We start from the raw sequence: 144,179 nt of genomic DNA, 5'->3' as shown, positions 1-144,179 counted from the left end.
TTTTGGTCCATATGTAAGTAATGTTTGAAATAAATGTTTCAACAAAAGGGGGGATGAAGAGGGACAGTGTTTAGAGGGGTCCAGTGTACCTGTCCAGAGAACATGTAACACAAGGAATTGTACAAAGTTCCCCTGATAAAAAGTCTATAAAGGAGTCTCGCTCTCAGTGGAGGTAGTGGAGGAAAGGGAAGTATGGGACGCCACAGGGTCCCTTTTCGGAACTAAGAAACCTCATACAACTATAGGGCTGGATGACATGTCTCATTCAGCCCTTTGTGATGTTGTTTGCATCATCGGCTTCCTGCTCCTGCGTCAAGCCGGCGCTGCAATGCTTGACGGGTAACACCGTGTGTTACTCTCTGTCGGAGTTCTTTTGTTCCTTGCCGTAATATTCTGGTGTGTGAGGTACAAAAAACAGGTGAAGTAGTGAGCGGAATGTGAGTTAAAAAAAGTTGGGTAGTCCACTAAGAAAACTTTATTGGTGTGGCTAACCACTTTGTTAAAAAGTGAAAAGAGGGGTATAGAGGCCCAAGGTAACCATTAGTATGGCCTCATTTCAACCCTCCAACATGGTCAACATGTTTCATGCCCACAAGGGGCAATTCTTCAGGACCAAAACAGTGCTCATATCCTTAATAAGTGCTCTTGGGGGAACCTCAAGAGTGTGGTTTATACAACCTTGTTGGTCAATGCCCGGAGTTTAGCCAAAAAGTACTGTCACACCGTCAGACCTGGGGATACAAACAGGAAACATCAGTATCGTATGTCATTAGTTGCTCAGAAACTAAGCTTTTTAAGTATCCCAGAAATTCGTAAAAATGCAACACCCAAGCATCAGTGATTCACTCGGTCACGGTACCGTTGGGTATATGCAGGGCGTGTGAGAGAGAGCGAGAGAGAGAGACTCTTTATAACCAAGTGGTCCCAAGCAAAAGTTATTTGGGAACAAGAAGTCTTTGGGGTGTGTGAGCAAAGATAACCCGTTATGAAACTCAAAATATGTTGATATTTGTAAGGGGAACATTACATGATAGTAATTGCGCCTCGTGTATCAAACAAAAATAATAATAAATCGTTAACATTAAACATTGAAGGGCCACTGTCCGCCAGGGGGGGACCAAATATTATATAAATATAATAATAAATGTGTGCTTAACAGATGGTCTATCAGCACTGGTGCTCGGGGCTTACCAATGTCAAGGCTGTCTCGATCTGCGCGGCTGATTCGAGTGGGGCGTGCGCTAGAGGAATTGACCTGGGGAGACAATCAGCAAGGTAAAAGTGGGATCAACCCATATGACCCAACTCATAGAAGGGGAGATAATGGGGGCGACGGGGTCACCAGAGGATCGCTAGGGGCAACGTCCCGTCAGGCTGAGCCGATCGGTATGGCTGGGTCCCAGTCCCAGTCCGCGGCTCCGCTCGCCGGAGCCCGTCCGCGCCACCCAAGGGTGCCTCTTAGCGAGAGGGCGGCCGGCTGTCAGGCAGGGCTGTGTGTTTGACGGACAACAACCACCAGGTGGCGGGCCCGGTTCGCGGGACAAGCAGAGCCGCTGGGCCCGACGGGGGCAGTCACCATTGACCGCAGCCGGGCGGGGAAACCTGCCTCGAGCGGTCTCCTAGGGGGCCGTCAGCGGGGCACAGAGGTGAAACATGGGCGGAGGCCCTGCAAGCTTACCTTAGCCACGGCGGAATGGTGCCGTTAAGAACCTACCCCCACTCGCATCGGCGTGTGGTAGAACGCGAACCAGCCGGTAATGCGCTGGCATCCACACGCCGGTTAAATGTCCGGTTGCTAAGCGTAGAGGGGGCGGGCAGCGGGGTGTGTCCCATGACGCGTGAGCAAGGTAGCCAATCAGGGGCTTCTCAAGGAAGAGACAGAGGTTTGGCTAGATGTAAGGGATCGTGTGCGAAGAGGTACAGGGTATAAGGAAAGGCACACGTCTCGTCAATGGGAAGCCACAGTCACACGGCAGGACAGCCCGGTATTGGAGTTTGCAGGCGGCCCTGGGGGCACTCGGGGATAATGGGGGCGGCAATAGTGAGCAGTCCCTCGTTGAAGGAATCAACAATGACGCCGGGCGAGTGGTGCCCCGCGAGTAGCTTGGCCCCAGTGGAGGTGAAGGGGTGATGAGGGAGGGGAGGGGAGGAAAGAAGAGAGGAGTAATGGAACATAGGATGCCGGCAAATGGCCAGGCAAGTCAGTCCACGGAGCAGATGCCATGGTTGCCAGGCTAGGGGGACCCTGGTGTAATGGTTGTAGTTGGTTAGAAGAGTAGTGGTTGCCGGTGATACCATCGAGGGTTGAGTGGACAAAGAAAATCCAGTCCAATTGGGGCGCAGGGGTGCACCAGAAGTACTAGAATGGAATGGTACAATAAGTCTGCATTCGATGTCCGGCAGTGACATCAATCTTGATAGAGGCGATACAGGGCAGGCCAGAAGGTTAGTTGGCTAGTTGATTCCAAGGGACGGAGTCATTCAATCCGCATGTGTCTAATTGCAAACGGTGCACCCACCTCTGTTCCAGTCTATACAGTGATTGTTGACTGATGGATGGGTGGCATTCAAGGACCACCCATTGCATGTTGTCTGCTGAGTGTCCGGCTTCCTTACAGTGTTCATACAGCCTTGTGTGAGTCTTGGCACAATGAATGTTGCTGTTATGTTCAATTATCCGTGTTTTCACAGGGCGCATCGTCATGCCAATATATTGGAGGCCGCAGGGGCAAGAGAGCATGTATATACATCTGCTGCTGTTACAATTGGTATGTTTGGTCATATGCCACGTGAAGGATTGTGATAAAGTCAACTCTTTGCTCTGTACGGTCTGTGGGCAGACAATACAGTTACCACATCTAAAGTGGCCCACCACAGGTGGAAGGCCCCAGAGTGTGTTCAGGTGGTGGGTACTGGACTTCTTAGGTCGAGTATGGGTTAGAGTATCCTTAAGATTTGCAGTTCTTTTGAAACCAAAGCGTGGAAGTGGGATGTCCAAGCCAGCGGAATTCAGGGTGCCCCAATGGGAATTGATGGTCTTCTTGATGAAGCTGGAGTTCTTCGTGTAAGTGGTTACACATGTGATGGCATCATCTGCTGGCTTAGGATGTGTCTCCAACAGGGCTTCTCTGTTGTTATTAAGTGCTCGTTTGGCTGACTGTTTTAAAAGTCTGGTCGGATACCCCCTCTCTTGAAGTTTGTGCTGTAAGGTAGAGGCCTCGCGTATGTAATCTGTGACTGAAGTACAGTTTCTGCGGATCCGCAAGAATTGCCCAAAGGGCAGGTTATCCCTCAGAGCCCTGGTATGGTGACTCTGGTATGGAAGGAGACTGTTCCTGTCGGTCTCTTTCCTGTAGAGAGTGGTGGTGATCTCCGTTGGGTCTAGCCTGATGGTTAAGTCCAGGAAGGGTAGTGATACCTCAGAGATGGTTCCTGTGAATTTCAGGTATGGATTTTGGAGGTTAATCCATGTGCAGAAGGCCTCACAACTCATCCGGTCCCCTTTCCAAAGGATCAGGATGTCGTCGATGTAGCGACGCCAGAGGGACAAGTGTTCAAGGAACGGATTCGTGGTGGCTTGGTAGATGTGGTGCTCCTCGAAGGTCGCCATATAAATACAGGCTAGGCTCGGCGCGAAGGTCGAGCCCATGGAAGTACCACGGATCTGGTGGAACAGTTGCGACTCGTATCTGAAGAAGTTCTCAGTTAAGGCTATACTTGCCAAAGCCATGATAAAGGAAATTGGAGTGGGTGATGTCCATTCCTCCGCCCTCAGGGCCGATTCCACTGCCTCAAGAGTAGCTTGCTGAGGGATATTAGTGTAGAGGGCTTCTACATCCAATGTCATTATGAAATCGACATTTTCCCTCCCATCCATGTCATCAATGAGGCGTAGGACGTCTCTTGTATCCTGAAGAAAGGAAGGGATTTTCTTGACTATGGGTTGCAAAAAAGCATCACAGAATTGGGATAGGGGTTCCAGGAGGGACCCTATACCAGACACAATGGGCCTACCCGGTACCGGGGTGACCCCCTTGTGAATCTTTGGCAGAGTGTAGAAGTACGGTGTGACTGGATCATTGGTGATTAGGAATTCAGCCTCCTTTTTGGATAGCCACTCATTGGTTTCTCCCTCTAGAACAAGACTCATGATGGTAGTTGACAGGCGTTTAGTTGGGTCTTCGTTAAGAGGTCTGTAGTGGGTGCTGTTGGAAAGCTGTCTTCTGCATTCCAGATCATATTCCACATAGTCCTGGATGACTGTGGCGCCCCCTTTGTCTGCTTGTTTTATCACAATGGTGTTGTCATTTCCTAGGGCCTGTGAGGCCTGTCTTTCCGCCTTGGTTAGGTTGTTGAATTGATGACATTGTGGTTTGTTGCTAAGGCTGTTCAAGACCGCCCGCTCAAAAGTCAGAATCTCAGGGGGGACCATCCCATCGGTGGGTGTAAATGTAGAGGGTTTCCGTAGTCCTGTATCTGTAGTGTCTTGTGCTGGTTGACCATCAAAGAAGGCTCTCAGCCGTATCTTCCTGAAGAGTTGTTTGATTTCAATCATTTCTTGAAAGCTGTCCGGGGTTGGAGTAGGGACAAATCCAAGTCCTTTTTCTAGAACTTTATTTTCTACTGGAGTCAGTTCCCTGTTTGAGAGGTTTACTGTCAGACTCTTCTTCCCCTGGTCGTGCTCCTGGTTTCTACCGTCGTCTGTGGTGTTGGTTGATCCTGCCACTGGACTCCTTTCTGTCCGCCTCGCTTTCGCCCTCTTCCTCTGCCCCAACCTCTGCCTTGAAAAGGTGGCGGGTTTGAGGGGAAAAACTGAGGTGGACCCTGTTGGTATAAGGGGTATTGCCACGGGGGTGCCATATGTGGGGGTCCATGAAAAACTGGTCCTTGTTGGTATCCAGGTTGCCAATTGGGATTCTGTGGGGCCCTGTTGTTCCTAGGGTTATATCCTCCACTGGAATCACTGCTGGACGAGCCACGTCGGCTATTGTTGTCTGTATGCTCATCTGAGGAGTAGCTCGTCTTTTTATTCTTGAAGCCCTCCTTTAAGTAAGGATAGACTTTCTCTTTCTCAAATTTAGTAATATCTTTCTGCAGTTTCGCTGTCTTCTGCTTCAGGAGGTACTCATGGTGATCTGCCATTTCTTGGTTGATCTCAGCCAGTTTAGTGGTAAAGTTAGCCTTGGTATTTTTGTTAACTGTGCTCCTCATCGTAGCTTCTATAGCTGTGATTTTCTCTAATAGTGCCTCTGACAGCCGTTTGGATGTTTGTACGATAAGGAAGAGGAGATCTTTGGTGCATTTCCAGGATACCTGTACCCAGTCGACCTTAAACTGTTTGTCTTCCAAAAAGAGTCTAGGTATAATGTTAACAATGAGGCCCTGTGGGGCGATTTTACTCCTCAGGTATTCGGTCATCATTATGCCATGTATCGTGATCCTTATTAGTTCCTTCTTCATCTCTGTAAGTATGGCCCAGTCATCGTTAGTAGCGCCAGAGGCAGCAGCCGCCGAGAAGGTGAGGAGGGTGGGTGCTTCCCTGAGGGCCTCCTCGATGGCATCATCGTCAAAACTAAGACCAGGAACATCTTCCATTGTGGCCGGAGGGTGGCTTAGTTCAATGTTAACTTTAATTCAAACCGCAGTCTGTGGAGTTATCCATTCATGCTGTGCTCAAAAATGATAAATCATTATGTTATGACACTGCTTGGGAGGTTGGCCAAAGGTGAAATTAAACAATCATGTAAAAACACGAGACCAATCGGGTTGCCAGTTCTGTGGATATGCAAAATACTTGTACTGGGCTTTCCAATGCATATCCAGCATGGGTAGATTACTTGATTTTTACACTTTGTCAAACTTAGCAAATATTTGTATGGTGTCTATTAGTCTTCTCGACATTCCCCAGTTTTAGCAATAAGTTTGTATTAATGAACAACTGTTTACTAAACATTTTTATTTTATACATATTTTTAATATACAGAAGTCAAATAAAAATAGGTTGTCATCACACCTATAAGCATACTGGCCAAAACGGACTTTTTACTATATTTGATTATAGTTTTAATTAATATTTTTAATTCATAATATTTGTGTTTCGTATATCAGAGCTTCTCAAACTGTAAATCTGGACACATTGGAGGGTTGCAAGCGATTTTTGGTCCATATGTAAGTAATGTTTGAAATAAATGTACCACTGCAGTTTAGAAAAAACCTTTACATGTATCCAGTATATGTTGTTGCTAGTTTGTTAATTCACAAAGCCATTTCAAAAGAAAATGTGCTCTCTATATGCGATGTTACACAATCATACCATATGTGTGACTTGCACACATAAATCGAGAAATATTGATGTTTCCTAAGGGTCAGAGCTGCCAACTTTGGATCTGGGAAACAAGATTGGAGTCCTGGCATTGGCTCAACCTCCTTTGGTTCTGGGCACATTATTTAATCTCCTGTACTTATAATAAAAGTAATCTGACCTTCCAGTGCAAGCTATTAGGGGATGGGAGTGGTGGAGCAGGTGGGGATACGGGGGGCAGGGGTTGTTGAAAATATATTTTAAAAAACACACTTACCTTTTTACCTTTTTGCCAGCCACACCTCTCCTGGGCTTCTCTGCTCTTTCTGACTCCAGTCCGGTAGAAGCTGCAGGAAGCACCTGGGCACACAGGCTCCCCTGAGCCAATCCGCTGCAATGTAGCGTTGGGATGGGTCTGAGCACTGTGGATCGGGACAGGGGGCCTGTGCATTTCCCCTACCAGGCTGTCCATTACCGCCTGGTGGGGAATATGCAAAGTGTGCATGACTGCTTGGCCGGCCAAAACAGCTGGGTAAGTAGTCATGGACACTTAGGGGCCAATTACGATCTTGCTAGGAAAGCCCTCTGTACGACTCGGATCTGGAGGGCTTTCCTAGTGAATTGCGCTCAGCGAATCCAAGCAAGCCGATTCCGATACACCCGTATGGTGATGGACTCAGTTTGCTCGGACTCCCATTAAACTCCATGGGAGCCTGTATACCGCACGCGTACATAGGCTCCCATAGACAAAAGCGGTGGGTGTGGAAAAGCGTACACCCTGTGGCGGGATCCCCATGTTGTCCGCCACACTGTACATGCATGGAAAGGGGGCCCATGGGTATCCCCATGGGACTGATTCGGAGGGCCCCGGGTGAAGGGGGCCTGCTACACCCCTCTGAAGTCCAATTCCCACAGACGTTTCATCTCGCTGAGACCGAGTTGACAAGCTGTCTGAATTGTGCATCGTACTCGCTCGTTCGGAAGCCGGTTCCATTGCACAGCATGTTTTGACTGGGAACGAGTCGGACTGACAGGATCGGGTTCAGAAACGATTCAGTCGACGCTGACCAGATTTTCGCATGGTACTTGTTCATTCAGAACACGGGAAGAAACACCATGTCTGAATATTCTATACAATCTGTGCTCATCCTCTACCATTAATATTGTGCTCTCCCACAATGGTTGTACTGTGGACATTCTGGTGAATGTGCAGAGAAGCCTGGGCATGAATGGTCAACTTCACCAGGGAGCACCACTTTGGTCTAACACAGCCCTTAAGATAGACCATGACACTTTCTACTGGTCACAATGGGCTGAGAGAGTGATTTTAGGGATGGAAGATGTTTATGATACCACTACCAATCTGATGAAGACCTTTGAAGCCACTGTGGGGAACTTCCCTAAGGCCAGTACACCATTGGCATACTGCCATCTGTGCCATTGCTGATGCAGTGTGCTTGGTGCCGGTTAAGTGGCCCTCTCAGAGACAAATATTAGAAAGTACTTACTTCCATGGGGCAACTCCAGGGGCACCCTCACTAACTTATACCAGATTCTTTTTTACTCTGTATATTCTCGTAATATTCGCAGTGAGGCGAAGTGGTATTTGCAAGCCTGCTTAGGTGTTGAAAATAATGATGAAGACTGATTGGATTTGCTCGATAATCATGACAAAGGTTTAAGAGAGGCCGCGCCTGTATACCCTCATGTGTGATTAGCCTCGCACTGTAAATCCTGACCGATTGATTGATTGATTAAAGTTTTCTTATTTTACAATCTTAAATGACTGGTATTGTGGTATTGGGTTTCGTCAGGTCTACATACTCTGCAAAAAAACTCTCGAACACCATATAATAGAAGTTGGCACGGAAACTGGAAATGCAAAAGATACGTTTATTAGGACCCCATGGGGTGGTGGTACATTCCTACAGCCCCCTTCGGTAATGCAAGAAGTATCACACCGAACATCGGTGTGCGACCTCTTTTATACAAGTTTAACAGCAATAAAAAGGTAGGCGGTATACTTTTGCACAGTTTAGGTACATATAAGGGCATTTTTGGAACACAGCCAACATGTGGGAGGAGTTTAGTACCACTGGTCAGTTTTGGAGAACATTCCTAAGAGGTGACCGCTCATTAATCTAAATGTTCGAGTACGCATGCGTGAGCTTGACCAGTGCTAAAAATAGCCTGTTGCCGGGCAAGTTAAATGGACATTGGTACAGAGAAAGGACAAAAGGACATGCTGACCACGAGGCCGCATGTTCATAGGAAATGGAGTCCAGGAAATACAAAATGGCCCCCGCAAGTATGGTCAAGTTAAACACGAAAGTTCGTGTAGCTGAGCTAAATGCTAACCTAGTCACTGCCAAATTACGACAGACGGCCCTTTTAGCATTTAGCTGAAGCTACCTCATAACGGAAGTAATCAGGATATTTATCGTCAGTATTAATCATCATTATATTCATTATTTCTTTGCTAATCATTTGCTCATTTTTGGCAATAGCTCGTTTGGACGGAATGCAGGCTGTAATACATACAGAACATAAGGTAGGGCCACATTGAATACATAAACAAAGGAAGAAGAGTATTCCAATGATCATACACAGGATAGTCAATAATTTCCAACCCCAGGTACTAAGCAAAGTCCAGAACCAATTAGAGAATGTCCATGTACCGTTTTCAGGATGAATTTCAGCAGCAATTTTGTGCAATTTAGAAATGGCATCATACACAGAAGGCGAATTATCTGGGACGTACACACAACAACTACTACCGATAATGCGGCATGCACCCCCACGATCAGCTAATACTACGTCCAGAACCATTCGGTTCTGAAGCGTTACAATTCTGGTAATTTGGAGTTCCTCAGTCAAGTTCCCTAAGGGAGAGGCAGTTTCATTAGCAACAGCTTCCACAACACGTGTTAGCCATCTTATTTTCCTGCTATTTAAGGCAGCACCAACAAAGGAAAACAGGCCTAAATTAAAATCTACATATTGCTGTAAAGAGGTGTCAGTTTGATCAATATTCTCAATCTCTAATGTTGTCTTAACCCTATTTAATATAAAATCATGATATAATACAAAATCATTATGATACATGGACGGGGCAATAAATACAGGGGGCAGCACAAAAGATATATCACAAGTTCCTAACCACACAATAGGAAGACGGTGGTATCCTTTATTTCCACAAATAAAGTAAGTAAGTAAAGGCAATACCAGTTGGTGTGTCAAATGTTAGAGTAATAGTACATTCGCTCTTCCCTACCGGAATAGTACCTTTATTTCGTACACATAAATCAGCTTTGGTATCAATAACAGTAATCACATGTAAACTGGACATATTTGCAATTCTTTGATTAGTGAAAATACGCGGTGTAGATACATTGTCCGGTCGATATTCTTCCCATTCAAATTTAGTTCCTTCTGCCTGTGGGTAGCCATCTCTGTAATTATAACAAACTTTATTAAGACGAAAAAGTAGTCCCCCTTTTGTTGGCCATCTCAAGGTAAAAAGGAGAGTGTACCAGGCATTACAAGAACCATTATGAGAGAACGGAAGAGGAATAAGTGGAGTTCCTCCTTTCTTCTGATGTCCAGGCAACATTCCACATACCCAACAGTTCGAAGAGTTCGTCATATTATGGGTATGATGTAGAATTTGAATGAAGCTGTTATTTAAGTAAGTCTGTCTATGTCTCTCTTCATGATAAGGCAGAGGATAATGAAAATGTTCAGATGGGATTGGAGTGGTAGGCAGTAAATATTCTCTTGCCGGAACCAATCGTTCTACGATCCAGGCTATTACTGCTATTACCACTATAGTCGTAACAAAAAGCACTGCACCAAGAATTCTTCTGTTTCTCGTCGTAGTAGGTGCCATAGTTCAAAGAACAAAAGTTTCAAAACAAAGCTAAAAAATTAAAATGAGTGCTGAGCTCCGAGGTAGCCGCTGGTTTCTTCTCCGAGATTTAAGACGGGTGTCGCTACACTGGACAGAACTGATCCCCCCCCTTGATATTCTCGGCTTCCGTTTTCACAAACCTCAGAACGGTAACTCAACCAGTCTCACACAAAACAACTGCTTTTCTTGGCCGTAGATTATATTTCGCTCCACCAGAAACAGTGTGGTCCGGGAAGGCTCCCTCCGATTCGTGAGGCGTAGTAGCTGGGCTCTTCTCTGCATCCAAGATGTCTCGATAATCAGACAGCACCGCAGGATTCACCAGATCCGGAGAGACACGACGACAGTGAGTGGAATGTACCCACCGCTTCTTATTCGTGATTCGCAGAGCCGTCCGAGTTGCCAGCAATACTTGTTCAGGGCCACGCCACCTCGGCTCCAAACTGCTGGTTCTCTCGAACGATCGGACCATTACATGATCCCCAGGACAGAGATCGTGAGCCTCTCCAATGGAATTATCGGGGAGCGCTTCTCGAACCTGTTGATGAATAGAAAGTAAATAATTTGTTAATCGTGCCAAATAATCGTTCATCATTATACAAGGCACATCATGTACTAAGCGAGGCTTAGGGACTCCCCATATATTCATAGGCCTTCCAAACACCACTTCATAAGGTGTGAGGCCAGATCGGGAATGTGGCACTGATCTAATAGACAATAATGCCAAGGGCAAAGCGTCCGGCCATTTCAAAGACGTGGATGCCACGATCTTTGCTAGCTTCAGCTTCAGAGTTGCATTATACCTCTCTACCAAACCTGCTGACTGCGGGTGGAATACAGCGTGGAACTTCTGTTTAATTCCTAATCCTTTCAGGACATACTCCACTATTTTCCCAACAAAATGAGGACCATTGTCATTCCACAAAAACTTACAAACACCAAAGCGCGGGAAGAACTCTTTAAGTAACACCTTAGCTGTTGTCAATGCTGTATTATCCTTCGTGGGGTAGGCCTCGATCCATTTACTGAAGGCACACACCACCACTAAGACATACTTCAGATTATTACAACGCTCAAGCTGGATGTAATCCATTTGCAGTACTTCGAATGGTGCAGTAGGTGGAACGAACCCTCCTTTAGGAGTATAAATCCCTTTAGCAGGATTGTACTGTAAGCATATCAGACAGGTCTGCACTACTCTCTTAGCCATGCTGGCAATCTCAGGATGCTCCCAAACTCGTGTAAGCAATTTAGTAATTGCAAGAGCTCCAACATGTGCCAGCCCATGTGTCATTTGAACCATTGCTTGCAAATAAGCGGCAGGCAATTTCCATCTCTCCATATCTTTGCTACGCCAACAACCCTCATCATCCAACACTCCCTCTGTTGCCCAGGTTGCAAGTTCTGCTTCAGACGCAGATTTTTGTATGTCTAATATTTCCTCTCTGGCATCATGCCATCGCTCAGCCTGTGATTTCACCACATACGTAGGAGAGACATTTTGTAACATGGCAGTCTCTCTCGCTATGCGATCTGCAAAAGCGTTTCCTTGTCCAATTTTGTCTGTCACCTTCTTATGTGCACTACATTTGACTATCACCACTTTCTTTGGACATAATAGTGCATTCAGGAGAGCGCGTACCAATTCTCCATGCATGATGTGTACTCCATGCGAGGTCAGGAACCCTCGTTCCTTCCAGAGTAGGCCAAAATCGTGCACTACTCCAAAAGCGTAACAACTATCAGTGTAGATATTCACACATAATCCAGCACTTAACTCACATGCTTTCGTTAAGGCTATCAATTCAGCCGCTTGGGCCGATTTTTGCGGTATTTGTGCTGCTTCTACCACTGTCTTAAGTGTCGTGATAGCATAGGCTGCGGAAGTCGTACCATCTGGCAACTTTAAACACGATCCTTCAACCCACAGTTCCCCATCTACATCTGGAAGTGGCGTATCCTGTAAGTCGATACGACCCTTTGTTTGTTCTTCAGTCAGAAAAACACAATCATAATGTTCTTCCTTCTGGGTCTCAGCAACAGGATATGGCAGTAAAGTAGCAGGGTTCAAAGTGGCGCACCTCTTCAGTGTAATATGTGGCGCCAACAATGTTAGCTCGTATCCTGTTAAACGAGCACTAGTTAGATGCTGTGTTTTCGTTTGGTTCAATAAAGCATCTACCGCATGGGGAACTAACACCAACAATTTGTGTGACAAAACTATTCCCTCACTCTATCGTACGGCCACAGCTGTTGCTGCAACTGCTCGAAAACACCCAGGCAATCCTCGAGCCACAGGATCGAGTACTGCTGAGAAGTACGCACAAGGTCTCTGTTTATCTCCGTGTGTCTGCACTAAGACTGACAATGCGCACCCATCCTTCTCGTGTACATATAATGTAAAGATCTTTGTATAATCTGGCGTACCTAACACTGGTGCAGAACAAAGGGCTTGTCTCAATTGTTCAAAAGCATTCTGACATTCATCCGTCCATTCAAGGGGGATTGGTGTAGTTTTGGACAACAACGCTAACAAAGGTTTTATAATGTGCGAAAATCCTAGTATCCACTGTCTACAAAATGACGTCAAACCTATGAAAGCACGAACATCTTTCTGAGTGCAAGGGACTGGTGTATCTAATATTGCTTGAATTCGGTCTGATGTCAATGCACGTCCCTCCTTAGACAAAAGATGACCGAGGTAGGTCACCTTTGGTCTACAATATTGCAACTTCTTCCTCAAGACCTTGTGATTATTCTTGGCAAGAAAAGAAAGCAGGGAAAGAGTACTCTCCTCACAATGTTCCTGCGTGACTGCTGCAAGTAAAATGTCATCAACATATTGAATAAGAGCCACCCCAGACTGTAAGTCGAAAGAATCAAGCTGTCTTTTTAAAGCCTGGCTATAAATGCTAGGGCTTTCTGGGTAGCCTTGAGGAACTCGACAAAATCTACATGATTTGTTATTTAATGTGAAGCCGAACAAATATCGGCTATCGGGATGAATGGGAATCGAGAAGAAAGCATTCTTCAAATCGATAACAGTAAATGTAGTGGATGTAGGTGGAATCAAAGTAAGTAAGGTGGTAATGTCAGACACCACCGGATACTGGGGTACTACTATCTTATTAATTTCCCTCAAATCAATAATAAAACGATAGATCTTAGTGTCTGTGTCTTTCTTTAGGATCGGAAGAATTGGGCTGTTATAAACATTATAGGGGACTTCCTCCACCACCCCTGCCATAATCAAGTCATTTACGATATGCGTCAAGGCCACTTCACCTTTTCTGGAAATTTTGTACTGTGGTACGCGAGGCAAAGACACTCCCTCCTTTACAGTAATACGTACGGGAGGGATAATCATTTGTCCCACATCAGTATCAGAAGTAGCCCATAAAGTGCTTGGAAGAGAGGCTAACGCATCGGCCTCCTGCATGAGGCACGATCTCTCAACCTCTGGGTAGTTCTCATTCAAAATAACCCGTACCCCTTCAGGGGCACAGTGTATAGTTGCTCGAAAATGTTTAAGCATATCAAGTCCCACAATATTATCTGGCGTGTTTGGAGATAACAGAAACGGGCATGGGGTAGTAAATTTATCAATGTGAAATGTAAGGGGTTGAGACAATGGGCTAAGAGAAGGTGTTCCATCGAACCCTATTGATGTAATCGTTTCGCCAGACAGGGGAGCCCTTGGAACCAAGTGTTTGGACAGGTCGCTACGAGTAGCTCCCGTATCAACCAGAAACTGATCAGTAGAACCCAAAACATGTGCTGATATATATGGACCCCTTTGATCTACTGGTACTTCAACCGATTCCACACCCCATCCTACCCAATCCTATGCATATGTATTATCCTGAGACTCAATAGACTCTCCCTCAGCTATCTGATACTGATTCCGTCGATCAAAAGTATTATGATCAGTCTGACCACGACCCCTCGCTTCAAACCTACCACGATCATTCGCTCCACCCCTCGAACCTGAATAACTATTCCGCGACCTTCCACTTCCTCGACCACGCTGATTACGCTGTTCTCGAAGCACCGGACAATCCGAAGCCCAATGTCCAAACTGTTTACAGTATGCACACTGATCCTCGGAAATATCGGTACGAGCAGAAGACGTACCATACGATCCTCGTCTACCCCTGTCATTCCCTCTCGACTGCGTAGCGTAAACCTGAGCCAACATCACCTTCGTCTTTAAATCCTTCGCTTTCTTATCACTACTTTCTTTAGCCTCCAATTCCTGTCGTTCATAATACTGAGCCATAGTCAATAAAGAAGCAGGCGTTGCCGTGGTCCATGAACTTTCACTAGTTTGTAAACGTTTTGCAATCTCCGGCAGGAGATTAGCCACATACTTATCAACGAACAAATGCCTGCCCGTGTCCTCTGTTAATAATTGCCCACTGTAATCATGAAACGCTTCCTCGAAACGTGAAAAAAAGTCAGAGACCGATTCATCCGGCTTCTGTTTACAAGAAGCCAACATCGTCCAATCAATTTTCTTAGGGGGGACAAGCGTTTTTAATTTATTCAAAAATAGCCGCCGGGAGATCTAAAATCAATTGGCATGGCTTATATGCGGGTTCCCTATCCAAATCAGCTTGAGCTAAATCCTTCCAATCTGCACCTAAAATCGTTCGATCATCAAACTTACGAATCGCTCTCCACATATCAGGAGGCAATATTAACCCAAAGAAAAGATCAATATCGACTAATGTCATAACACACGAAGAAATAGCACCTTCCACTCCTTCATAGAAAGCTGCTGGATTTTTGCGAGGGTCAGGCAGAGCATTCTTAAGTGTCATAACATCTGTTCTATTCCAGGGCGTATAAACCCAATTATATATATAATAACCCTTTGCATTGACAGACGTCTTATCATCATCTGTGCCTTGCCCTTTAGGAGGGACATACAAAGGCGCAGCTTCTCGCATAGGCATAACATGAACTGTGGCGTTCTTATCTGTTCCAAAGATAGGGCACTCTTTGGATACTTCCGTCGATCCAGACGCAGGCGAACCCGATGCCTTTTTCACCTCCCGTAGTCGTAACGTCTCATCCCGTAGCTGAACCAAACGCTGGAAAAACCCATCCGCATCTGTAAGAACAAAAGTACTTTTACGTAAGTTATCACGACCAACTGATATATCCTTAGGTTCCAACTCAGATGAATAACGTCTAAACCGTTCGACAACTTCATCTCCTAAATGATCCAGAAAATACAATCGTTCTCTTTTGGACCACTTACACATAAGGCCATCAATCTCTGAAACAGTTATAGAATTAATATTAAGTTTACGAGCCAACCCGCGTAATTCCGCGGCTCGATCAACACTTAGCCTGGTGCGATTATCCCTCTGATCATCCTCGCCCGAGTCCTCATCCGGGGCCGTAGGCGGAACATACGGAGGCGGGCAACGATCTAGCAATGAAAAATCATCTGATTCATTAGTAAGGACAGGATAAAGAGGACGTCAAATAGGAAACTGACCATTAACTTGCAAATTACGTTCTCGAGTCTCCCTCTCTTTCTGTTCCTGCAATTCTTTTTCCTGCAACTGTAAAGCTTTGTCACAAGCAGCCTTTCGCTGCTCCTTGTCCGCCAAGGTTTGTTCATGCTTCATTCGTTCACGCACCGCTTTCGCCCACATACGCACACAATCAAACATATCCTGTCTAGACCTGCGCTGAAACAAACACTGCTCCACATATTGAACCTTTCGCAAATCAAACGACCCATGTAGTTGCCATTGCAATTCATGATCAGTTTTCGTGTATTTGTGCCACAATGTACTATACATAATGGGGGGAAGGCAACATTTTATGTACATTTCACGATTAGGTGTCCCCTCTGGGGGAGCCGGCTGAGATTCATTTAATCGATAACTGGTACCATTTCCAAGACAGCACATTCCTCGAAGTGTGCTTATAACAGGCATGTAAAAAATATCACAAAAACACGATATTACATAAAATGGCACTTAATATGTTTTACACACGGTGTGCCGTTCAAACAAATACAAAGTCAGAGAAATATCTCTACATACCTGTCTATGTGAGGTGCACTCCACATATAACTCAAATCATAGGTCCAAATGTTAGCTAACTCAAACAAATCCAAAAAGCCACAGTAACGGTCAGTAGACTACCTTACCAATCACAAGCTTACCAAATATTCTCAAACGTCCAGGTTCCAACTGCCAAGTTCCTTAATCGAATCAGCCGAACGGGCACTGCACGACAACCCAACCGATCAGGATCTCAGTCGAGGACCGGCGCCACCTGGAAGGTCAGGTCGGAAGGAAAGGAAGAAAACACCGTGGATGCCAAGACTCCGGTCACTCAGTGGCAGCGTACGCGTCCATGGCGAGTTTCCAATCCTTCGTCGCGACCACTCCTTCGGGCATCCGAGTTGCCGATGAGTCCCTTCGTGGTCGCCAATTTGTGGTATTGGGTTTCGTTAGGTCTACGTACTCTGCAAAAAACCTCTCGAACACCATAGAATAGAAGTTGGCACGGAAACTGGAAATGCAAAAGACAAGTTTATTAGGACCCCATGGGGTGGTGGTACATTCCTACAGCACCCTTCAGTAATGCAAGAAGTATCACACCGAACATGGGCGTGCGACCTCTTTTATACAAGTTTAATAGCAATAAAAAGGTAGGCGGTATACTTTTGCACAGTTTAGGTACATATAAGGGCATTTTTGGAACACAGCCAACATGTGGGAGGAGTTTAGTACCACTGGTCAGTTTTGGAGAACATTCCTAAGAGGTGACCGCTCATTAATCTAAATGTTCGAGTACGCATGCGTGAGCTTGACCAGTGCTAAAAATAGCCTGTTGCCGGGCAAGTTAAATGGTCATTGGTACAGAGAAAGGACAAAAAGGCATGCTGACCACGAGGCCGCATGTTCGTAGGAAATAGAAGCCAGGAAATACAAAATGGCCCCCGCAAGTATGGTCAAGTTAAACACGAAAGTTTGTGTAGCTGAGCTAAATGCTAACCTAGTCACTGCCAAATTACGACAGTATTGGTCCCTGCACAGGATGAAAAGGACTCGCCTAGAACCTCATGACAACTGCTGGAGGTGCTAGGAACCTAGCTGCAACCTTCTCCATATACTGTGGTCCTGTACTAAATTATCTCCCCACAGGACAGAGATATGGAACACATTGAAAAATGCTAGCTCCATTACCTTTACTGCATCAGCCAAAGTTGCCATCTTACATGATGCTCTAGAGGTGAATGACAGTACTATTCATTGAGAGAGATGGATATTGACGGCTTTAATAGTGTCAAAGGACTATGTCCTCAGGCACTGGCACCTGATGACACTTCCAACAAACCAAAAATGGACAACCAACATATTTTGTTTAGCCACTTAGGAGAGGTGCATACATAACATTCAGGACAAATTTACCCAGTTCAAAGATGTGTGGGGTTCTTTCAAAAGATTACATGAAGCCTAGCCCCTATCACTTGACAATAAAGGGCTTGTGTGTGCTTACTCAATATAGTTGTCATAATGTGCCTTCCTACGCCATCCGCATGACCGTGGGGCAACAGGAGGGAGAGATTTAAAAATGACAGACTGAGTCCGCTAAACATGGACTAGTGTACTGATGGGTTGACTATGGAGGAAGTGATTGACTGGTGAGAAAGGTTTGAGAGGAGAAATGCTCTTTGTTCATGATTTTCTGCTCTTTGCTATTTGCTTTTTACTTATTGCTCTATACTCTCTATTGATCACAGTATATTGCCTGTAGTAGTATTGGCTTATATTCAGCAAACTACCCTTCTTAATTTTTTGTGTTTTCACCCTCTTTTTGCTTTCATTTTTCTCTGAATATGAGGCACTTAAGTATCCAGTTGTTGTAAAACATTCTATGCTTCCGGCGTCTATTATAAAATTATATTTTTATAGCCTGGTTTATTGCTTTATACATTTGGCAGTACAAAATATTAAAGAAGGAATACAAAAAGATAAATAAATGAGGAGCTCCTGCTTCTCATTTATTATTCCACTCTTTGCATATATTTTAAGGGTATCCCAGTGCCCACCTGGGGGGTCCTTCAACATGCCAATTGTAGGGGGTTTTGGGGAGAGCTCCAAGGCCTTTGTGGCCCCTCCTGTCTCCACTGTTTCCACTTATACCTGATGCTGGCAGGTGCAGGCAATTTATTTTTACATGGAGTGTCCCTGTGCCCACCTGGAGAACCCCCATCTTCAAAATTGGTTAGGGGCTGTGTGGGGACGTCTCCTGTTACCTCCAGTAAGTCCCACACAGCAGTATTGCTAAGAGGTCTTCAGAGGCCGCGTCACCTTTCTCGACCACTCTGCAAACGCGTCTCCTGGCATATTACTGGTTGAGGAATGAAGTCCTCTTGGATGCCGAGGGACCTTGGTACTTTTTGTAAGTCCTACACAGCAGGATGCCTGAGAGATGGTCAGAGGCCTACCCCCTTTCCCCACCACACTACAAACATGACTACTAGTTAAAAAACATAGAAATGTACTGAAAAAACAAAGGTTAATGTGTTATAGTTAAGAAATGAAATAAAAAAACCTTAGAAATTCATTGAAAAAAACAAACGTTACAGGGACGCTATAGTTAGGCTCAGAATTGACTTGTACCAAACCAGTGAAATTCAGCAATTATAGTTAGCTGATCTAACAATGACTGACACCCCCCATAATGCACTGCTTATGACCTCACATATTTTATAACTCATCCTCTAAAATCATGTCTGAAATAACCCCTGCACACCCCCTTGGTAGCTTGGCACGAGAGGTCAGGCTTATTTCAGAGACAATATGTAAATCATTTACATATTACAGACAGTAATACAGTGATAACACTACAAACACCACAACAGTTTTAGAAAAATAGCCAATATGTATCTGTGTAAAACAAGGCAAGAAGATAACAATCAATACAGTAATCAAAATACGAATGTTGCAGGAATAGCCATAAAATACAGTTCCTCGAAAGCTCTATCCGGGGCTTACACATTGTCATGAACAAACAAATCCAACAGTTCAGGCTGACCGCGGCATCGCAGGCCAACTACTGTGTTGGGGAGACATGCAAACAATACCTTGTAAATGCAGGGCATCATGGATGTTGCAATACGTTCAGAAGAGGCAGCACCATCGACGTTGCTTCCAGAGTTGGTGCAGGAGTCGTAGGACCCTTGAAGTCACAGGCGTTGTAGGTCAAATTCTGTGAGGTTGAAGTCAAGAGTGCCGGCACCGACAGGTGCAAACTAGTGCAGTGTGGTGCTCTCAGGTCACAGTGCAGCCAGCGGCTCGGTGACAATGTCCAGCGGCGTTGGTGAGACCATGGCTGCAGTGCAAAGTCAGCCGGTGCTGCCAAGTCATGGTGCAAGCAGCAGGGTCATAGTTGCTCCAGCACTGTCATCGGTAGATGATCTGGAAGCGATGGCCCTGGCCTGGCGTCGGTAGGACAAGGCTGTGGTGTGGGATGGGTGGTGCATCAAGTAACTTATGAGTCATGCCTCCAGATCATGGTGCAGGCCACGGCATGGATGTTGGCGTGGAGTGTCATCGTTGGGTACACCAATACGTGATGTAAAGCGGGCGATGTGAACTGCAGTTCCCTCAGGTCAAGGTGCAAGCAGCAGCTCACAGGTCATGGAACCGGCAGTGGCGTCATTGATGGCATCAGGTTGCATTGTTTTCTGTTGCAGCACAAAACACATAGCTCCCAGAGCTGGTAGCGATGATCTTGAAGTCTTTGCTGTTACTGGCACTACTTGAACAAAGGGGCAAGCTCTACCTCAAGCCCTTTGAGAAACTCAGGAAAATAGTTGCAGAAAGTTCAGTCCAGTTGTTACACTAACCAAGATAAAAGCAGCAACTGCAGGCAAACCCAACAAAGCAACACACAGCAAAGGGGCAGTACTCCTCCTGGCAGCCCTTCTTTTTGGCAGGTCCTGAGTCCAAAAGAGTTCTAAAGTTCTGGGGTCAGGGGCCCAATATTTATGCTTCTTAACCGTTTGATGTTTTAGGCAGCAAGTCTCTCTTGCTCAGTAGAAACCAGTTATGTCCTCTCTAGTCCAGCTTCACGACAGGAGGTGAAGACAGCATTGTGCAAAGCAGACGCAGCCTATTCAGGTGCTGGTGAAAACTCCTCACACCACTCTAAATGTAGAAAGGTCTATTCAGACGGGTTATGAGTCACCCAGGCAAGGCAGGACACATCTTTATCCCCTTGTGACTGTCTAGAGTGAGTGCACATCCCTAGCTCCTTTCACTCAAAAACCAGACAGTGAATACACAAACAGGCAGAGGTACACAGCATGGTTGAACAAGAAGATTCCCCCTTTCTGAAGGTGGTATTTTCAGACCCATAATTTGAAACCACCTTTACTAAAAGATGCTGTATTACATTTTGGTCTTAGTGAAGAAAGAGGGGTCCCTTTAACCCAAAGGAATAGGGTACTGTACAGTGAAAAAAGATTAAATCCCTTTGGGTGGATTAATATAATCTGTCCGTCATACAATCAGCATACCACATATAAACCAGGTAGTACACTTATCCAACTCACTTATCCACCATACAGAAGATTGAACCATATGAAGCTAGGAATAACAATAAACACAAACATTTAAAAATTATACGTTCATTTATTGATCATAAGAAGTTTGTTTCAAAATTATTATACAACACACATTAAAAAGAGAGTGAAGATAACATAGACAAATACAAAGTGTCTTTGGAATTTACACATCCGTCATATAACGTTATATGAAGCATGGAGCTCAGTAGTTTGTGATTGGTACTCTTAAGCCATGCCTGTTTTGACGGATTGTGTACTAAATTTAGGCGTCGATGCATTTCGATGGGTGAATTTATATGTCCATCTTTTTCAAGACAAATGTATAGACTCTCTGCAATGTTTTTTTTTTTTTTTTAATCTTCATCTGCCCAACACTCGTTCCTTAGATGCAAAGAAAACATACCAGCCACCTCTCTGCCATCGGGAGCAGGGCCCTGATGATTGAGGCGCTTCGCAGACTGGACAGAACTTATTACGAATTGGCGGAAGATATGGTGCACCTTATTGATACTCCTCTAGGCAACTTAATGCCTGTCAGGCCAGTAAATGAATATCGGAATCGGGGCAAACCACTTACACTGAGCCATGGAGTAGATGGGCATAATCATCGGACCTTTGGGGAAAAAAAAAAAACCCCAACGAGCCGAAGAAAATGTTCACTTCCAATCTATCAAAAGTTTCCAAAATGTGAGACTTAGGGTACTACATGATCTAGTCAAATCTATCTTAGATATTTCATAGAGAGACGTTAGCCAGGCGGAGTGTGTGGGCGGGATGGTGTCCACCCAGTGTATACAAATCAGCCGTCTTGCCAGAAGGATGGCATAAAATAAGAAAGACCGCTGAACCCCGATGATGTTCTGATCAAAGCCAAAAATGACTAATGATAGCGTAAGTGAAATGTTGGTCTTGAGGATTGACTCCAGGGTTACTTTAACCTCTCTCTAAAAAGCCATTATGTGGGGGCACTCCCAGAACATGTGGGTATCTGGGGCTGCTAAAAGTTGACATTTGTTACAGCATTTCCCTTCCTGATATTTAGATAAGCGTAAGGGGGAGAGGTATGCCCGATGTAGAGTGAACAAGTGGTTTCGCCTCAGCCAGGCTGGTTTGACAAGTCTATACAAAAGAGAAAAAGATTTTATCCACAAGTCCTCGTCCAATAACTGGATTTCACTTCCCCATAGGTCCATTGGGAGGTTGAAGTCTCCATCTATCTCCTCCAGAATGGACCAATACCAAAAGGCCACTTCCTTACCTCCTGTCTGTTTTTCAACCAATTGCTGTTCAAGGGGGCTAGGTCTCCCGATATTAGGATTTTTCCTAGTTTGTTCTCTGGCCCAACTGCTGATTTGGATATACTTAAATCTTGACAAAGATGGCCCTACTTTCTCCTTAAGTTCCTCCCACTTAATCAGGACACCTCCAAATACCAGCTCACCCCATCTGTAGAACCCTGCCTCCATTAGGGGGGCTGCCAGGCGATCTTGTAAACACAGTGGGAGCCCAGGAGAGTCCCATATCTGAGCATAGTTAGAAAAATATCCCAGCCCCACTCTGAGTTTAATTTGCACCCAGGACTTCAATATTGTTAAAAGAGTCTTAAGCCTCACCTTTTTAAAAAACTTTCGGTCCCCGAACTTGAATAGAAACCCATCTAGCGGAAGGTTTGCCCCCGGACTCTCTGCAATTGTTAAACAAATTTGTAGGGTCACCTATTTATAGTAGGAGAATGACACCTTCCATACTCTAATCCGCCATTGACTCGGAATGTCGGGGTAAACCTCACACGATTGGTTTAAATGTCCCGCAATGAAACTTCGTACTATGCCTCAAATCTTTAGCGAGGGTCTTGGTTAAAATTATAACAAATCCAGAAAGCCAGGGTTTGTTTCATTATCTATGAGATATAATGTACATTGACTGTGTGGTCCTTTTTACTGATAGTATTACATTTTGACCTCAGGGAGCATGACCTCCATTTCTCTATCTTTTCTCAACTGAAAATTACACTTGTAAACTGTTGCAAGGCAGTTCCAATGATTACCTATGGGACAGTCAGCCTTTCAATAGTGAAAAACTAAATGTATAGTATTTCACTATCAGGACATATAAAACGCACCAGCACATGTCCTGCCTTACACATACACTGCACCCTTTCAATGGGGCTAGCTTGGAACTACATTAGTGGTGACTTACATGTAAGAAAAGGGAAGGTTAGGCCCTGGCAAGTGGATGCACTTTCCAGGTAGATGTGGCAGTAAATACTGCATGCAGACACTGCAGTGGTAAGTCTGAGACACCTTTGAAAGGCTACTTGTGTGGGTGGCACAACCAGTGCTGCAGGCCCACTAGTAGCATTTGATTTACAGGCCCTGGGCACACACAGTGCACTCTACTAGGCACTTACTAGTAAATCACGTATAGCAATCATGGAAAACTAACCATAAAACAATTTACAGTAAGACCACTTGCACTTTAGCATTGAATAGCAGTGAAAAAGTATGCAGAGACACTAAATTAGCAAAAACAAAGTCCAGCATACCATCAAAATAGAAGGTCAGAGGCAAAAAGAGGAAACACGCCAAAAGATGCCAGGTCTAACATGTCCCCTCCAGCTGAAAGTAGTGAGGACTACCCACCCACCTGGGAGTACTCTTCACTAAGGCGGAAGAACCTGGACAGACCATCAGCGTTGTCAGGTTCTGTGCCAGGGTGATGTTCCACCGTAAAGTCCATTCCCTGTAGGTAGATGGACTACCTCAACAGTTTTGGGTTTTCTCCCCTCATCTACATTAACCATCTGAGCGGCCTGTTGTCTGTCTGAACTCGGAAGGGAGTCCCAAACAAGCAGGGTCTTAGCTTCTTCAGCACTCAGACCCCAGCAACAGCTTCATGTTCAATTGCATTTCACCTTGAAAAATCTATAGTAACCGGTGAAACCTAAAAAGGCTCTCACCTCTCTCTGGGTCTTGGGGGAGCTACAAAGCCAGAATGGGGCCAATCTTAGGTTGTAGGTGCACCATTTGGCTGCTTCCTACCTGGTGCCCTAAGTTCACCACAGAGCCCTTTCCTATCTGGCACTTGCTGGCCTTGATAGTGAAGTCCAACTTCTGCAGAGCCTTCATCACTTCCCAGAGGTGGTGCTAGTGATCTTCTCAGCTGGAACTGAACACTGCTATGTCATCCAGATAGGTGGCACTGAAATCCTCCAGTCCAGCCAACACCTGGTTGACTAACCTCTGAAAGTTGGCAGGGGCATTCTTGAACACAAAGTGCATAAGCCGGAACTGGTAGAGCCCGTCTGTAGTTGAGAAGGCAGACCTTTCCTTGGCCCTAACGGCAAAGGCAATCTGCCAGTACTCAATTGTTGAATCGAATGTACTGAGTAACTTGGCAGCTCCCCGCTGATCTATGAACTCATCAGTTCTGGGGATGGGGTGTGCATCACTCCTGGTGATGGCTTTAAGCCCACATTAATCCCACCCAGAACCAAAATCCAAGTGTTGCACTGGATGCAGCAACTTTTGGAACCAAGAAACCAAGACCACTAGACTAGCCCAGGGGCTGGTGGAGAACTCTACCGCCCCTAATGCCAACATCTTAGAAACTTCTTCCTTGATGCTGGCCTTAACCGTCAACCTTTAAATCTTGTGTTTCACAGGTAAGCTGTCCCCAGTGATCTCGTCATGGACACACCAATCGGTGATGACTAGGGTCAGACAGAACAGGGAAGCGAACTGTCCCAGCACCTGGAGATAGTCCCTCTGCTGCTCCGGGGTCAGGGTGGGGAAAGGTTCACACCATCCACTGACCCATCTTGCTCCCACTTACGCCTCATGGGGTCTCCTAGACCTGTGTTCATGCCATTCAGGGTTTGGCTGCATCTCTCAACCAACTTGTTTCCTTGGTGATGGTAAGGAGTGGTGAACTTATAACTTACACCACACTCCTCCCATAAAGAAATCATATACTTAGATATTGAGTTGGTACCCTAGTCAGATACCACCTCTCAGGGGAAACCCATTCGGGAAAAGATTCCCATCAATGCACGGCTCACCACAGAGACCAAGATTGTCTTGAGAGGGATAGCCTTCGGGTACTGGATGGCATGGTCCATCAAGGCCAGGATGTACTGGTTACCTAAGGCCGTCTTGGGGTCCAGGGTCCCCGCAATGTCAATTCCCACTCACTCAAAAGGGGTGCTCACCACAGGAAAAGGCTGGAGAGGCGTTTTTATCTTCTTCTCACTTTTGCCACTTTCCTGGCAAGTCTGGCAAGACCTACAGTGTGCATCTGATTGCTTTTGTATGTGGGGCCAATAGAAGTTGGTGACATCCCTGGCAATGGCTTTGTCGCACCCCAAATGTCCTGCCAAAGGCACATCATGAGTAGGGGTGGGTGGCAAACTCCGCTCCACCGGCGGAGCTCACATAATTTTGCAAATCTGTGCTCCATTTGGAGAGGTGGGTTTAGCAAAAACTCCGCCTCCGCTGAGTAGCAGAGTTTTTTACTGGTGCACTGCCCACTCTTATTCTGTAGCAGCAGAGTTTCTGTACAAGCTGCAGGGTATTGTTAGACGTGCCATGTTACATGGTCCGGGTGTTCAAAGGCAGAGCTCTACATAAGCGGGCAGGGTATGCAGCTACTCTGTGTCTCTGGTTTCGCAGCCGACTTTTAAGTAGGAGTAAAAATGAATTGAGAAGGAGCACAAGGAACTTAATGAGTACACATGGAAGAATTGCGCTGGTACAGCTTGAGCGCCACAATATGCAGGCCAATTGCACAAAAAAGCTGATATGCCTTCTTTTCCCAGGCTTTTCAAAGTCACACATCATGTGGAACAGTGCATTTACTTTCAAAATGTAGATTACATTTTCATTTCAATTTAGGCGCCTCCCTCACCGCTACCACAACAACACCGAGCACCCCATCAATTCCTTCTTTAGCACTTCTAGGAATTATTTTGCATCCACTTGGCAATTATCTGGTTACAGATATGCTACAGCGCCAAGTGACAATGATGCAGAAGCTTCAGATACATCAAATGCCATGCCCTGCGCAGCTGGGAATGATTATCTTTATTTTTAATTGCGTCTAGTGTGCAGTGAAACACACAAGTGCCTCTAAATGCTGGAGTTTGAGTCATCTTGGCAGGGTGAATTTCCCATAATTTATCCCTCAGCTAGTTCATTTATTTGGTGAGATTGTCAGGCTGCAGAGGCCTGTTTCAAGCAGAAAAGGTCTCGTAGGAACTGTGTACAGTGGCCTTGAGACAGCTTTCTACTTGAGTCAGTTTGCTGTTGGTATCTCGAGCGATGTTTTTGACCCCTGTCCAGGGCAGCAGCAGCGCAGCCAGTGTCGTGTCGCCCTGCCTGACTGTCCAGCGAGACAGGTCAGGCAATAAGGAGGAGCAAGGAGGGACAGGAAAAGGAGGAGTTATTAGATTGTGGGCCAGTAACTTCCTGGCAGGGAATAAAGAAGGTTGCCCCTGTCAGAGCTCCGTGTCCTGTGGTTATTTGGGCGGGCTAAGGCGTGACAATGGCGACGAGGGTGGGATGAGCCAAGCCCCACACAACGTCGCGCAGCCCAGCCGAGTACCGGCCCCAACGACCAGCCAGCAGCGCCAGAAAAGAGCGTGCACCAGAACGACGCCTGCGGTGGATCCTGGCCCACGGACGAGTGGAGCTTGCGAGAGCACGCGAGGGTACACCTGCGTGCTAGTGCCCAACTGCGGAGAAGTGGAGAGCCTGCCAAGCGACGTGAGGCGCGCCAGTACCTGCCCCGTGACGACTGTGGTCCGCAAGACGTGGAGAGCCCAGCTGAGCAGCGCCGAGGTGAGCGCGATGTCCCTGCACCCCTGCGAGGCCTGAAGACAGCGAGGGTGAGTCCCCAGCACACGCGACCGCTAGACAAGCCAGAGCGGGTCTGCACGTGCGCTTGGAATTGCCGAGAGCCGGGGAACATGGCGGCCATGTTGGAGTCAGGCGCCAGCCCTCAATAGACCCACGCGTCTCCTACGGCGGCCATCTTAGAGTCAGGCAAACCCTCAACAGACTCCTGAGTCCCACACGGCGGCCATTTTAAAGTCAGGCAAGTGACTCAAACACACAAAAAGGCGGGAACACGGCCAATTACCTCACGCAGGAGCGGCAGAAGCCTATCATAAGCTGAAATACTCATTAATACCACTAAAGAATACAATAACAAGAGAATACTGGTGACAAGAAGCGCAAATACCTAATATACAGTGCCACCATGTCTGACACTGATGCTCAAAGTACGTCCTCGACCGGAGGTGCACCCACGCAACCCACCACGACGGCGATGCCTCAAATAGCGTCCATAGGAGCACCTTTCATGCGACAGCCACAGCCGCTAGTGCTGACGCCTGGCAACACCATGGGCCCTGCATGGAAAACCTGGAGCGAGGACTTTGAAGATTACATGGAAGGGTCTCTCGTACAAGACTCCAAACGCAAGCTGGTTGCGCTACGAAATCTTGCTGGCCAAGAAATAGCACAAATAATCAAAGAAATGCCCAACGTTGCCACAGCCACCTATGACGAAGTGAAAGCTGCCCTTGACCGGCGGTTCCTGCACAAGCGCAACGTCGATTACGAACGCTATGTATTCAACCTAGCGTCTCAAGAGAAAGGAGAGTGCATGGGTGATTTCATCACGCGCATCAAAAGGATGACGCGTCACTGTGATTTCGAAAACTTCAAGACGGAAGATGCATTACGGCTCCGAATCATTGACGGCTGTCGTTCGGAATCGCTACGAAGACGCCTCCTAAAGAAGTCCTATACACTGGAACAAATCGAAGAACTTACAAGGATTAACGACCAAGCAGAAGATCATGCCAAGAGGATGGAAACGCACAAGCCTGAACACAAAGACAAAGACCACAAAGAGCAGGCTTTCCGAATACAGTCGCGCACAAACATCCGCCCAGGGTCGAGTGCGCATAGGACAAGCAAGCATCACCTCAGCTCTCGGAAATCATCGCCTCGCCGAGACTCACGACATACCAAACACACCAAACCTGCACCCGCCTGCTACCGATGCGGTCAGGACTACCCCCACTCGGGGCAGTGTCCGGCCATCGGCCAACGATGTCACCGATGCGGAAAGGACAACCACTTTGAGATAGCCTGTCAGGCTAGACAATCTGCCCGAAGGTCACCCACTCCACGATCTGCCACCCGGCACCATGCCCGTGCTGTAACGAGAAGAGAGAGCCGCTCGTCAGACTCATCAAGCTCCAGCACCCGCTCGACATACTCTCACCAGCGCCACAGCCGATCCACAAGTACACCTCGTTCCCGTCATCACTCCACGAGGTCACGGGCTCATCGCTCTTCATCCAACAGCTCATCAGCACTCACCACAGTGTCACAAGACAGTGACGAATATGTCTGCAGAGTATTTGATTCGTCAACAACCATGCAGGACAGTGACGAATACATTTGCATGGTGGCTGACCCAGATCGACTCAAACGATACCCGAAACTGGACATCCTGATAGGAGACCATCCAGCGAAATTTGTCCTGGACTCAGGTGCCTCGTTGAATTACATATGTGCGCTAGAATACCAGAAGATGAAGAACCGACCCAAACTAGAGCCAGCGGCAGTCCGCATCTTCACATGGATGTGCCGGAAGCCTTTACCATGCCTTGGCCGGTTTCACACCACACTGACTTTCAAAAACAGAAAAATTCCTGCATATGTCCACGTTGTAGAAGGACCAGACTTCGCCGACTGCTTGCTCAGTTTGCCAACAGCGGAACGACTGAAGCTGGTGGAGCTGCTATACATGACAGAAGATGCCCCCGACATCGTGGCCAAATTTCCCAAACTTTTCAAAGGTCTAGGTAAACTAAACCATTTCAAAGTAAAACTCCACATCAATGAAAACATCACACCCGTTGCACAGCATCACAGGAAGGTACCCTTCCACCTGCAACAGGCCGTTGATGACGAGCTACAAGACCTTCTACAATCAGACATCATAGAACGCACTTCCGGACCCACTCCCTGGGTATCACCAGTCGTGGTGGTCCCGAAGAAAGGACAAGACAATAAAGTCCGGCTATGTGTGGACATGAGAGCGCCCAACACCGCCATCGAACGGGAGCGACACCCAGGGCCTCATATCAGTGATATGATCACAAAATTAAATGGTGCTACCATCTTCTCCAAACTTGACCTGAACAAAGGTTACCACCAGCTGGAGCTTCACGAACAATCGCGCTATATCACGACATTCACCACGCATCAAGGCCTATTTCGATACAAGCGCTTGAATTTCGGCATTTCATCAGCCGCCGAAATATTCCAGGAAACCATCCGGAAGGTCATACAAGGGATCCCGAACTCCTTCAACTACAGCGACGACCTGTTGGTGTTCGGTAAAGATCAAGTTGAACACGACACCGCGCTGGATAGAGTGTGCCACGCGCTACTGCAAGCAAACTTGACACTGAATGCCGAGAAGTGCGAGTTCCACAAAAGCACCCTCAAGTTCTATGGACATACCTTTTCAAGTGAAGGCATGACACCAGATCCCGACAAGGTAGCTGCACTTGCTGACACTCCGACACCCCGTGATGTAAGTGATCTCCGCTCCTTCCTAGGAATGGCGAGCTACTGCGCGCGATACATCCGCGACTACGCCACCATCAGCTACCCGCTCCGAGAACTGACACGTCAAGGACAACCCTTTGAGTGGTCACGAGCGTGTGCCCAAGCCTTCGAAGAAATAAAACAAGCGGTGGGGTCTGCCACTAACCTAGCATACTTTGACACGAATAAAAGGACAGAGATCACTGTTGACGCCAGTCCGGTGGGCCTGGGGGCCATTCTTGCCCAATACCGTGACCATTCTGATCAACGACACATCATTGCTTATGCAAGTCGCAGCCTCACGGACACGGAAAGAGCTTACTCCCAACCGGAGAAGGAAAGCTTGGCTGTGGTGTGGGCGTGCGAACATTTTCATCTGTTTGTATACGGAAAACATTTCACCATCATTACGGATCATCAAGCCCTCCTCACAATCTTTGGCAATCCCAACGCCAAGATGCCACCTCGCATCGAACGCTGGGGTTTGAGACTCCAAGACTATGTGTTTACAATTGTTCACAAACCAGGCAAAGCTGAAAACCCCGCGGACTATATGTCCCGCCACCCGTTGCCGAGTGCCACTAAACCTGCATCGCTGGCAGACGACTACATCCATTTCGTCATCGACGCAGCGTGTCCGCCAGCAGTTCCTCTGGAAACTATTCAAACTGCGTCTGCTTCTGATCCACTGATTCAAACGGTCATGACTCACGTGCGCAACAACTCCTGGCGCAACGCACTGAACACCGCGCCTGGATCAGATCCTCCGCTGCATGACCTCACAGCGTTTCACCGCGTTCGTGAGGACTTGTCCATCAGTGACAACGGTCTTCTTTTGCGAGGGGGAAGGATTGTGATTCCTCATAACCTGCGACAAGGCATCATTAATCTAGCCCACGAAGGACACAGAGGCCTGAATGCCACAAAGAAAACTTTGAGAGAACGGGTCTGGTTTCCCTCTCTCGACTCCATGGTAGAGACCACCTTAAAAGACTGTATGACGTGCCAACTAGTGAGTCGTGAGGAACCACCAGCACCTCTTCAAATGTCTGAACTGCCAGATGAAGTGTGGAAGCAGGTAGCGGTCGACTTCTTTGGACCGCTTCAGTCTGGACAGTACATCATGGTTGTCATGGATGAATATTCAAGGTTTCCCTTCGCACACATGATAGCATCCACCAGAGCAACTGCTGTCATTCCTGTACTGGACGACATCTTTGCAGCCTGGGGCGTCCCCACAAGAGTCAAGTCCGACAACGGGCCTCCGTTCAATGGCCATGAGTTCGCGGAATTCGCGAAACATCTCGACTTCAAACATCACAAAATAACCCCACTGTGGCCGCAAGCAAATGGCATGGTGGAGAGATTTATGGGTACTTTAAAGAAAGCCATCCAACAAGCAGAGATAACACGTCGAGATGTCCAACAAACTCTGAACGAAGTACTAAGGGCCTACCGGACCACCCCCCACAACACCACGAATCAATGTCCAGCCTCAATAATGCTGGGAAGAACACCGAGGACAAGAGTACCCATGGTAGACACCATGCCTCAACCAAGGACTGTCACTGTAGACCATGAAACACTAGTCGACATTGACAGAAAGAAGAAACAGAAGATGAAGACCTATGCAGACAGTCGCCGACACGCCAAAGAAGCTGATATCCGCGAAGGCGACTGGGTCATAGTGAGAGGAGACCGGCGAACGAAAGCAGACAGCCGATATCTGAACCTTCCCCTACAAGTTCACAAGAGGAAAGGGACCATGATCACAGCCAAAGCTGATCACAAGCAAATAACGAGAAACATATCTCACTTCAAAAGACACTATCCAGTGAACAGGCATGAATCATCGTCGGGTCACACGTCCAGTGACTCTACCAGTCAAAACGACAACACTGAGATCCACCATTATCAGCAGTCAAGATCGGCCAACAGTCCGGAGCGACGTCGACACACGCCAGAAAGAGAGACTCGCCCCAAACGCCTGGTGAGGAAACCACGGCGACTCGTCGAAGAAATGTAGCACCACTTCTTTGAACAAAAGGGGGAGATGTCGTGTCGCCCTGCCTGACTGTCCAGCGAGACAGGTCAGGCAATAAGGAGGAGCAAGGAGGGACAGGAAAAGGAGGAGTTATTAGATTGTGGGCCAGTAACTTCCTGGCAGGGAATAAAGAAGGTTGCCCCTGTCAGAGCTCCGTGTCCTGTGGTTATTTGGGCGGGCTAAGGCGTGACAGCCAGGGACAGGATGTCACCACTCGGTCAGTGACAAAATCACTCTAGATGAAGCTTAAAATCCCACCCATTCCAACTGCCGACTTTGAGAGGGCAGATCGGACGAAAGCACGTGGACTAATCAGCCCTTCCAACTTCTACATGGCGCACAAGGATTGGCTAGGGTGCCTCCAATGCTGAGATCATATGCCACACAGTATCGTCCACTCCCATATGACTCCCAGAATATGTACACCTGTGGTATTGGTTGTTGGTACTCTGCAACTGAAACTTCTAAAATTATTGGACAAATGGCATCAGTGAACAGATCGATAATGGACGATGAACATGAGCTTGAGTCTATGGACGGTCCTTGTAGCTGAGGTGAATGAGATGGGGAGTGCAGAGGTGGAAGAGAGAAGGTGAGGTTTGGTGGTAGAGAACAAGGGGCCAGAGTGGCCAGAGAATTAGGATGGAAGAGTGAATCGATGCATGAGCTGTTAGGTGCTAGGGCACTTTATTTTCAATAACTTTGTGAAGGATGCAGCAGAGCAGTGGCTCACGTGTGGGGGGTGCATTGTTGGCTGCCTGGTGAATGGTATCATGACTAGGAGTGCCTCTGTAATACATCTTGCTCTCCAAGAAGCTGTCAAATGATGCAGTATGTGGCTGCGGGCAGATATCCCGCTTGATCAGTGAAAATTTGCCATTGACACGTACGCGGACAACCGCCCCCATCCCAGTCAGAAACGGGTAGCTTCCAGCTGCCAACCCTGCCATCAATCATCGGAGAAATGTCATGATTTCAGCACAAATTAATATAGCCTTCAAGGGTGAGCATGAGCCTTAATCACTGCAGCCGAGCAGAGAGATACCCACACCTCCACATGTGTGCTGCAATCTGCTGTGCCTGTGGGGTACATCACAGGCTGCCTTGCCCTTCACCTGGGCAAGGCAGTGGCTCCTCCGCTTGATTATACACCTGTGGTATGAAAAACAATGGTCCTAGACCTTATTCTGTCGATGATATTAATCACAACCTACAATAAATACTTGGTAAATCTTTTCAGAGCTTCAACACTGTTGGCTCACAGTAATAATTACAATCAGTATACTAAAGTGCAACAACCAAGAGGTTTTTTCAGAAAACAAGGTTTTTTAATTCCATCATAATTAACGCATCAGTAAAAAAGACTGGACAATTAGGGTATAGGGGATAAGGTTGCTCCAAGGAACATGCAGGAAGAGAGAGTGCTACGTTGTTGAAAGGGTGAAGAGGAGTTTAAAAAATAGTGATAGAAGGATAAATGACAGTTATTCATTGGTTGGACTGATAATAAAATCTCAGTCTTTTTTCTACCTGGCCACGTTACTATCAATCCCAATCCAGTTACATTTGATTATTAAACATTACACAATTCAATCCTTGTGTGGCACGTTGCAAATGGGGACTGGAAAGATTTACCAAATAATTATTGTAGGTTGTGATTAATATCATCTACAGAATAAGTTCTAGGACCATTGTTTTTCGTACCACATTGAACCCAGGTCCAGGACCACTTTTGGGTTACCCCATTTTCATAATGATTGTACACCTGGCTAGGGGTGACCGAGCAATACTCCGTCAAACACGTAACTCCGCTGAATTTCACAGAGTTTGTCGGTAATGCCATAGAATTCCACAGAGTGAAACTTTGCGAGCTCAGTCCAGGACTGATCATGAGCAAGACCCAGTAGGAAGGTTTGAAGCACTGGGGTACCACCAGCACAGGGGCTGACCCAGTATCAGGAATCTTAGGCTCACTGTACGGGAGATCTTTCTCCCAGTAGATCCAATGTGATCCAGACTGATCACCAGCTGCCTGGTCTGCAGCCTGCTTGCATAAACCAAATTGAGTAGTGCATTCCATCTGTTCATGGCAGAACTCCTCCCTGATGGGACCCCCCTCCTGGTGCCAATGGGTGGGCTCTGGCAGGTCTCTCAGTTTGGCCACTTGCTCCCCTGTAGGCTCCAGGGCATAGCCCTCAGTGTCTGGCTGTTCCTGGACTGTGGGAACCTCTGGGGTGAGTTTCCAGCGACTCCTGCCCTTCTTCTTTCTGGCATTTACCCGGGCCACTCTTTCAGGCTCCAGGTCCTTCTGATCACCCCTACTGGTTGTCATTGACTGAGTGGTCACACATGCCCATCCAGGCAGACCCAACATCTCCAAATGGGCTCGGCGTTCCACCTTCTCCTAAGAGGAACTCTCCAGGTCATTGCCAAGCATACAATCAACAGGCATAGTAGGACTCATAACTACTCTCAACGTATCTGAGACCCCTCCACTCAAAGGGAACTGCACCACCATAGACAGGCACTCTGGGTTGTCTGGTGCAACTACTGGGTAAAGTAAATTCAGGACTATCTGCTCTTCAGATACCAACTGACAGATGTCACACTGGCTCCAGTGTCTCTCAGAGCCTCCACCCTCTGTCCATTGATGATCACCCACTGCCCATACTTCTTAGTGTTCTCTTTGCAGGAGGGTTCTCTGGACCATCCCACTGCCCCCTAGTAAGTCAAGGGTTAACTCAGCTGGCTCCCACCCTCCACTTGGAACCAACTCCTCCCCCAGCACTATACTAACCAACCTTGGTGACGGTGTATCAGTGGGTGCGGGTGTGGCCTTGGGGCACTTGGGCTCCTGTCTCATGTGACCCTCCTGATCTCATGCAAAGCACTTACAGGATCCCTTCTAAGGTCTTCAGGTCTCTCCACCTAGGGGGCCATGTTTCTTCATATTGGGGGGCTGGGAATTCTTATCCTGGGAACTAGTTTGGAGCCCTTTAGAGAACTCCTTCTGGTTACCCTTGTTCCCCCACTTTTCTGCTGGGGACCCTGCCTACCCATGGCTGGGTTTCCCACATACCCCTTGTGGACCCTGGACCTCGTCCAGAAGTCCACCTCCTGAGCAAGCTTCCTGGGGTCAGTCAGCTTACTATCCATCAAATGCTGGAGCAGCTCTAGAACACAAAGACGATACAACTGCTCCCATGCAATTAAACCATACATCCCCTGATAATCAGCTACCTTGCTGCCCTTTATCCAACAATCCAGTGCACTGCAAAAAGATTCACACATTTGGCCCAAGTGTTAGATTCCATTATTGTAAAAGATCTGAACTTTTCCCTATACTGCTTAGATGTGAGCCCATACCTGAGACATATAGCATCCTTCATGGGATAAGTAAGGATAACTGCCTCCTCCAGGGGTGTCAGGTTGTTCCTTCCATTGGCTTCAAAGTATCTCCACAATGCCGCTCCCAATGCTTCTCTGGGACCTCATTCATGGAAGTGCAGCCTCATAACTTGCAAACCAAGTACAGATGTCCTCCCCCTTCTGAAAATTCTGTACCAGATCCTTTGGAATGTGCACCTTCCGCACAGGCTGCACTGGCTGTAAGCTGCCACTGCCACCATTTACAATGGACTCTGCCTGCTTGGCCTTGATTTCCACTTCTCTCAAACTCAACTCATGTGACAAAAGCAATTTATTTTCTTCCACAGCATGGGTCTTCTCTTCAAAAGCAAGGGCCTTCTCCCTCTCTGTTTCTTTTTCATGGTTCATTTGTTCCATTTCCAACTTGTTAATTTCCATTTCATACTAGAGCTTCTCAAGCTCCCGCTAGTGCTCTCTCTCCTCTAGCCTGCCCTCCAGTTCCTCTGGGGACAGACCTCCAGAAGATACACTACTGTCAGGCATGAAAGGCCCTCCCTCCAATGGCGGATCTTGAGCTCTAAACTCCACTTGCTAGTTCTGTGCAACCAGGTCCATATTCCCATCATCACTCTCCCCAGTTTGCCTTGCCTCCCACCAAGCACTCAAGACCTTCTGCAGCTCCTCCTTCCTGTAGATCCTCCTTCCTAGTGGAGTTCCACATGGGACAAACAAAACTTTTTCTAAATTGCTTGAGCTGATCTACTTCGTATAACTATAACATTTCAATCTCAAACTCATATTCTGCAACCTCCTTTACTGGTTCACCGATAAGAGATATAGTACTTGGTTACTTCACAAATACACAAAAATAGGACCAAAAGTAAAAAAAATAAGTATGTGGTCACATAATGGTCTGCATTCAGCACAAGTGTACACTAATAACTGTATATGAAGTGCAAATACAAGTCTAAATCCTCACCTCTGACCACCAGTGTTAGAATTGTGGGTCTCAAGTTGGCAGAGGTAAAAGTAGATACCCTTGCTTCTAGTCACGATAAGGGAGTTATACACTTTAAATAACCCCTGCTCACCCCTTTGGTAGCTTGGCATGAGCAGACAGGCTTAGCCCGAAGGCAGAAATAGTCTGCACTCTCACTAGAGCAGCTAGATCAGAGTTACAAAGCTTCAGAAGACACACCATCACCCCTACTATACCCTTGACCTCCAAGCACACTATTGTGGATACTACTAGTATACCTATGACACTCCCCATAGCCAAATCGATATCACGTCCAAATCTGAACTCCCAACCCCGGCTAGCAACATGACCACTAAGAGTCCAGCAGACCCCTAGGACTCCAGTGCTTCCACTTAGCCAGCCGTTGAGCTTCCCCCCTCCTGACTTCCTCCATAACCCTACCTTGCTTCCGCTGGTTCTCCCAGGCCAGTATTTTTCTAACACATTATTCTCGAACACACACCCCCACCTAGGCCCCAGCCCTAAGTCTCAGGAACCCACTCCTAAGCCTCACTCGGATCCAGTTTTGACAAAATCACACTAGTCCTTCAACATCTCAAGGCAGATGTTCAAGGCCTATTGCACCTCACCTCAGAGTGGGCTGATAATTGCAGTTAAGAAAAATAGTCATAACCACACTGTTACACGGGGACCTGGAGGGTCAGCCGAGCACTAGGGGAGAGGCCTCCGGTGAGGGTCGTCCCCAGCGATCGTACAGACAAGTAACTTCCCCCCCACAGATGGACACCACACGAAGATCAGATTAACACCTTTTATAGGCAGTTCTTGAAGTAAGGTAGTACGATACAAGGTGATCAGGATACGATGATCCTCTCAATTCTAGTCTCTAGTAGGGAAAGGGGGTAGCGGGACAGTCTTGGTACCTACGGGTACTGAGGTGAAACGGCGGTAGCTCACAATCCTCGAGCTCGGCGGTCGGACGGGTCGGACCGCGGCAGCGCCAGCAGGTCCCGAAGAGATCGTAGGTGGCAACGGGCCGCGGCAGCGCCAGCAGGTCCCAACGAGGATGGATGTTACAACGGGCCGCGGCAGCGCCAGCAGGTCCCACGAGGATGAAGGTTGCAGAAGGCCGCGGCAGCGCCAGCAGGCAGGACGATGGTTCACAAGGCAGGGTTGCGGCAGCGCCAGCAGTCCGTCAAGGATGAGTTCTTCTCCGTGTCTCTCGACTCCAGGATACAACTGCCTTCCTGCTCTGGGGCTGCCTCGGTTATAGGTCTGGCGCCCTTTGATGTCCGGATCCTCGCACTGGGAGGTCGGGAGGTCCGGGATGAGGGAGTCCAGACACCCAGCAGGGGGGTGGAGCCAGCACCCGGGGAGGCTGGGGGCGATCGGCACCTGGCGGGGGAGAGCCATCGACACTTCTTTCTCCCATTAGCCTGCCAAGTGGTCCGTTCACCTCCTGGATGGATGGTGGTGCCGGGATGGCGGGGCCTGGCCGGGCCCAGGGTTGGGGTCGAGCTGAGGCCACGCGGCCACGTGGTGCAGTGCCCAAGATGGCGGCTGGGCCGGGCAATGGGGCTGACAGGGGCCCGGGCCCGTGACACAGAGATATCCGGGAGCAGGCGTCCCGGAGGGGACGGGTTGCGGGTTGCTTCTGCGGGTAGCCCCCGGAGAGCCGGTGTCTGGGCCCTGTCATGGGGGGAGGGAGCGAGCCCTTCGTGGGGCCTGTCCAACATGCGTCCCCCCCAGCTGAAGGCGGGGAGAGTCACCCATCCTCTTGGGGACTCTCCTCGTCGAGGCGGAAAAAGCGGGACAGGCCATCCGCGTTGGCGTGGTCTTGACCAGGGCGATGCTCCACAGTGAAGTCCATCCCCTGCAGGGAGATGGACCATCGCAATAGTTTGGGGTTCTCCCCCCGCATTTGCATTAGCCATTGCAGAGGCCGATGATCTGTTTGTACCCGGAAGTGGGTTCCGAAGAGGTAAGGCCGGAGCTTCTTGAGGGCCCATACTACTGCGAAGGCCTCTCGCTCAATGGTGCTCCAGCGCTGTTCTCGGGGCAGGAGGCGTCTGCTGATGAAGGCCACTGGTTGGTCGACTCCCTCGGGGTTCAGTTGGGAGAGGACGGCCCCGATGCCATGGTCTGAGGCATCAGTCTGGACGATGAACTCACGGCTGTAGTCGGGGGAATGGAGCACAGGAGCGGTGCACATGGCGGCCTTCAGCCTCTCGAAGGCTGCTTGACAGTCGGGAGTCCAGTTGACTGTTTTTGGGTTGGTCTTGGATGTGAGTTCCGTGAGGGGCCCCACAAGGCTGCCATAGTCCTTTACGAACCGCCGATAGTATCCGGTGAGCCCCAAGAATGCTCGGACCTCGGTTTGGGTTACGGGGGGGTGCCAGGACTGGATGGCAGCGATCTTGAGCTGGAGGGGGGCTACCAGACCGCTCCCCACTTGGTGTCCGAGGTAGGTCACGGACCCCTGGCCGATTTGGCACTTGCTGGCCTTGATTGTGAGGCCGGCCCGTTGGAGGGCCTGCAGGACCCCTCGGAGGTGGCGGAGGTGGTCTGACCAGTGGCGGCTATACACCGCGATGTCGTCCAGGTATGCGGCGCTGAACTCTTCGAGGCCCGCCAATACCTGGTTCACAAGTCGTTGAAACGTGGCTGGAGCGTTTTTCATGCCGAAGGGCATCACTCTGAAATGGTAGTGTCCATCCGGGGTGGAGAAAGCGGATCGTTCTTGTGCCCTGGGGGTGAAGCCGATCTGCCAGTAGCCCGCCGTCAGGTCGAAGATGCTTAGGTAGCGGGCCGCCCCCATGCGGTCAACTAGTTCGTCGGCTCGGGGGATGGGGTGAGCGTCGGTTCGGGTGACCGCGTTCAGACCCCGATAGTCGACGCAGAACCGGAGCTCGGGTGTGGTGCTCGGGGCCGCAGCTTTGGGGATCAGTACAACCGGGCTGGCCCAGGGGCTGTCCGAGGGTTCGATGACTCCAAGTGCGAGCATCTTGGAGACTTCTTCTTGGATGCAGGTGCGTACCCGATCTGGTACCCGGTACGGCCGGTGTCAGATAGGAGGACTGTCGCCAGTGTCCACGTCGTGCAGACACCAGGGGGAGACCCCGGGTGTGAGGGAGAATAGGTTTGCAAATTGCAGCAGGAGGGCCCGACAGTCGTGGCGCTGCTCCGGGGTCAGAGCCTCGGAGAGGTGGACCCCGTCCACCGAACCATCTTTTTCCCCGGTCCCCAGTAGGTCAGGGAGGGGCTCGGAGTCCTCTTCCGCCCCACTGTCTGTAGCCATCAGCAGGCTGAGCTCCGAGCGCACGAAGTGGGGTTTGAGTCTGTTGGCGTGGAGGACCCGGAGGGGGTTCCGGGGGGATTCCATGTCGATGAGGTAGGTGACGGGGCTCTTACGCTCGATCACCTTGAAGGGCCCCGTCCATTTGTCCTGTAAGGCACAAGGTTCGATGGGGGACATCACCCATACCTGCTGGCCAGGCTCGAATTCGATGGAGGAGGCATGTTGATCGTACCACTTCTTCATGTCCTCCTGACTGGCTTCAAGATTGGCTTTGGCGAGCTCTCTGAATCGCCGGGTCTGATTACGGAGGGTCAGGAGGTACTTGTAGACGTCTGGAGGGGTCTTCAGGGGGGCCATTTCCCACTCTTCTTTAACTAGGCTGAGAGGCCCGCGAACAGGGTGTCTGTACAGGAGTTCGAAAGGGCTGAAGCCGAGGGACTTCTGGGGGACTTCTCGGTAGGCGAAGAGGAGGCACGGTAGTAGCACGTCCCACTGGCGGCGTAGGGGTTCTTCCAGCCCCATGATCATCCCCTTGAGAGTGCGGTTGAATCGCTCAACCAGTCCGTTTCCTTGCGGGTGATAGGGGGTTGTGAATTGGTAGGTGACTCCGCACTGTTGCCATAGGGATTTCATATATTTTGAAATAAAGTTTGTGCCCCTGTCACTGACGACTTCCCTGGGGAAGCCCACTCGAGAGAAGATCCCCATTAAGGCTCGACCTACCACTGGTGCTGTTACAGTTCGAAGGGGAACCGCCTCAGGATAGCGGGTGGCGTGGTCCACCAGGACCAGGATGAATCGATGCCCTTGTGCTGTTCGGGGGTCCAGGGGCCCCACAATGTCTATTCCCACCCTTTCGAACGGGGTGGTCACAACGGGGAATGGTTGCAGAGGTGCCTTGAGTTTGCGGCCGCTCTTCCCGCTGGCCATTCGGGTTCTTCAGATCTAGGGATGGTGTTGGCGGCCATGGACCGGGTTGTTACGCACGCCCAGCCCGGGGGGCCTAACATCCCCAGGTGCTCTCTTCTTTCAACGGCTGCCCACGGGGAACTCTCGAGATCGTTCCCTAGGAGGCAGTCCATGGGGGCATCGTCGCGGACAGTCACTTTTAACATACCGGAGACTCCTCCCCATTCGAAGGGGATGCAGGCCATCCGACACAGGCTCTCCGAATTGTCGGCCGATCGGACGGGGCAAAGAACGTTTGGCAGAATTTGTTCTGGGGTCACCAGGTGACAGCGGACGGCCGTCACACTGGCCCCTGTGTCACGCAGGGCTTCGGCCTTACGCCCATTTATGTTCACCCACTGGCTGTATTTCCTGGTGTTGGCTGGTAGGGGAGCCCGCGGGATCAGGTCTCTTCCCCCTAGGCAGGCCAGGGTCATGGCGGCAGGTTCCCACTCGGGCTGCTCCTGCTCATACTCTTCAGGATCTTCGGAGACTTGCTCTTCTCCTAGGGCGGCGGCAGCCACCTGGCGGGGTCCGGGGGTCTGGTTCTTTGGGCAGGTCGGGTCACTGGCATAGTGACCGACTCGCTGGCATCAATGACACGTAACGTTGGCTCGGAACCCCGGGCGCATCGGGGGGTTGCCCCGGCCGGCCGGGGGCGGGGTGTTGTTGGCGGGAGCGGCCGGGACGGCGTCTCTGCCCCGGCCCTGTCCTCCTCCTCCTCCTCGGGGACGATGATGACCTTGGTTGGTTCTGTTCTGCTCGGTTGGCCCACTCCGGGTCACTCGGGTGCTCTCCCATCGGTCAGCCTCGGCGGCGAGCTGCCGTGGGTCAGTCAATTTACTGTCGAGGAGGTGCTGCCTGAGCTCGACGAAGCAGTTGTTGGAGAGGTGCTCCCACACAATGAGGTTGAAGAGCTGTTCGTAGGTTGTTACGTTGCTACCCTTGATCCATCCCTCGAAGGCTCGGCTGAAATAGTTCACATATTCTATCCAGGTTGTACCCGGGATCCGGGTGCCGTTGCGGAATCTCTGGCGGTACATCTCGGGCGTCAGCCCATATCGACTGAGGAGGGCGGCCTTCATGTGGTCATAGGACGTCATTTGATGGTCCGGAAGCTGCAGCAGGGCATCCCGGCCTTCATTGACGAATCTCCCCCATAGACCGGCTCCCCAGTCACTTCGAGCGATCCGGTGGGCAGTCATGGCGATCTCGTAGGCCTTGAACCACTGCTGTATGTCGTCGTTCCGATAGTATTCACGGACCACATCCTTGGGGATGTGGACCTTCTGTTCGATAGTACCTGGGGGGCGCGGTTGCTCGGGCACCCCTAGGTCATTGTTCTGTTTGCGCATTTCTATCTCCGCTAGCTTGCACTCGTGTTCGTATGCCAGTCTTTTTTCTTCGAGTTCTCTCTGTCTCTGCTTTTCCTCTCGCTCTTCTTGGAGCCGTAAGTGTTCTAAGTTCATCTTTTGTTCTGCCAGTTTCAATTCTCCGTCTAATTTGAGCCGTGCCAACTCTAACTCGTGTAGTCTATTTTTCTCTCGTTCTCGGATCTCTTCCCGGGAGAGATCCGTTCTCTTTTCTTCCGTCAGAGTGGTGTTTGTCTCCGGGGCTTCGGGGTCCCGGGGTCCGGCGATATTTGTCTCTGCCCAGGATTCTAGGGCGTGTTTGAAGTCCTCTTTCGTGCTCAGACCGGTGGTGGCAATGCCTAGTTCTATGCAAAATTGTTTTAGCTCTCGGTGGTTGTACTCTTCCAGTTTCTCCATCTGGAATTTCTCTGCAGATCCGCTCTCTCTGGTCGTCATTGTGGATTAGTCGTAGGGTGAGTTACTCTCTGTACGGTTACGCGTTGGTTCGGATCGCGCCGCTGGCCACCAATGTTAGACGGGGACCTGGAGGGTCGGCCGAGCACAAGGGGAGAGGCCTCCGGTGAGGGCCGTCCCCAGCGATCGTACAGACAAGTAACTTCCCCCCCACAGATGGACACCACACGAAGATCAGATTAACACCTTTTATAGGCAGTTCTTGAAGTAAGGTAGTACGATACAAGGTGATCAGGACACGATGATCCTCTCAATTCTAGTCTCTAGTAGGGAAAGGGGGTAGCGGGACAGTCTTGGTACCTACGGGTACTGAGGTGAAACGGCGGTAGCTCACAATCCTCGAGCTCGGCGGTCGGACGGGTCGGACCACGGCAGCGCCAGCAGGTCCCAACGAGGATGGATGTTACAACGGGCCGCGGCAGCGCCAGCAGGTCCCACGAGGATGAAGGTTGCAGAAGGCCGCGGCAGCGCCAGCAGGCAGGACGATGGTTCACAAGGCAGGGTTGCGGCAGCGCCAGCAGTCCGTCAAGGATGAGTTCTTCTCCGTGTCTCTCGACTCCAGGATACAACTGCCTTCCTGCTCTGGGGCTGCCTCGGTTATAGGTCTGGCGCCCTTTGATGTCCGGACCCTCGCACTGGGAGGTCGGGAGGTCCGGGATGAGGGAGTCCAGACACCCAGCAGGGGGGTGGAGCCAGCACCCGGGGAGGCTGGGGGCGATCGGCACCTGGCGGGGGAGAGCCATCGACACTTCTTTCTCCCATTAGCCTGCCAAGTGGTCCGTTCACCTCCTGGATGGATGGTGGTGCCGGGATGGCGGGGCCTGGCCGGGCCCAGGGTTGGGGTCGAGCTGAGGCCACGCGGCCGCGTGGTGCAGTGCCCAAGATGGCGGCTGGGCCGGGCATTGGGGCTGACAGGGGCCCGGGCCCGTGACACAGAGATATCCGGGAGCAGGCGTCCCGGAGGGGACGGGTTGCGGGTTGCTTCTGCGGGTAGCCCCCGGAGAGCCGGTGTCTGGGCCCTGCCATGCGGGGAGGGAGCGAGCCCTTCGTGGGGCCTGTCCAACATGCGTCCCCTCCAGCTGAAGGCGGGGAGAGTCACCCATCCTCTTGGGGACTCTCCTCGTCGAGGCGGAAAAAGCGGGACAGGCCATCCGCGTTGGCGTGGTCTTGGCCAGGGCGATGCTCCACAGTGAACTCCATCCCCTGCAGGGAGATGGACCATCGCAATAGTTTGGGGTACTCCCCCCGCATTTGCATTAGCCATTGCAGAGGCCGATGATCTGTTTGTAACCGGAAGTGGGTTCCGAAGAGGTAAGGCCGGAGCTTCTTGAGGGCCCATACTACTGCGAAGGCCTCTCGCTCAATGGTGCTCCAGCGCTGTTCTCGGGGCAGGAGGCGTCTGCTGATGAAGGCCACTGGTTGGTCGACTCCCTCGGGGTTCAGTTGGGAGAGGACTGCCCCGATGCCATGGTCTGAGGCATCAGTCTGGACGATGAACTCACGGCTGTAGTCGGGGGCCTGGAGCACAGGAGCGGTGCACATGGCGGCCTTCAGCCTCTCGAAGGCTGCTTGACAGTCGGGAGTCCAGTTGACTGTTTTTGGGTTGGTCTTGGATGTGAGTTCCGTGAGGGGCCCCACAAGGCTGCCATAGTCCTTTACGAACCGCCAATAGTATCCGGTGAGCCCCAAGAATGCTCGGACCTCGGTTTGGGTTACGGGGGGGCGCCAGGACTGGATGGCAGCGATCTTGAGCTGGAGGGGGGCTACCAGACCGCTCCCCACTTGGTGTCCGAGGTAGGTCACGGACCCCTGGCCGATTTGGCACTTGCTGGCCTTGATTGTGAGGCCGGCCCTTTGGAGGGCCTGCAGGACCCCTCGGAGGTGGCGGAGGTGGTCTGACCAGTGGCGGCTATACACCGCGATGTCGTCCAGGTATGCGGCGCTGAACTCTTCGAGGCCCGCCAATACCTGGTTCACAAGTCGTTGAAACGTGGCTGGAGCGTTTTTCATGCCGAAGGGCATCACTCTGAAATGGTAGTGTCCATCCGGGGTGGAGAAAGCGGATCGTTCTTGTGCCCTGGGGGTGAAGCCGATCTGCCAGTAGCCCGCCGTCAGGTCGAAGATGCTTAGGTAGCGGGCCGCCCCCATGCGGTCAACTAGTTCGTCGGCTCGGGGGATGGGGTGAGCGTCGGTTCGGGTGACCGCGTTCAGACCCCGATAGTCGACGCAGAACCGGAGCTCGGGTGTGGTGCCCGGGGCCGCAGCTTTGGGGATCAGTACAACCGGGCTGGCCCAGGGGCTGTCCGAGGGTTCGATGACTCCAAGTGCGAGCATCTTGGAGACTTCTTCTTGGATGCAGGTGCGTACCCGATCTGGTACCCGGTACGGCCGGTGTCGGATAGGAGGACTGTCGCCAGTGTCCACGTCGTGCAGACACCAGGGGGAGACCCCGGGTGTGAGGGAGAATAGGTTTGCAAATTGCAGCAGGAGTGCCCGACAGTCGTGGCGCTGCTCCGGGGTCAGAGCCTCGGAGAGGTGGACCCCGTCCACCGAACCATCTTTTTCCCCGGTCCCCAGTAGGTCAGGGAGGGGCTCGGAGTCCTCTTCCGCCCCACTGTCTGTAGCCATCAGCAGGCTGAGCTCCGAGCGCACGAAGTGGGGTTTGAGTCTGTTGGCGTGGAGGACCCGGAGGGGGTTCCGGGGGGATTCCATGTCGATGAGGTAGGTGACGGGGCTCTTACGCTCGATCACCTTGAAGGGCCCCGTCCATTTGTCCTGTAAGGCACAAGGTTCGATGGGGGACATCACCCATACCTGCTGGCCAGGCTCGAATTCGATGGAGGAGGCATGTTGATCGTACCACTTCTTCATGTCCTCCTGACTGGCTTCAAGATTGGCTTTGGCGAGCTCTCTGAATCGCCGGGTCTGATTACGGAGGGTCAGGAGGTACTTGTAGACGTCTGGAGGGGTCTTCAGGGGGGCCATTTCCCACTCTTCTTTAACTAGGCTGAGAGGCCCGCGAACAGGGTGTCTGTACAGGAGTTCGAAAGGGCTGAAGCCGAGGGACTTCTGGGGGACTTCTCGGTAGGCGAAGAGGAGGCACGGTAGTAGCACGTCCCACTGGCGGCGTAGGGGTTCTTCCAGCCCCATGATCATCCCCTTGAGAGTGCGGTTGAATCGCTCGACCAGTCCGTTTCCTTGCGGGTGATAGGGGGTTGTGAATTGGTAGGTGACTCCGCACTGTTGCCATAGGGATTTCATATATTTTGAAATAAAGTTTGTGCCCCTGTCGCTGATGACTTCCCTGGGGAAGCCCACTCGAGAGAAGATCCCCATTAAGGCTCGACCTACCACTGGTGCTGTTACAGTTCGAAGGGGAACCGCCTCAGGATAGCGGGTGGCGTGGTCCACCAGGACCAGGATGAATCGATGCCCTTGTGCTGTTCGGGGGTCCAGGGGCCCCACAATGTCTATTCCCACCCTTTCGAACGGGGTGGTCACAACGGGGAATGGTTGCAGAGGTGCCTTGAGTTTGCGGCCGCTCTTCCCGCTGGCCATTCGGGTTCTTCAGATCTAGGGATGGTGTCGGCGGCCATGGACCGGGTTGTTACGCACGCCCAGCCCGGGAGGCCTAACATCCCCAGGTGCTCTCTTCTTTCAACGGCTGCCCACGGGGAACTCTCGAGATCGTTCCCCAGGAGGCAGTCCATGGGGGCATCGTCGCGGACAGTCACTTTTAACATACCGGAGACTCCTCCCCATTCGAAGGGGATGCAGGCCATCCGACACAGGCTCTCCGAATTGTCGGCCGATCGGACGGGGCAAAGAACGTTTGGCAGAATTTGTTCTGGGGTCACCAGGTGACAGCGGACGGCCGTCACACTGGCCCCTGTGTCACGCAGGGCTTCGGCCTTACGCCCATTTATGTTCACCCACTGGCTGTATTTCCTGGTGTTGGCTGGTAGGGGAGCCCGCGGGATCAGGTCTCTTCCCCCTAGGCAGGCCTGGGTCATGGCGGCAGGTTCCCACTCGGGCTGCTCCTGCTCATACTCTTCAGGATCTTCGGAGACTTGCTCTTCTCCTAGGGCGGCGGCAGCCACCTGGCGGGGTCCGGGGGTCTGGTTCTTTGGGCAGGTCGGGTCACTGGCATAGTGACCGACTCGCTGGCATCGATGACACGTAACGTTGGCTCGGAACCCCGGGCGCATCGGGGGGTTGCCCCGGCCGGCCGGGGGCGGGGTGTTGTTGGCGGGAGCGGCCGGGACGGCGTCTCTGCCCCGGCCCTGTCCTCCTCCTCCTCCTCGGGGACGATGATGACCTTGGTTGGTTCTGTTCTGCTCGGTTGGCCCACTCCGGGTCACTCGGGTGCTCTCCCATCGGTCAGCCTCGGCGGCGAGCTGCCGTGGGTCAGTCAATTTACTGTCGAGGAGGTGCTGCCTGAGCTCGACGAAGCAGTTGTTGGAGAGGTGCTCCCACACAATGAGGTTGAAGAGCTGTTCGTAGGTTGTTACGTTGCTACCCTTGATCCATCCCTCGAAGGCTCGGCTGAAATAGTTCACATATTCTATCCAGGTTGTACCCGGGATCCGGGTGCCGTTGCGGAATCTCTGGCGGTACATCTCGGGCGTCAGCCCATATCGACTGAGGAGGGCGGCCTTCATGTGGTCATAGGACGTCATTTGATGGTCCGGAAGCTGCAGCAGGGCATCCCGGCCTTCATTGACGAATCTCCCCCATAGACCGGCTCCCCAGTCACTTCGAGCGATCCGGTGGGCAGTCATGGCGATCTCGTAGGCCTTGAACCACTGCTGTATGTCGTCGCTCCGATAGTATTCACGGACCACATCCTTGGGGATGTGGACCTTCTGTTCGATAGTACCTGGGGGGCGCGGTTGCTCGGGCACCCCTAGGTCATTGTTCTGTTTGCGCATTTCTATCTCCACTAGCTTGCACTCGTGTTCGTATGCCAGTCTTTTTTCTTCGAGTTCTCTCTGTCTCTGCTTTTCCTCTCGCTCTTCTTGGAGCCGTAAGTGTTCTAAGTTCATCTTTTGTTCTGCCAGTTTCAATTCTCCGTCTAATTTGAGCCGTGCCAACTCTAACTCGTGTAGTCTATTTTTCTCTCGTTCTCGGATCTCTTCCCGGGAGAGATCCGTTCTCTTTTCTTCCGTCAGAGTGGTGTTTGTCTCCGGGGCTTCGGGGTCCCGGGGTCCGGCGATATTTGTCTCTGCCCAGGATTCTAGGGCGTGTTTGAAGTCCTCTTTCGTGCTCAGACCGGTGGTGGCAATGCCTAGTTCTATGCAAAATTGTTTTAGCTCTCGGTGGTTGTACTCTTCCAGTTTCTCCATCTGGAATTTCTCTGCAGATCCGCTCTCTCTGGTCGTCATTGTGGATTAGTCGTAGGGTGAGTTACTCTCTGTACGGTTACGCGTTGGTTCGGATCGCGCCGCTGGCCACCAATGTTAGACGGGGACCTGGAGGGTTGGCCGAGCACAAGGGGAGAGGCCTCCGGTGAGGGCCGTCCCCAGCGATCGTAAAGACAAGTAACTTCCCCCCCCACAGATGGACACCACACGAAGATCAGATTAACACCTTTTATAGGCAGTTCTTGAAGTACGGTAGTACGATACAAGGTGATCAGGACACGATGATCCTCTCAATTCTAGTCTCTAGTAGGGAAAGGGGGTAGCGGGACAGTCTTGGTACCTACGGGTACTGAGGGGAAAGGCGGTAGCTCACAATCCTCGAGCTCGGCGGTCGGACGGGTCGGACCGCGGCAGCGCCAGCAGGTCCTGAAGAGATCGTAGGTGGCAACGGGCCGCGGCAGCGCCAGCAGGTCCCAACGAGGATGGATGTTACAACGGGCCGCGGCAGCGCCAGCAGGTCCCACGAGGATGAAAGTTGCAGAAGGCCGCGGCAGCGCCAGCAGGCAGGACGATGGTTCACAAGGCAGGGTTGCGGCAGCGCCAGCAGTCCGTCAAGGATCAGTTCTTCTCCGTGTCTCTCGACTCCAGGATACAACTGCCTTCCTGCTCTGGGGCTGCCTCGGTTATAGGTCTGGCGCCCTTTGATGTCCGGACCCTCGCACTGGGAGGTCGGGAGGTCCGGGATGAGGGAGTCCAGACACCCAGCAGGGGGGTGGAGCCAGCACCCGGGGAGGCTGGGGGCGATCGGCACCTGGCAGGGGAGAGCCATCGACACTTCTTTCTCCCATTAGCCTGCCAAGTGGTCCGTTCACCTCCTGGATGGATGGTGGTGCCGGGATGGCGGGGCCTGGCCGGGCCCAGGGTTGGGGTCGAGCTGAGGCCACGCGGCCGCGTGGTGCAGTGCCCAAGATGGCGGCTGGGCCGGGCAATGGGGCTGACAGGGGCCCGGGCCCGTGACACAGAGATATCCGGGAGCAGGCGTCCCGGAGGGGACGGGTTGCGGGTTGCTTCTGCGGGTAGCCCCCGGAGAGCCGGTGTCTGGGCCCTGTCATGCGGGGAGGGAGCGAGCCCTTCGTGGGGCCTGTCCAACACACACCCATCCCACTAACTACTGCACCAGGCTTCAAGAACACCCCCATCCACTGTGATCTCACTAATCTTGGTTCTCATCACCCCCGATGGAAAAGCTCACCCCACCCTAACGACCCATATTGGCCCAGTAGACTAAATGATCCACTGTATGACAAGGATATTCACTCCCTCCTACTCTCATATGATCCAACATACTCCACTAACACAGATAATATGTATCTAATCGAGGCAATCCATGCAGACCCACACAGAGAACCTAGGGTCAACTCCAGATCCTTGAACAAGAACAACCTCACAAGAGTCACCACCACACAATCTACCATAGCTGACACCAAGTCTAAGATTAAATTCATGCTTCTCAACTACAGATCTGCAGTAAGAAACACAGCAGACATTCCTGCCCTCATCCTCGCAGATGATCCTGACCTCTTAATGCTGACTGAAATCTGGATAAACAACTCATCTGCACCTACCCTTGACTTACTAATCCATCCTAGCTATGACATCATTAGATTAGACAGATCTAGTGGACAAGGTGGAGGTATCACCTATATACACCGTAACAATCTATTAGTCAAACAGTCACATTCCGCCGCTCTGTCAACATATGAATACCTATGCATTGAGGTTCCATGTAACAGCAGACAAGTATGCAAATTCCACACAAATCTATCAGTCAAACAGTCACATTCCGCCGCTCTGTCATCATACGAATACCTATGCATTGAGTTCCCATGTAACAGCAGACAAGTATGCAAATTCCACACGCTCTATCACCCTTTAGGAGACAACCTTTGCTTCACAAAACAAATCATGGAAATCATCTCAACTAGCGCAGATCTTCACGGCACCCAGATCTTCCTTGGAGATTTTAACCTCCTCTGGAATGACATGAATGGCCCTTCAGTCAATAACCCTAAAACCTTCCTAGTGGACCTCAACCTAATCAAAATATGAGAAAGACCTATTCACATCAAGGGAACAACCTTAGATCTAGTCATCGGTAAGATCAACTCCATTCAACTTGAATCTATTGTCCCTTGTGACTGGACAGACCACCACTGGATCACCTTCCTCATCACAGAATCCTTGAGAACTAACAAAGTTCAGCTAAAGAAACCCAGGCACTGGCAAAGAAGCCTGCAAAACATTAACTTGAATGATCTGACATCCCTCAGTATTAACATCTTGCCCTCTCCTCTGGACATGTCCGATGTCCATGACCTTACAGACAACTACAACCGCTCCATGCCGAACATTTTAGACTCGATTGTGCCTTTACAGCTAAAAAGAATGTCCTTCAAAGTCTCCAAACCTTGGTACACTGGTAGTTTAAATACAGAAAGACAAAATCTGAGACTAGTGGAATGATTGTGGAGATCCTCTCCATCCCTCAAACACCGCGAATATCTGAGATCATGGAGGAACATCTATAACAAACACATTAAAAGTTCTAAAGCTAATTACTTCGGAAACCAACTAGAGCAAGCTAAAAATTGACCAAAAAATAGTTTGAAATAATCATCTTTAATCAAATATTCAACCTATCCTTTCCCCAGTGGGATCCTGTCCATAGCTAAACAGTAAGGAATTTGCAGCCTTCTACCTTGAAAAGACAACCAAGATAGAATATGATTGTGGTCTGCATTGGAACAACTGCTGATCACACCACCTATCAGCCTCACCCTCTTGGTTTGTTGTGCCCCTGCTCGCTGCGGTTTTCACCCCCAAAAACAATGCTTCTTGGGGCTTATTTAAAACTTTGGATGAAAGTGCTATTCTGAAAACGGTTGCAGCACTGAGATCCTCAAACCACTTCAGTGACACTCTGCCTTCAAATTTCTTCAGTGAGATAAAATCATCCATACTCCTACTATGGACTAAAATAGTCAATGCCCCACTACTTCAAGGCTCTCTTCCAGACAGCCTAAAGACTTGGCAGGTTATCCCTGTTCTAAAAAGACCTACTGCAGGTCACACTGACCTACACTGTTTCGGTCCAATTTCCAACATTCCGACTGTGGTGAAGCTCTTGAGAAATGTGTCCAACTATGGTACCACATAGATCATTTCTGACTGTTAGAAAAATTCCAATCCACCTCCCATCAGGGTCACAACACAAATTCCGCTCTTACTCACATTGTGGACGATGCTTTCAGAATGCTGGATCAGAACAAATTTTGCCTTTTGACCTATTGTCACATTTTGATACGGTTAAACATGACAGCCTAATTGATCTATTTGAACATAGGATAGGGCTTTCGGGCCAGTCCTAAATTGGTTTGCCTCATTTCTCCACAATAGCATTCAAAGATTCAAGGTGAACCAGTCCCTGTCCAATCTCTCACTGGTCACTCTAGGGGTACCACAGGGGTAGACGCTCTCGCCCACTCTCTTCAACTTGTTCATGGAGCCTTTAACAGAAATTTGTGAACTCTCCAGCATTCATTATTATATGTATGCCGATGACACCCAACTGTCTCCTCCCCTGAGAACATCAGGTCCCTCAACACAACTCTACAGAAAACCCAAAATTGGCTGACCCCCAATCACCTTACATTAAATGCTCTTAACATGGAATTCCTGTTAATGGCTCCACCCAAAAAGTCACCAGCCATCGGAAAATTGATGAATCAACTAACTACTCTTGATTGCATAACATACATCTTTGACTCCGCGAGCTCATTTGGCATAATGCTAGATAAGAGTTTGAACATGCAGAAGCACATCAGTGCTCTCACCAAAGGAACAAACTTCTAAATGAGCATCTTAAGGAAAATCAAACCTTTCCCCCTCCCCAATGAGTTCACGTCTGTTGTGCAGGCCCTAGTGGTTTCCAAGTTGGATTATGGAAGAACAACCCTCTGCAGCCTTCCTAGATCTAAGAAGACTCAACTAAGAGCCTCTCTGAACTCTGCTGCAAGACTCATCACAAGTTCTAAAAGAAACAACTCTATCACGTTGAGCTGAAATCCCTAAACTTGCTCCCATAGGAAGCAAGGATACCAGTGCTTAATTTGTGCCGGTGCTTTCCGGTGCTTAGCACCTATTCATCAGGGCAGGGTCTACACTCTGCACATTACATATTGCGTAGAAATTGATACTTCAATTGACATATTACATTTTTTACCGCCTCACTGTAAGTAAACTTGGCGTCAGCGCTGCCACACTCCCTCAGACTAGTGTTGCCCAGTTCTCTTCTCTGGACGGTCACCGAATAAGTCCCGGTTAGTTGCGGGCCTTGCGGCAGCAGCTGAAACTCAGCCTGAGCCAAATCCAATAGGAGATTTAGATTCATAAAACGTTACTTGTTTGATGGCGGCCATAACTTCAGTTTGCCTGTGGGCGGGACACTGATTCATTCAAGCTTGATTTTCGTTCTGCGGGCGGGGCAGGGGATGTGCAGCAGGCGGCAGCGTGCGCAGATTTTTTACAGATTACCACGTCCCAGCATACACGCACATGCACCCCACTGTGAATTTCATCTGTTGAAAGGCAAGCAACATGCAGTTACTGTGCAATACCAGGGCCAGTCCCGCTTAATAGTTACGGAACCAGTCTGTCAGTAAAGAGAGGCTGTGAGTGCACTGTGTGCGTCCTGGCAGGCGCCTGGCCCACCACGAGTACTGTACAGCAGGAAATGTAAGTACTGTATAAGTTAAGTTATCAGACACCATGCCAAACCACCGCTGCTTTTTTATTGTAGCATGGTGGCGTGACGATCGTTAGGTCACCGTGGGGTGGTAGCTGAATCCGGCTACCATTATTCCCAAAATACATCCATAGAATGGACTGGTGGCCAGGTAACCTACACTCGGGCAGAGGGCACGTCTATAAAACCAGGCAGGGCACATACCTCTCCCAACAGCACTACCCTCCATCTACTTCACACTGAATACGGTGGCCCACCCTGTCTGTTCTCATCAAGGCCACTGGAATTATGTGATGATTCTGATGCCACAGTTTTTTTTGCATGATTTTATATTTGACACATAATTCACCACCTGCGGATCATTTGGAGATTTTAACAAAAAAAAAATTTTCACTGGCTCAAATGTTTCTGAAGTTACTAAAAGCACAGGGACACAAGTTACTGCGCAGTGGATTGCCCATTGCATAGCTTGACTGGTCACCTTTCTGTTACTCCTGCTATATTTGAGTATTGAACTGAAACCAGTAAGGTGCAACCCATGCCCAGACAGTGTTAAGAAGTGTAAAAATGACAAAATATGAGTTAATACAATAATGCTTTCATAAAATGTGTCGCATAATTTCCTCAACCCAGTCGCATGATTTGGCCTTCACTGCCGCATATTGCCAGTGGTCTTGGTTATTATAAGGTCTCTGCTTGTTGCTAACGCTTACACTACTGTTATAATATACTGAGCATGAGCTTCCCATTACCTACCCAAACCAGTATTGTAGCTCCTAAACCATTTCACCTTTGGACTTTTTCGTGCCACTACAAATCCACAAATATTAGTACTCTCACTAGTGAACAGTGCACTCCTCTCTGCAAGAGGAGCATTAACCCACTGAGCTGCGGTCTGTATTACCCTCCCTGTTATGTCCTGCCTCCCAGGGGGGTTTCGCTGTTGCAGACTTTAGTATAGTACTCCGAGAGGAGCTGGATCACTCCAGGCGCTGGGGCTTGCAAAGGGTGGCTAGGGCTATTGGGGGTGAGGAGGGGTAGGGTCTGGAGGAGGCTGCCGGGTCACGCGCTTCACCACTGCACTTCTTCGATTCCAAGAGCGTGAGTGGGTTGGGGGCTGGTAATCAGCGCTCTGTTGGTGAGGACCCAGAACTGTGCATTTATGCCCCACTTGCCTTTACCCCGAATTAGTAGCTAAGCTGAGCTCTTGTTTCAGGTCTGATTTCAGATATTATTCATGGCTGTGTGGCTTCTCTTTGCTGTCCTAGAAATCTGCTCTCCTGAACTGCTGATTCAGTGTATTTACTTGCCAATTGCGAAATCTTCTAATGATAAAATTCCACATTTTGTGTTATATGGCCGTGTAGGCACACGCAGATGCCATCCAAAAACCTGACATGCCTCATGCCTGTTTTAATCTGCCAAAATAAAGAATCATTATTTTATAGCCAAGACACGATTCCAACTTAAAAACATACAGCTAAAAGTCAGCATGTTTCTGGTAACAGTTTCTCCAAAAGCCCACCTTTCTCTTTGCATAGCTTATTTGGAGCTCTCTCATCATGCCCATTGTATCTAAATCTAACTGCTCCCTTCAGGTCGTACTTGCATCAACTGCTAGTATAATGGCGTCCACCCCCGGGCATTTCTATGACTGTGTGGTTTGTCACTTACTTCTGGTAATACTCCTGTCAACAGAAAAGCCAGATGACGCAATACAGTTGTTAGCATATTACTGATTTATTTATTCGAAGTACTAGAATTTGCAAAGCAGTATATTTTTTAGGCTGTGAACACTATCATACAGAAGTTTATTTTTTTTAATGAGATGGGTAAAATAGCTGCCTTTAAAAGCATAAGCTTATTCAGTACAGTAAAACATAAAAACACAGTTTGTGATATATGCTAAGCATTCTATGATTTGAATGATGTTCCTGCCGTTCCTCTTTGGTTTGATGTACAGAGCTGCGCTGCCCTCAAAATTAGGTTTGTGATCTGGAAAAACCATCACTGATATCACTACAGGCGGACAGGGCCTGGCCGGGGTTAAGTTAAAGCGGCCCTGCCTGGTCCCTGCCCTTGAAGTATTCTCCCCTGCTTCAGAGTGGCTAAATATCTGTGCTGGCTGCCAAAAACCAGGCTCATCACGATCTCACAGTCCTGGAATACCCTGCCGCTATTAGTTATGGCACGCAGGAAATGGAATACGGTAGCCACGCCGTCTTTGGTCACACTAGAAAACCTCTATCACAAGCTTTCCCCTTATACCATGGTCCATGCTATTGGGTGCAAAGGGGCAGTCGTATTTCTCTTCTGAACAAGGATCCCAATCCACCCAAATAGAACAACGCCCCTGTCCCTGTGTGCTATGTAGCAAGCATTAATTATAAATAGCTTCAATCGATCAGTTCAAACTTCAACCTTTCAAGTCAGACCTGAAAAAGTAGCACATCTAATATTAAAATCTTTTGACTGCTTTCATGTCATTGTCCCTCCTTTGTGTGTATGCTTCTTTCTGCACTGGATGAATGTTCTAGGTCCTTAAATTACATGGATTGGAAACAAAATGGTGCAAAGCCCAAGCAGTTTCTGAACTTCATAAGAGTGGGGATATCTTGAGGGAGGGACATAATAAAGACTACCCAACAAGGGTAGAAAGCAGAGAGAGACAGACCTGTAAAGAGTGGTGAGCCCAGTACTGGCCCACAGGGTGAGCCTGAGCCGTGCGGCCAGATACCGAGAGAGAGATGATGGAACAAGGGATGGACGTGTGAGTAAGTGGGAGGAGCCAATTGAGGGAGCGGGTGGAGCCAGAGAAAAGTGGGTGTGGCCTCCTACAAACATTTAAGCACCTGCACTATATAAATTACAAATTAAGCACTGAAGTCATTCTAATCATTATGCAATAGTGTACTGATGAGGATGTTGTGGCTGGGACCTCATAATCTTCCAATGTACTGTATAATGTGCAGGCTTCACTTTTTAATAAGGGAATTTTATCGTTGTTAGGTTTTACCCAATGCTTTTGATTTTTTTTATTTTTTATTTATTTTTTTAACAAAAAGTAATGTATAATTGTATAAAATGTATTATTTTATGGTGAGAATTTTTTACCGAATAAAGATTTATACTACTACTACTAAATTACAAATTAAGCACTGAAGGATACAATTAAAAATTGCCTGCATGACCCATAAAGCTGTACACTTCAACACCCCAATATACCTCGCAGAAAAACTCGAGCTCTCCTGTGGCTCCAGATCCTCTAGAAATGCCAGCAACTGCCAGCTGAATGAACAGACATTCCATAAAAAGAAAAGTTACAATCGAACTTTCTTGGGTATCGCCCCGAGAATCAGGAATTCTCTGCCCCCTGAAATCAGACTTAACCCCTCGATGGCTTCTTTGAAAAAGGAATTTAAAATGTTACTGGCTCTCTAGGATAATGTTCTCCTCACCCTTGTTTACTGTTTGACTGTTATGATTGTATTCGATCTGTTGGTTTAGCATTATTACTTCCTGAACCTTTTGTAATCTCTCAATTGTAAATACTCTGATATTTTCAGGAGTCATGTTCACACTATATACAACTTTAAAAAGAAAAGTGTTTACACCCAGACACACAATAGCACAGTGAAAACACTACAAAATGGACACCACACCATTTTGGAAAAATAACATACCTTTATCTAAACCAAACAAGACCAAAATAACAAAAATCCAAAATACACAATTCAAATTATGACTTTTGAAAGGTTTCAAGCTATTCTGTCCACAGAAAACTATGGATGCATCACTTTTAGACAAAGTTCCTCAAATGCATCAAAATCCACAAGGAAAAACAGTTGAAGAGAGGGGAAGTGCCGAAAAACACACGGATGCACCAGTTCCTGAATCCCTGGGGAGGCAATGCAACAGTTCTGCTGCACGCAGGGGAAGTGAAGCGGTGAATTAGCAGTGTAGGGAAAAAAGACGAGTTAGTTCCAAGACGGTTCTGGTCTGCGGGTGATGCATCAGAAAACTTGCCGCACAGGTGCAATACCTGGAAATTTGGGACGCGCTGGTCGTTGATGCAACAGCAGCAAACAGGCACTGCTTTTGTTTCTTCAGCCACGGTCCTACGATGCATTGATTCTTTCAGCTGCAGAGCAGGGCCTACGTTGGAGTCAGTGCAGTGCACAGGACTGGGCGTGCAGTCGATTTTTCAGCCGCAAGAAGGTGCTGTGTTGATTCTTCAGCCCCACGGCAGAGGAGCATGAAAATTTCACCCGTCATCGGTGCTGCATCGGAAAAACAAGTGATGGAAGGACGATGCGTCAATTTTCTTGATTTCAAGCTTTTTCAGCTTCCAGCAACAGGAACAACCCTCAGAGGCCCAGAACTGGAACAGACACCTCCTGGCAGGTTAGAGCTCCCAGCAGAGGACTTCAAGGAAGCTGTTGGTGAAGTTTTTATGTCAAATGAGATTTCAGAACAGGAAGCAAGCACGCACAAGCCTCTGGAGATTCATCACAAGCAGGTTCACGGAAAAGTTCTAGTCTTTGTCTTCTCCTTGGCAGAAGCAGCAACTACAGGTAACCCCCAAGCAACACAAAGCAAAGGGTCAGTACTCCCCCTTACATACAGCTCTTGAACTCTTTTCCTTGGCAGAGGTTCCTCTTGATTCCAGAAGTGACTAAAGTTCTGGGGTTTTAGGTTTAATATTTATACCCCATTTTCTCTTTGTAGTCTTTGTTTCAATGGTCTCTGAGCTCAGTAAAATCCAGTTCTGTCCTCCATGGTCCGGCTTCACTACAGGTGGTGGAGACATCATTGGCAGAGCAGACAAAACTCCTCCCACCACTCTAAATGTAGAAAGGTCTATTCAGCCTCTCTATGAATCACCCAGGAAAAGTAGGACACACCTCAACCCCCTTGTGACTGTCTAGAGTGAATGCCCATCCCCAGCTCCTTTCACTCAAAAACGAGGACAGCGAATATGCAAACAGGCAGAGGCACACAGGATGGTTGAACAAATACACAGTATTTTATTATCAGGACATGTAAAGCACACCAGTATACGTCCTACCTTTCACATGCACTGCACCCTGCCCATTGGGTACCTTGGGCCTGACTGAGGGGTGCTTCACATGTGAGAAAAGGGAAGGTTAGGGCCTGGCAAGTGGGTGCACTTGCCAGGTTGACATGGCAGTCTAAGACTGCATGTGCAGACACTGCAGTGGCAGGTTTGAGACAAATTTGTGGGGCTACTCAGGTGGGTGGCACCACCAGTGCTGCAAGTCCACTAGTAGCATTTGATTTAGAGACCTTGGGTACACACAGTGCACTTTAAAAGTGAACAGTCAACCTTTGCGAAGTGCCGTCCACTGCATAATAACAAGCATTGTTGCATTATTAGTAACTTTTGATCCATTTAAGCTAGACATAAAATTAGTTTTTGTTTAAATCGGCAAATTATGCAGCGGATGGTGGATTAAGTGGCAAAGGAGACAGATCCATAATTATGTGAACCACACCGCAGATGCAGAAATGCAAATTCCAGTGGCCCTGGTAATAGTTAGGTGAAAATGTCAGTCAAAGATATGATTTTAATTTTCTTTATAAATCACTGAAATTCTCCAATTATAGTTATCTCAACTGTAACTCATGTCCTAAAGTACCAGTAACTTGCATCCTCACCATGCCATGCTAATTACCTCCCATATTACATCACTCATGAAATGTTTGGTGACATCATTAATAACATCATTGGAACATTGATACACCACTATGCTCACTTTTAATATTTTGGTGTTCTGATCCGTTGACAAAGTCAGTAAGTTTGCCTTACTTAAAATGACACCCTTTAAATTGTAACATCACCTAGGCAGCAATGAGCGCACTCCACCATGTACTGTTACGTATCATGAAGAAATGGTCATCAAATTTCACAGTAGCAACTGCATGTTATCAGAGAATTAGTATACTTAATAGGTCTAGCCGGGAAACATCCTTTACAACGCAACTTTTACCACGCAGTGCTTTTACATCGCAACTTTTACAACGCAAACCATTACAACGCATTGCGCTGGGGGGCGCTCTAGGATAGGGAATAGATTTAATTTACTATCCAACACCTTCCCTACTATCCACGGGGACTGGAGTTGGAATAGTAAATTAAACTATTCACTATCCAGCACCCCAAAGCGCTATGCGTTGTAACAGCATGCGTTGTAAAAACCGCGATGTAAAAGCATGCGATGTAAAAGCATGCGTTGTAATGTCATACATCCGGTCTAGCCTTAGTCCAAGATTTTTAAATAAAAAGGGTGGATGCATTGTCGATTTTCCCTTAAGTCATTTGTGGAATCATCATTTTTCTAAAGGCTGTAGCAACATTCGTCATGCCAGTGCTTTGTTAATGCTCATGGGACATACCCCTAAACATTCCGGGGTCTAAAATAAAAAGACATCCAAATTAACTTTTCAATAAAATATCTCTCGGAGGTACTGTCATGTCAATGTAATAATATACTGGTTTTCTTGTACAGCAATAAGGAAAGGTCCTTAACCAGTATGTCCGAATTGGCCTTTTCAGTTGGTTGTGTAATTAGTATAAATACCTAGGTTCAGATAGAGAGCACCATACATATTTAAAAGACATCTTGCAATTGATACATTCTCGAGCCTCAGTGACATTCACTTACCGGATATGTTTCTGGCTCATTCAGTTCACTAAAAACGTCTTTGTCATTAGAGGTCAACTGAATGACGCACCATTTACCATATTGAGCTTATCTTTAATGATCATTGACTACACAGATGTGATGCACTGTGTGAAACATGTGGGGCCAGACAAGTGTTCTCGACAGAGAGTCACGCTGTTCCGCTCATGCTGTTACTGATGCAGACTGTTCTGCACATTAGACTATGTAATACTATAGAATAAGATTCCAATGTCTAGAATAATAATTTCATGTCAAGACTCGGAGGCTAGCATTATGCATTCATCCTTTTAATGCCACTCTACAGGACATTAACATCACTTTAAGAAAACATAACACTTTCCTCTAAAATGCCCCAGCAGTCCATAACTGTTCTCGATTTATGCTGCTTCTTAACATCTAAGTGGTGTTCTCCTTGCCCTGCCTAGAGCAGCGACCTGGCATGTATTTATGTGAATGTGTTGGTACATACAGGGGTGCACATACATGTAAAGCAGCGGGGGACAGACCAATAGAAGACAAGAGAGTGCACAGATGAGCAATGTAAGGAAGTGGCGTAACGCCTTTTTATGGTGCCCCCTGCAGAATAAGAAGCTGGCACATGAATCCCCCATATGTCACATATATATATATATATATATATATATATTCGTCTTAGGCTGAATGGGCCCCCTGAGAGGTTGAGGGACCCTTGAAGGTTTGCGCCCCCCTCGTGCCCTGGATGGACTTACTCCCCTGGTGTAAGGGAGGTGACGTTATGGGATTGTGAACAGAATTAGAGAGTGGCTGGGTGTAGGTGTTCCTACTGGTATATAATGGCACTCTGCAAAGAATCTCCATATGGAATGTGTTTTTCTATGGAGCACATGGGTGGTGACTGCTCTGTTTCACACACTTTAATGCACAATGCATAGTGTACTACACACGAGCTATTAGAACGATTAATGGGGCAAACTCACTGATCCAACCTTTCCATTTTTCTACTAACATCCCCACCTGTAATTAACCTTCTTGGTGAGAAACATTTCCAGGCTGTTTGGGCACAAACATAAGTCAGAAGACAGTGGCAATAATCACCTCAAAGACAACCAACCACACCTGATGAGAGGAACTCCCACTTCATACTTTCATGTTGTCTGATTTGCACATAGTTTGTTACTGATGGCTTCCACAAGTCTGCTTTGACCTGCGCATTGATGTCATAGGATCCTCTCCTTTAGTCGTTTTTATTGAGTTTCCACCTACCTTTCATGGCAAGGCCATACAAGTAGGCACCAAGTTGAGCCACAGTGCATCAACAAACACAACGCTACAGCACACCGCCTCATTCTGCTTAGATCTAATTCAAGGAGTAGGCTGACACAAGGCAATGATCTAATGTAACCTTTTGCAAATCAGTGTTATAAGCCTGGTAAAAAATCAATTAACCTAAAACATGCTAGCACTACTAGCCTATGATGAAAGAACAGAAGAATGTTTAGAAGTGTGTGGGACAGTGTCCCCAAGCCAGAGATCTTCTCACCATATTTGCTTTAGCAACTATGATACTATTCATTTTGTTCCAGCAAGCTAGAGGTTCATAAAACAGTATGACAAGGCTTGCTCCAAGAGTAATCAAAAATGTATATATGTTGTATTATGGTGCGGAGTGGTTTACATGCTCTCCAGAGGTCTGGAAGCACAGCCTGGAGCTGAAGCACCAGCTCACTGGAAAAGGCCATTCATGGAAGGGAAAGTCATGGTATACAGCCTTTACAACTAAACTTTTACAACGAACTACCATTACAACGCAACTTTTACAACGCAAACTATTACAACGCATAGCGCTGGGAGCGCTCTAGGATAGGGAATAGGTTAATTTACTATCCAACACCTTCCCTACTATCCACGGGGACTGGAGTTGGAATAGTAAATTAAACTATTCACTATCCAGCACCCCAAAGCGTTATGCGTTGTAATGGTATGCGTTGTAAAAACTGCGATGTAAAGGCTGGCGTTGTAAAAGTATGCGTTGTAACGTCATACATCCGAAAGTCATTAGGCCAAGAAGGGAAAGAGTGTAAAGGTTTCCAGGAGAGGGATGATTCTCAGAGGTGGATATGACCGATATAACATTGTCATCTCTGACACACATGGGGCAATTTACAAGCCCTCAGCGCTCCTACTTTTTCTGGTGCTCCTGTGGCACAGCCCAATTTTCCATATTTAGAAGGGGGCGCTAAGCCCCTTTGCATGGCTTAACGCTACCTTGTAAATATGCCCCTTTCCACCACAGTCCTCTGTGGCAAAGGGGCATACAGTGTGTGTTGCTGTGGGCGTTCCACCGCAACACCCATTGCTTTTGGATGCTGTCCCATATTTACAAGGCTGAGACAGGGGCAAAAACTAGCACCATGAAATGCCAGGTGTTAGAATTGCCCAGTCGTTTTATTTGTGATTTCCATGTGTGCTGCATTCTGCAGCACATATAGAAGGTGCAAATCTCCATTATTGATTGATTATGTGCAGTAATATGTCCCTTCCTGCACATTAACATGCATCACTGCAGCGCATGCCCCCTTGCAACATGGCAGAAGGTTGCCTGCGCTGGCACTAGGCAGCTTTTATTACGCCAGCGCTAGGGGAAGCACAGGGGTGCGCCGTATTCTTATGAATACAGCGCATCTCTGCATTTTGAAAATGTCAGAGCAGAAGCTGATTCATATAGCTCAGACCTTCCCATGGTGAGCTATATCAACAATTAGTTCTGAGAGAAACAGAATCAGCTGTCTCACAGAGATCACATAATCCATACGGAAGAGAGCTGTGTATTGGTTGTCGTGTAATTCGTAACATTCATGAGCCATTGGGTGAATGCAGATGTTTCCTTTACACAATTATTTCATCGGTGTGTTCATGAGATGAGACCACATTCTTTCTTTGGGCAGCCTCCTTTTCATTGTTAAAATAGGAATCTACTCTGTTGTTCTCCGATTGGACTAATGAATAAGGGCTTGTGTACTAAGCGTCCAATCACAAAAAACCGTCACAAATTGCAGGCCAACTTTTTGCGAAGAGACTCTAATTTTGCAAAGTGACATATGTATTTCTAGGTCAGTTTGCAAAATCACAATTCACAAGTGGTGTCATAATGACCCACTTAGTAAATAATATTTAGGCAGGTCATATTTTTGACCCCATGTGATTGGCTAAAAACACAGGTATGGTACCCTTTATGGTATAGGCGATCACCAACCCTGTGTTAGCGTTGCCAAATGGGATACTTTTGTTAAGCAAGCCAAGTTCCTTAAAAAACACAGTGCTACATTAAAAAAAGAAACGTTTCCTAGCTGGGAAAACATCAGCAAAAGCAGGCAACTGTTCCCTGGACCACAGCCTACACATCCTGAGGCACTCAATACTTTTCCTGAAGAGGGAAGCTTTGAACTCCTGAGGCGGAAAGCCGGGAGCCGACCACTTTAGCGCATTTTTTAATATTTTGAGTGTCACAATTAATCTGATTTGTTTTTACCTGCACTTCATTCTTGGGGCTCTGCCACGCTCCTGAATCACCCGCGCAGCGGATTTGAGCGCTGCCGCGGGACAAACACCAAAGTCCTTTGCCGCCATTCCTGGCGAGCCCACAGGCCACGCCCCTTCCCTGAGGCCACGCCCCTTCGCTCCGCTATTTAAGACGCTGACTACAAGCGTTCACTGAAGCTTTGAACTCCTGAGGCGGAAAGCCGGGATCCGACCACTTTAGCGCATTTTTTAATACTTTGAGTGTCACAATTAATCTGATTTGTTTTTACCTGCACTTCATTCTTGGGGCTCTGCCACGCTCCTGAATCACCCGCGCAGCGGATTTGAGCGCTGCCGCGGGACAAACACCAAAGTCCTTTGCCGCCATTCCTGGCGAGCCCACAGGCCACGACCCTTCCCTGAGGCCACGCCCCCTCGCTCCGCTACTTAAGACGCTGACTACAAGCGTTCACTGAAGCTTTGAACTCACTTTAGCGCATTTTTTAATACTTTGAGTGTCACAATTAATCTGATTTGTTTTTACCTGCACTTCATTCTTGGGGCTCTGCCACGCTCCTGAATCACCCGCGCAGCGGATTTGAGTGCTGCCGCGGGACAAACACCAAAGTCCTTTGCCGCCATTCCTGGCGAGCCCACAGGCCACGCCCCTTCCATGAGGCCACGCCCCTACCACCCCTCTCCCTCACGGGATGAAAATGTGCATCTTCCGGAAGCGCAGCGGACGAGCGCAGCGGGAGCGCCGTTTGCGCGCCAAAGGCGTGCCTAAGGGAAGCCCGTCTGCGCTCGTCCGCGCCTGGCCGGACCCAGGGACCATAAACTCTGTTGGAGTGATTACTTACACGCCCGAGGTGTTACTGTCCCTGCGTCCCCCTGTCAAACAAACCTGTGATATACTACCTAACGACAGGATTAACAGCACTGCATGCTGTGCATGCAACTTCCATCTTGACATCCCGCGCCTCTGTCAGCCCAGATCTAATGGCCACAAGCCAGCACGTTCATGGCTTCTTGGCAGTCTCAACTGCAGGTCACTCTGCAAACACAAAAGGGACATTTTCGATCTTCTGTCCGACAACTCCCTGGACGCCCTTTTTCTCACTGAAACATGGCTACACGCCAGTTCTGGCCCAGACATCGCTGAAGACCTACCGTCCAATTATGCCATCATTCGTAAAGACCGAACCACCGGAATTAGAGGTGGGATAGCAGTCATCTTTAAAAAATCGCTGCATTGTATATTAGAAACCATTGCCTTACCTGCCTGTGAGGCGGCCCTTTTTAAACTTCGACTCCACCCGTCCTTCACCTTCACAGGTCTTCTGATCTATCCTCCGCCTGGCCCTACACTTCCTTGGGCCACCCAACTAGTGGACTGGATCGCCTCAGTAAGGGTGAATCACAACAATCTTTCGATTGTAGGCGACCTGAACATTCATTTCGACGACCCCACAAACAAACCAGGTAACAATTTAGTACTTGATCTGGCTGCTATGAATCTCATTCTATGGAACTCGGGCCCAACACACAAAAGGGGCCACCTCTTGGACCCTATTTTTTCCAGTTTTCCCCAGATACAGTGCCAGCAGGCTCTGCCCTTAGAATGGTCAGACCATTTTTTAACAATATTCTTTTTGGATGACCATACTGCCCGCAGCCCTTCCAGCGGGACAAACATGTCCTTCAAGAGAAACTGGAAGAATCTGGGCATTAACCTCCTAACGTCCATCCTAAGCGCTACCCCGCCGGAAGAACTATTTGACACCGGAGACATTGAGACTGTAGCCACCAATATCAACAAATGGCTCCTCGGTGCTTTGGACACTTGTCTGCCCATAGCTCACAAAAAAAAACACTCCCCATAACTCTCCTGCCCTATGGTACAATGAACAACTGAAGTCTTCCAAATCCAAATGTAGGCGCTTAGAACGCCTTTGGAGGAAAGATTATTCCCCGGCTGCAAGCTCACATTATAAGAGCGAGCTCAAACTCTATCACAAAGCCTGCAACACAGCAAGGGCCAACTATGTAGCCAAATCTATCTCTGAAGCCACCAACAAGTCGAAAACTCTCTTTAATCTTGTTAAAGAGCTAGCAGGCGCCAATACATCAGCCAAACCTCTTCCTCTTAATAGCCTCCAGTGTGAGGAACTGGCAAAATACTTTACATCTAAGATTGAGACAATCTACCAGGATATAGCATTACAACAACAAGCTCAATCCAAAAGTGCGCAAGACCCCGGCCCCAATACAGATGACATTTCTGTCCAACCTCATCTGTCCTATGCGCCAATTACCTCTTGGCCCGGGATCGGTGTCCAAGGTCTACGTGACATACTAGGGAAGGTTAAATCTGGTTCACCAGCTGACCCCCTCCCGATCTCAATACTCAGACTCCTGGACACTCCTTTACTTGCCGTAATATGTCAAACCTTAAATTTATCCCTTTCCACAGCTAAGGTTCCACAATCCTGGAAACATGCCATGGTCTCACCCCTTCTTAAAAAACCATCGGCTGACCCAAAAATCCTATCAAACTTTCGTCCAATATCCCTCCTGCCTGTTCTCTCCAAAATTTTAGAGAAGCATGTCCATGAACACCTTGCAAGCTTCGCAGAGGCAAACGCCATCATGCACTCTTCCCAATCGGGTTTCCGCACCGGATTCTCGACGGAGACTACACTACTTGGAGTTGTGGAAAATCTTCGCCTTCTAGTCGACAAGGGGGACTCAGCTGCGCTGATTCTACTCGACCTCAGCGCGGCGTTTGACACCATCTCCCACAACATACTACTTGCCTCTCTCTCCAACATGGGCATAAGAGGAAAGGCACTAGACTGGATTGCATCTTTCCTGACTCTCAGGACATTTCAAATCTCCTCCAGTAATGCGGCATCTAGTGTCCATCACTCTCCATACGGAGTGCCACAGGGATCGGTTTTGAGCCCCCTGCTTTTCAACCTTTATGTAGCCCCGCTCGCCCAGATCGCTGAATCAGTTGGTCTTAACATGTTTACATACGCTGACGATTCACAAATCGTATTCTCACTCTCTAACGACAATCTAGACTTCCCTTCGCGCCTACAGACAGGCTTTAGGTACATCTCCACCTGGATGAGCAAAAATATGCTAAAACTAAACGGAAGCAAAACAGAGGTCTTGGTAGTAGGTCCCAACCAAGACCTCTGGAACTCCAGACATTGGCCACCCGAAATGGGCCCCCTGCCAACTCCATCGCAACAAGTCCGCAATCTAGGCATTACCATTGACAACAGCCTAACTATGGAGCCCCAGGTTAACAATCTTACAGCTACCTGTTTCACAATCTTGAGATGGCTCAGAAAAATCATATGGATGCTCCCGGACGACACTCAAAAGACGGTGATTAACGCACTAATTACCTCCCGTTTAGACTATGGTATAGTCCTCTATCTAGGGGCAACTCAGGCAGTCATGAGACGCCTCCAACTGGTACAAAATGCGGCAGCCAGACTGCTTTGTAAATGCAACAGGAGAGATCACATGTCCAGTCAACTAAAGGCGCTCCACTGGCTAAAAATAGACAACAGGGTCAAATTTAAAACTCTCAGCCTCATGCACAGAATAAAATGGGGAAATGCACCCAGAAATCTCCAAACCCTCGTACACACCTATACCCTAGCCCGTTGCCTGAGATCTGCCACTCAAGGCCTTTTTTGTATCCCTAAAATCTACCGTGCAAGGATGGGAGGAAGATCCTTCTCTCTCCTAGGCCCGAGGCTTTGGAACTCCCTCCCGCAATCTCTCCGTCTTGAAACTCGTTACCCCTATTTCCGCAAAGCCATTAAGACCTGGCTTTTCAACCAGTGACCTGATCCGGTTTTCCTCCTATAACTCTTTCCTGCCTCTCGGGTTCAGTATCTTTTATAGCGCCGGGAAACCCTTTTTGGGTAGCTGTTGCGCTCAATAAGCCCAATAAATAAATAAAATAAATAAGGGAGAGGCCCAGGGCCAGACTGGGAACTGCGACCTGCACTGGCAGATTGCTGCTAAACCGGCCCTGCGAGCAAGAGGGCTGCATGGGGGGTGCTAATAAAAAGCACCGCTCCCGCTGTTGTTACAAGTGACAAAACGGGCCCCCACCCCTCCGGCCCACTGGGGGAATCGTCCGGTGCCCGCTATGGCCAGTCTGGACCTGGAGAGGCCCCAAATGGACCCAATACCCATTGCAAATCAGTTAGCACCTCCTTAGAATAGATGGCATCTGGTCAATTTTAGTTGCAAAGCATTGAGAAACATTGATAACATATAAATTGCCATTTGGTATGGATCACAAAAACGTTTTGATAGGTTGAAAAAACGTTTCCAACTTGTAAAATTGGGGGTTGTAAATTTAAAGTAGGCATTTTGCCCTCACAAAACCCCTGATTTTGCAAACCAGTTTGTTTGTGATTGCAAAACTGCTTAGTTCACCTGGCCTTAAATGTGCTGTTACAAGCTGCAATTCAATCCTATTTAAAACAAATGCAGCGATACCAAAGTCTTTCAGAATACTGATATAAAGATACCTGTCTTCCATTCACCAACATGGGTGCCTATATATACTTAATGCATACATTTTAAGAGTTCTTAAAGATCAGAAGTAAACTTGTGAGGCCAAGAGTTTTGTATGGAAAGCTAGCCTCTGGCAGGGGTGGGGGGGAGTGGAGGGGGGGGTGGCGTTGTATTCCCTAGCTTCCCAGTACCTCTTAAAAGTCAGTAGGCTGAGGCAGAGCCCGACTCATGTCTGACATGAGTCTGGAAAGGCCATAGGGCCTGGATTCATTAGTTACATGGCTGGCACACATGCCTCTATATTGGCTAGTACGGCTAGAGCCAGCCTCATGCAAGGCACACACATGTCTGACAGGGCAATAGCGCTAAAAACAGATTTAGTCAAATACCAGGTGCACATCTGACAGGTCCGTAATGCTGGGACTATGTCAGTCAATTGTCAGAAACACTTCTAAATAGTCAGCAGTGCTGGGGCAGAGTTAGTCACAATTAGGGTATAGCTTTGGAGGGCAAACAAGGTTGAGTAAGAAATGGTTAGATGTTAGACACATCTTTGAAAGGTCCGCAGGGCAAGGGCAGAGCCACTTACTGGTCAGATTATGACTGCAACGATAGGATCAGTCACATGTCATTCTCACCTCTGAAGAACTGGTAGGAAGGTTACTGAGTGAGTCACATATTAGGCACTCTTGTTAAAACCAGTAAGACTGTGTAAGAGCCAAGCTTGCCAGGTGCACGCTGACATATCACTAGGGCTGGATAATGTGGCAGTCACAAGTCAGGAAACACTTTTGGCAAGCACAAGGCTGAAACAGTCACATGTGATTTCCACTGTGCTCTCCTGAATAGCCCGTACGACTGACATTAAATTTTATGATTTCCCTAATGGTCTGAAATGTTCTTGTGCCAAGTCGTAGTTAGGCTTTGTGTAGCCCCATAAAACAGAGGGACACCTATAAACTTTCAAAGACAGGGCTTCTATTCTAGCCAGAGTCCAACATATCTACTGAAAGACATGTACTTAGCACATATACAGGCAATACGTGAAAAGACACACATACAGCATGTGTGGGCCTATGCATGCGCACATGTCTGTGTGCAAACCAACTGGTACTGTTTACGTGGTGCCTGTTGTTCTTGTCTATGTGGGGCGCTGCACTGCAGTTGCCAGTGGTAAACCCTTGTGTGTGTGCAAGAAAGAATTCACTGCTGCCTGTGCTGCATCTGTTTTCTAAGCGCAAAGGAAATTGCCTTAGACCTTGTGCTTCTCCTTGCACCCTGAACTTCACTTTGCATCCTGTGTTTCCCACTGCACCTTGTGCTCCCCCACCCTTTTCACTCAGCACCCCAACATCTCCTTTTCAACACTGCAATCATTTTGAATAATTTGTATGTGAAAAGGGGTACACCACCATTCACTAAATTACAACACAGTTACACATGGCCAACAGCAGTGCAAGCTTTCCTTACAGGACTGGTGACCACAACATTAGCTTTGTCATACAAACAGAGCAGATGCATAATGTGTTAAAACAGTTAAGGATTTAGGGACCTATTTACGAGAATGTCAGGCAGTGCAGCACAGCAAGTCACCCTGCTGCGCTGCGTAACAGGGAAAGGGCAGGAATGTGCCATATTAAGGCAACAGAGCGCATTCCTTTCCCCAGCACTGGCATCCTCTTGGCAGCCTAGGGCAAATGCAGGCACGTTTGCACCAGGTGCCTGCATTGCATGAGGGTTGTTTTTGTGCAGGAAGGGACACCTTCCTGCACAAATACAATCCTGAGATGCATATTTCTCTTTGTTTGTGTGCTGCACAGCACACATAGGAAGGGGAATTAACTAGGAGAAATAACGATAGTTCTCCTTGTTTCGCCTCACCTGAGTAGGCAGATTTTTTGGGCATATATTCTCAGGTCTACCAGTTTTGGTAAATCTGGGACTGCATCAAAAACCACGGGATTTGCATGGGAGCACCCACGCAAAACCCATGGAACGGCTTCCCAGTGCAGAATAAGGCAATGCACTGATTTGCTCTGCTTTGCCTAACCCAGATTTATGTGGCCACTTACGGCCACTCAAATTGGCTTTGTGTGGCTTCATAAATCATTTTTAAGGTTTGCGTTGCTCTTGCAGTACATTGTGTGGTGCAAGAGCCATGCCAACCAGCTCATAAATAGGCCCTTGCGTGAGAAATAACCACTGGCTACTGACAATCGTGTGCTACCTAGTGTATAACTTAAGCTTACAACAGTTTTTCAGTATCTACATCAATATACGTTTTCCATTTTAAATTGGCAAATACACTTTCCCCTTCAAACTGCATACTCACCTTTAACTGTATTATATTACAATGCCCACATAGCAAGACTTCCTAGTATTCCTATTTTTAACTCAGTGCATATGCAAATAGTTTAGGTTTCCTAGACATAATTTTACAAATAACCATACAACTTTATACACCTTCTGTGCTTCTCAATACAACATCAGTATGTTATGAAATCTTCCGAGCACTCAAAAGCAACGTCCCAATTGGGTATTCCCGTTTTGGTATTAATATCCAAAGAAATGTCTCTCAATCCAGTTCATAAAAGATCAGATCCAACACAGTCCGCACAAATACTTCTCTTCTTTTTAATGTCCAAATTCAAATTATCATTCCAGTTTGTATCAAATCCAACATATGGTATAACGCAGCCAACACGTGTTTCGTCACGTCAGTATAGACATTTGACTTCTTCAGGGCTGCAACCCAAAATTAATAATATCAGTAAAATATATACAACATGTCTATATAACAGTTAACACTCCTACAAGGTTCCTAGGAGAGATTCTCAAAAGTACACACCCTCGAACCAACAGATTCAGAAGGAGATAACAGAAATTATAATAGAAGAAAAGAAATAGACTCCACCAAAGACGTGCTTCAACCACCAAAGGGTAAAGAGTATGAATTATAACCAGTGTTGTAATAAATAGAGTCTCATTAAAGTTGGACATGTCGTGAATCCCTGAAGACAACAAACATAAATTGTATTTCTAATAGTTCCATCAAATTAGAGACGAACTAACAAATGTCAAAAGTATCGGTATCCAACGTATTCCACTAGTCCTTAATAGCATCTCTGAGGAGTAAGAAACATTCCTCAGTATCTAATATTAACCAAATCTCTCTAAGAATCATATTAGCCATTAGTAATATTAAAACCTCACCTTAGTTTCATGGCCATAATAACTGCAGTTAATCTTCAGAATTATAGGTTATCTCCACGAAATTGTCAAATTCAAATCCTACTTAACACCACATCTCAATAGGGTATAATTCACAAGTAGGTGGCGTCCAATCAAAATTAGTCTTCAAACCGGTTACCCACGTGTACGTGTGCTGTAACTAAAATACACAGTAAATCTAACTTAGTAAAACAGTACACAAAACGTAATCAATAGTAGCTAAGGGAGTTCACATCTTACCGTAACTATCACGTGTCTCACGTATCCCCACGAATATATCAGTATCAAATCAAGAGTTCCACCATGTCTCCTTAAATTGTAATTTACAGTCGTACACTGTCCAATCCACTTAAATACTTCAATCGGTTACCCACGAGTACGTGTACTGTAACCAAAACATACAGAGCAGTGTGAGAAAGTATAATATAATACAGCAACCTACGGAACAGATTCACAAGTAAGCTGCAGTGGCTCACGTCTTACCTTATCTGTCAAATAACTCGCGTATAGTAGCGGCGTTCTGCATAGGCGCCATCTTAGAATGGGCATTTAAAGTCTCAAGCAAGCCAGTTATTCCGACAAACATCGTCCCTTCTCTATCTCTGTACCATGGTTAAAAAACGGGCCGTTATCGATCGCCATCATTGAATGGTAAATATCTCCTACTACATTAGTCTAACTATATAAAGTATCACTGAGTTAAATCACGTTTGTAATATTACAATTATAAAGGACATTTTAATTATTGATATTGTCTGTCAGCGCAACAATTTTGTTTGACAGAGAGAGTTTTCTTAAACTGTAATCCTTACTTCATACTGTAAACAGTCTTGTCCCAAATACCAATCTCAATTGTTGATCGTAACTCACACTTTTAGATAAGTCCGTAACTCTTAACAGTCTACGGTAAAAGAGTACTAGTCGTTCAAAGTCGTCCGTACATAGTCCTATCTCTAAGTCTTGGAGAGACTGTTATCTAATGTACTTAAGTAAACAAAGAGAATCCAACTCACAGGGGGGGGGGAAGAGTGTTCGACAACGGTTGAAGCACTCAGTGTTGTATAAAATACCCCTCACACACCAAAAGGCCCCTTGGTGTCATGCTTCATCATCGGGGTCTTAGCACCCCTCTATCGGGATGCGGCGTGCTACGACCAACGACTACGCGGGAGCACTTATAGTAATGACTATGTATGGTGTGGATTGTGTGGGGTGTATTTATAAGTGAGTGGTGGGATGTGGTGAAGGATTAAAAAGTACCTGGCACAGTAGTCTATAGAAATTTTTTTATTCTGAACTCTGGCTGGTACTGTTAAAAGAAGTGCAGTATGAGGTCGATTCTGTTAATTTAAGGAACAGGACCTCTGGTGTGCGTCGACATGTTTCGGAGTCAAGCTCCTTCTTCAGGACGGGGGCACAACTTCCCCACCTTACTCACGTATTTTTAATAAAAATAAATGTATATTTACAAAAAAGTGAAATAGAGAGGCTTAGTGTGCCTACAGCGGTCTGCTACAAGTACAATGACCTGCAGAAAGACAAAAAGAGAGATAAACTAATGGTTACCCTGTAGTGGGTAGTTCAAGCAGGTGCAGTCACCTGGAACCTCACCAAATGCTTGTAATAAGCCCTGTAAAAAGAAAAAGGTACTCACAACACATACAACATATAACAGAGAAACACTAGGAGTTACTAGCAGTAGTGGTCATACTTATGAAGCTTGTTTGTTGGCCTCATGAGCATAAAGGCACGTCAGGGGTGTTGCTTGATTTGCAATCTGTAGTAAGGAGGAATGATGCAGTTTTAATAAATCATTCTTCACTTACTTAGGAGAAAGAAGTCGTTTTCTTAGTTGTTTTGTTAATACTCACATAAACAGGACGCTTTGATCACAATTAACAAACAACAAGCGGAACATCCATGTTAGGTCATGTAGACACTTCCGCCCAATTACTAAAAAAGTATAAATAGCGCAAACCCGATTACCGCCTCATACCAGCGGAGCAGCGTGAGGGGTAAGACGGTGATCAAAGCGTCCTGTTTATGTCAGTATTAACAAAACAACTAAGAAAACGACTTCACCACACTATTTTCAAATTGATGAAGGATCTTCTAGCTAAGCGCCCTGATGTTTCGGCGACTGGCTCCACTGCACACTGTGAGGCCCTTGCGGCGTTCTTCCACGAAAAGGTCCAAAACATCTATAAGACCTTTCCATCCACAGGACCCCCAGTTGAGTCTCCGATTTCCATCTGTGGAGACACGGCCCTGCACGCGTTGCCCCTGTTGACATCTGAAGGGTTTGACATCTTGGCAAAGCAGGTGAAATCTGGGTCCCCCGCTGACCCTCTTAGTTCGGCTCTCTTTAGAGATGAGTCATTCTTGGGTCGGACCGTGGTACACTCCTTGATCAACAGCTCGTTGGAGTCGGGCATGGTCCCCCTCAGCTGGAAGCGGGCGGTGGTTTCCCCCATTCTAAAGAAACCCTCATTGGACCCAGACAAGCCTGAAAACTATCGGCCTATCTCTTTGCTTCCCTGGCCTACCAAAGTTATGGAGGCCCATGTCAACAAAGTTCTCTCGGCCCACCTTATCCAGGTTAACATCTTGGATCCCACCCAAAACGGCTTCCGTGCTGGTCACAGCACGGAGACCGCCCTTCTCTCCATGGCTGAACACCTGCGCACAGTGATGGATGCGGGGCAGACAGCGGCGCTCGTTTTATTAGATCTGAGCGCCGCGTTCGACACCGTGTCCCATCCTATCCTGTTGCATCGCCTGGAGGAGATTGGGCTGGGTGGCTCTGCCCTCCAGTGGTTTCGCTCCTTCCTGAACGATCGTTTCTTTAGCGTTGCGTTGCCACCGTTCCAGTCCCAATTCCTTCCTCTGAGACAGGGGGTCCCGCAAGGCTCCTCGCTGAGTCCCACGCTGTTCAATCTGTACGTGAGACCGCTGGCTGAGATCGTCAAGCAATGGGACATGACTATGGTCTCGTATGCTGACGATACTCAGCTAGCGGTTACTATCAGCGGGGATGCGGACCGGGATGCCCCCAGGTTTCAGAGTGGACTTAGAGCGGTGGCAAGCTGGATGAAGAACAACTGTCTCCAGCTCAACGCGAAGAAAACCGAGATCATGATCGTCGGCAGGAGGGCGGAACTGTGGGGGGACAAGTGGTGGCCGGTTGAACTGGGGCCGGCCCCTCTCCCGGTTACTGAACTTAGGAATCTGGGAGTTTGGATGGATCCCGCTCTTAGTTATGAGGGCCATTTGAAGAAAATCGCGGCCTGCTGTTTTGGCATCTTGCGGTCGCTGAGGCCCATTCTTAAGTTCTTTGACCGTGGTACCAGGCAGCTGTTAGTCCAGGCCACGGTATTATCTCGCCTGGACTATGCCAGCTCGCTTTTGGCAGGGACCAATGTGGCGGAGACCACCCGCCTCCAACGCGTGCAGAATGCCGCAGCGAGAGCCATTGTTGGCTTACCCCGAAGGAGCTCTGTTTCGGGAGTCTTGAGATCCTTGCATTGGCTCCCCATTAAATCACGCATTCAGTTTAAGGTGTTGTGCGTGGCGTTTAAGATCTTGAGGGGAGTAGGTCCGCCAATTCTTGCTGACCTCCTGTCATGGTATGTTCCTTCCCGGGCTTTGAGATCAGGAAGTCAAGCGCTCGCGGTGGTCCCCCGATACAGGCTGTGTCGGGCTGGTGGTCGCTCTTTCCGGGTTAGGGCGGCTGAACTTTGGAATTCCCTCCCAGTGGACTTGCGGCTATTGGATGACCTTTTGGCCTTTCGCAAAGCACTGAAAACTTTCCTTTTTAAATAAAATCTTTTATCTGTGTTGTGTCTCTGCTAACTGTTGCACATTGCCTGCCATGCGCCAGGACGCCCCTTAGCTGGGGCAGCTGTGCGCAATACAAAAGTGCATAACATAACATAACATAACATCTCACCACTCACTTATAAATACACCCCACACAATCCACACCATACATAGTCATTACTATAAGTGCTCCCGCGTAGTCGTTGGTCGTAGCACGCCGCATCCCGATAGAGGGGTGCTAAGACCCCGATGATGAAGCATGACACCAAGGGGCCTTTTGGTGTGTGAGGGGTATTTTATACAACACTGAGTGCTTCAACCGTTGTCGAACACTCTTCCCCCCCCTGTGAGTTGGATTCTCTTTGTTTACTTAAGTACTTAGTGGAGCAGGAATCCAGCCCTTCGCTCTACCTCCCTTTAGTGTTTTTGATAATGTTATCTAATGTATCCATTATGGGCACATTCAACATCCGTGCTCGCATAACTCAATTTTGGTTGGTTTAATATTCGTGAGGTGAACGTGACGATATCTGAGCTAACATCACCAATATACATCAACCCATAGTATTAACCACTCTACATTCAGTCTTAATACACTCTCTCAGTTAGCTAAATGTAGGTTGTTGTCGTCAGTCAGTTCTTCACAACAGTTCCTGACGTTAATGAGGATAATTCTATGATAGAGTAAATTAAGTAGTATTATTAATCAGTAAGGGGGGTCATTCAGATCAAGCACAGATACATATTAATATTCAACATCATATCACATATAATAATAGTCCTGACAGGCTGTTCATTTAGAAGTTAAGTCCTATATTCTCAATTGTCACACCTCATCTGTGACATATTCGAACATAATTCATAATCATTACACACATATAGTGCTAAATAACAGATCAAATTCAATCCCGTTACATAATTATTCTTTACCTAAAAAGAATTCAAATTCATGGTCTATATTTAATCCGCATTCCACAGCTTTAAGCTTCATCAGCCATAGAACTTCTCTTCTCCTAAGGGCTAGTAGTCTATCTCCCCCTCGGGGATCAGGTTTAATATGGTCAATTCCATAAAAGGAGAAGGTGTGTTGTTTTTTATTCTCAAAATTACGCACTATATGTGATGCTACCGGATATCGTGTATCGCCAGTTTTAAGGGCTCTGAAGTGTTCAGCCATTCTGTCCCCTAACCTCCTAATTGTGCTCCCTACATAAATTTTGCCACAGGAGCAAACAATCACATAAACCACGTAAGTGGTGTCACAATTTATAAACATACCAATGGTATGAGTCCCAGAATCATTGTAATCAAAATGCAACACCTTTGGTCTAGCCCATCTACAAGAGCTGCATCTGCCACATTTGTAAAATCCTTTAAAGTTAGTTAGCCAGTCCGACCTATCTGGTTTCCTTGGATAGCTAGGACTCACCAAGTTCCTCAAAGTGACACCCTTCCTAAAGGTCACACTTGGTCTGTCAAATAAATAACATTTCAGATCATGGTCCATGAGGAGAAGATGCCAGTGTTTCTTTAAAATCGCAAAAAGCCTTGAACTCCCCATGCCATAATTGGTAATCAGTCTGATCTTATTGTCTTTATCTTCCTGTCTCTCATCTCTGTTATGCCTGATCAGAGTAGTTTTCCTCTTAACTTTCCTGGCTCTCGATATTGCAGCAGTAATCACATCATGATTGTACCCACGATTAAGAAATCTACCTGTCATATCTTTCAAATTAGCTTCAAAATCGTCATCACGGGCACAATTGCGCCTGGCCCTAACTAGTTCACCGTATGGTATTGCATTAATTTGACTGCTGGGATGACAACTCCCAGCATGCAAAATCGCATTGCAGCTAGTAGGTTTGCTGAACATTCTGCTTTTGATCTTATCTTCCTCAATGAACAGCTCCACGTCTAAAAATGTAATGCTTTTGCTGTCATGTTGGGTCGTAAATTTAAGATTATATGAGTTGTCATTCAAGTAATCAAAAAAAACATAAGTTCCTCTACCGTTCCAGTCCATACCAACAAACAGTCGTCGATATATCGACCCCAGTAATGAATATACTGTATCCAATTACTGCCAGATGGTCCCCAGATCCGCTCCGCCTCGAACCAACCCATGAAAAGGTTGGCAAATGACGGAGCAAACCTGGAACCCATCGCAGTCCCATGTCGTTGCCTGTACCATCGCCCATCAAATAAGAAGACTTTGTTCTTAAGAACCAGTTCAGTCATCTGTAGAGACCACGTCTAATGTGACCAAAATCATCTAGAAATTGTTACAGGATCATCCTCTTTCTCAAAAGTTTTTTGCAAATGTACCAGAGAAGACAAAACAAACTTCTAATAAAGTAATGAGTAATCTGACGATACAAGAAATTAAAGATACACAGTTGTTAATGTCTTTAACTGAGAAAGAGGATGATCCTGTAACAATTTCTAGATGATTTTGGTCACATTAGACGTGGTCTCTTTATATACTGTCATTGATCACAACTTGGGTATACATGCATTGGACTACTTTTTGAGTCGTAGGCCAGCGGAGATGTATGATCACACACAGATGATCTTACAGATGACTGAACTGGTTCTTAAGAACAAAGTCTTCTTATTTGATGGGCGATGGTACAGGCAACGACATGGGACTGCAATGGGTTCCAGGTTTGCTCCGTCATTTGCCAACCTTTTCATGGGTTGGTTCGAGGCGGAGCGGATCTGGGGACCATCTGGCAGTAATTGGATACAGTATATTCATTACTGGGGTCGATATATCGACGACTGTTTGTTGGTATGGACTGGAACGGTAGAGGAACTTATGTTTTTTTTTGATTACTTGAATGACAACTCATATAATCTTAAATTTACGACCCAACATGACAGCAAAAGCATTACATTTTTAGACGTGGAGCTGTTCATTGAGGAAGATAAGATCAAAAGCAGAATGTTCAGCAAACCTACTAGCTGCAATGCGATTTTGCATGCTGGGAGTTGTCATCCCAGCAGTCAAATTAATGCAATACCATACGGTGAACTAGTTAGGGCCAGGCGCAATTGTGCCCGTGATGACGATTTTGAAGCTAATTTGAAAGATATGACAGGTAGATTTCTTAATCGTGGGTACAATCATGATGTGATTACTGCTGCAATATCGAGAGCCAGGAAAGTTAAGAGGAAAACTACTCTGATCAGGCATAACAGAGATGAGAGACAGGAAGATAAAGACAATAAGATCAGACTGATTACCAATTATGGCATGGGGAGTTCAAGGCTTTTTGCGATTTTAAAGAAACACTGGCATCTTCTCCTCATGGACCATGATCTGAAATGTTATTTATTTGACAGACCAAGTGTGACCTTTAGGAAGGGTGTCACTTTGAGGAACTTGGTAAGTCCTAGCTATCCAAGGAAACCAGATAGGTCGGACTGGCTAACTAACTTTAAAGGATTTTACAAATGTGGCAGATGCAGCTCTTGTAGATGGGCTAGACCAAAGGCGTTGCATTTTGATTACAATGATTCTGGGACTCATACCATTGGTATGTTTATAAATTGTGACACCACTTACGTGGTTTATGTGATTGTTTGCTCCTGTGGCAAAATTTATGTAGGGAGCACGATTAGGAGGTTAAGGGACAGAATGGCTGAACACTTCAGAGCCCTTAAAACTGGCGATACACGATATCCGGTAGCATCACATATAGTGCGTGTTGGAACCTGGGATGTCAGGTCACCTAGGGTAGCCTGGCCTAGGGGCAAGACAAGCAATTCTAGAGGCACAAGTGTGAAGGTTGCAGACCACCCAGCAGTAAATCCACACAATAACACTTAAAAAGGACGCTACACCAATTTGTTATGAAAATATGTACTGGTTTATAAAAATAATATCGCTGCTCATTACTTTTAGATTTCACAACTTGTTTACTTCAGGTTGTCTTGTGAAAAAGCAAGTATACTTTTAGACTGCTAAGCAATTTATCCATTAGATTCCAAGATACATTACATTTGTCAGGAAATCGATAATAGCACTCTCAAATGTATCAAATTACCACATTAATCAGCATTAGCAGTACATCTCACTAAGCTCTATAATTGTTTAAACTTTGCTATTATGACTTCCTATAACTTTCACCCCAAACCTTACTTTCAAAGAAACAGTGTTAGCACTTTACATTTGGTCAGATATTTAGTAATCATGTCATTGACAACCATACAATTCCCCTTTCTGGGCTTGTCACCTTCCCAATCAAAGATCAGTTGTATCTTGGACAAAGCCTGTACTCCTCTAGCAAAGAGGACTCCTTTCCTTTCTCCTCCCTTCTGTTAACTGTTAATGTGACTATTCTAATTAGAGCCACGTTTCATTTAGGCCATCCGGGGATTTCCCAAGAGCGCTTCACCCTCTGGAAGGATCTCTTTATTCCCCTCTTTGTCAGGTCTCGCTCCCCTGCCCTTTCGTTACTCTCCTTACTTGTGGTTGAGGTCTTGTACTGCCAGAGAGAGTGGGGGAGACCACTTGTCAGGATAAATGGGCCAAGCGCCGGCGAGGCACACCAGCCTCCAGGGCACCTCAGCTTCCCCCCTCCCACTCGAGCCAGCTCCTCTGGTGGCGCTCGAGCGGGGAAGAGATCTTGGCAATTCTCAGAGCAGGCTGACGGCTTCTCAGTTCCCCCCTCTCGCTCGCGCCGGCTCTTCCGTGTGGCGCTTGAGCGAGGGAGAGATGACTCCACAACGTTTCCCAGCTGCTACTAAGCTCCGACGCTTCCCTGACTGGACCCGCCTCCACCTACTTGAAGAGAGGCAGCGGCGACCGGGCATGCGCGAGCGAGCAGCGGCTTCCGCTGGAGCCTGCTCGGTTTTACTTCCTCCGGCTCCGCCCTCCAACACCGGCTCACTTGCTCCTTCTGCCGGATCCGCGCTGACAGGACACAGCGTAGGAAACGATCCTTTACTCCAGCGCCCACCGCTTCCACAGGTCACAGGCACACAGGCGGCCTGATCAAGCAGCCAGTGCCCCACAAAGCGCCTCGAGGGGAACACGCTCCCAGCTCCACTTCAGTCACCGGGAGCTCACTTGGACAAGGGCAGCCCCAGGTACAGGGAAAAGGGGGGATTACTTGTAATACGTGGCGATAGGCTCCTCACCAGCTCACAATCCTCACAGTCACTGTACTGATGTCCTGGGGATCACTTCCCTTAAGTCCCTTTACTGGGCAGAGGACTGCGCTTCGCAGCGCTGCAGTCTCCTTCTCCTGTAGACTCCCCCTGTATAATTTAGACGAGGGGCAAGCTAGGCGCCCAGGGTCTCCAGTAACCCTCAACAGCGGGGTCAGGACAAGTAACCTAAAGGGGGCAGTGTGGTGATTCAGTAAGGCAGCTTCCCAGTCCAGGAGGTCAACCCTATGACTAGCCTCTTCCCACCCTTAGCTACAGCCTGTCCTCCAGCTGACTCTCTCAGGTAGACAAAATGGCTGCCCAGCATTCCGCCTTATATAGGCTGCCCCTCAGTGGTCCAGAATGGACCAGAAGGTTCTGGAACGCCCTATACTGGTCTATGGGCAAGTTCTGGGTTTGGCAGTTAAGGCAGTTGGTAACCACCATTTTGTGTGGTTCCAACTTTCTGTCAGAACAGGCCTCTGGGCCTGAGGTGAAAAACTATGAGGGGGAAAAAGAACACCTATCCCCTTGGCCAACACCTATAAAAACTAGTGGACACAAAAATTATTAAGGGTATGAGGGGCAAAAAGGGGACAAAATAAATAATAAATTGGAGGGACTACGCAAAAAGCCAGACAGGTCTAACACGCGTCCCCCCCAGCTGAAAGTGGGGAGATCTACCCAACCCCTTGGGAGTCCTCATCACTAAGGCGGAAATACCTGGAGAGACCGTCTGCATTGGCGTGGTCCACTCCAGGCCGATGTTCCACCCGGAAGTCCATTCACTGTAGGGAGATGGACCACCTCAACAGCTTGGGATTTTCCCCCTTCATTTGCATCAGCCAACGAAGGGGTCGGTGGTCAGTCTGAACCAGGAAGTGCGAGCCAAAGAGGTATGGCCGCAGCTTCTTCAGAGCCCACACCACCGCAAAAGCTTCCCGCTCAATTGCACTCCACTTCTGTTCCCGGGGAAGCAGTCTCCTGGATAAGAAGACTACAGGCTGATCCAGGCCCTCTTCATTTAGTTGCGATAACGCTGCCCCAATGCCATGTTCTGATGCATCTGTTTGGACAATGAACTCCTTGGAGAAGTCGGGGGCCTTCAGGACCGGTGCTGCACACATTGCCTGCTTCAACTTTTCGAAGGCTTGCTGACAAGCCCTCATCCAAACTACCCGTCGAGGTTGTTTCTTTGAGGTGAGCTCTGTGAGGGGCGCTACAATAGTGCCATACCCCTTCACAAAGCGACGGTAGTAACCTGTGAGGCCCAGGAAAGCTCGGACCTCAGTCTGTGTCTCGGGGGGTGTCCAGGCCATGATTGCCTCAATCTTCGCCTGCAGGGGCTGCACAGTCCCCCTACCCACCAAGTGTCCAAGGTACACAACCGACCCCTGCCCAATCTGGCATTTGCTGGCCTTGATTGTCAATCCAGCTTGTTTCAGGGCCTGGAGAACTGCTTGCAAATGCTGCAAATGGTCCTCCCAACTGCTACTGAAGACAGCAATGTCATCCAAGTAAGCAGCAGAGAAACTCTCCATTCCAGAGAGGACCTGGTTCACCAGCCGCTGAAATGTGGCAGGGGCGTTCTTGAGCCCAAAGGGCATCACACAGAACTGGAAGTGTCCCTCAGGCGTGGAGAAGGCTGACCTTTCCTTTGCTCCATCTGTCAAGGAAATCTGCCAGTACCCTGAAGTGAGGTCAAAGGTACTCAGATATTGGGCAGCTCCTAGCCGGTCAATTAATTCATCCGCCCTAGGGATCGGATGAGCATCAGTCTTTGTCACTGAATTCAGTCCTCGGTAATCCACACAGAACCTCAGTTCGGGTGTGGTGCCTGGTGGTGCGGCTTTTGGCACTAGCACCACCGGACTGGGCCAAGGGCTGTTGGAAGGTTCTATCACTCCTAGCTCTAGCATCTTGGCAACCTCGCCATGAATGCTAGCCTTCACCTTGTCTGACAGCCTGTAGGTCTTTGACTTCACTGGGGGGCTGTCTCCTGTGTCCACATCATGTGTACACAGGTGGGTTCTTCCCGGGACAAGGGAGAACAGCGAAGAGTACTGCTCCAATACCTGGCGGCAATCCTCTCGTGTCTCAGGAGTTAGGGATGGGGAGAGAATCACTCCCTCCACCGACCCATCCTTCTTTTGGGATGAAAAGAGATCCGGGAGAGGCTCGCTTTCTGCTTCCTCGGCACCATCAGTCACCATCATCAGGATGACCTCTGGCCTCTCATGGTGGGGTTTGAGGCGATTGGCATGCAGCACCCGTAGGGGCTGTCGCGGGGTCTTAAGATCCACCAAGTAAGTGGCCTTACCCTTCTTTTCCAACACCTCAAATGGGCCTGTCCAACGATCTTGAAGGGCACTTAGCTCTCCAGGTTCCATCACCCATACTTTTTGGCCAGGCTCCAACTCCACCGGGTGAGCATTTTGGTCGTACCATTCCTTCATTACTGCCTGGCTGGCCTCCAAGTTATCAGAAGCCTGCTTCCACAACTTGGCCATCTGGCTCCTAAAGGCCAGCATGTAGCTCACCACATCCTGAGGAGGCTTCCTGGGAGACTTTTCCCATCCATCCTTCACCAGGCTGAGAGGTCCACGCACAGGGTGCCCGTACAACAATTCAAAAGGGCTGAAGCCCACTCCTTTCTGCGGCACCTCTCTGTAGGAGAACAGCAAGCAAGGCAGGAGGACGTCCCATTTCCTCCGTAGGCTCTCAGGCAGACTTCTTATCATGCCCTTCAGGGTCTTATTGAACCTCTCTACCAATCCATTCGACTGGGGGTGATAAGGAGTGGTGAACCGGTAAGTCACTCCACACTCCTTCCACATCGCCCGCATGTAAGCTGACAGAAAGTTGGTCCCCCTGTCAGACACAACTTCCTTGGGGAATCCTACTCGGGTAAAGATTCCCATCAGGGCCCTAGCCACCACAGGTGCAGTAACAGTCCTCAGAGGAATGGCCTCTGGATAACGTGTGGCATGATCCACCAGAACCAGGATAAACCTGTGACCAGCTGTTGTTGGTGGATCCAATGGCCCTACAATGTCGATGCCCACCCTTTCAAAGGGGGTGCTAACGACTGGAAGTGGTTCCAGGGGAGCTTTCAGCTTCACTCCTGTTTTCCCACTGGCCTGGCAGGATACACAGGTCCGACAGTAAGTGTTGGACGCCACTTTCATCGGAGGCCAGTAAAAGTGGAGGACAAGCCGAGCAAAGGTCTTGTCCTGGCCTAAGTGTCCTGCCAAGGGTATTGCATGAGCCAATTCCAGCAGAAAGGCTCGGTATTGCTGCGGGACCACCAAGGCCCTTGATGAGCCAGGTAGGGGTACCTTGGGTTCACTGTAGAGGAGTCCATCCTCCCAGTAAATATGGTGGTGTCCCGCAGCATCACCTGCTGCCTGGGCTTCAGCCTGACGCCTCAGTCCCTCAAGGGTAGGGCACTCCCTCTGCCCCTTACAGAATTCCTCTCTGGTAGGACCTCCCTCCACATGCCACTCGGCAGGGATGTGTAAATCCTCCAGAGAGTCTACTTTCCCCTCCACGGACTCCTGGTCCACCACCGCAGGTGGCCGATCTGTCTCATGGGGTGTGGAAGCCGGAGCAGGCTCTTCCTGTCTCCGGGTCTGTCCCTTTTTAGCAGCGGGTTGGGCCATTGTTCCAGGCTCCAACCCAGGCGAACTCCCTCTCCGGGCAGTCGCAGACCGTGTGCTTACACAGGCCCAGTCAGGTGTACCCAGCATCGCAGAATGCGTCCGGTATTCCACCTCTCTCCAAGTGTTGTGCTCCATGTCATTCCCCAACAGACAATCAACTGGCACGGCAGGGCTTACGGCAACTCGAAGTGAACCTGCAACCCCCTCCCACTCAAAGGGAACCTCAGCCACTGGATAGTGGCCCATTCTGCCGTCAGCCATCGCGGCGGGGTGGAGTACATTAGGAACAACCTGCTCTGGAGACACCAGTTGACTTCTCACCATAGTCATACTGGCTCCTGTATCTCTCAGAGCCTCCCCTCTCTGGCCATTGATGGTGACCCATTGCCCATACTTTGTAGTATTTGGGGGCACCTGGATCTTTGGAACCATCTCCCGCTCTCCCAGGGACACTAAGGTGACACCCGCCCACTCACCCCCCTTATCTAAGGGCAACTCCTCCCCGAGCGCTACACTAGCTACTCCCGGTGACTTTCCTCCGGTGGGAGGGGGTGGTCTCTTTGGGCATCTGACATCTCCCTTATAATGTCCAACACCACCACATTCAAAACAGTGGAGAACCCTTGGCTGCTGGCTTTGGCCAGGATTAGGGTTTCTGGGGGGGTTTGCCTTAGGGGTGAAACCTGCTCCCTTTCCTTGGAAATTATTTTGGGGACCTTTGGAGAACTCCTTCTTTTTATCTCCCCCCTCCTTCTTCTGGGGGGCACCCTGTCCGGCTTTTTGAGAATCCCCTCCAGTCCCCTTTGAGGACACCCGGGTACTCGCCCAAGTGTCCGCCTCCTCTGCAAGCTTCCGGGGATTGGTCAGCTTGCTGTCCACCAGGTGTTGGCGCAGCTCGGGAAAACATTTCTCGAGGAGGTGTTCTTTCAAAAATAGATTGTACAGCCCCTCATAATCTTTCACCTCGCTGCCCTTGACCCAACCCTCCAGAGCTTTCTTGGCGTAGTCTAAGAAGTCTACCCAATTCTGGGTACTCAGTTTGTGACTTCCCCTGAATTTCTGTCTGTACCTTTCAGGGGTAAGTCCAAACTTCTTCACCAGTGCCACCTTCATTGTAGGGTAGTGGGTTTGCTCATCCTGCTCCAGAGCCAACAAGGTGTCTCTGCCAGCAGGTGGCATGTATTTATACAGCCCACCCCCCCAGTGAGTTTCTAAGATCCCATGAGCCCTTAAAGAAACCTCGTATGCGGCTAACCATTTGGCAATGTCATCGCCTGTGGTATAACTGGCAATGACATCCTTGGGTAGATAGGGTCTGGGTTCCCTGGTATTCATCTTATTTTCGCTGCCACCATTATCTGGATTGGGAGACCTTCGTATTAAGGCTTGTAGGTCCATCTCCTTGATGGTTCGCTCATGGGCTAACCTCCTGTCCTCCCTTTCCATATCCATCCTAGCTAATTCCAACTTCATTCTCCTCTCCTCCCTCCTATCTTCTAGCTCGGCGTCAGTTAAACCCCTCTCTGAGACGCTGCTGCTCGCCCTCGAAGGTGTCCTGGGACCTGTCAGCAGATTCCCCCTTCCAGGTTGGTTCAACATTGCAATCTCAAGGACAGTGTCCCCGTCACTCTCTTCAGTATCTGGTTCTTCCACTAAATGAGCTTCCACCTATGCCCTTATGCTTGTCAGCAACTCGCCTTTCCTGGCACCTTTGTTAAAGAATACCCCTTGTTGCTGACACCATTCTTTGAGTTGGGTCACAGTATAGGATTCTAGCTCTTTAAAATTCAATTCCATCTTTCACTATGGAATAAAATTAACACACAGGAGAAAACCAAAAAGTGACCTGAGGTTAACCTCCACCCACCACCAGAAATAAATTTGGAAAAAACAAAATTCAAATTAGGAGGGCCGCAAGGAGAAAACTCCTGGTGTAGGTCAGTGTATTGCGTTGAATTACTAATGAGTAGCTGCAACCAAGTCAGAATCCCACCGCTAGGCACCAAAAAATGTTGGAACCTGGGATGTCAGGTCACCTAGGGTAGCCTGGCCTAGGGGCAAGACAAGCAATTCTAGAGGCACAAGTGTGAAGGTTGCAGACCACCCAGCAGTAAATCCACACAATAACACTTAAAAAGGACGCTACACCAATTTGTTATGAAAATATGTACTGGTTTATAAAAATAATATCGTTGCTCATTACTTTTAGATTTCACAACTTGTTTACTTCAGGTTGTCTTGTGAAAAAGCAAGTATACTTTTAGACTGCTAAGCAATTTATCCATTAGATTCCAAGATACATTACATTTGTCAGGAAATCGATAATAGCACTCTCAAATGTATCAAATTACCACATTAATCAGCATTAGCAGTACATCTCACTAAGCTCTATAATTGTTTAAACTTTGCTATTATGACTTCCTATAACCTTCACCCCAAACCTTACTTTCAAAGAAACAGTGTTAGCACTTTACATTTGGTCAGATATTTAGTAATCATTTCATTGACAACCATACAATTCCCCTTTCTGGGCTTGTCACCTTCCCAATCAAAGACCAGTTGTTTCTTGGACAAAGCCTGTACTCCTCTAGCAAAGAGGACTCCTTTCCTTTCTCCTCCCTTCTGTTAACTGTTAATGTGACTATTCTAATTAGAGCCACGTTTCATTTAGGCCATCCGGGGATTTCCCAAGAGCGCTTCACCCTCTGGAAGGATCTCTTTATTCCCCTCTTTGTCAGGTCTCGCTCCCCTGCCCTTTCGTTACTCTCCTTACTTGTGGTTGAGGTCTTGTACTGCCAGAGAGAGTGGGGGAGACCACTTGTCAGGATAAATGGGCCAAGCGCCGGCGAGGCACACCAGCCTCCAGGGCACCTCAGCTTCCCCCCTCCCACTCGAGCCAGCTCCTCTGGTGGCGCTCGAGCAGGGAAGAGATCTTGGCAATTCTCACAGCAGGCTGACGGCTTCTCAGTTCCCCCCTCTCGCTCGCGCCGGCTCTTCCGTGTGGCGCTTGAGCGAGGGAGAGATGACTCCACAACGTTTCCCAGCTGCTACTAAGCTCCGACGCTTCCCTGACTGGACCCGCCTCCACCTACTTGAAGAGAGGCAGCGCGACCGGGCATGCGCGAGCGAGCAGCGGCTTCCTCTGGAGCCTGCTCGGTTTTACTTCCTCCGGCTCCGCCCTCCAACACCGGCTCACTTGCTCCTTCTGCCGGATCCGCGCTGACAGGACACAGCGTAGGAAACGATCCTTTACTCCAGCGCCCACCGCTTCCACAGGTCACAGGCACACAGGCGGCCTGATCAAGCAGCCAGTGCCCCACAAAGCGCCTCGAGGGGAACACGCTCCCAGCTCCACTTCAGTCACCGGGAGCTCACTTGGACAAGGGCAGCCCCAGGTACAGGGAAAAGGGGGGATTACTTGTAATACGTGGCGATAGGCTCCTCACCAGCTCACAATCCTCACAGTCACTGTACTGATGTCCTGGGGATCACTTCCCTTAAGTCCCTTTACTGGGCAGAGGACTGCGCTTCGCAGCGCTGCCGTCTCCTTCTCCTGTAGACTCCCCCTGTATAATTTAGACGAGGGGCAAGCTAGGCGCCCAGGGTCTCCAGTAACCCTCAACAGCAGGGTCAGGACAAGTAACCTAAAGGGGGCAGTGTGGTGATTCAGTAAGGCAGCTTCCCAGTCCAGGAGGTCAACCCTATGACTAGCCTCTTCCCACCCTTAGCTACAGCCTGTCCTCCAGCTGACTCTCTCAGGTAGACAAAATGGCTGCCCAGCATTCCGCCTTATATAGGCTGCCCCTCAGTGGTCCAGAAAGGACCAGAAGGTTCTGGAACGCCCTATACTGGTCTATGGGCAAGTTCTGGGTTTGGCAGTTAAGGCAGTTGGTAACCACCATTTTGTGTGGTTCCAACTTTCTGTCAGAACAGGCCTCTGGGCCTGAGGTGAAAAACTATGAGGGGGAAAAAGAACACCTATCCCCTTGGCCAACACCTATAAAAACTAGTGGACACAAAAATTATTAAGGGTATGAGGGGCAAAAAGGGAACAAAATAAATAATAAATTGGAGGGACTACGCAAAAAGCCAGACAGGTTCAACAGTGCGTAATTTTGAGAATAAAAAACAACACACCTTCTCCTTTCATGGAATTGACCATATTAAACCTGATCCCCGAGGGGGAGATAGACTACTAGCCCTTAGGAGAAGAGAAGTTCTATGGATGATGAAGCTTAAAGCTGTGGAATGCGGATTAAATATAGACCATGAATTTGAATTCTTTTTAGGTAAAGAATAATTATGTAACAGGATTGAATTTGATCTGTTATTTAGCACTATATGTGTGTAATGATTATGAATTATGTTCGAATATGTCACAGATGAGGTGTGACAATTGAGAATATAGGACTTAACTTCTAAATGAACAGCCTGTCAGGACTATTATTATATGCGATATGATGTTGAATATTAATATGTATCTGTGCTTGATCTGAATGACCCCCCTTACTGATTAATAATACTACGTAATTTACTCTATCATAGAATTATCCTCATTAACGTCAGGAACTGTTGTGAAGAACTGACTGACGACAACAACCTACATTTAGCTAACTGAGAGAGTGTATTAAGACTGAATGTAGAGTGGTTAATACTATGGGTTGATGTATATTGGTGATGTTAGCTCAGATATCGTCACGTTCACCTCACGAATATTAAACCAACAAAAATTGAGTTATGCGAGCACGGATGTTGAATGTGCCCATAATGGATACATTAGATAACAGTCTCTCCAAGACTTAGAGATAGGACTATGTACGGACGACTTTGAACGACTAGTACTCTTTTACCGTAGACTGTTAAGAGTTACGGACTTATCTAAAAGTGTGAGTTACGATCAACAATTGAGATTGGTATTTGGGACAAGACTGTTTACAGTATGAAGTAAGGATTACAGTTTAAGAAAACTCTCTCTGTCAAACAAAATTGTTGATCTGACAGACAATATCAATAATTAAAATGTCCTTTATAATTGTAATATTACGAACGTGATTTAACTCAGTGATACTTTATATAGTTAGACTAATGTAGTAGGAGATATTTACCATTCAATGATGGCGATCGATAACGGCCCGTTTTTTAACCATGGTACAGAGATAGAGAAGGGACGATGTTTGTCGGAATAACTGGCTTGCTTGAGACTTTAAATGCCCATTCTAAGATGGCGCCTATGCAGAACGCCGCTACTATACGCGAGTTATTTGACAGATAAGGTAAGACGTGAGCCACTGCAGCTTACTTGTGAATCTGTTCTGTAGGTTGCTGTATTATATTATACTTTCTCACACTGCTCTGTATGTTTTGGTTACAGTACACATACTCGTGGGTAACCGATTGAAGTATTTAAGTGGATTGGACAGTGTACGACTGTAAATTACAATTTAAGGAGACATGGTGGAACTCTTGATTTGATACTGATATATTTGTGGGGATACGTGAGACACGTGATAGTTACGGTAAGATGTGAACTCCCTTAGCTACTATTGATTACGTTTTGTGTACTGTTTTACTAAGTTAGATTTACTGTGTATTTTAGTTACAGCACACGTACACGTGGGTAACCGGTTTGAAGACTAATTTTGATTGGACGCCACCTACTTGTGAATTATACCCTATTGAGATGTGGTGTTAAGTAGGATTTGAATTTGACAATTTCGTGGAGATAACCTATAATTCTGAAGATTAACTGCAGTTATTATGGCCATGAAACTAAGGTGAGGTTTTAATATTACTAATGGCTAATATGATTCTTAGAGAGATTTGGTTAATATTAGATACTGAGGAATGTTTCTTACTCCTCAGAGATGCTATTAAGGACTAGTGGAATACTTTGGATACCGATACTTTTGACATTTGTTAGTTCGTCTCTAATTTGATGGCACTATTAGAAATACAATTTATGTTTGTTGTCACCAGGGATTCACGACATGTCCAACTTTAATGAGACTCTATTTATTACAACACTGGTTATAATTCATACTCTTTACCCTTTGGTGGTTGAAGCACGTCTTTGGTGGAGTCTATTTCTTTTCTTCTATTATAATTTCTGTTATCTCCTTCTGAATCTGTTGGTTCGAGGGTGTGTACTTTTGAGAATCTCTCCTAGGAACCTTGTAGGAGTGTTAACTGTTATATAGACATGTTGTATATATTTTACTGATATTATTAATTTTGGGTTGCAGCCCTGAAGAAGTCAAATGTCTATACTGACGTGACGAAACACGTGTTGGCTGCGTTATACCATATGTTGGATTTGATACAAACTGGAATGATAATTTGAATTTGGACATTAAAAAGAAGAGAAGTATTTGTGCGGACTGTGTTGGATCTGATCTTTTATGAACTGGATTGAGAGACATTTCTTTGGATATTAATACCAAAACGGGAATACCCAATTGGGACGTTGCTTTTGAGTGCTCGGAAGATTTCATAACTGATTGAATCACATTGTGATTTGTTTTGGGGTTGTGGTAACCGGCCCCCTTTCTCCCTGAGCACCTTATTATATGTTGTTATATTACATTACCTTTACTGCTGTGCGCTCTTTCTAACTGTTACCGAATTGCATTAAACATCAGTATGTTGTCTCTGATTCCGATGATATATTTGAAAGCAAGAATGCATGCACAAACTAAACTATTTTCCTTTAGGCTTTACATTTATTTTTATTGTTTATTAAAGTTATTACCTGTGTGAAATGTCAAATGAATGATGGAGTATATTGTAGGTAATGTCCTGACTTTTGGTAGAGTGCACTCTCCACAGAGATCTCAGAAGCTTCTTGTTAAACAAAAGACAAAGGGCCTCATTTTCAAGCCCATTGTGCCGCAAGTGCGTCACTTTTTTTGACGAACTGGCGGCGCTGTGTGCCTGCACATATTTACAAGGCAACGTAAAGTCTCCCTGAGTGACTTTTCATGGCCTTGTTAACATGGGCTCCTTTAACGCATTATTCTGTGTGAAAGGGGCGTTCCATGGGTGTTGCTGTAGGTGTTCCAAGTTTTACAAAGTTTTGTAAAGCTGGGAATACATCAGACTCTTACGCCTCCTGGGAAGCCATAGAATGGAGCAAGGAAGAGAAATGCTTTTATTTTTTCCTCTTTCATTCTGCAACATGTATAGAAAGAGGAAAATGCCATAAATTATTGTTTTTGTGCAGAAAGGCGTCCCTACCTGCTCAAAAGAATCTTGTCTGCAACATAGTCACCCTTGCAACATGATGCAAGGGTGCCTGCGCTGCGCATGGCAGCCAATTGTGCACAAGTGCAGGGGAAAGCAAATGGATGCCACGTATTGTTGTTAATACGACGCATTCCTGTGCTTTTAAAATGATGCAGCTTGGCGCTGTGTTTGTAAATGAGGCCCCTTATGTCTTCACTAGTGGAAAAAAGCTTTTATTAAAAAAATTATTATCAGATTTACTGTCTGTCAGGAATTGTGGAGAGCTGGGGGCAGTTTCATTTTTTCAAAAGAGATGTAATTAGCTAAGGTTGAATAGAGTTTGGGATGGACAAATTATCTGCCACAACAAGAATCTGTTCCTAGATTCTGCGGCCCCTGGGTGTTTGGCGGAGAGTGCACGAGTACCATAAAGAGTTTGTGGGTCACCACAGGCCTCTCAAATACAAGACACATATGCAGAAAGCTGTCATTCCTCCCTATGTCCAATATCGATAGAACTGACCTATGAAATAAGCGTTTTTTTATAAACAGAAGGCGAACAGAAATTCGAATTCTGACACAAAAAATCCCAGGTCCTCATAAGGACAAAACAAATCAGAAAAAAAGGAAGAAAACTTAATTAAAAATAAATAATGTTGAGTACACCAAGGAACCATACACACTAAACGTTTCTTCCAAACATATACAATTAAAGCTAGTGAAAAGTACATGAAACTTGCAGCCTATCTCAAAGTACGATAAATTGTCTCATGGCTTTAAGGAAACCTTCATAAAGATTTGTGTAACTTGCAGGTTTTAGGTCTGAATCCCAAGTGTGCCAACTTAGCTTTTCATCCTTCCACGGTTGATAAAATAAGAATCACATTTTAGGAACAGTCCAATGAAGCTGCACAATAGTATGTGATATATTTAAACTAGTAGTGACAAAGCACTTTTTTTTTTACAGTTTTAGTTTTTGCATAGTAGAAGTGTGTAATATCTGTACAGGTGTGTGGAATTTTGTGTGAAAAGGGTGTGCGGGCCCTTGCTGATAGTTCCCTTAACCTCTTGCGTGCTGCCGTCGGCCGACGGCGGCACTACCTCCCTAGTGCTGCCGTCTGCCAATGGCCGACGCAGCTCCACCCACTCTTCAGAATGCCCGCACCGAGGCGGAAAAACCGCCGCGGTTAAGGCATTTAAGGAAGGTTTGGATTGCGTTTTCATGATATCTGAATTTCCATTTTACTCTGCTGATCCGATACAATCCGTGCTTTAAGTGAGCTGAATAAGGTGGAGGGCCTCTAAAGAGGACAAAGCCTATCCCAAGTAAGCTGATAAGAGGAGTAACCTTTGCACCTAAGGGTTGTTTTACTGTAATTGACCTAGTAACTGACTGACCTCGCTCCTAAGGAACGGTTGTGGCTATAAAATGGAATCAGTGGCTATTAATTTCACAACTAAAGACAGGGAGGCTCCTCTGTGAATATGGGGAACCAAGCCCCTAGAGTATTTCAGGACAATGTGTCGCCTCCTAGAGGCCTGAAGAAGAATGAGGAAACACAATGTTCAGAAAGAGGTGAAATATCTCATTTGCTCTGAATGTAGCTTAAGTACAAAGTGAACTGATCCATAATAGTGCCTTGAAGAAGTAGATTGTACCTTCCACACTATACAATTTTACTCTCTCACACCCATGCCCTTAGTGAAATACTACCACAGCCCCCTTAATATATGGTATTGCTTTCATATCAGATAAGTCAATAATGTGCACATCTAACTCTTTTCGGTTCAAGATGGGTACTGTATATTAATATATTATCCCATGTTGTAAGGGATAAAAGTCCAGGCCAAGTATGTAATGTGTTTGCCCTGCACCGTTAATGAATATCTGTGGTATTTTGACACACTACTGCCCTCCATATAGTAGCTGAGCCATTGTGTCATATTTGCCTGGCCTTATTGCAAAAAGTTCCACCATTCCTCAACATTTTCTCTACAGTATATCCTAAATATATACATTTTTAAATTATATAAGGTGTGCTCCGTATTCTATATCACAGAAGGAGGGCGCAGAGTCAACAATCTCTTTCTCTGAGTTGATTTTCTTTGTGTTTATGCTGCTGCCATGCCTGTGGTGTGTCATTCAATCTTGTAAAACAGGTCAGTGTGCTAATGCACCTGCTAAACAGATCCATGTTTAACCTGTATATTATAGATTCATATGCTAGCTTTTCTAACTAACCTCACCATTCCTCTTTGAGTGATAAAATATTCACTAATAACATCAATCTCAGTAATTTTATATTTTTGTGAGTTAGTGATACAGACAGTATGTTTTCACCACTGAGTAGTTTACCGTAGTTGATGGCTGGTAGGCCTTTGTTACGAGGGGCGTCGAAATTCCGATTGGGCTGCTAACAGCAGTAAGGACCCGTGGGTGTTATAAATCCTTGATTTTTCTCACAGGGAATTCGGTGGCTGAAAGAATCCAAAAACCCAAAGTGAAAGTTAGTGGAAAATAAAGAATGACCATGGAAATCGGACGTGGGTGGAATTACTGATTGCCCAGTAACTCTGCCAATCTTAGTGGACTCTCAGGGTCCAACTCCTAATCGACCACATTTTCACTACCCCTAGAGTCACGCCAGGGGTGGGGAAAATCCATCTCATTTTCCAGGTCACTCATGATGAGGATTTAGTCGATCAAATCCTGTCTCACCATGGATTCTGTGTGACTGTAAGCTTGTTGATTGGTATTTGCGTGCCTTAATTTCGATCGAAGAAGGTTGTCGCCTAAATTGACTGGTAGTCAACAATCCAACATACATCGACAAATCTATCCATGTTCTTTACACAGTCTTGAAAGGGCAACAGAATGATGCATAAGAGCCATTAACCTGTTTGCTGCTGACCTTGTTATATTGAATGGTGCTCCTCTGAGGACTACATGGCATTAATCATCTATCATGGGGCAGAATACTTCCCTATTCAGAATATTTATAAATCTGACTCCAAAACAATATATATATATATATATATATATATGTATATATATATTTATATATATATATATATATATACATATATATATATATATATATATATATATTGATACTAGTACTTCTCCAGGTCATCCTCCTGGTCTTGCACTTTGTTCTCTGCTTCCTCTTCCATCCCTGCTTCCTCCTCCGCCTCTTGTTCCTCTTCCTATTGGCCTTCCACTCCCTCCTCCAAGTGCTCTTCTCAGTCTTCTCCTCTTGGCACTCCTCCTGGTTCTCCTTTTTCACTGCCTCCTGGGGCCTTTTTATATATGCAGTGCACTTTCCATGTTCCGTTTCAAAAGGTGTACTAGGTTCAAATCAAGGCAAGTGTCCCATTTATGCAGAATGTGCTGTCCCCGAGCAGTCGGGAACTTGCATGCCCTGGGGAGTGCATTCAAGTGAAATACAGAACTGCTGCTTCAAAGCCGCTTTGTGTTTCACAGTGAAGGCAGCATGCCGCCTGCACTTTCAAGAGGGGAGCCAGATTCATTTGCAGGCTGGTGATGTGAGAGACTACACCCGTCTGCAGCGGGATGTATGGGGTGTCCATGGGACCCCCTTTCTACCCTGCAGAGGGCTGCCTTTAGGATGTACAAAGTGTGCCACCTTTATGTGGTGCACAGTCATTGCGCCTCCTATAGGCATGTTTCCCTCAGCGCCCACACCGGCAATAGGCACAGGAGAAGAGGCAAAGTAATTCTCTCATTTGCATGGGACCACACCCCCATGCAAATGAATTCACCCTCACAGCGGTGACGCTACATGTGCGCCAGTGCCAGTGCTATCAGTATCACAGAAGGGGATGCACACGCGTCTGCGACCACCTTCTAATATACCATTGTATCCTGGGCAAAACAAAGCATGGCCACACACCTGTTGCGCCCTCGGGGCACATTGTGTAATACAGCACCTGGTCCTCACTGCACTATTCTGAATCCCTGCCTTTAGATCAAGGATGTTCCATCTCCAGTTCTGCCAGATATTTCTTCATCTGAAATCCAAATTGGTTTGTGCTGAACTCCAAATGACATGATCTACTTAAATTACTTTAGATAAGGCCTTAATTTAAAAAACAAGTGTGAGCAACAATGCTTCTAAGCATGGCTGACATGCGTTTAAGAGACTGGTTTCTTCGTTTCCTGGAACAGCAGGTATACGTTTAATCAAACATATCAGCATGTGTAAGAAAGACTGTTGCTATTTTTTCAAATGGACAGCTGAAATGTAATAACTATATTGGGGTAGCATTAGCACCTTTCCTCAAGGCTTTCATACATTTATTAGGTTATTCTAAGAACCTCAGCTGCAATTTTACTCTAAGTACTTCAGCTGTAATTTTACACTTAAGAGGGACTGTACAAACAACTTTTGAGTAGGTTTACTTTACTTTTATTCTTTTCCATTCTCTTTTTTATCTTCTCCTTTTCTTTTATGTTCATACTCCTCTGCTTGTTTTATTTTGCACGATTCGTTGTTTCTTTCTTTCACTGAGGTTCTTATTTATCTATTTATTCTCCTAATTGTGCATCTTTTTAAAAATAGTATTTAACTTTTTTGATAATAGCAATATGAAACGGTGTTCATTGATACTTTTTACCATCAATTATCTGTCAAATTTTAGAACATTGGTATGCCACGTACCTGTTCAAAAAAGAGAGTAAACTATACAATTTCAACAATCAAAATAATGAATGTCATGTAGTGGCATTTCTGTTGTGATTTGAACATTAATGAATGGATCATTTGAAAATCTCACTCCCCAAGAACAGTTCGTAAAAGGGCATTTGCACACTGTTTTATATGGTTGTTTATTCAGGGTATTTTGTACAGAACTTGTTATTAAAGTAAGTTAGGATGAGATTCTCAGAAACAAAGATGCCTTGTTAATTGTAATAAATATGAATTACACAAATGAAAAATAATTAAATAGAAACTCCACCGTTTATATGAGATAAGACACATTTTACTGCCTATCTCTTTAGACATCCAGGGTGTGTATGAAGGGATTTTGTGATTGCAAAGACTTCGACTCGCAAATTCAGAGCTTTTGAAACCACCAAATGACATGTACAAGACTCAGAATGCCATTCAGTAACATGTCACTGAATAGCAATTTGGGTTTGTTAGTACCTAACAAACCGCTAATTACATGAGTCCCTTCCAAATATCGATTCTAAATGGAATGCATGAATGTTTTACAACCAAAATCCAATCGCAAAACAGTAATATTTAACGCCTAAACCGCTGCGGCAATTCCGCCGCGGTGCGGGCGTTCTATTGAGTGGATGGGGCTGCGACGGAGCACGGAAGCGGTTAACAACACCTCAAAGAAGGTGGTAACCTATACACAAATGTGAAGGCGTTCTCAAGAGAAATATTCCTTTTCGTGAATGTTGGCAAAAACATTTTTAAGAGTAGTCGATGATCTCTTGGACCCCTGTCTAGTCTTAACATATTTTTTTAACTTTTCATTTTCTGTTTTAAAAATATTTTTATTTAAGAAAAATTGCATGCATGAAATAAATGTTTGCTTCATTTAAAAGCAATCACAGAAACATTGGTCGTGTGGCCACAGTAGGCCACCATCCCTTTGATGGCAGAAAATTGTAGTGGATAGCAATTTGCGACCTAACTCTTTAATATTCTTGAGTTAGGCCGAATTGCAACCCTCTACGATTCGATATTTTGTGAACTGACTTATTAGTACGTAGGTATACCTTTGGATAATACCACAGGTTTCGCAAAAAGTCAGGGCGCAAGTTATGATCACTTTTTCTGAATCATATTTTAGTATATCTGACTCTTAGAAATTCAATTCCAGAGACTTTGCCGCACTTCTGAATGGCCTTTGTGAATTGTAGGCTTTTTAAAATCCAATTCTGCTGCTCATGGATCCCACCCATCTCCATTTGCACATGTAACACATGGATCCCATCTTGTCATTATTCTGTAGGACCAAGAGGTCATTTTCAAGAAATTGTAATGTCTCTTTCTTTCCACTGTTCCAATCGGTCAATTTCCCCAGCAGCAAATTTTCAATCCTTTTTGATATGACACTGTAGTATTTGTACCTTCTCTTTATTCTATCCTATGATACTTTAGTATGGTTTGAGCTGTGGTGTAAACATAATGAAATTATCTTAGGGCACACTGTTTTTCAACCTTTTCCCCCTTGTTCTCTTATTTGTGCCTTTCCATTGAGGCCCGTATTTAGCAACTTTGCTTTGAAATAACTATTTGTTCACTTGCCTGCCACACCCTCTAATCTAGGTGCTACTGTAAGTGTAGTGTATAAAGGCAACAACGTGTAGAAAGATTGTTTGAGAGAGATATTTTGATTATTGATGCAGAAGTAGAACTGTCTTTTTGCTTTTGTTAACATATATGGTTTTTACATGATTTTATTTTCTCTTATTTTACCTTGTAAGCATTTGTATAGCAATGTTCTTACTTCTTTAAGGTAGTAGTCTGTGAACAGTGTATTGGATTGTGTGCAACCTGTTTAGAGGTTAGTCATATTACATAGAGGCTGGATAGTGGCCGCAAAGGCATAATAAACTAAAGTATTGTTACTGATGGATTATTTCAGACAGGTTCCAGCTAGATCCTATTATGGTTCTCTGTGAAGGATTATGAGCATGGATTTCTGGACCAAATAACAGTTTCCTTCATTCTGCTGGGTTTCAAGGTCAGCTGTTGTTCATCTTGAGGTGCCTGATAAGTTTGGAGGAATCATTTCCTGTCATCAAACTCCGATACAATGTTGACTTTCTTAGAATGTTATCACCTGTGGCAAAACATAATATGGAAAAGAAGTTCTTTATCAACATCTGATTCCAATTTTCATCTTTGATATTTCCATTAATTGTGTATTTTTTATAGAATATTGGTCTAAAAAATATCACAATTCAAAATGCAAAAAATAGTTAATGATTTTTCCAAAACATGTAATGCAAACATAAATGCAATACATAAAATATAAAATGACATGAATATAAAATAGAAACTACCATTAATATTTAAGATTAAAAAAAAGATTTCATACACATACATGTAACTTTAAAATAACTTTAAAAACATTTAAAAAATATATTTTAAAATTATATATTAAGCTACATGCATTAATTAAACAAATATGCATTTTAAATAAAAACATGATAAAAAATAATTTATTTTATACAATAAAAATGAAAATCATAATTAAAAGTAATTCTAAAAATACAAATACAAATTCACAATACCATTATAAAAGATTAACAATACATTTTAGAAATAAGTTACTAAAATTAATTTATGGCAAAGGGTAACACAAATATATTTTTTTAAACTAAATACAATCTAAACAATTTAATGAAAGATGATCACTTTAAAATTAAATAATTTCAAGTTAACTGCACTAAAAATATTTCTTAAAAATATTGAAATTAATGAAAATAGTAAACAAACTCCAATCTAAAAACATTTAAAAATATGAAACAATTTAAACATACTACAGTAACTACAATCCTACGCCCTGTCAGTTGATTAATATATTAAGTAATCTAGTGTTAGTTGCCATCTTGGGGATTAAGCATTTAAATTCTTTCATGAAGATGCAGTTCCGCTTAATCCCAAAACGGCAACTAAGAACAGAATACTATATATATGTATATATATATATATATATATATATATATATATATATATATATATATATATATATATATATATATATATATATATATATATATATATTAATCAACTGACTAATGTATTAAGTATGTTAATTTTTAAATTGGCAAGCAATTAATTGCACCTATTAGTAATTGTTCAATAATCAAAGAAATTGATTTTTTGCCCCTTAGTCTCTGGCTCTTCTCACTTTTTTGCAATCCTTAAAATAATGAAAATAGCCAAGAAAATCACTTTTACAATCATACGAACTTTATCCATACACCCATAATGACTGAGAGAGTCATGGCATTAGAATCTCTATTATCTTGCCCCTTACTTTTGCCCCTGTGCATCACCAGGCTCTTGTAGGCACGCTCTGGGATAAATTAGCAGCACAATAATTACACCATCCAAGCTTCAAATCATTGCACTCTACAATGACCAGATATCCAAATATACCTTCTTTGAAGACCATAACGCTTTCTCAGATTCCGCCCAAACCATTTACCTTTTCAGGAGAGTCCACAATTTCACCCTTGAAAAGAAGGAACATCAATAAACAGCTCTCCAATCAGCTTGTATTCCACCATGTGGCAGTCACGTGACTAGTCACTGGATCACACACAAGTTTCTACCCCTCTGACCAAGTCCCCTATATTATCACTGATCTTTTCCCCTCCACAACTTAGGCTCTAAGAAAGCATTGTATCTGAGGTATTTTAGGTATATAAGTGGTCCAGGTGCACTCGAGCACCAAAGTGCTCTGACTGCTCATTTATTCTCCTGTATTTTCACATTTGTTTTTTATCAGCGCCTAATTTGAGCCAGTGGTTTCCAGTGCGCGGCACCATAACTTCATCATCAACACCAGCGCTTTTCATAAGCACCAGTTAAGGACACATTAACTTATGGTAGGCACAGGGAGATTACGTGATTTGCCCTGAATCATATGAGGTTGACCCCGCACCAAGATTCAAACCTGGTTTCCCAGCTCTGAAGTTGGAGCTCTGGCCATCATGGAAACATCCTCTCTCCATTTTCATGGTTAATAGTTGTTTCTATTTTAGGCGACGCCAACAGGAGAAATGTGTTGGTGCAAGCTGCCTCCCGACAAGAGCTCCAGCACTTATTTTTTTTTACAAATCAACCACTGGTATTTACCAAAACATTGTTTGGATCTAATGCTTCCAGGATTCTTGAATAATGTGTATATGGTGCTGAATCCTATACTGTAACCAACTTTGCACAAATAACTTACATTTTTCAGAAACTGCAGGCTTTTTATAAATTCAAAATAAAACAGGAAATGAGACCCATTTTGTTTGTATTGAGGTTCAGGCCTAGAACATGTTTTTTGCAAGAAAGGGTGTAGCAAATTTGAATAGTAAAGCAAAAACTTCACGCTTTCTTAATGCCCACCACATTGGTGTGGAATGGAGCATAGTAGGAAGTGTACTGGAAGAAATGCTACATCAGGCTAAATGAATGTACGGCATCAGCAAACCATGCATCCTCTTTTGAGGTAGGTTGCTGTATGGAGTAATGAAATTGTTTAACATTATTTTTAAATAGTTTTACATAGCGTGAATGCGACCCAAAGATATCAGAGCGCTTTACATGAGCACCAGTTTCGTTATAGATAGACACATTCATTTTTTAGGCGCGGGGAGACTAAGTGATTTGCCCAGAATCACAGGATGTTGAGCGTTCCTGCCGAGACGAGAAACCAGTTCCCCAGATTCCAGGTCAACTGCTCTAGCTGAAGGCTACATCCTCTCCCCAAATCGTTCTATTTTTTACTTCATTTTGACAATAGAACATTTTCATAATATAAAGGCTGGGCAACTAAAATGTGATATACGCTATAGCAACTATTAGAAACAGCTGATACTGTAAATCTTGAGCTCAGATCCCAGATAATGTGTCCTGAAATACTTTAATTTGACAAACAGTCCTGTCCAATTTGAGCGCAGGCCTTCAACCTCCACATGATGAGAGTTCTGTTCTTTGCTGCTGCTGCAAAGTTTTATTAGAAACACCATGCACGGCTCATTCGCTCAAAGCTCCACCGTTCCCTACTATTTTAGATAAGCAGATATTAAAATTAATCCCAGAAAATAGCAGGCAATATTTTTTCTTACCCAAGCACGACAAAGAGATCTGAGGTGAGAAGAGAATTAATCTGTTACAGGCCTCCCCTGCGTGTACCGGTGTTGTGTAATATGTGGTATCCCCACGATACCCTGTATCCCCTGCTCTTCGGCACTTTTCGGAAATGAAACTCAGCCCGGGCAGGTTCAGACAGAAGCAGTTGATCACTGCTCGGGCTGAGTACAGGGATACACGATTCAACAGGAAGCCAAACTCGGCTCTGGCAATAAATAATCAGAAACTTTTACACGAAGAGAGACAGACACAAATAAATAGAATGAACCGTAATGGAAATGGCAATTAAGTTAATAAATGTGAACGCAAAGAAACTATTGCTGAAGCACATCGAATTGTAACGAAATAACATGAGAGGAAGAGAATAAAAACTGGCAGAGGTTCAAATAAGGGGAAAAATAATATCAAAACGAGCGAAAGATTAAAGGGTAAAGGTAAAAAAAAGGCAATGAAAAGAGCAAAGTATTAAAATATGGAAAAGAAAACGGTTTAGGCTAACGGCTAAGGCGCTCGACCTCGCACTTGGGAATCTGGGTTCGAGTCTCGGTTAAGACGCCAAAACCTCCTGTGATTTTGGGCAAATCCCTTGATCTCCCCGTGCCTAAAAATGAAAGTGTGTGTCCTCATGTAAAAAAAAACCGTAACTTGTGCTGTGTAAAGCGCTCTGAAAAAAGTGTTTTGATTTTCATATAATGAATATGTCAGAAGGTGTTAATGACAAACATAACGTGCACAATAAGTTAAATAACAGTGCATGTTTAGTTTGACTCATACAACATAGTTGGCATTTTACCAGCTGCTCTATCTTTTTGTGTCCATGCTAATTAAACAAGCAATGGCAACACAATCGGTCTCATACTTTTGTGAAAGTTAGAGCTAATGGCATTGTAAATGGGCAATGTTTTTTACTTATTTTTTAGGATGAGCCTGAGCAGCAGCGCATGCGCTACTCTGTGGCATGATGTATTGGAGCATGGAATAGAAGCCGCACCCACTCTCCTCTCGTATTTGCCATTAGCTTTTGTCATTGTCCTTCGTATTGGCTTGTGTCATTGTCCTTCGTAAATGGTGGCTTCTGATTCGTTATTAGGCTTGTAAGTCCCTCCTTAGCACCGCCTTGTCTTCATTTGTAAACTCCCATGAGGACTGGCCCTTTTACTTCAGTTGTTACACGCTACGTCTTTTTTAGTCTTGAAGCTCTATTTTCTTTAATGAGTTTCCCCTACGTCAGGCACAACACGCTTTCCTGCTACATTCAGTGCGCCATGCATGTTTTCACTTTCCGAGCAGCCAGGGATAATGGGGACCGCTTCTTTGAATAGGTCTTGCATTTACAAGAGTTTGAACTATTGGCATTGTAAATGCCGATGCCTTTTATTTATGTGTTAATTAGCAAAACAGATAGATAAAAGTTATTTTCATTTACAATGCCATCAGCTTAAACTCTGGCAAATGCGACACCTACTGCATTGCAAATGCTTGTCATACATGGTTCCTGGTGCACACTGGTGGCACACATTCTGATGTTCGTTTCTCACCTTGCTGGTTTTCTAACCCAGATACTGGCGTACGCTCGTGTCTCAGGCTACACAGCACATATTCTGGGACTAGTTCCCCTACTGTCTTTGTTTGTACACGGATCCTGGTGCATGCTGGGGGCTCACAGCATCAATTCTGGTGCCAGCTACCTACGTGGCAGGTTTTTGTACAGGAATTCTGGTTCACGCTCATGTCACTCACTGCACAGCACATTCTAGTGCTGGTTTTCCACATAGCACGTCAGGTTTTCCTACACAAATCCATGTGCGCGCTTGTGTTGCATGCTGCACAGCACACTCTAATGCTACTTTTCCACATGTCTGGTTTTTATGCACAGATTCTGGTGCACGCTCATGTCTCATGCTGCACAGTACACACTAATGCTGGTTTTCCACAGGGGTATTTTTGCATGCACTTATCATGGTGCATGCTCGTGTCTCATGTAGCACTGCACATATTTTGATGCTGGCTTTCATACACGGATCCTGGTGCACGCTTGTGTCTCGCGCATCACAGCACATTCTAATGCAGGTTTCTCACATGGCTGGCTTTCGCGCACGGATCCTGGTGCACGCTCGTATCTCACGCTGCACAGCACACACTAATGCTGGTTTTTCACACGGCCAGTTTTAATGCAAGGGTCCTGGTGAACGCTCATGTCTCGTGCTGCACAGCAAACTCTAATAATAGTTTCCCACATGGCTGGGTTTTGCATACGGAGACTGGCGCATGCTCATGCCTCACGCTGCATAGCACACTCTAATGCTGGTTTCCCACACAGCTGGTTTTCGTGCACAGATCCTGGTGCACGCTCATGCCTCACGCTGCACAGCACACTCTAATGCTAGTTTCCCACATGGCTGGTTTTCGCACATGGATCCTTGTGCACTCTCATGCCTCACGCTACAAAGCACACATTAATGAAAGTTTTCATACATGGACCCTGGTGCACGCTCGTGTCTCATGCGGCACAGCACACTCTAATGTTGGTTTTCCATAATGCTGTTTTAAGGCACAGGTCCTTGTGCACACCTTAATGCTGGTTTCCCACATGGCTTTTTTTCATGCACGGAACCTGGTGCGCGCTTATGCCTCATGCTGCACAGCACAATCTAATGCTGGTTTTCAAATGAGTTTCTCCTACCGCAGACAGAACAGGCTTTCCTGCAACATTCAGCGCGCAATGGGTGCTTTCACTTTCCAAGCAGCCCGGGACAATGGCGGCTGATTCTTTGCAAGGGAATAGGTCTCGTATTTACAAGAGTTTGAGCTATTAGCATTGTAAATTACAATATTTTTTATTTATGTGTTAATTACAAAACAGATAAAGAAAAGGCATTTTCATTTACAATGCCGATAGCTTAAACTCTCGCAAATGCGAGACCTATGGCATTGCAAATGCTTGTTTTTGTTTGCAGTGGAGTGATCACTTGGAAAAAGAGAGTTAGAGCTATTGGCATTGTAAATGTAAATATTTATGTGTTATAGAGTAAAGTCAGTGTATGTGGTTTGTAGTGGAATTATGTAGCTACCATCCAGGTAATGTGAGCATTTACGAAGCAGAGGTGCAGTTAGGATAGATGGGTTGGTGGAATGATGGCTATTTGTATAAATGCTTGGATGGATGGACAGCTGTATGAGTACATGCATGGATGTCTGGGTGATCAGTTGAATGAAAAGATGGTAGGTGATGCATGGGTAGGAAAGTTAAAGATGGTTGGTATGGAAAGAAAATGATGGATACATATAGAAAATATTTATAAAAAGGAAAGTTTTGTACATTATTGGACCTTTGGTCAAGACTGTATGATATATCAGGCTACATTGTGGCCAAGATCTCATTAAACATAAAATCCCATTTACAATTCAGAAGTTGGTGGTGGTTTGGTGCCGTGACGCCGAAACTATGCTTCATTGTCAGCTTCTTGGATGCCTGCTTAATCTGCAGTCTTCCAACACAGTATTACATTTGGACGCTGGTTTAACCCATTCAAATCTTAAATGCTGTGTTCCATCAAACCTTACAAGAGACAGTTACTAATTATGACTGATGAAGTAAAAGTCTGATGACTGGTCCCATTGATAGAACTTGCATGTGGTGTTCTGCAAGTTGCAAGGACACATTGACAATGCCCTGTTGATGAACACAATTATGCCACTCTGTGGCATTGAGACTGCTAAATATAGGCCTATATGTAAACTCTCAGGTGCATGTCATACACACAAAAGGCATGCTACATGTTTCCGGAGCCTTGCAACTTGTACCCGTGTGAGGCCAAAGAAGGGATGGCATGACTGGCACAGCAGGGGCAGCATTACAGTCTTTTTGTTCTGAGGACTGCAACATTTCCGAGTGAGCCTTCACAGCAGCAGCTTCCCAGTATCTCTGTTGCTTACTCGATTGTAAGACCAAACAAAAGATATCATATTCCGGGGCCGCATTGCAGATGACTGCGCCAGCACTAATTGTCACTGTGCGCCAGATTATGCTCCCAACGGCCTTACAGAGGATCAGTCTGTGGGGGGTGTGGCTGGACGCCGATGGAGCGGGGAGCCTGAACCGGAGCTCCTGCGAGTGCTCCCCCATCACAGCCCTTCCTGCCTGATATAGAGGGGCCCTTCACCTAACAAAGTCATCCCAGGACAAGTGAAGATCGGGGGAGCAGGCAGGAATCGAAAATCGGGGCGCAACAGCTCACCTTCACTGTGAAATGAGCTGAAAGGAGGTGACGCGGGATAGCCCAGTTGGCGCTCGCTCTTCGAGCTACAACTCTGAGGGAGCAATGGGTGACCGTCTCCCGCACAATGGAGATTCGAGGGGCGATCTGAGCTGGTGGAGCGCTGGATGAGCAGGACTTCGCGGTCTCGAGAATGAAGAGGCGGGAGCTGGGCTTAGGTGGAGAGGGAGAAGCGGTCAGAGAAAATGACACCGAGGACCTGGGGGTGACCTCCGTTGCGAAGCCAGGTACCGAACGGATAACCGGCGCCAGTTTGGAGCGGGGGCCGCTGGGACTAATGCACGTGCTGGGGGCTCCGGACAGTGAAGAAGCAAGGAGGGGAGGCAGAGGTGCCCTGAGCCATTGAGGGTCCGTGTGTGGAGTACTGCGGGGCAGCTGACTGAGAGCGGGGGCCCACCTACCAGGGTCTAGGTGCCCGGGATACTCAGTGGAGCTGGTGGAACTGGCTGCATATCTCGGAGCCGGCAGTGTCGCTAGTGGAGGGAGCACACCTCCTAAGCCTGGGACTGAAAGGTGGGTCGGACCGCCTCAGCTGAGATCACATCCCCCACCATTCAAGCGACTTGCAGATGGAGAGCAGGGGGCTGCTGCGCATGGAGCTGTGAGGAGAGGTGGCAGCGGGAGGTCTAGAGGATATTGGAGTGGCGAGGAGGGCCGGGACACTGTGACTTTGAACTTCTGGTGGAGGTGCTCTACGACTGCAGCAGGTGACGAGCTAACACCCACACCCATGCGGGCTGAGTGAGGGGAGTAGGCCCAAGAGAGACAGGGACCGGGGTTGGGGGCTTTGCCCGTACCAACATACTGAGCAGCCACATGACCTCCGGCCACATTGATCGAATGCCACTTGTGTGGAGAGTGGGGAACAGGTGCCGGGTTAGATTGTTCCCTTTTCGGGAACTCCTTGCGGCATCGCTTCTGCGCTGCCCCCGTGCATCGCATTTGGGCTCCACACCCCACGTGCTTGGACTCGACTGCCCTTGCCGCAGGAGAGGACTATATAAACCCGAAGTGGGTACCCGCTGGTGCCTTTACTGATCGGCCTGCTCCACACTGTTCCAGGTATGGGGAGAGTCAACAAAATACGTACGTGAGGTGGAGCAGCGAGAATCAGTGGGCGAAGACAATTGGGAGTCGTGCATCGCCAGTCCACTGGATAAGGATTGGGAGAAATTACTCGAACATGCAGCCAAAGTCTCCAGAAATGCCCGCTATGACCTGATTAGCTTTTATACATTCCACCATGCTTATCTCCGTTAAATCGGGCTCCTTCACCGACCCTTGTCCTCCAGCTGTACTTTTACCAGACATTGAACAGGTTGCACCTTTTCTATCTAGCATCTGTAATGCTATGTTTATTTCAGGTATATACCCCGCAACCTAGAAGAAAATCATTATAAATCTGTTGCTAAAAAAAACAAACCTAGATCCATCTGACACTAAGAATTACAGGCCAATAGCCAGCCTGCCTTTCCCAGCCAAAATCTTTGAAAAGGTGATGAATACTCAACTCTCTAAGTACATTGAAGATCATCATCTGCTAGACGACACTCAATTCGGTTTCCGTAGGGACCACGGAACCAAGACTGCACTTATCAAAGCGTCTGAAGATATCAGAATCACTCTTGATGAGGGAGGTGCGGCCGTTCTCATGCTACTGGACCTCTCAGCAGCATTTGACACGGTCTATCACACCATCCTGATCGACCGTGTCACCAAAATGGGCATCCAACATAATGCAAGAGCCCGACTGACTTCTTTCCTCATCAACCGCACCCAGTCGGTAAACCTTGGCACTTTTTACTCTGCCCAATTGTCCCTCCCGTTTGGGGTGCCGCAAGGATCATCCCTAAGCCTGACATTTTTCAACATACATGTGTCTGACTTAGTCAGAGTCATCAAGGCACACGGGATGGGCCTAACATCGTATGCTGATGATGCGCAACTGGTGCTGTCTATATACAATGATGGTGGTAAGGTAAGGTAGCAGCCAACTTTCAACAGGGCATGCTGGCCATTAGCAGTTGGATGTCCAGCAATTGCCTTAAGTTGAACTCTGATGAAACAGAGGTTATGACTTTCGGCAAGTTGTTCCCCATCTGGTCCTCTGCCTGGTGGCCGTCCTCACAGGATCCCCTCCTCTTCCAGTCACCAAGGTCAGGAATCTGGGCGTCATATTTGATGACAGGCTGACATTTGCTCTTCATGCTAATTCAGTGGTCTCAGCCTCATTCCATAAACTGTGAATGATCAAAAAGATTCTACAATTTTCACCCTTTCCCGAGGGTTAAACTTTGGTCAGTACACTTGTTATGTCCACCATCAATTACTGTAATGGGCTACTTGTGAATGCTCAAAACAAGGTCATTCACAAACTACAATCAGTCCAGAACGCAGCGGCCAGAATGCTCTCAGGAACCCACAAATATAAGCCCATCTCCCAAGTCATTCAGAAGTATCATTGGCTCCCTGTGAAAAATCGCATAAAGTTCAAGGCCTTGTGCATTGCGTACAAGGCTATACGTAACATTGGACCTCAGTTTTTAATTGAGAAGCTAGCTACTTATATTCCTAATAGGGCCCTTCACTCCTCTAATGCATTTCTGCTTAGGGTGCCACGTACCAAAACTGCCTCATGGGGCGACAAACGCTTCATCGTCGCCACTGCAAAACTCTGGAACTTCCTTCCATTAAATATCAGATCATGACAGTCTTTACTAGCATTCAGGAAAATGACAAAAACCTGGCTGTTTAATCAATAATCCCCTCCGCTCTGGTAGATGCTGCTGTCCTCAGCACGAGACACTCACGGGTATTTGCGCGCTTTATAAGTCTCATAAATAACTAAATAAATATCTAACCCCAGAACGTATTAACAGATATTTTGCAAGGGAGGACACCCGATGCCCGAGATGTACTACAGTGGGAGCGACCTACATCCACATGATGTGGAGCTGTACTTCTTTAACACATTATTGGCAGGAAGTGACACAGGATACGGCTAGGATCACGGAGAGGGTAATCCCATGCACACCTACACATGTACTGTTGAGTTTGTTTTCACACACAGCCAAAACTAGGACCACAGACGGGTTCCAAGGCCTCGCCTTTGTCTTGGTGCAGGGGGAAATCACTTGTAACTGGAATGACCCGAGAGGCCCCAGTGTGCAAGGTTGGAAACGGGAGCTAGTAACGTGGGCATGATGCGAGAGCAGGGTCCTCTTGAGAAATGCGAGGCAATGGATAGGCAAGGAGGAGAGAGCCAGGGCTTGGGAGACGATGATTGGCGACATGCAGTGAGACGGACGGGAGTCTGACGCTTCTACCCCTGAGAGACCACCACAATAGGAGCATCCATAGTGACCAAGGCAGGATGAGAGGGCACAGGGGGATCCCAGACATTGAGTGATATAAAAATTTCCATCACAGGGGAGGGTACATACAGAACAGGGGGCACCCGCGAAGGGCTTCCACAGACGGTCAGACACAAGAGAGGTAACCTTCAGAGCTCTAGGGATACAATGGGGAGACAGCAGTGCGGGGCATCTAGTTCACTGTGTTTGATTGGTTGGGTGTGGGGGGACCACAGGGCCACCGCAACATTATTCCCACAGAAAATGAGAGAAGACAAGGACACATCCATTACAAACTGCAGTGGAATGCAGGATGGGGTGGGGGATATATTGCCAACAACTATGGCCATAATATTTTTGTATCAGGATATGTGGATAACCAGACTGATAATAAATGGCAATGAAGTGTGTTTAAAAAAACAAAAAAACAGAGGATCCGTGTATAATGCACCATGATGTTGTTGAAGACTTTGAACTCTGTGTTTATAAGTGTTTGCGTCTGTGCGCATATTGTATTAGCGCACAGACGCAAATGCACAGACATACTCTGGCGCACAGCGACCGCTGGCGCACTTATCTGTAGTACAGTCCCAGAATGTTTAATGTACTGCTATTGTTGATGGGCTAGGTGAAAGTCCTTATTCTCTCATCAAAAGCCTGACCCATACATTCACTGAAGCACTACGAAGAAGAAATAAGGCTGCACTGCGCTCTGAAAAAACAATAGTCTAGCCTCTTAAATCAGAAGTATAACTATACCCAAAGCACGCTCCAGAAACATTTTGTATGCCTTGCAAAGATGCAGATAACAGTTTCAGGTGTTCAGCATGTATTGTATTAAAAAACACTCCTACCAAACTTGTGATACTGTACCTGCCCGGACAGCCCACCACCCCTGCCCTACCTGAACAAATGCAGCTCCAAGGCCATGCACGTTGCCTGCTCCAGCTTCGCCAGGCCCAGTTTCACCTGCTACTGCTGCAGCAGTGTGGACCCCATGGGCTCTTTGCTGCCTTCAGGGGCCTTCAGCAGCTCAGCAAGCACCGGAGACAGAAGGAAGGCAAAAACTGGCTTATTTTGACCAGAGCAGCACCCGAACATTGTCCCCCTAAGGGCGCCATATTAGTTAAGATACTATCAAAGCTGAAGATAATCAGGTTAGGATGCAGCATCTTTATTAAGGGATCGCAAACTGCGTAATCATGGTTGAGGGGTTGCAAATCTAATGCAGCGGCAGCAACACAAAACAAGTACTAGCGAAAGAAGCGAGACAGCTCTTAGCAGAGGAACTTTCACACAGAGGGCAGACTTCATGCACTTAAGTTCAAAGCATCCAGGTGAGCCTGCACTATTTTATTCTCACCACTGACTGTTGAGAGAAATGGGGGGTTGTGGGCTGGGAATGAGAGAAATGCAGGGGTGGGCGTCTGTACATACGAGCTGGGCTTTACATTTGTTGCACAGTGATAAAGCATGGTGTGCTGCGCTGCAAGAATAAGAAAGAATAGTTCTCCCCAACAACAGATGAAGAATGCAAGCAGAAAGAAACTGTATTTAGGAGGTATATTTCTACTGTTCTACTTTCATAGACCATGCACACTGCCTTGTGGGCTATACGGCCTACACAGGAGTGACTTTTTGATATTTAAACAAAATCATTTTACCTAACAAAAAACGTTTTGTTGAATGAATGCACAGTAGATTTTTACAGTGAAGCAGTCAGGAATACACAGGGTAGGCCTGAAGCCATATTTACCCTGCCGCTGTAGTTGATGGCACCATAGGCACTGCAGTCCTCTAATGCCATTACATTTCTGGATCCTGTGTTCACTTTCTACATCATATAGTAGGGACAGCCAATGAGGAATAAGCCAAATTAACCATATCTAAGAGGGGACACAGGCACTCTACTAGAAGGGGTAAATTCCACAGAGTTGTAAAGCCGCAAAGCAGATATAGGGAAAATCTGGAGGGACGCCACACAAAATATGGTCATTTTCTACAATGATTATTAAAAGGAAGCGTAATTGTTACAAATGAATATAGGGCATTTTACACAAATACCTATTAATGTGTAAACACTGTTTCGGAATAGTAAACATAACCAAATGATATTTGTTTCAGGTGCAGCCCCAGTGTCAAGTCTCTCTTTATTATGAGAGATGTCAATTTTCTCTTTTTAATCTACATAGACATTCTGGGCCTTTTAGTTTCTCTTTTAAGATTGACAGTATGGCTGAAAAATTTCAGCATACAAAGTGCTTTTGTAGTTTAAAAGAGAAGACTGACTTGCTTGGGAACACTAAAAGTGCTTTGTGGCAATGAATAGTGTTATGGTCAACAACCCAAAGAGAATCCAGACGTTCAAATACCTGCAGTGCAAGCTTCAGTTTAACACATAAAAGTTACAGTCAGAGTTTATAAGTGTGTTGCTTCAGGTGCAAAGGGAAGGGCAGGCCAATTTCAAGGGGAAATATTGCAAATTTTTAAAAAAACTGAAAGCTATAAAATATCCTTAGCCTTAATATGTTATTTGGTTTTAGGTGGTGGATACTCCCTATACTTAGTCTGGTTAGTGACTAGCAGCCAATCTTGGGTGCTACTGGTTACAGCACACTCTCCCTTTGCTCTATAGCATTTTGTATTTCACATTTAGAAAACATTTGAAATGGGTAAGTAACTAGACAGTTCCATATTGGTTAAGTGAACACAATATTTTTTCTAACAATGCGTACCAATCTTTGTGTTTTCCAATATCGTTTTGTATGGGGGTAGCAAACAAAATTGCTCATGCATTAGTATATCTTTGTCCCCACTTTTCAAAGGTTTCTTTTTAGACACTGACCAGTGACCTTTTATTTGTTAGATGCCTACAGTCTTGATATAATTTCACAGCTTTCACATCTGGTTCATTTGGATTATACCAAATATAATGGCCTGTACAGCCTAAAATATTTGGTAGCCCCTATTTTTATGAAGATTGAACTTGCCAGGATACAATTTGACATAGCCTTATGTAGGCTCCACGAACACATTACTTTTTCTACCAGATAGAATCTTTGCTTGAGTTTTCCAATATCTTTTCCGGAAGTGATACCACATATTACAGCTCATGTATTTCTGTAAAATGTATTTCCCCTACTTTTCAACTCAAGTTGCCTTTTATTTGATAGCAGACTGAAGTACCTTTTCATAATTTGTCTTTTCATATCGTAAGCTTTCACATCAGGGTTCTTCTGGGGATATTAAATATAATGCTTTACAAGGGCTGTAATATTTTGTGTTCCCTCTGTTTCTCGGGTTAGAGCTTACCAGGACTCAATTTGACATGGCATATTTTGGGCTAGAAGAACACAGTATATTGCTGCCAAATAGCACCCTTTACTGTGTTTTCCAACATCTTTTACTCTGTGGCTATCACATATTACTGCTCCTGCATTGCTGTAATTTCTGATATTCCCTACTTTTCAACAGGTTAGCTTTTAGCCACTGACCAATTCAAGTTACCTTTTATATGATAGTAGATTACGCTAATTCTTTGCATTTTTCATTTGATTCCACAAGCTTTCACATCTGGTTCCTTTCGGGAATACCAAATATAATGCCTTGTTTGGGCTATAATATTTGGTATCCCTTATATTTCTTGGGGTAGAGCTCACCAGGATTGCATTTGACATGGCATTCTGTGGACAAAGTATTTTCCTGCCAAATAGCACCATTCCCTGTGTTTTCCATAATATTTTACCGTGGGGATACCGCATATTACATCTTCTGCAGTGCTGTAATATCTAGAATCCCCAACTTTTCAACCATTACCTGTTAGCCACATATTAACTTAAGTTGCTCTTTATTTGCTAGCAGACTGCTACATCTTTTCACATTTTTGATTTCATTGTGCAAGCTTTCACATCTGGTTCCTTTGGAGGATACCAAATATAATGTCTCATAAGGGCTATATAATATTTGGTATCCCCTATGTTTCTCGGGATAGACCTTACCAGAATTCAATTGGACATGACATTCTGTTGTCTGGTTGAACAAAGTTTTCTCCTGCCAAATGTCATCCTTCCCTCTGTTTTCCATATAATTGTACTATGGGGATGCCACATATTACAGCTTCGGCATTGCTGTAATATCTGGTACCATATATAATGGACTCTACCGCCTATAACATTTGGTATTCCTTGTGTTTCTCGGGTAAGAACTTACAAAGATTCAATTTGATGTGGTCTAATGTTGAATGGCTTAGCACAGTATTCGTTTGCCAATAAGCACCCTTCCTTTTTCTTCAAAACATCATTTACTAAGGGGGTACCAAATATTTGGGCTCAAGCCATGCTGTCATGTCTCGCATCCCCTACGTTCCATGGGGTACCCTTTAGCCATTTACCACTTGAAGTTGCCTTTTATTAGATAGCAGATTACAGTATCTTTTCCCATTTTGTACATCATTCCGTAGGAATTGACATCCAGTACGCTTAGGGTATACCAAATATAATAGCCTATGCAGCCTATAATATATGGTATCCCCAGTGTTTCTCGTGTTAGAATTTATCAGGATTCCGTTTGACATTGCCTTATGTTGGCTGGGAGAGCACAGCATTTCTATACCAAATAACATCCTTCCTTTTGCTTTCCAACATCATTTACTAAGGGGATACTAAATATTATGGGTCACACATTGCCATATCTTGTATCCCCTATGTGTCAAGGGTTACCCTTAAGCCATTGACCAATTGAATTTGCCTTCTATTGGATAGCAGACTACAGTATCTTTTCAAATTTTGTACATCATTCCACAAGATTTTGCATCCATACCCTTAGGGGATACCAACTATAATAGCCTGTACGACCTGTAATATTTGGTAACCCCAGCGTTTCTCGGGTTAGAAGTTACCAGGATTCAATTTGATCTCGCCTTGTGTTTGATGGAGGAGCACAGTGTTTTCATACCAAATAGCACCCTTCCTTTTGCTTTCCAAAATCATTTTCTATGGGGATACCAAATATTATGGCTCACCCATTGTGTAATATATTGTATCCCAAATGTTTCATGGGTTACCCTTTAGCCATTGACCAATTGAATTAGCCTTTTATTTGATAGCAGACTATAGGATCTTTTCATATTTGTACATCATTCCACAAGATTTTACATCCGTACCTTTAGGTGATACCAAATTTAATAGCATATACAGCCTATAATATTTGGTATCCCCAATGTTTCTCGGCTTGGAAGTTACCAGGATTCAATTTGACTTCGCCTTTTGTTGGATGGGGGAGCACAGTGTACTGATACCAAGGAGCACCCTTTCTTTTGCTTTCCAACACCATTTACTATGGGGATACCAAATATTACGGCTCACGCATTGCTGTAATATCTAGTAACCCATTTGTTTCATGGGTTACCCTTGCGCCATTGAATAGTTGAAAGTGCCTTTTGTTTGATAGCAGACTACAGTATGTTTTCACAATTTGTACATCATTCCACAAGATTTTGCATCCGTACCCTTGGGGAAAACCAACTATAATAGCCTATACGGCCTATAATATTTGGTATCCCCAGTGTTTCTCGGGTTAGAAATTACCAGGATTCAATTTGACTTCGGCGTATTTCGGATGGAAAGTACAGTATTCCAATACCAAATAGCACCCTTCCTTTTGCTTTCCAACATCATTTACTAAGGGGATACCAAATATTATGGGTCACATATTGCCATAATATTTTGGACCCCCTATGTGCCATGGGTTACCCTTAAGCCATTGAACAATTGAATTAGCCTTTTATTTGATAGCAGACTATAGTATCTTTTCACAATTTGTACGTCATTCCACAATATTTTGCATCTGATACCCTTAAGGGACACCAAATGTAATATCCTGTGGGGCCTATAATATTTGGTATCCCCAGCATTTCTCTGGTTAGAAGTTACCATGATTCAATTTGCCATTGACTTATGTTGGCTGGAGGAGCACAATATTTCTAGACCTAATAGCACCCTTTCTTATGCTTTCCAACATCATTTACTATAGGGATACCAAATATTATGGCTCATCCTTTGTTGTAATATGTCGTATCCTCGATGTTTCATGTGTTACGTTTTGAGCCATTGAATATTTGAAATTACCTTTTGTTTGATAGCAGACAACAGTATGTTTTCACATTTTGCACATCATTTCACAAGATTGTGCATCCGTACCCTTAGGAGATACCAACTATAATAGCTTATACGACCCATAATATTTGGTATCCCCATCGTTTCTCGGGTTAGAAGTTACCAGGATTCAATTTTACCTCGCCTTATGTTGGATAGAGGAGCACAGTATTTTCATACTAAGCATGAGCGCAAAATCCGCTCCGATCGCGGATTTTGCGGATTTTCGGTAAATTCGCGGTCCGCGAACTCTCGCGAATTTACCGAAAATCCGCAATCCGCGAGCGGCGGATTCCGCGGTCAAAAGTTCAAAGCCTAATTTACGATGGCGCCGGCAAGCTGCCAGCGCCATCCTCAAATAGTTACTTAATTAGCTTCAACAGGAAGCTCTAATAGATAAGATACAGCAGGGGCTCGAGCGCCTGCTTTATTTTATCAGTTGGAGCTTCCTGTTGAAGCTAATTAAGTAACTTTTTCAGGATGGCGCTGGCAGCTTGCCGGCGCCATCGTAAATTATTTACGATGGGGAAAAACGGTGGTGTCTTCTTGAATAAATATGAAGGGCAGGGTTCATTCTGGCACGACGGTCCTGGCACAAAAAATAAACCTCAACAGGAAACACTTGCAGATATCAATAAAGCATGTGCCCTAGTTGAAGCTTAAATTCAGTGACTCATTCATCAGCCCAAAATCAATCGTGAGCGTTGTGGAGGCTGGGCAGGTGTGCCTTCTTCCCAAATATACCATCGAAAATCCGCTGTGATGCAGGCCAGAGGCATTTGCATCTTTGACTTTCACGAGCGCAATCCCCGTGCTGTTCCTGTGACCAGGAGCTTCTGTCTCTTAATCTGCCGCTCTGATCGGTCTCTGACTTTTTATACACACAAGAGGCATGTGCGCTCGCATGGAAGCCCCGTCCGTTTGTCCCCGCCCACACACTCGAGGAAGCCCCGCCCCCAAATCCGCCGATCCGCAAAATCCGCGGATTTTGCGGATCCACGATCCGTGAATTCGCAAATTCGTGAATCGTGGATCCGCAAAATCCGCCCATGCTTATTTCATACCAAATAACACCCTTCCTTTTGCTTTCCAAAATCATTTTCTAAGGGGATACCAAATATTATGGCTCACCCACTGTGTAATATATTGTATCCCATATGTTTCATGGGTTACCCTTTAGCCATTGACCAATTGAATTAGCCTTTTATTTGATAGCAGACTACAGTATCTTTTCATATTTGTACATCATTCCACAAGATTTTGCATCCGTACCTTTAGGTGATACCAAATGTAATAGCAAATACAGCCTATAATATTTGGTATCCCCAGTGTTTCTCGAGTTGGAAGTTACCAGGATTCAATTTGACTTCGCCTTTTGTTGGATGGGGGATAACAGTGTACTGATACCAAGGAGCACCCTTCCTTTTGCTTTCCAACACCATTTACTATAGGGATACCAAATATTATGGCTCACGCATTGCTGTAATATCTAGTATCCCATTTGTTTCATGGGTTACCCTTGAGCCATTGAATAGTTGAAAGTGCCTTTTGTTTGATAGCAGACTACAGTAGGTTTTCACATTTTGTACATCATTCCACAAGATTTTGCATCCATACCCATAGGGGAAACCAACTATAATAGCCTATACGTCCTATAATATTTGGTATCCCCAGTGTTTCTCGGGTTAGAACTTACCAGGATTCAATTTAACTTTGCCGTATGTAGGATGGGGAAGCACAGTATTCCTATACCAAATAGCACCCATCCTTTTGCTTTCCAACATCATTTACTAAGGGGATACCAAATATTATGGGTCACACATTGCCATAATATCTTGTATTCCCTATGTGTCATGGGTTACCCTTAAGCCATTGACCAATTGAATTTGCCTTTTATTTGATAGCAGACTACAGTATCTTTTCAAATTTTGTACATCATTCCACAAGATTTTGCAACCGTACCCTTAGGGGACACCAACTATAATAGCCTATACGACCTATAATATTTGGTATCCCCAGCGTTTCTCTGGTTAGAAGTTACCAGGATTCAATTTGATCTCACCTTATGTTGGATGGAGGAGCACAGTGTTTTCATACTAAATAGCACCCTTCCTTTTGCTTTCCAAAATCATTTTTTATGGGGATACCAAATATTATGGCTCCCATATGTTTCATGGATTACCCTTTAGCCATTGACCAATTGAATTAGCCTTTTATTTGATAGCAGACTACAGTATCTTTTCATATTTGTACATCATTCCACAAGATTTTGCATCCGTACCTTTAGGTGATACCAAATTTAATAGCATATACAGCCTATAATATTTGGTATCCCCAGTGTTTCTCGGGTTGAAAGTTACCAGGATTCAATTTGACTTCGCGTTTTGTTGGATGGGGGATCACAGTGTACTGATAACAAGGAGCACCCTTCCTTTTGCTTTCCAACACCATTTACTATAGGGATACCAAATATTATGGTTCACGCATTGCTGTAATATCTAGTATCCCATTTGTTTCATGGGCTACCCTTGAGCCATTGAATAGTTGAACGTGCTTTTTGTTTGATAGCAGACTACAGTAGGTTTTCACATTTTGTACATCATTCCACAAGATTTTACATCCGTACCCATTGGGGAAACCAACTATAATAGCCTATATGGCCTATAATATTTGGTATCCCCAGTGTTTCTCGGGTTAGAACTTACCAGGATTCAATTTGACTCCACCGTATGTGGGATGGGGAAGCACAGTATTCATTTACCAAATAGCACCCTTCCTTTTGCTTTCCAACATGATTCACTAAGGGGATACTAAATATTATGGGTCACACATTGCCATAATATCTTGTATCCCCTATGTGTCATGGGTTACCCTTAAACCATTGGCCAATTGAATTTGCCTTTTATTTGATAGCAAACTACAGTATCTTTTCAAATTTTGTACATCATTCCACAAGATTTTGCAACCGTACCCTTAGGGGATACCAACTATAATAGCCTATACGACCTATAATAGTTGGTATCCCAAGCGTTTCTCGGGTTAGAAGTTACCAGGATTCAATTTGATCTCGCCTTATGTTGGATGGAGGAGCACAGTGTTTTCATACTAAATAGCACCCTTCCTTTTGCTTTCCAAAATCATTTTCTATGGGGATACCAAATATTATGGCACACCCATTGTGTAATATATTGTATCCCATATGTTTCATGGGTTACCCTTTAGCCATTGACCAATTGAATTAGCCTTTTATTTGATAGCAGACTACAGTATCTTTTCATATTTGTACATCATTCCACAAGATTTTGCATCCGTACCTTTAGGTGATACCAAATGTAATAGCAAATACAGCCTATAATATTTGGTATCCCCAGTGTTTCTCGGGTTGGAAGTTACCAGGATTCAATTTGTCTTCGTCTTTTGTTGGATGGGGGATTACAGTGTACTGATACCAAGGAGCACCCTTCCTTTTGCTTTCCAACACCATTTACTATAGGGATACCAAATATTATGGCTCACGCATTGCTGTAATATCTAGTATCCCATTTGTTTCATGGGTTACCCTTGAGCCATTGACCAATTGAATTTGCCTTTTATTTGATAGCAGACTACAGTATCTTTTCAAATTTTGTACATCATTCCACAAGATTTTGCAACCGTACCCTTAGGGGATATCAACTATAATATCCTGTACGACCTATAATATTTGGTAACCCCAGCGTTTCTCGGGTTAGAAGTTACCAGGATTCAATTTGATCTCGCCTTGTGTTTGATGGAGGAGCACAGTGTTTTCATACCAAATAGCACCCTTCCTTTTGCTTTCCAAAATCATTTTCTATGGGGATACCAAATATTATGGCTCACCCATTGTGTAATATATTGTATCCCAAATGTTTCATGGGTTACCCTTTAGCCATTGACCAATTGAATTAGCCTTTTATTTGATAGCAGACTATAGGATCTTTTCATATTTGTACATCATTCCACAAGATTTGACATCCGTACCTTTAGGTGATACCAAATTTAATAGCATATACAGCCTATAATATTTGGTATCCCCAATGTTTCTCGGCTTGGAAGTTACCAGGATTCAATTTGACTTCGCCTTTTGTTGGATGGGGAGCACAGTGTACTGATACCAAGGAGCACCCTTTCTTTTGCTTTCCAACACCATTTACTATGGGGATACCAAATATTACGGCTCACGCATTGCTGTAATATCTAGTAACCCATTTGTTTCATGGGTTACCCTTGCGCCATTGAATAGTTGAAAGTGCCTTTTGTTTGATAGCAGACTACAGTATGTTTTCACAATTTGTACATCATTCCACAAGATTTTGCATCCGTACCCTTGGGCAAAACCAACTATAATAGCCTATACGGCCTATAATATTTGGTATCCCCAGTGTTTCTCGGGTTAGAAATTACCAGGATTCAATTTGACTTCGGCGTATTTCGGATGGAAAGTACAGTATTCCTATACCAAATAGCACCCTTCCTTTTGCTTTCCAACATCATTTACTAATGGGATACCAAATAATATGGGTCACATATTGCCATAATATTTTGGACCCCCTATGTGCCATGGGTTACCCTTAAGCCATTGAACAATTGAATTAGCCTTTTATTTGATAGCAGACTATAGTATCTTTTCACATTTTGTACATCATTCCACAATATTTTGCATCTGATACCCTTAAGGGATACCAAATATAATATCCTGTGGGGCCTATAATATTTGGTATCCCCAGCATTTCTCTGGTTAGAAGTTACCATGATTCAATTTGCCATTGACTTATGTTGGCTGGAGGAGCACAATATTTCTATACCTAATAGCACCCTTCCTTATGCTTTCCAACATCATTTACTATTGGGATACCAAATATTATGGCTCATCCTTTGTTGTAATATGTCGTATCCTCGATGTTTCATGTGTTACGTTTTGAGCCATTGAATATTTGAAATTACCTTTTGTTTGATAGCAGACTACAGTATGTTTTCACATTTTGCACATCATTTCACAAGATTGTGCATCCGTACCCTTAGGAGATACCAACTATAATAGCTTATGCGACCTATAATATTTGGTATCCCCATCGTTTCTCGGGTTAGAAGTTACCAGGATTCAATTTGACCTCGCCTTATGTTGGATGGAGGAGCACAGTATTTTCATACCAAATAACACCCTTTCTTTTGCTTTCCAAAATCATTTTCTAAGGGGATACCAAATATTATGGCTCACCCATTGTGTAATATATTGTATCCTATATGTTTCATGGGTGACCCTTTAGCCAGTGACCAATTGAATTAGCCTTTTATTTGATAGCAGACTATAGTATCTTTTCACATTTTGTACATCATTCCACAATATTTTGCATCTGATACCCTTAAGACATACCAAATATAATTGCCTATAGGGCCTTTGGTATCCCCAGCGTTTCTCGGGTTAGAAGTTACCAGGATTCAATTTGACATTGACTTATGTTGGCTGGAGGAGCATAGTATTATTTATACCTAATAGCACCCTATCTTTTGCTTTCCAATATCATTTACTATAGGGATACCAAATATTATGGCTCATTCATTGTTGTAATATCTCGTATCCCCGATGTTTCATGTGTTACCTTTTGAGCCATTGAATAGTTGAGATTACCTTTTGTTTGATAGCATATTACAGTATGTTTTCACATTTTGTACATCATTCCACAAGATTTTGCATCCGTACCCTTAGGAGATACCAACTATAATAGCCTACACGGCCTATAATATTTGGTATCCCCAGTGTTTCTCAGGTTAGAACTTGCCCAGATTCAATTTGACTTCGCTTATGTTGGATGCGGGAGCAAGGTATTTCTATGCCAAACAGCACCCTTCCTTAAGCTTTGCAACATCATTTACTATGGAGATACCAAATATTATGGCTCACGCATGGCTGTAATATCTCTTATCCCCTATGTTTAATGGCTAACCCTTGAGCCATTGAACAGTTGAAATTGCCTTTTGTTTGATAGCAGACTATAGTATCTTTTCATATTTTGTGTTTAATTCCACAAGATTTTGCCTTCAGTACCCTCAGGGGATACCAACAATAATAGCCTATATGGCCTATAATATGAAGTATCCACAGTGTTTCTCAGGTTAGAAGTTTCCCGGTTTCCATTTCACTTTGCCTTATGTTGGATGCGGGAGCACAGTATTTCTACAGCAAAAAGCACCCTTTCTTTTGCTTTCCAACATCATTTACTAAGGGAATACCAAATATTATGGCTCACGCATTGCCATAATATCTTGTATCCCCTATGTTTCATGGGTTACCCTTTAGCCATTGACCAATTGAATTTACCTTTTATTTGATAGCAGAGTACAGTATCTTTTTATATTTTGTACATCATTCCACAAGATTTTGCATCCGTCCCCTTAGGCGATACCAAATAAAGTAGCCTATATGGCCTATAATATTTTGTATCCCCAATGTTTCTCGGTTTAGAAGTTACCAGGATTCAATTTGACTTCGCATTATGTTGGATGGGGGAGCACAGTAGTCCTATACTAAAGACCACCCTTCATTTTGCCTTCCAATATCATTTACTAAGGGGATACCAAATATGATGGCTCACACATTGCTGTAATATCTGGTATCCGCTATGTTTCATGGGTTACCCAGTAGCCATTGAATAGTTGAAATTGCCTTTTGTTTTATAGCAGACTACAGTATCTTTTCACATTTTGTACATCATTCCACAACATTTTCCATCCGTACCCTTAAGGGATACCAACTATAATAGCCTATGTGGCCTAAAATATTTTGTATCCCCAGTGTTTCTCTGGTTAGAAGTTACCAGGATTCGAAACTTTATGGACGGTAAACTTACCGCCAATGAGGTAGCTTTGGCTGTGCGCTCCTTGAATGCTGGAAAGGCGATGGGTCCCAACGGTCTCCCTATCGAATTATATAAGCTCCGCCCCGATATAGTTGCCCCCATTTGAGAGATATGTTTTTGGAGTCTAGAGAGTGTGGTGTTCTCCCCCGAGATCAGAGACTGGCATCGATTGTGGTGATCCATAAGGAAGGGAAGCCGAAAACTAGCTGCGCTTCGTACAGACCGTTCTCATTGTTGAATGCAGAGCCTAAGATATTGGCTAAGATACTGTCCAATAGACTGGTAAAAATTATCGGTGAACTCGTCCATCCCGATCAATCGGGATTTATTCCATATCGAAATACGGCCTTGAATCTGAGGCGATTGCATGGGGTTCTTGCGAGAGCACATACCCTGCAGGAGCCTGCTATCGTGGCGTCACTCGATGCGACAATGGCTTTTGATACGGTAGAGTGGTCGTATTTATGGGCTGTCTTGGCTAAGTTCGGTTTTGGTTCGGAGTTCATTAGCTGGGTGCGTCTATTGTATACTGAGCCACTCACGCAGGTAGTCGTTAATGGTCTTGTCTCTGTGCCATTTTGTCTTGGGCGGGGGGTTAGGCAGGGGTGCCCACTCTCCCCACTTCTGTTTTCACTGGCTCTCGAGCCGTTGGCGGCTTGGCTCCGCTGGGAGCCCTCGATCAAGGGTATTCGTTGGTCTCCACAGTTTGAGGATCGGATATCTTGCTTTACCTTTCCTCTCCGAGGAAATCTCTAATTGTATATCAATCAACAGAAGAGTGACAATGTAAGCTTAGACGGCGACAAAAGTAAAAGAAAATCAAGGAGTAGTTAGTTTCTCAGAGCAAGTACATAAGTAATAGGGAGATAAAGTGAGCATGCTTAGTGAAAGAAAAAGAACCCTCAGGCACCAACTGAAAGTCGGTAGCCAGTTGTCTTCATTGGGTTCTTGTTAGGAAATTAATATCAAAAGATGTGATAAGCTAAAGTGAATTAAAAGGAGTGTGGTCTACTCCCCAAACCGAAACATTCTTTTAATAAGAGGGTAGCTCTAACTCCATTAAAATCAATGATAGCGGACGTATAAATGGTTGTATTAATTTGAACCATAAAGTCCTATGAATTAGTCAGAAGGAAGGAAAGAAAAAGTAGGTCGACGTGTTTCTGCTAGTGAGCCAATAGTCAGCTCAGCATTCGTCAGGACCAAAGAAGTCCTCACTCCGCGGTTGACGCACGCTAAGGCGCCAGAACCAAGGGTGTGGGACATAAAACTATACAACCTTATGTGTGATAGTTGCACAGGTGTTGTCTCCTATGGCCTCTCCAGATTTTGGGAGACAGGGAATTCTGTAACATATAAATGAAACCGCAAAAAACAAATGTAAAGAGTCATGCATAATAGTTTGAAATCATTTGAAAACACATTCGCTCACTCCGAAATTTCTCCCACCAGTCTATTTCATTTTAAAGACTAGATGACCATTTCGCATAATATAAATGCGAGATACATTTATTTTGTAACTTGTAATACTGCTATGAACCTAGCAGGGTGCTTGGCGTATTAATTAACCAAACTGGTCCATGCCTCAACAAATGCACGTGTTGCTTTTACAAACACGTCATGTGGCAAGTCAGTAGTTAACATTTAAAAAAAATGCTCGCTAGACAAAAAACGAAATCATAATAAATGTTATAAATTTAAACACCTTCAAAACGGAAGCCTCATCAAAATTAATTACGATTAAATAGGACACTCACAGTCAATCGGTAGTGCAGGTGCCCCATAGGCTTGTGGCAGGGGGAATCCTTCACGCCCAGTGTATCTGTCAGGGAACGAGTAATGAACATTCAAACAATTGCGAACATTCTAAATTTTGTTAATTTGGCCTGTCATAAATCAAGGCAAAGAAGTGAGCAGCAAAACGCAGAGGAAACCTCTCCTCTTTCGAAAACTCACTTGCTACTGGGCGACTGCCCGCCGTAAAACACCTACAGCGTCCACATCCACAGCCTGCAACAAACACGGAGCCATTCTCTAATTGTCCTCTGTGATGTTTTGGCGTCGTATGGCAGAAATTCGGGATTGGTTATAAATTGGACAGGGTCGTATTTGTATGTTTTACATGGCGACGCCCCAGTTTTGCCTTGGAACTGCCCCATTCAAGTTGTACGGGAAGGTTTCAAATATCTTGGTGTTTATATTCCCATGGATCCTCGATCCGGTTTGAGCGAAACCTTCTTCCTCCATTAGCTCGGCTGAAAAGTGACGTGATTGGGTGGCAGAGACTTCCACTTTCGATGTCGGGACGAGCGGCCCTTTTTAAAATGATGTCTCTGCCACGTTTCCTCTATGCCCTCCAAAACACCTTAGACGTAGTACCTGCAGGCTATTTCCGTGAAGTGGAAGCTTTGCAGAGTAAATTACTCTGGGACGGCAGGCCACGTATTGCGTTGGCCAAACTAACGCTTCCATTGTATGACGGAGGGATTGCCCTCCCCGACATCAGGAGATATTATTGGGCGTCGCAACTGGGGGCTATAAATCATGGTATGTATGGATCTGCGACTGATCCCGGCTATGCCATGGATAGGTGGCTGCTTCCGGGTGTTACTACTTCGCTTGGTTGGAAAGACCGCTTGACTCTGGCTGTCCCACTCTTTAGTTCGGATAGATTTGGCAAACTATGGAACACAAGGGGTTTTGATAAATGGGAATTGATTGGAATAACCACTGTAGGTGATCTCTGGGTGAAGGGGAAGATTAAATCATTTGCTGACCTACAAAAGGAATATGAGATGGGTGGTACGGAGTATTTTTGTTATGCGCAGCTCAGACATGCACTGCGATCGGTCTTCCCCGAGACGGGGAGAAGATACCGGAGGCATCCCCCTAGGAGGACCGTATACTAGATGGACATATGCCCGATAGCACCATTTCCCTGGTATATAAAAAACTGATTAATCATAGAGTTGATCTTTTGGTAGATTTGAGGGAGAGGTGGACCCGTGATGGCCTTTAAATTGATGACGAGGACTGGCAATCGGCGATCCCCTCTCCAAAGAAGGTCGCGATCACAGCAAGATTGCGACTTGTCTAGCTTAAGATACTCCATAGAATCTATATTACGGGTCCACGTTTGATTAAGATGGGTCTATCAGAGGAGGGTTTGTGTAAGCGGGGATGTGGCATATTGGCGACGTTCCTTCATATTATCTGGGAATGTCGACATATGATGAATTATTGGGGCTCTGTTTATAATGTTATGCATGAAGTTACAGGGGTGGCTATCTTGCCAGAGGCTAGGAGATGCCTGCTAAATATCTGGGAGCCCACGGATCTGAATACTGCACAGACCCAATGGGTCATGTTGGGGTCCATGATCGCTAAACGAAATGTAGCACAACTGTGGGGTTCTGATAGGCCGCCAACGATAGAGAGATGGAAAGAAAGTATGGATTGGTGTATGTTCCGTGAAAAAACTTGTTACCTGGCACAGGGTCGTCCTCGGAAGTGTAATGATATTCGGGGCCCCTGGAACGAATACAGGGGAAATATTTTTGTACCACCTGCAAATGTAGTCCTGGATGTTCCAACTTCCCATAACACGATTGAATGTGCGTTTATGATATTGATGTATGGCTCCCCCCTACCCCCCGACCAAGAATTTTTGGATTTAATGTTGACGGTGATTGCCCCCCTTCTGTACTCTGCACCGATGTATTTAGTGATGCCTTGTTTTAACAAAAAGAAATAAAAAAAAAAGATTTTACTGAATAAAGATTTACTAATGCATAAATGTCAGATATGATAAAGTTTTGCTTTGAATAAAAATTAGATAAATGAAGAAGTAAAAGAAAAAAAAAAGAAGTTACCAGGATTCAATTTGACATCGCCTTATGTTGGATGCGGGAGCAAGGTCTTTCTATACCAAACGGCATCCTTCCTATTGCTTTCCAACATCATTTACTATGGGGATACCAAATATTATGGCTTACACATTGCCGTAATATCTTGTATCCTCTAAGTTTCATGGGTTACCCCTTAGTTATTGACTAACTGAAATTGCCTTTAGTTTGATAGCAGACTACAGTATATTTTCACATTATGTACATCATTCCACAAGATTTTGCCTCCGGTACCCTTAGGAGATACCTCTTATAATAGCCTATACAGCCTATAATACTTGGTATCCCCAGCGTTTCCCGGGTTAGAAGTTACCAGGATTCAATTTGACATTGCCTTATGTTGGATGGAGGAGCACAGTATTTCTATACCAAATGGCACCCTCCCTTTTGCTTTCCAACATCATTTACTATGAGGATCCCAAATATTATGGCTTCTGCATTGCTGTAATATCTCGTATCCCTTATATTTCATGGGTTACCCTTTAGCCAGTGACTAGTTGAATTTGCCTTTTGTTTGATAGCAGATTACAGTATCTTTTCACATTTTGTACATAATTCCACAAGATTTTGCATCTGTACCCTTAGGGGATACCAACTATAATAGTTTCTATGGCCTATAATAGTTGGTATCCACAGTGTTTCCCAGGTTAGAAGTTACCAGGATTCAATTTTACTGCGCCTTATGTTGGATGAAGGAGCTCAGTATTTCTATACCAAATAGCACCCTTCCTTTTGATTTCCAACATCATTTACTAAGGGGATACCAAATATTATGTCTCACGGATTGCCTTAATGTCTTGTATCCCCTATGTTTCATAGGTTACCCTTTAGCAATTGGCCTATTGACTTTGCCTTTTATTTGATAGCAGGCTATAGTATCTTTTCATATTTTGTACATCATTCTTCAAGATTTTGCCTCCGGTACCCTTAGGGGATACCAATTATAATAGCTATTACGGTCTATAATATTAGGTATCCCAAGCGTTTCTTGGGTTAGAAGTTACCAGGATTCAATTTGACATCGCATTATGTTGGATGGAGGAGCACAGTATTTGTATACCAAATAGCACCCTTAATTTTGCTTTCCAACATCGTTTCCCATGGGGATACAAAATATTATGGCTCACGCATTGCTGGAATATCTTGTATCCCCTATGTTTCATGGGTTACCCGTTAGTTATTGACTAACTGAAATTGCCTTTAGTTTAATAGCAGACTACAGTATATTTTCACATTATGTACATCATTCCATAAGATTTTGCCTCCGGTACCCTGAGGAGATACCACTTATAATAGCCTATACAGCCAATAATACTTGGTATTCCCAGCGTTTCTCAGGTTTGAAGTTACCAGGATTCAATTTGACAACGCCTTATGTTGGATGGCGGAGCACAGTATTTCTATACCAAATGGCACCCTTCCGTTTGCTTTCCAACATAATTTACTATGGGGATACCAAATATTATGGCTCACGCATTGCTGTAATATCCCGTATCCCCTATATTTCATGGGTTACCCTTTAGCCATTGACTAGTTGAATTTGCCTTTTGTTTGATAGCAGACTACAGTATCTTTTCACATGTTGTACATAATTCCACAAGATTGTGCATCTGTACCCTAAGGGGATACCAACTACAAAAGTTTGTATGGCCTATAATAGTTGGTATCCCCAGTGTTTCCCAGGTTAGAAGTTACCAGGATTCAATTTGACATCGCCTTATGTTGGATGGCGGAGCACAGTATTTCTATACCAAATGGCACCCTTCCGTTTGCTTTCCAACATCATTTACTAAGGGGATACCAAATGTTATGGCTCTCGCATTGCCATAATATATCGTATCCCCTATATTTCATGGGATACCCTTTAGCCATTGACTAGTTGAAATGGCCTTTTGTTTGATAGCAGACTACAGTATCTTATCACATTTTGTACATCAGTCGACAAGATTTTGCATCTGTAACCTTAGGGGATACCAACTATAATAGTTTGTATGGCCTATAATAGTTAGTATCCCCAGTGTTACCCAGGTTAGAAGTTACCAGGATTCAATTTTACTTCGCCTCATGTTGGATGCAGGAGCACAGTATTTCTATGCCAAATAGCACTCTTCCTTTTGATTTCCAACATCATTTACTAAGGGGATACCAAATATTATGTCTCACGCATTGCCGTAATTCTTGTATCCCCTATATTTGATAGGTTACCCTTTAGCAATTGACCAATTAACTTTGCCTTTTACTTGATAGCGGACTATAGTATCTTTTCGCATTTTGTACATCATTCTTCAAGATTTTGCCTCCGGTACACTTAGGGGATACCAATTATAATAGCTATTACGGCCTATAATATTTGGTATCCCCAGTGTCTCTCGGGTTAGGAGTTACCAGGATTCAATTTGACTTTGCCTTATGTTGGATGCAGGAGCACAGTATTTCCAAAGCAAATAGCACCCTTCCTTTTGCTTTCCAACATCATTTAAGGGGATACCAAATGTTATGGCTCTCACATTGCCATAATATCTCGTATCCCCTATATTTCATGGGTTACCCTTTAGCCATTGACTAGTTGAAATGGCCTTTTGTTTGATAGCAGACTACAGTATCTTATCACATTTTGTACATCAGTCCACAAGATTTTGCATCCGTACCCTTAGAGGATACCAACTATAATAGTTTATATGGCCTATAATAGTTGGTATCCCCAGTGTTTTTCAGGTTAGAAGTTACCAGGACTCAATTTGACTTCACCTTATGTTGGATGCGGGAGCAAGGTATTTCTATGCCAAACGGCACCCTTCCTTTTGCTTTCCAACATCATTTACTAGGGGATACCAAATATTACAGCTCACGCATTGCTGTAATATCTCGTATCCCCTATATTTCATGGGTTACCCTTTAGCCATTGACTAGTTGAATTTGCCTTTTGTTTGATAGCAGACTACAGTATCTTTTCACATTTTGTACATAATTCCACAAGGTTTTGCATCTGTACCCTTAAGGGATACTAACTATAATAGTTTGCATGGCCTATAATAGTTGGTATCCCCAGTGTTTCCCAGGTTAGAAGTTACCAGGATTCACTTTTACTTCACCTTATGTTGGATGCGAGAGCAAGGTATTTGTATACCAAACGGCACCCTTCCTTTTGCTTTCCAAGATCATTTACTAGGGGATACCAAATATTACGGCTCACGCATTGCTCTAATATCTCGTATCCCCTATATTTCATGGGTTACCCTTTAGCCATTGACTAGTTGAATTTGCCTTTTGTTTGATAGCAGACTACAGTATCTTTTCACATGTTGTACATAATTCCACAAGATTTTGCATCTGTACCCTTAGGGGATACTAACTATAATAGTTTGTATGGCCTATAATAGTTGGTATCCCCACTGTTTACCAGGTTAGAAGTTACCAGGATTCACTTTTCCTTCACCTTATGTTGGATGCGAGAGCAAGGTATTTCTATACCAAACGGCACCCTTCCTTTTGCTTTCTAACATCATTTACTAGGGGATACCAAATATTACGGCTCACGCATTGCTGTAATATCTTGTATCCCCTATATTTCATGGGTTACCCTTTAGCCATTGACTAGTTGAATTTGCCTTTTGTTTGATAGTAGACTACAGTATCTTTTCACATTTTGTACATAATCCCACAAGATTTTGCATCTGTACCCTTAGGGGATACTAACTATAATAGTTTGTATGGCCTATAATAGTTGGTATCCCCAGTGTTTCCCAGGTTAGAAGTTACCAGGATTCAATTTTACTTCGCCTTATGTTGGATGCAGGAGCACAGTATTTATATACCAAATAGCACTCTTCCTTTTGATTTCCAACACCATTTACTAAGGGGATACCAAATATTATGTCTCACGCATTGCCGTAATATCTTGTATCCCCTATGTTTCATAGGTTACCCTTTAGCAATTGACCAATTGACTTTGCCTTTTATTTAATAGCGGACTATAGTATCTTTTCACATTTTGTACATCATTCTTCAAGATTTTGCCTCTGGTACCCTTAGGGGATACCAATTATAATAGCTATTATGGCCTATAATATTTGGTATCCCCAGCGTTTCTTGGGTTAGAAGTTACCAGGATTCAATTTGACATCGCATTATGTTGGATGGAGGAGCACAGTATTTGTATACCAAATAGCACCCTTAATTTTGCTTTCCAACATCGTTTCCCATGGGGATACAAAATATTATAGCTCACGCATTGCTGTAATATCTTGTATCCCCTATGTTTCATGGGTTACCCTTTAGTTATTGACTAACTGAAATTGCCTTTAGTTTGATAGCAGACTACAGTATCTTTTCCCAATATGTACATCATTCCACAAGATTTTGCCTACGGTACCCTGAGGTGATACCACTTATAATAGCCTATACAGCCAATAATATTTGGTATTCCAGGCGTTTCTCGGGTTAGAAGTTACCATGATTCAATTTCACATCGCCTTATGTTGGATGGCAGAGCACAGTATTTCTATACCAAATGGCACCCTTCTTTTTGGTTTCCAACATCATTTACTGCCGTGATATCTCGCATCCCCTATATTTCATGGGTAGCCCATGAGCCATTGAATAGTTGAAATTGCCTTTTCTTTGATAGCAGACTACAGTATCTTTTCACATTTGGTACATCATTCCATAAGGTTTTGCATCCGTATCTTTAGGGGATACCAACTATAATACCCTATACGGCCTATAATAATTGGTATCCCCAATGTTTCTCGGCTTAGAAGTTACAAAGATTCATTTTGACTTTGCCTTATGTTAGATGCGGTACCACAGTATTTCTATACAAAATAGAACCCTTTCTTTTGCTTTCCAACATCATTTACTATGGGGATACCAAATATTATGGCTCTTGCATTGCTGTAATATCTCGTATCCCCTATGTTTCATTTGTTACCCTTTACCCATTGACCAGTTGAAATGCCTTTTGTTTGATTGCAGACTACACTATCTTTTCACATTTTGTAGATCATTCCACAAGATTTTGCATCTTGTACTCTTAGGGGATACCAAATGTAATAGCCTATATGGCCTATAATATTTGGTATCCCCTAGGTTTCTAGGGTTATAACTTACCAGGATTCAATTGGGCATGGGTTTTATTTTGGCTTGGTGAGTACAGTATTTTTCTGCCAACTATCACCCTTCTTATTGCTTTCCAACATAGTTTATTATGGGGGTACCAAATATTATGGTTCATGCACTGCTGTAATATCTTTCATCCCCTATGTTTCGTGGGTTAGCCTATAGCCACGGACCCGTTGAAGGTGCCTTTTATTTGATAGCAGACTACAGTATGTTTTCACATTTTAAATCATTGCACAAGATTTTACATCTGGTAGCCTTGGGAGGTACCAAATATAATGTCCTCTACCACCTATAATATTTTGTATTCCCTGTGTGTCTGGACTTAGAAATTACCAGGATTCAATTTGACATAATCTGATGTTGGAGGTGTGAGCACAGTATTGTTCTTCCAACTGGCACCCTTCCTTGAGTTTTCAAACACCTTTTACTTCTGGGATACACAGATTACGGCATATGCGTTGCTGTATTATCTTGTATCCCCTACTTATCAAGGGTTACCTTTTAGCCATTGACCAACTGGAGTTGCCTTTTATTTGATACCATATTGCAGTCACTTTTTGCAATCATGATTTCATTTCACAATCTTTCAAATGTGTTTCCTTTACGGATACCAAATATGATGGCCTATACAGACTATAGTACTTGGTATTCCCTATGTTTCTCTGGTTAGAACATATCAAGATTCATTTTGACATGGTCTTATATTGGCCGTGTGAGCACAGTATTTTTCTGCTAACTGACATCTTTCTTTGAGTTTTCCAACATCTCTTACTATGAGGATACTGAATATCATGGCTTATGCAAGGCTGTAATATTTGTATGCCCTACTTTTTATGGGTTACCCTTTATCTATTGAATAACTGAGATTTTTCAAGCCAACTGGCACCCTTCCTTGAGTTTTCTAACTACCTGTTGCTATGGGGATACAACATATTAAAGCTCATACATTGCTGTAATATCTTGTATCCCCTAATATTCAAGGCTTACCTTTTAGCCATTGACCAACTGGAGTTGCCTTTTGGGTGATACAGATTGAAATCTCTTTTCACATTTTTAATTTCCTTCCACAAACTTTCACATCCGGTTCCTTTGGGGATACTAGAAATAATGGCCCATACGGACTATAATATTTGTTATCCCCTAGGTTTTTAGGGTTATAAATTACAAGGATTCAATTGGGCATGGGTTTTATGTTGGCCTGTTGAGTACAGGATTGTTCTGCCAACTAGCACCCTTTCTTGAATTTTGTAACATCTGCTAGTATGGGGATTCCAAATATTGCAGCTTTTGCATGGGTAATCATATATTGTATCCCATTACTCTTTAGCCATTGAATAACTAAAGTTGTGAGAAGCCGGGTCAATACATGGTGCTCACTAATGCTAAAAAACGGTGATGGATCAAGCCCTGATCTTTGGACTGGGTAAGAGTGGTCTGCTTAATTCAGACACTCTGTTCATCACCACCCCCCTTTTCTGAATCACTAATGTAAGTGTAGCACCCTGCACTAACCTGGGCGACCCTTATGTTGATGTTAGGGGTTTAGATAACCATATAAAGCTCTCTAAGTGGTAGCTGTGGAGAGCAGCCTTCAGGCTTAATCTAGGAGGAGTGCAACACAGCTTGGCTCACCAGTATCTAATAGTTTAGTATAGGCTAAATGAAAAAGAACCACACTGTGTACTTATAAAAATAGATATTTATTAAATCACTCACTAACAGGTTACACTATCTCCCACCCAAAGAATTTAATGCACACAATACTTTGGACATAGAATAGCAGTTAGCACCAACACACAGTGGACCCCAGAAGGGTGACAGACCATATATCAAATTAATGGGAAGTGAACCACGACCTAAGGTGAGACTGGACCCAAGAGACGTAGAAGAGTGAGGGACCCAAGGAACCACCCCAGGTGAGAGTTGAGGAACCCCCCCAACGGTCAGGTAAGAAGGAATACTTGACCATACACTCTATACTGATCAGCGTACGTCGCGGTTGCAGTCTTACCACAAAAGGACGAAAGAGTCTGTTGGAACTCAGAAGTTAGTTCGAAACGAAGAGTACCTGAAAGCATAGGGGACAGAGTCTAGGCCACACCGGGACATCCAAAAGGCACGGAAGAAGGCCACTCGAGTTCAAGAAAGCAAAAGGTGAATGAAGAGGCTTCAAGCTTGTGTACACTGAAGCGATAGCTCTGACTGAGCCACAGCATCCAACCAACTGCGTCAGCATGGGTCACTTATAGCGGGGACAGATCGTCAACAGGACCTCTCAATGTGTACGACTCTGTTTGGCTCAAGTCAGTTAGGGTACCCGGTGATTGAAGCGATGTAGAAACACTGTGCACAGGGGTTTGGTTCCGGGAAGTTCTACGAAGGATACTGGTGTCAACTCGACGGATCGTACAGCTCAGGCCTCGAGGGAATGCAGAATCACCGCCTCTGTTGTAGAGCCTCTTGGAGTCCATGGGAGCCCACGTTCTTGATGCAGTGCCTGGGAAATTCCTTTGGATCTCTTTAGATGTCCACAGGCCCAGGACAGCACCTGTATGGAGCACGGACACTGATGTTGTAGCGATTAAGCAGGATGATGAGGCCAGAAGTTGACAGAGTCTTCTCCGTTGCAATCTTTGTCCGGAAGCAGAAGGACAATGCGATCAGTTCGGAACAGTCAGCACGACTCGGCCAAGATGTCCAGACGGTCAAAGAAGAAGTGGATTTGAATCTGAATCGAATCCCACAACGAATCTAGGTGCCCTCACACAGGTAAGCCCTTAAGTACCCTGAGGTGAGGGTTTGGATGATTTCAGAGTCCCTCCCCAAGAAGGGGTCAGGCAGTGGGGAGGATACTCCCATGTCCTTTGTCCAGTTTTGCGCCAGAGAGAGTAGCCAACTGTTGCTTGATCTTGTTTGAACTGGAGTATGCAAGGAGGGCCCCAAATGTTGCCTTCTAGCAGACTATGTGACGCTGGCAAGAGCTTCCGCCCCGGCCCAATACACAAAGTCCTGCCTGGGAGGTGGTCACACCTCCCTGCAACAGGAAACCTATTGTCCTACCTTCCCGTGTCCCCTCAGCAGGAGGGCAGAATCATGTCTGTGGTCGGCAGCAGCCCAAGGTTGCTGTCGGGCTCTGTTAGATCAGTCCTGGGAGAATAGAGGGCCTACCGGAGGGGCCCTACTGTGGATGTAATCATACCTCCAACACTACCGTATTGGGCTATGATTCCAACCTGTTTGATACCAAACATGGCAGGTTCGTTCCAGCCAGTTTAGAGAAGGTCGTTGCGCAATGACGCAATGCCCCTCTATATGTTATATGCAATTACAACCTGGGAGAATGGACTCCATATGGCGCCGGGGTGTCCTGCTCATGCGGGGCACCCTCACACTTAGAACCAAGCACCCTGCCCTCAGGACTGAAATGCCTGCTAGAGGGGTGACTTATGGGTCTCAAGTGCAATGAGCTACAGATATAACGAAACTAACATCTCTCGTGAGTGGTGCATGCACCAGCTCACACAGGCTGCAATGGCCGGCCTGTAGTGGTGGTTTGGAGGGTCCCCTTTGGGTGGCATAATAGATGCTGCAGCCCATAGGGGACCTTTGGGGTACCCATGCCCAAGACACCTTAGTATCATATACTAGGAACTTACAAGGGTGGCCCAATAGCCAAATAGGGATGTACCGAGGTACTTACCATAACCATTTTGGGGAGATAGCACAGTGATTGGGGTCCTGATTACCTGGATCACAGTCAGACTAGTCAGGAAACAGTTGAACACCAGCAAAAAGGGGAGTGACCATGAAAACAGATCCTACTTTCCTACAGCAGTTTATAGAATTAAATAAAATATTGATAACATTACACAAGCTTTCACATTCATTTCCTTTGAGGGGGCCCGGCGACACCACATGCAACTCCAGCACTGCACTGCACACACCAGCAGCCCGAACCTTGTAGAGAGTCTGGGGTGACGGTGCACTGTCTAGCTTTCACTTGGGGTTGATACCAATGCTACCATGATTGTGAAGCCCAAAACTGCTAATATCCCCTGCCCAGGCATTGAGGATGCAGCGGACCTTTCCGCCGCCCCCTCATGATGGAGGTGGCACTTTGAGCCACTCTCCACAGTCACTCTGTCCAATTTGAATAGATATTGCACGCAATTCTGGACACATAAGCTGCTCTGAAAACCAAGGTCGATGCAGTCTCCTTGGATGTGAACCTGCTCTGTATGGATCACAGGAAACTGGTGGACTATGTGTATATGTCAACATTAAACATGATGCAAACCCAACTAAAGGACATGAGGGCTGAGGTGGCCTTTCTACATCGGAGGATACAGAGGGCTGCTCGAGGCATACTAATGTCCACTTCTTGGGATTTCTGGAGTGCTTGGAGAGCCTGAGTATGGAACTCATCCTTGAAAAGTGGTGGATGACCAAAGTGCTGACAGGCAATATACCCACGTTCTTGTCTGTGTAGAAAGCACATTGTCAACCTGGGAGGTCGCCGCCACCAGGGACCCAGCCAAGTCTTGTAATTGCGAAACTACTTAAGTAGAGGGACAGAGACTTGATGCTGCCTATGTTTTGGATGAAAGGTAACTGACACTTTAAGGGCAGCCTCATCACTGCTTACCCAGATTTTACTGTGGAGTTGCAGCATCTTTGCAACTCACATATGATGGTCATGCAACACTTCTGGGAGCTAGGCCTGAAGTATGCTCTTCTTTATCCTGATAAACTTAAGGTGATCGATGATGAGTGAGCCCATTCTTTCTTGACTCCTGGATATGCATATACCTGTTGCATGCTAAGGGAATTGTGAAACCTACAACCGATGACCGGAACTCTGGTAAATAGCTGACGTTGCAGCTGATGCATAGGAGGAGCGGGGAACCCAGAGCTGCCCCTTCATGGCATAGGCAGCCAGGGAGAGAGCACAGGCAGGGGAAGTGGTGCTGCAATATGGCCAATCAATCAATCAATCAATCGGGCAATTTATAAAGCGCGCTACATACCCGCGAGGGTCTCAAGGCGCTGGGGGGGGGCTGCAGCTAGTTGTCGAAGAGCCAGGTCTTGAGTAGTCTTCTGAAGGTCTGAGGATCTTCTGTCTGCCGTAGAAGGAGACCGAGGGAATTCCATGTCTTGGCGGCACGGTAGGAGAAGGACCTGCCTCCGGAGGTGGTTCTGTGGATGCGGGGGACGGTGGCTAGAGAGAGATCGGTGGAACGGAGTGTCCTGGTTGGTGCGTAGAATGACAGTCGGTTGTTGAGGTATACTGGGCCTGTGTTGTGAAGTGCCTTGTGTGCGTGGGTCAGGAGCTTGAAGGTGATTCTTCTGTCGATGGGGAGCCAGTGCAGGTTTCTCAGGTAGGGGGTGATGTGGCCTTGGCGGGGGACGTCGAGGATCAGGCGTGCAGAGGCATTCTGGATTCTTTGGAGTCTGCTGAGGAGTTTAGATGGGGCTCCGGCATAGAGGGTGTTGCCGTAGTCGAGCCTGCTGCTGATGAGGGCGTGGGTGATGGTTTTTTATGTGTCGGTGGGGATCCATCTGTAGATCTTGCGGAGCATGCGGAGGGTGTGGAAGCAGGTTGAGGAGACTGTGTTGATCTGGTTCGTCATGGTAAGCTTCGAGTCGAGGATGACTCCCAGGTTGCGTGCGTGGTTGGTTGGTGTAGGGGCGGTGCCCAGGGAAGTGGGCCACCAGGAGTTGTCCCAGGCTGAGGGGTTGGGTCCTAGGATGTGGATCTTTGTCTTGTCCGTGTTGAGTTTGAGCTGGCTTTCTTCCATCCAGTCGGCGACTGCCTTCATACCGTGGTGGAGGTTGGCTTTGGCAGTGAGGGGGTCGTTGGTGAGGGAGAGGATCAGCTGGGTGTCGTCGGCGTAGTAGATGATGTTGAGGTCATGGAGTCTGGCGATGCGTGCAAGTGGAGCCATGTAGATGTTGAAGAGCGTCGGGCTGAGGGATGATCCTTGTGGGACACCGCAGATCGTCATGGTGACTTTGGATTGGAACGGAGGGAGGCAGACTCTTTGGGTTCTGTCGGAGAGGAAGGAGGTGATACAGTCCAGGGCCTTGTCGCGGGTCCCTGCATTGTAGAGGCATGTGTGTAGTGTGTGATGGCAGACGGTGTTGAAGGCGGCGGAGAGGTCCAGGAGGATGAGGGCTGCTGTCTCATCTTTGTCAAGTAGGAGTCTAATGTCGTCTGTGGCGGCGATGAGTGCGGTCTCGGTGCTGCGGTGTTTGCGGAAGCCTGACTGGGAGGGGTCGAGGATGTTGTTGTCTTCTAGGTATCGGGTGAGCTGGGTGTTGGCGATCTTTTCGATGACCTTCGCAGAAGATGGGCCGGAAGTTCTTTAGGTCGCTCGGGTCCGCCTTGGGTTTCTTCAGTAGGGAGTTAATCTCGGCGTGTTTCCAGCTCTCAGGGAAGGTCACGGTCTTGAATGAGAGGTTGATGATGTTGCACAAGTGGGATGCAATGGAGCTGTCGGCCTTGTTGATGATGTGGTGGGGAAGAGGGTTGGTTGGGGCGCCTGAGTGGATGGTACTCATTGTTTTGATCGTGTCCTCAGTAGTGACGCTGGTCCAAGCGGAGAGGCGGTCGTGGTCGGTGGGTATCGATGGGGCCGTGGTGGGGTTGGCGGGGTTCGTCTGAGGGTTGAAGCTGTCGTGAATGTCGGTAATCTTGCGGTGGAAGAAGGCAGCGAGGGCGTCGCACAAGGCTTGTGACGGGGGGATGTCGTTGGTGCAGGAGCTGGGGTTGGAGAGGTCCTTCACGATGTTGAAGAGCTCCTTGCTGTTGTGTGCGTTGTTGTCGAGGCGGTTCACCTTGTTGGTGGTCCTGATGAGATGGTGGTGGTTGCGGATGGCGGTTTTGAGAACTGCGTGGTTGTCGGGAGTTTTCTCGTTTTGCCAGGTTTTTTCCAGTCTCCGACAGGTGCGTTTGGAGTCTAGGAGCTCCGGGGTGAACCAGCTGGCTCTCTGTCTGTTATCTCTGTGGGCGTGTTGTCTTGTAGGGGCTAAGGTGTTGGCGCAGTCTTCCATCCAGAGTCTGAGGGTGCGGGCTCCCTCCTCGAGGTCGGTGGGGTTGGTCGGGGGTTGAGTGCGAGGTGTGTTTGCAGTAGTTCCTTGGTGATTTTGCCCCAGCGGTGCCCACCGATCTGTAGGGTGCGGTGATGTGCGACGGGTTTCTGGAAGGTGAAGTGGACGCAGCGGTGGGAGGTCCAGGTGAGTTCGGAGGCGTGGCTGAAGACAATGTGGGGACTGGAGGAGAAGATAGCATCGAGCGTGTGGCCGGCGGTGTGGGTAGGTGTCGTGACGATCTATGTCAGTCCGAGGGTGGTGAGGTTGTCAATCAGGGTGGAGGAGTTCCTGTCGCTGTTGTTTTCCAGGTGGTAGTTCAGGTCGCCGAGAAGGATGTAGTCGGTGGAGGTCAGGGCGTGTGTGCTGATGAAGTCACCGATGGAGTTGCAGAATTAGGGGCGGGGTCCTGGTGGTCTATAGATGAGGGTGCCTCTCAGGGTGGTCTTGGGGTCCGTGTGGATCTGGAAGTGCATGTGTTCGGCGGCGTTGAGGGTGTCGGCGGTGTTGGTGGAGACCCTGATGGCGTTCTTGTGGAGGATGGCGATTCCTCCGCCAACTCCGTTGGTACAGTCTCTGCGGGTGATCTTGTATCCATCGGGGATGGCCACTGCGATGTCTAGGGCGGAGGCTTCGTTCATCCAGGTCTCGGTCAGGAAGGCGATGTCAGGTGATGTGGAGTCGAGCAGGTCCTAGAGCTCGACGGCGTGTTTGTGAGTGGAGCGTGTTTTAAGCAGGATGCAGTGTAGCTGGTTGGGTTCCGTTGTGGCGGTCGTCTCGGCGTCTACGATGCAGGAGAAGCTGCAGTTCTGACAGGTGAAGGGGCCATGGGTGCGCTTGGGAGTGGCCTTGTGGCAGTTGGAGGGTGATCCAGGAGTCGTGGCGCTGGGCGCGGTCCAGGCGCGGACGGCACAGACGGGCTTGCCTTAGGCGCGCTTTCGGCACGTCAGCGGCGCGCCCGCTGCGCGCGGCCGCCATATATGGCGCGGTGGGGAGGGAGGCTCAGCTGGGAGGCAGGGGAGGAGGAAAGGGACGACGAATGAGGAGCAGGGGGGTGGGGCCGCAGGGGAGCAGCGGCGGGAAGCCTGGAGGCCGGGGAGGGAGGGGGACAGCGGGGAAAGGAGAGGTGGAGCACCGGGGAAGCGGAGCTGGCAGAACGGCAGGGGAAAAGGCCGCAGGCGGTCAGGCAGTCACACAGCAGTCAGGGATATAGAAGAGAAGAGGGGCTGGTCACGAGTAGGCAGGCAGGCAATTAGGCAATCCGGCGGAGAAGCGCAGGCAAGAGCAGAGGTCACAGGAGACAACGGCGGAGCTGCAGAGGGAGGGGAGCGACCTACCAGAGGATCAAGGGTCGCAGAACTCTTTTGAGGGGTTGCAGTCAAACCGTGTCTCTGACAGTCGGATACTAGTGGCTCCATGGCCTCTGCTGGGGCGGGCTCCCAGGAGCCTGAGTTGACGCCATGGCTGGTGGATGATCTGCTATGAGGGGTAGGGTCTTGTTCTTCGTTGTGGGGTGGAGGTTTGTTCTTTGCAGTGTGATAAGTGGTGTGGACTGCTCACTGGTGACTAAGATTGGTCCCCAGAGCAGTAACACAATATATATATCTCTGTTTTATACAAGCAAATTCCTGATCGTAAGTCCATGAGAAATTTAAAAATTGATGACATCAAGTGTTGCAGTCTTTATTCTCGTATTCTGTTATGCTCAAGAAGACTTGTTTACACACAAATTCCGTTCTCTGACAATTTGTGTGTTAACAAGTCTTCTTGAGAACAACAGTATACAAGAATAATGACTGCGGAATAACACTTGATATCATCAATTTTTCAATATTTCAATTTCTCATGGACTTACGATCAGGAATTTGACTGTATAATACAGAGATATATATATTGTGTTACCGCTCAGGGAACCAATCTTTGTCTTTCTTTAGCAATTGCCTGCAATTGTGAATTAACAGCATGGGGTGGTGGCTGTTTTGAGTTCCCTTTTGATGCAACTTTTGTGAATCTGGTCTTAGATATTGAAACCATCAGACTGTGTGCATCAGAGACCTCACTGCTTACTGGTGACTATTGGAAACACCTTGGGGCCTCATGAGAGAGGGTTGGGCAGCCAGCTCATTGGAGACGGCCCATGTGTCCAGGAGCCCTGAACTCTCCAAAGAGGACATGTATTTTATTACACATTTCTCTGTGGTTGTTGTTAATTCGTTCAATGTTTATGGCTGGCCACTCAGAGGAGTCCTGGTCAGGGAGGTGGGGTTACAAATCTTGTGTTTTCTTTTGACACAGAGATGAAGTTTCCTATATATAATTCAGTGGTATGGCCCTGTACTGTACTGGTCTCCTGATTGTCGATGGGGCATTTGTCGGGACCCGCACACTGGAGTTGTGGGAAATGGGAATTATGCAATACGATGCAGAACTACTTACCACCATACCCGATGGGCACACCTACAGGCCATATGACCGCACACTATATCTTGCTGAACTGGAATGTGAAGGGCATGGCCACTACCACAGAGATGTACTGGGTGCATACATATCTTAAGCGGTGTTGCACACATATAGCTTTTTGCCGGAGATGCATTCGACACAGGCAGACTTATAAAAAGTCCATGCAAAATAGAGGGGGCAGGTGTATAGCACTACGGCATCCCATACGCAAAGGGGTTCATGAGATAGATTGCCCCGGGGGTACCAATTGTGAAAGACATGCACAGAGTTGACACTGAGGATAGGTAGTAGGTGGTGGAAGGACAAATGGGTGGTGCTCCCCTCATGCTGGTGGTTGTTTATGCCCCAACACTATTCACTCTACTTTTTGAGGGCTCTTCACCCCAGCTATTTTCCGGGACCCACACAATCCAAACACATCAGGCAGCAACTTTAATTGTGTTCCAGATGTTGCCCAGGGCTGCTCCGCCCCTTCGCTGAGCGGCACTATGTGTGTCAGAGTGCCACAATACTTTCAGGACTCGATGGTTAACAAGAGCGTGTTCGATATGTGGCGCTTGCACCATCTGGACACCAGTGGCTTGTTTTATTGCCTGGTCCATGACCTTCAAACTAAACTTGATCTTTTTCTCTGCAACAAACCATTGGGCACGAAGATAACTGTGATGGAGTCCTTGGTGTGCACCCTCTCAGATCACTGCCCACTGCTGATGACATTACAGCTCTGGGTATTCCAGACCAAGGTACTTCAGAAGCCCCCTTCAGGGAGGCCCTTTCAATACTAATTACACAATATTTCGAACTTAACACAGGCACCACCCCCTCCAGGGTGCTGAAGTGGGATTTCCACAAGGTGGTCAACAGAAGGCAATGCATTGCCACTACGTCAGGGGGTACGTAAGGCCCTGCACACGAAGCTTCTGGACATGGAGCGGGAGTTGACACTACTTGAGACCAAGGTGTCATGGTGGGCCGATAGAACGGAAAGACACAAGCAGCTGAGAAAGAGTCACAGGGATCTAGATGCGCAGTAGGGGAAACATGACTATTGCCCTTCTCCATGCGAAAGGGAGCGTTCGGACAGGCTATTGGCATGGCTTGTTAAGAGTGCCAGGCATACCCATCAGTAGGAGCAATCAAGTTGGGGGGGGGTGGCATGGTGGTTAATACACAAGTGGCCATTATTGCCGCTTTTGCAAAGTACTATCACTCCCTGTATGCAGCTGTAGACAGCCCTCGTTAACCGAATGAAAGGGTTTCTTCATGGGCTACTGTTACCCTGATTGATTCCACTCTAATGAGCTGAACTGGATGAACCCCTTCAGATTTATCTGATACGGGTGGCTATAACCCAAATTGCATGAAATAAAACTCTATGTACGGATGGAGTTACGCTAGAATATTATGCCACCTTCAGTGCACACCTTTCCCAGATTCTCTTTGAAGTTTTTGAATAAGCTAGAAAGAAGGGTCAGCTCCCAGACTCGCTCCGTAAGATGCTGATAGAAGTGCCAAAACCAGTCCAGGATCCCCCCCCGAAGTCCCCTGATATTGGCCGTTCTCCCTATTAAATGTAGACTATAAGATATTAGGGAAGGGCCTTGCTAATTGGCTGTTTCTAACACCCTAGCGTAAGTAGATCAATGTGGGTTTATTCCAGAATGCAATTCTTTTCGCAACATACGATGACCACTTCATCTGATGAAATCTGCCTTAAGTGAGACGGGGGAATAGTTGGTGGTGTCGCTTGACTTAGATAAGGAGTATGACATACTGGGGTGGGATTACCTTCTGGCAACTCTGGAGGAAATCGGCTTCAGGTCGGTGTACCTTAATTAGATATGCACCCTCTATAAGAACCCGATAGTACAGTTGATATCTGACAGCTTTGACATACATAGCTGCACCAGTGAGGGTTGCCACCTATCCCTGTTGATTGATTTGTATCCTGACCATGGAGCCCCAGGCCTGCTGCTAGAGCTTGCAAGTACAGCTTTGGGGTCTCCAAGTACGTGACAAGCACCATCTCATCTCTTTATAAGCACATGATGACCCTATCTATCTGTATGATGCCACTGTCACACTTACAGCCCTCATGGAGACCCTGGAGGAATTTGGAATAGTATCAGGCTTAAGATTGCATTGGTCTAAGTCTTGCCTGTTCCGCCTCTCTCCAGTTCATGAGTATAACAGGAAGGCCCTGCTACGGTTTGGGCTGGAATAGCACCTTGACATGCTGAAGTACTTAGGTGTACAGATCTACCATTTGGATAATGACTTGTGGAGGGCAACGTTAACATGGGTAGGGTCCCAAACTACATCTGTAAATCCCTCCCTTATGGTTGTCCTTGCAGCTGTCCCCGCTGGGCTGGCGGGTAATCGTCAAAATGCTTATCTTATCATGACTCCTGTATTCTTTGCAGCGTTACCACTTTCCCTCACCAAGCGCTTCATTCAGGACCTCCATGGTCTCCTGCTGGAGCTGATATGGAGCTCAGGCAGGAGACAGGTGGTGCTCTTCATACTCTAGTGCCTGCTTCATGAGGGTAGTTTAAATTATGAGTTGTACTATGCAGCAGCCCAGCTGCAGTGGCCGATGTGCTGGCTGGGCACAGCCCCTTGACCGGAGAGAGCAACTATTTACAGGCTCCTTAGTTGGACACATATATATGTGGCTGTTGGACCCCAGGGCTCGCCCACCACATGAGACGCATCAAATAAAGTTAGGCCATGTGTGCTGGCATGCATATGAGCAAGGCAACGGGTCCCATCCTCCATACTCCCCACTGATCCCACTTTGACAGTTGTTGGCACTCCAGGAGGTGACCCAACAACACCACAACATGTCGCCTTGGAGAGAGGCAGAGATTGACCAAATGGGTGACTTTTTCATTGTGACTGCACTAATCCCCTTTTGGAGATTATGGACACGTATGGCATTGTGGCAGGCCATTTCCTGATATATCATGCAGACAGCATGCGATCACTACACTACACCAACACTGCACCGAATCCTGTCCCAAAGAAAAATATTATGGCCCTTAATGTTGCATTGCACTCGTCCCATTGTGAGTCGTATGACAGGGCTAAAGACCGATGAATGGCGGACCTCGAGATGCAATTCACAGACAGTCTCTGGACCCAGGTGTTACAACATGTAAAGGGGGTTTCACGTAATCCACACTTCTATTACACACAATTTAACTATTTGCATCAGGGACACCTCACACCGAAACGCATCAAGCACCTGTTTCCTGCAGCATCCTCTGCATGCCCTAGATGTAGAGCAGATGAGGAAAGTTTTTGACCACATGGTCTGGGAGCACCGGGTGATGGAGCGGCCCTGGAGAGAAGTCACAGAATTACTTCCACTTTGCTAGAGCACTTGGTCCTGCTGATCCTGGAATCATGCCTACTAGATCTGAGACCCAAGACTAAGAGAGATAAGTACTTTCATTGATTCCTTGACCTAGCCATAATACTCTTCAAACGGCAAATCATCATGTCCTGGAAGGCTCATACAGCCACCGATACACCCTGTTGGCTCTCCACATTGCTTAAATGGGCAAAAGCTGACCTGGATGTCCTTACATTGGCACGTAGACATGGAGGGGGGATTCTAGAGATGGGTGCTGGGATACCTATATCAGAAACTTAGAGGCAAAAAAGTACGCACGTCCACCCTGAACCCTGACCACTACCCTAGGTCCTTCTGTCCCACCCTACAACTCATACGATGAGCCATGCCAGCACATGAGATAGCGGGGCCATGCCCCTATAAGGATTCCGCATAGGTAATACAGCCACACCAACACTGCCCCTTACAACCATGGGTGTGGTTCTCAGGCCCCCCAGAATTGTTGTCCTGGCTCGGAGTGACCACTGGCACTGGCCTGCAGGATCTTATATCTCCATGTGTGGATTATCCTGTACTGGCGCGTACACGTTCCTGGGTGTCCTTCCAAATCATGTTGTACCCCCAGGGACTATTGCCACGATACACCATACTGCCACCCATGTCAATACAGGGGCCTTCTTCATTATGACATGCTACCACACCTGAGATTGGAGGTGTGACATGTCTAGGCTATTATGACAAACACAAGGAAATGACTAATGAGCATGGAAAATTTTCAGACACTCACTCCCAGTCACAGATCTGGGTTGAATTCATCATCGTTCTTTAGCTCATTTTCCCACCTCAGTTCAGACCCAGGCATGTGCAAATCAGTCTTGACCCTGTTCCTCCTGGGAACAGTCCAGCCCAAACTGCGAAGCCGGGTCTTCCCTGGACCGGAAGCAAGCATCCTGGGACTGGTTTTGTGGTAGGAACTGGGGTGGCTAAAGAACGATGATAGATTCAACCCAGATCTGTGACTGGGAGTGAGTGTCTGAAAAGGTTCAGCGCTCAGTCTATCATCTCCTTATGTTTGCTTTAGGCTATTGTGACTCCACCGTTTACATTTGTTAATTTTGTTTGATGTGATATCGTTTGTGAGTGGCACTTTGGAATTGTCACCATTATGTTTTTTTGTTTCTTTTTCTACTTGTGCTAAGACCAATAAAGAAATTTGTAAAAACAAAAAAAAGGTTATGTTCTCAGTGAGTCCTTGAAGTCCCACAATCTTGCCACTGGGTGGATCAGTCCTTAAAGAGGACCATCAAATCACTTCAATAACTTAAGTCTTGTTTCCATTTTTTAGGTGTAGGTGTAGGTGTTGGACCTTTCATCCATCACACTGCAGTTTCACACTTTGCCAGCACTCAACTGGGTGTTCTACCTTTCTCCAGTCTATTGCCCTGAGTTTTGGGAGTGTGCTGTATCCTAAAACCTTACACTACAAAAACACTCCCACTGATTGTGTGGATTGGGAATGCTGTTCAAATGCAGCTAATCTCATTTATATGCCTAACGTCATTGCAGTGAAGGCTCTCTTTAATAGAACAATACATAGTAATAGGCAAAATACATAAAAGAACAAGTTCCAAATATGCAGGAAAATCAGTAAGAACTCAGACAGCATCACTAGTAGCATAGGAAAGACTTCTGACTCACCCCCAAAATCGGGCATTTATGTATGAAATCGCCTCATGGAACAGTATGAAAACTGCTGAATCATGGTGCGAGGAAGACAATACACGTTCAACAAATCAGAATACAGG

This window comes from Lissotriton helveticus, chromosome 6, assembly GCF_964261635.1.
Source record: "Lissotriton helveticus chromosome 6, aLisHel1.1, whole genome shotgun sequence".
Lineage (NCBI taxonomy): Eukaryota > Metazoa > Chordata > Amphibia > Caudata > Salamandridae > Lissotriton > Lissotriton helveticus.
This window is presented reverse-complemented; position numbering follows the sequence as displayed.